This window comes from Bos indicus, chromosome 14 (assembly GCF_029378745.1).
Source record: "Bos indicus isolate NIAB-ARS_2022 breed Sahiwal x Tharparkar chromosome 14, NIAB-ARS_B.indTharparkar_mat_pri_1.0, whole genome shotgun sequence".
In the NCBI taxonomy this organism is placed as follows: domain Eukaryota; kingdom Metazoa; phylum Chordata; class Mammalia; order Artiodactyla; family Bovidae; genus Bos; species Bos indicus.
The window spans coordinates 7,971,131-8,113,587 of NC_091773.1; the positions used below are offsets into that span (position 1 = coordinate 7,971,131).

The 142,457-nt window shown below is 50.6% G+C and overlaps 1 protein-coding gene and 1 long non-coding RNA gene across 7 annotated transcripts; both read left to right on the forward strand.

Moving 5' to 3' along the window:
* The first annotated feature begins 6,262 nt into the window (after positions 1 to 6,262).
* ST3GAL1 (ST3 beta-galactoside alpha-2,3-sialyltransferase 1) lies at positions 6,263 to 97,063 on the forward strand. Of its 6 annotated transcripts, XM_019973878.2 has the most exons (9): positions 6,263 to 6,459; positions 23,361 to 23,512; positions 55,449 to 55,503; positions 77,615 to 78,526; positions 85,175 to 85,371; positions 86,371 to 86,550; positions 87,890 to 87,935; positions 89,873 to 89,992; positions 92,674 to 97,063. In XM_019973878.2, the coding sequence occupies exons 4-9, from the start codon at positions 78,224 to 78,226 to the stop codon at positions 92,845 to 92,847; spliced, it is 1,020 nt and encodes a 339-aa protein (XP_019829437.2). In that variant the 5' UTR covers positions 6,263 to 6,459; positions 23,361 to 23,512; positions 55,449 to 55,503; positions 77,615 to 78,223; the 3' UTR covers positions 92,848 to 97,063. The 6 variants fall into 6 exon arrangements, with proteins under 6 accessions (XP_019829437.2, XP_019829436.2, XP_019829438.2 ...); XM_019973877.2 differs by lacking the exon at positions 55,449 to 55,503; XM_070802417.1 differs by lacking the exon at positions 23,361 to 23,512 and having other exon boundaries at positions 6,322 to 6,459.
* Positions 97,064 to 130,729: 33,666 nt separating this feature from the next.
* On the forward strand, positions 130,730 to 136,286 carry LOC139186795 (uncharacterized). Its single transcript, XR_011570404.1, has 3 exons — positions 130,730 to 130,822; positions 134,788 to 134,944; positions 136,151 to 136,286. It is a non-coding gene; the product is annotated as an uncharacterized lncRNA (long non-coding RNA).
* Positions 136,287 to 142,457: the final 6,171 nt, after the last annotated feature.

A 142,457-nucleotide genomic window follows, 5' to 3' on the forward strand; every position in this document is an offset into this window, starting at 1 on the left:
AGTCCACCAGGCTCCTCTGCTCATGGAATTTTCCCAGGCAAGAATACTGGAGTGGGTTGACATTTCCTTCTCCAGGGAATCTTCCGAACCCAGGGACTGAACCCACATCTCTTGCATCTCCTGCATTGGCAGGTGAGTTCTTCACCACTGAGCCACCTGGGAAGCCCATAGTGGATTAAGGTGGGACCCTTAAATCCTGGCGTCCCTACAAGAGGAGAAGATTTCATACAGACAGAGACACACACAAAACATACATACAGACTCATACAGACACACACAGACACACATAGACTCACACACAGAGAGAGAGAGAGACTCATACAAACTCCCCACACATAGCCATACGAAGACAGAAGCTTCCACAAGCCAAGGAAGGTCAAGGACTGCCAGAAGCCACCAGAAGCCAAGAGGCAGGAAACAGATTCTTTCAGGGTTTCCAAAAGGAATCGGTCCTGCTGACACCTTGATTTCAGACTTCTGGCCTCCTGAACTGTGAGAAAATAAATTTCTGCTGTTTTTGGCCACCTAGTTCATGGTCATTTGTACTGGCAGCCCTGGGAAACCGACACATCCAGGAAGGCTGGACCGCAGGATGGGGGCTGTTTAGGAGCCTTGGTCCCTGAGGGGTCAGGCAGCTTAGAGCAGCAGGAGGCTGGGCCGATGCAGCAAATGCTGCTCAGAAGCCGAGCTCCCTCACACCAGGCCCTGGTTAGAACTCTGGACCTTTAAACACCTCCCGAGTTGAAGAGCCCCATGACAGGTATTGGGGAACTCTTTACCAGCCCAGCAACACAGAGATCTATGTTGATGTCAAGGACCTAAAACATGTCAGGACTTCTGGGCTGACCCTAGTTTGCTACACAGAGGTTCATAAAAAGGAAGGATGGAAGACGAGTGAGAAACACGGGACCATATCAAGGAGGACTTGTTGCTAGGCTCAGATGTTTGGATTTACTTTCCAAGGCAATGGGAGCAATTGAAGTTTTAAGGGTTGTAAGCTTGGGGCTGACTTGGGGGGATGACTATTTTGAAGGGGGGCTTCAGAAAAAGCACTCTGGCTGTAGTTGTATATAGGTTATCAAGTGGTTGGCTGCAAGTAACAGAACCGTGGCCTAAAGTGACTTAAACAAAATAACTCTATTGACTCATACAAAAGAAAAGCTAGATGTAGGCTTCGGGTACAGTGTGATCTGGCCTATGGATCTATCTAGCTTCAATTTCGCTTTCCTCAGGGGCACAAGCCCTGGAAGAGGGCATGACAACCCACTCCAGTATACTTGCCTGGAGAATCCCACGGACAAAGGAGCCTGGCGGGCTATAGTCCAAAGTGTTGCAAAGAGGCAGACACGACTGAAGTGACCTAGCACGCATACATGCATGCAGGGGCATAAGATGTCTTCTAGAGAAACTGAGTTAAAAATACTTTCTTGGGACTTCCCTGGTGGTCCAGTGGCTAGGCCTCTGTGCTCTCAATCCAGAGGGCCTGGGTTTGATCTGTGGTCAGGGATCATGTGGTCCCACATGCCACAACTAAGAGTTCACATGCTGCAATTAACGACCTCGCACACTGCAACTAAGATCTGGCACAGCCAAACACATAAATCATTTAAAAAAAAAAAACTTTCTTGTTCAGTCCAGCTGGAATAAAGAGAAGCTTCCTAGGATATACTTTTAAGAAATTCTTCCCTGTAAGACCCAAGTATGTTTCTATCTTATTGATCCAAATAGGGGTTAAATCTACTTATTCCTGAGCCAAATTCTGCAAAGAGATTAGGGGAATCATGACTGGACAAGACTAATCAGCTGCCTTAGCTGTTGGTTCTAATACATGTGAGTGGTTTCAGTTCAGTTCAGTTCAGTCACTCAGTCGTGTCCAACTCTTTGCAACCCCATGAATCGCAGCACACCAGGCCTCCCTGTCCATCACCAACTCCCGGAGCTTACTCAAACACATGTCCATCGAGTTGGTGATGCGATCCAGCCATCTCATCCTCTGTCATCCCCTTCTCCTCCTGCCCCCAATCCCTCCCAGCATCAGAGTCTTTCCCAATGAGTCAACTCTTTGCATAAGGTGGCCAAAGTATTGGAGTTTCAGCCTCAGCATCAGTCCTTCCAATGAACACCCAGGACTGATCTCCTTTAGGATGGACTGGTTGGATCTCCTTGCAGTCCAAGGGACTCTCAAGAGTCTTCTCCAACACTACAGTTCAAAAGCATCAATTCTTTGGTGCTCAGCTTTCTTCACAGTCCAACTCTCACATCCATACATGACCACAGGAAAAACCATAGCCTTGACTACACGGACCTTTGTTGGCAAAGTAATGTCTCTGCTTTTGAATATGCTATCTAGGTTGGTTATAACTTTTCTTCCAAGTAGTAAGAGTCTTTTAATTTCATGGCTGCAGTCACCATCTGCAGTGATTTTGGAGCCCCCCAAAAAATAAAGTCTGAGACTGTTTCCACTGTTTCCCAGGCTATTTGCTCTCTCTGACTCAAATGCCTTGAGACTTTCAGGGTTCGGAGGGGACTTAAGAGTCATGGGTCCTACCTTCCCTGCAATGCAAAATCTCCTATACAAGTCTCCATCCACACATTGACTCCTGAGCCAATGCTGCATGGGCAGCCTATTCAGTTGACTAGTTGACCTATAACAGAGTGAGACCTGCCAATCAGATTTCTCTCCTGGAAAAACTAAAACCTGGAGTGGTTGAACAGTTGCCACAGTGTGGATGGGCTGGGGTCACAAACATAAAGCTTTCGGGGGTGAACCCAGGACCTAACAGAGAAAGTCTATGGGCAGGAGAGAGAGCAGAGAGAAACAGAAGGAGAGCAGGAGAGAGACAGAGAGAGCCAGAGCAGAAACACAGGCTACCTTCCCCCTTCTGGCACCTCACTTTCAGCATCAGTCTGTACATCCCCTTTTTTTTTTTTATATCTAAGGAAAAGCTGGGCTAGGTCCTCACAGCCCCAAGAACCCAAAGCAAAATGCTGCCCAAAACCAAACACCAAGTGCCCAGCAGCTCTGAACTCACCTCTGACAAGCAAGGCAGTTCTTTCCTTTTCTGCACAATCACCCAGATGGCATCAGAGCCCAATAGGATCTTTCCACTCTGATGTGCCAAGAAAGGGGACCAGGAGAGGATGGAATCAATTTTCTTAACCATTATTACTGAGAGCTTTGCTGTTGCTCTCAAGCCGTTGTGGGGGTGGATGGGGTGATGGCGAGCTTAAATCAATGTCGGGTCTCTCCCGGGAGCTCATTGTGCAGACACTCCAGTCATGACAGGAGTTACCGGCAGGCCGTGTTGGGAGACACACAGGCTGAGAACCTGGAATGCTCACAGACACACATTCCTGACACACAGCCCCAGATCTGGGCTCCTGGAAACTGGCCAGGGCGTCAGAAGTGCTTTTCACCAAATGTCACGACTGTAGGAAAAAAGGGAGAAGAGAGCCCTTCTCAGCTACCTGGTAAAAAGAAAAAGAAAAACCCTTGTAAAAAGAAAGGAAATAGGGTTAGAAAAAGCCTTGGCAGGTTAACCCATCAGAGGCTGGCAAAAGATGCGTCTGATGAGCATCTTTTTATAGCAGTAAGCTGATGATATATGCATGTTTCATCAGAGTCACTTAATAAGAAATTTCCATCTAAGCGAACTGCCAAAAGCCCAGAGCTGTGACTAAGAGCCAAATTTGATTCTTGGCTGCAGAGCAGAACAGCTGGATGATCTAGGGCACTTACTTGCCCAATCTGATCCTCTCTCCTACTAGGAGATAACAGGATAGTCTTAATGACTGAAGCGTTTTCTATTCTGTGAAGTGCTTTTCTGTACATTATACTATTTGATCCTTGCAATAAACATTTCTTTATTAATTCAGCTAGAAACTCTTTATTGAGCATGGAGATGGGCGTTGCAGTCAGCCGGGAGCAGTACACATCGTATTTCCTGCCCCCAGCAAGCTGAATCAAATCAGAAGGCCAAAGTCACCAACTATATAATCAGGAAAACCAACAGGGCACTGCAGGCAGTTGTTCCTGTGAAGACAGCAAGATGATCGTCGCCGCTCTTGTATTTCTGATGACTTGGATATGGGTGAAGCTTCAAGCCATGCTCCCAGTTGCTAAGTCCCAGAGGTCCATGTGAGAAGGTTCCTGTGGCCCAGAGATGCTGCCACTGCCGAGAACAGCAGCTGATGTTGCTGTTCTGGGCAACACCTCTGCTCCCCTCATCCCATACGCTAAAGCATTTTGGGGAATGCCAAGAGCAGTAGATACCCTGACACTCACCTTAGGAAGAGCGAAGTCCACAAGATACTTCCACGCAGGCCAGAAGGTTCACCTCCACCACCCCCCACCACCACCACCCCACCCAGAACTGAAACAAAAGCCAATAGGTTCAAGCAAGAGTCTCAGGTCATAAAATACCCAGAACTTTTCTTGCAAACCCTGGAGGCCAGGAAACATAGCCAGATGGCAGTGCCCTGGTGCAGTTTGGCAGGACTCCTTGAAGAACTCCTGCAGATTCCTAAGTATGCTTTCTGTTTCGGCCCCTCTACCTCCAGTGCCTCACTTGCGCTTTGTACGTCTTTATTCCTCTTTTCCTTCCCTTTCTAGTAGAGAATCTTCTCACTTTCTCCCCTGCCCTGTTTAATCATTATCTTTTCTGCAGCTTAAAATATCTCTCCTTTTCTCCTTCATGTCCCAGAAGGACTTGTCCAGTGCCAACACCGCATTCCCTAGGCCAGGCCTTCCCCCGTTGTGGGCAGGGACCTGGGGCTGGAGAAGTCCACCACGGGCACAACACACTCTTACTGGGCATTTGACAATATGCTGTATAGAGTTTTTAGTATTGGGCATACATGCTTTCACTTAGTCATCACAGTGACCTTGTGGGACTGATCGCATTACGCCTATTTTCACAGATGGAGAAACTGAGGCACAGAGGTAGCAAGCTTAGGGATTCTGAAACTAGCCTAATTTCACACATCCAAGGAGTGGCAATGCAGGTTGCAACCAAGAAGTCTGGTCCTGCGGGCCCTACTCTGGAGCATCCACTACATCTCTTTCTGATGAAGAGCTAAGACTATTCTTTCTGCTTCCGTTGCAGAAGGCTGGCCTCTCCGACTGGGGCCGGGGGCACTGCAAGAATTGACTGACCCCCTAGACCAAGCTGGGCCTTTTTCCTCGTAGCATTCCTCCGAAAAGTTGTGAAAGAGGAACAGCCCCAATAAGGAGTTAAGAGCTGTAAAACTAGATTTTTTTTTTTTTTTTTTTGGTAATGCCTCTTAAATCCTGTGTCCAGCACTTAGCCTGTAGAACTGGCATTCTGCTACAGAGCAAGACGCCAGCACCGCCTCACTTCCCTATAAAGAAGAAAGGGCCCAAATCCGCAAAGCTGACCCCAAAAGGGGGCCTGGTCCTGGCAGTTAGGCTGGCGAGAGAGCTCGCCCTGCTCTGGATCACGTCGCAGCCCCGGCGGGTGGGAGGGAAGAAGCAGCGGCGGGCGGCAGGGCCAGGGCGGGGGGCCGGGCCGCGGTGGCCCCTCCGGGCTCTCATCTGGGCGCCCGCTCCGGGGCCTCACCAGCCGCCCAGCCCCGCTCCCGCCACCCCAGCTCTCAGTCCCGCAGCGACTCGCGCGCCCTTAGAGGAAGTAGGTGGCTTGGCCCCACCGCCGGCAGGGGGATCGGCCCCTTCCCGCTACCGCGCACCCACGCGGGCTCTTCGGTGCGCCGCCGCCTCCTCCGCGGGTGTGAGCCCGCGGGCCACCCCCAGGCCGCGCCTCCCCAGTCTTGCCAGCCCGCCGGCGGCGACCGTCCCCGCAGAGCCCCGCTCGGGGCGGCGATCCTGTCCCCGCGCCGCCTCCAGCGTCTCCCCCGCCGGGCCTCCGCAGAGCCGGCTGCAGTCCACGTGGCTCGGCTCTCTCGGTTCGGCTCGCCGGCAGCCCGGAGCCCGGGGAAAGCTGAGCCGAGGCCGGGTGGGAGGGGGGACGGCCGCCCGGGGAGCGCGGGGCCGCGAGGGGCGGGAGCTGGGCGGAGGAAGCGGAGGGCGGCGCGCGAGAGAGGCACCCGCTCGGCTCCGGCGCGCCCCGGCTCTCGGCTCCTGGCCCCGGCTCCTCCCCGGCCAGCCCGCCCGCCTCCCCCTCCCATTCCACCCGGAGGAAGGTGTTCCCGAGACCGCCCCCCTGCTCACCCCGCCTCTCCGCTCCCCCGGCTCCAGCCTCCGCCGGCGGAGCTCCACTATGCCAGACAGTTTCGACACTTTGCAAAGACAAAGACCAGAGCGAGGAGGAAGAGGAGGACGAGGAGGAAGAGGAGGCGGAGAGAGAGGAGGCAGGGGCAATGTGAGCCGGGAACGGGCCGAGTGTTCGGGACACCCCCGTTTTTATTCTCCTCCGGATCGCCTGGTCCCGTACCCACCCCCAGCCCCAGAGCCCCGGAAACTTCCGCGTGTCTCCGGCCGCGGTGAGTGAGCGCGGGGAGCTAGGGGTGCGCGGGGGGCTACATCCACCCGACTTGGGGCTCGGGCAGTTTCGTGTGTGTTCTCCGAGTGGAGGGGGTGATGGTCCGGACCTGGGGACAGAGGCGGTGGGGAAGGATCTGGGAGTGTGTGACAGGGGCGTGGAAGTGGACTGAAGACCCCGGCGCCGGGAGGGAGGAGGGCACACGCAGGGAGCCCCCCTCCTTAGCAGCGGCGTCGCCGGGGTCTTTGGAAGAGCGAGGAGGTCGGAGCGGAGGGTCGGGCTCAAGGGTATACAGCCATTTCAAAAAGAGCTGCTGGGATCTCTAGGGAGCCTACGCCGGGTCTGGGGCAGCGGTCCCCGGGGTGGCCCCAGTGACACTGCACTCGGCGCTCAGAGCTGGCATCTCGCCGATCGGGGCCGCCGAAAGCGAAATGGCCCGCGGGGTTGCCTGTGGGCTAAGACCCCACGAGGAGACGGGGCCGCGCGACCTTTTAGAGCGGAAACCGGGGTGCGGGGGCGCGCGGAGGCCGCCCAGTGATCGGAGTCGAGCGTCCAAATCCGCTGCGAGCAGGCGCGGATTTGGGAGGTGGCCATCGCCCCCGGGGACACCGCAGGCCCGCGTTGCTCCGGATACGGTGGAGAGGTTGGCACCCGGGGCAGGCCAACTGGACGTGGCGGGTTGGGCAGGGAGGGACTGGGGTGGGCGAAGGGGAGTTTGACTGGGGTGGTGCCCGTTGCAACTCGAAACTCTTGAGTCTGCCCGGGATCCCGTTAGGCGCCGCAGCTGCCGCGAAATAATCCGACAAAAGTTAGCAACTTATCTGCGTCTGGGGTGTGTGACCTGCGCGGGGCAGGGGCGGCTCCTTGGGCGGGCGCGGGAGCGGGCAGCAGTGCCTTTGGGGCAGAGCGCCCAGATGGGGGCACAGCCTGGTTCGAAATCGGGACGGTGGCGCAACTTTGAGCTCCTTCTTTCACTAAGCGAGAGTGTGTTTGAGCTTGACCTTGCGGGAGGCAGCGCGGCTGAACTTGAGATGGGCACTGAGGCTGCTCCCTAGCTGGGCACAGTTATGCCCCAGGGCGCCTACGCTCTATCCCGTGGCCTGGTCTCCAGGGAAAGGTGTTGGGATCTTTTGGGCTCCCCTAGTCCGCCAGAGACCCGAGTCCCACCTCCCTCGTACGTGAGGGTCGCGGATAGAGCCTACAGAGCGTGGGGCTCGGTGAGGGCTCTTGACGAGCAGACGAGAGTCCGCTCGCAACTGCGCGCGTGGCTGGGGGCTGGGCGGGTCACTGCGTCTCGCGGGCTCTGCATGTCCCACAGAGGGAGACAGCCTTGACCCTGAGGGCAGTGACCTCCTGGCTGCGGCCCCGCATCGGGCATACGCCTGGCTTTCACGTGCCCACCTCCGGGAACCCCTCGCCTCTCCCAGCCCATCCCCTTCCCGGGTCCCACGCCACGTGGATTTGCGCCGAGATGATTCCCCGGGGAGACAGTGAGCACCCACTCCCGCTCTGCGGCTGTGTGTGTTGGGCGAGCGGTACTCTCCAGCTCGGAAAATGAGGTCCGCTGGGGACTGGGTGGTCCAGCTGTCGCGTCTGGCACACAGTAGGTGCGAAAGGTGTGAAAAGGTCCCTTCCTGGGAAGGCGCTGGCGGAGGCCACGGTGTCTCTTCCCTCTTTCTCCCCACGTTTACTATTATTGAATTCGCATCCATCTGCCCTGTCCAGAGCTTTTGACTTCTAGACGTATTTTGCGCACCTACTGCGCGCTGGGCTCAAAGATGGGCTATTCTAAGAAGATGCGGGCGCAGCCATCAGGTTTTTTTTTTTTTTTTTTTTTTTGTCCCTGGGGAGCTGAGCGACTGTGTTCCTCAGGTTCAGAAAAGGCAAAGTGCACTGCCCCCTGCCGACCACTATGGAAACTGCCGCTTGGCTACAGGGATGGGAAGGGGCTCTGGAGACTGGGTGCCAGGGGTCGCTCCCTGCACCTTCTAACACCTTCCGTTACTGCCCCCAAACATGGCCTGGCCTTTTTCTGCAATCCTGCGGGTAGCTGAAGAGACCAACCCGAATCCCCCACGTTAACATGTCCCGATGTTGTGCCAAGTGAGGGTAAAATGGGGTCATGGCTATTACCTTCCAAATGTGTTAGACTACGTATTATATGAATTGTGTGAATGTGTGTGTATAAGTATATATACATACGTATGTTTACACACATATATATTCATATGCCTTGACCTCAAGTCGGCACGAAAGGAATTTCATCCTATGAAAAATTTATTTTGTGGAATAAATAACAGAATAAGTAGGGGGGGAGCCGTCCCCTGCTTTGAAGAATTCCACGTGGGTGGAAATATGCTGTCCTGAGTTTTGCAAGGCCTGCATTTGCTCTCCAGGCCTGCCTCCCCAGGTCTGCCTCCCTGGCAAGGCTAGGGCCTGGGTGCCGGCAGAGTCTTGCCTTGACTTCCCTCCTCTGTTGGTGGCGGGACCACCAGCACCCCCCTGGAACACTGGGCTTAGAGTTAAAAAAAAAAAATAAGGAAAAAACAGAAAGTGTTGGGCAGAGGAATTTCTCTAAGGGGTGCACATTCTGCTCCTCCAGGCTCTTATCAGCAGTGGCCTCCTGCTCACCTCAGGACTGTTTCCACTTGGAGGCACAGGCCGGGCTCATCAGACCTAAGGTCCTGAAGTCCTAGTACTGTCTGTCTGGAGCTCTCAGTGTGCCAGTGTTGGTGGGCTGGGTCTATCTGCGGGCCTGGTGGGGAGGGTTTTGTGCAGGTGGGTGTCTGTCTCCTCTCTCCACTGCCAACCCCAGGAGCATCAGCTGGAGGCCAGCTGTCTGCAGCCCTGTGGGAGCCCCACAGAGGCCCCATAGGGGCCTCTTAATCTTCTGGTCAGTTAACCTTGCCTGAGTCTGTTGCTGACTCAGAGGATTTGTATCTGAACAGGCTTTGCCTTATAGGATCTAAACCTTAACCCTCCCCTGAAGTCCCCTCCCACACCATGAAAAACAGCCAAGAAAGCAAAAAATAAAATCCACTTAAAACCTTGCACGGCTTCCCAGTTAGTCCTCCGTGCATGTCTGCACACACCCATCATGGGCGGGTGAAAAGAGCTGGCCTGGTCACCAAGAATTATTCTAGGGTAAGGCTTCCATGCACTTTGTCCAGTTGTGGAACCCTCTGGATCCTGCCGCACCAGCCCCCACCTCACCCCTGCCCTGGCCTAGCAGAGGATCTGGGTGCCCCCGCCCCACACTAATGTGGTTCCGGGAGCCCAGCCTCGGACCCCAGCAAGAGCCTGTGTTCTGGCCTCGGCCAGTGAACAATGGCTTGACCACTTGGCACCTAGACAGTTTCAGGCTCAGGGTCTCAGTTTCACTGTGGGAAATGAGAGACTCGGAGCTCTGCTGACATCACCTTGGGGCCCTTTGAGCCTTTTCCTTGTGAAGGCAGCACCTCCACCCCACTCCCCGCCATTTGCTTTTGCCTCCAACTTCATCCTCAGTACCCTCCAGGCCTCCCTGGCATCACAGACAAGCCTCGCCCACCCCTTGCCAACAGTGCGCCTCCTGCTCTCCCTCCTGGAGCCTTGAGGAGTGCACTCTCATGGCGAAGTCGATCTTTTATGCCCAAGAGCCGCACAGGGTCCTGCTTGGTATTAGAAATGGGGTTTTCTTATTTCTTTAAGTTTTGTTGTTGGACTATTTTGATTTCAGTTGAACCAACATTTATTAGGAACTTATTGTGTCCCTGACACCATGCAAGGTGCTGGACACGTGGTTGATCCTATCCCCTACGTGCGGACGTGAAGGGTTACCCTCCGGTGTGGTTTGCACTAGAGTGGAAATGTGCATGGGCTGAGGCAGGGTTTTGACAGAGAAGAAAGGATTCTTCTGCCTTGGGGGACCCATGGAAAGAGTCATTGAGGAGACAACCCATGAGCACCTTGGGGAATTCTTTTAGGCGTAAGTCAGGCTGCTGGAGAGCAAAGGCATTTTCTTGAATGCACAGTTACTGTTGTTCAGTTGCTAAGTCATGTCCGACTCTGCAGCCCGCCAGGCTCCCTGTCCATAGGATTTCCCAGGCAGGAATACTGGAGTGGGTTGCCATTTCCTCCTCCAGGGGCTCTTTCCAGCCCAGGGACTGAACCTGAGTCTCCCGTGTCTCCTACTTGGCAGGTAGACTCCTTACCTCTGTGCCACCTGGGAAGCCCTGATGCTCTGGATAGTTGATGTGAAAGATAAATGAGAGTCTCTCAACAAATGCTACCTTTTGTTCCTGAAAAGGTCTAGATCCAGACCTGTTGGTATAGAAGTGGGTTGTGTGCCATCATGGTCCTTGTAACTTATTCAATATTCAAGGAATACTATTTGAATAATCTTATATTAAAGATTTTTTTCCCTTCCAAAAATACCTGAGGATGTTTGGACCATTTCATCTGCTTCTGTGTGTATGTATACATATATATTTTTTCTCCTCTAAGATACATAAAAGCTATCTAACTAGGCCTGATTCTGGAACTCATACAAGATTATAAAGTACAAACTAAAAATTATTTATAGTCATTCAGAGTTCAGAGGAAAATGTTAGCTCTAAATTATGTGGCAGAAAAAAAGAAGAAGTTGCAAATGACTTTTGGAAAGTCCCTGTTTGGGTACAAAGAAAATACATTCTCCAAATTTCACTAGATACCTTAAAAAAATCAAACCAATATCGATACTGTAATAGATTGTGCTGCATTAAATATACATCCATTTGAATCCACATGGAACCAACAGACCGGAGTGGCTAAAAATTCCCTTCATGCATATTTACTTAGCAGAGGGCTCTTGAGAAAAACCCAACCGAAAAACACAACCAAAGCAAACCTGGCTACTTCTCTGAGAGGGTGGAATGACTCCAAAAGATCGTTTCATGTTCAAAAAGCCTAAAACAACTCTGCATGAAAGATGAAAATCCTTCTAATTGGGCATTTACCTTTTCAGAAATAAAAGGCTCAGTAGAAAGAAAAGAAAATGGGAAAAAAAAAAAAACCTTCAAAAAACCTTTTTCCTTGGAAGACCAGACTGGAGCCCAAAATAAATCCCCTGAATTTGGCCAAATCATGAAGAGCTGCATTCTCCCTCCCCACCCCTGGTCTAGCTCAGAGAACTCCCAGTGCTCTGAAAGCAAACCTTCTCTGAAATGCCCACCGCTGCACGCCAACATCTGCAGCTCCGACCTTGTGTGGACCTCAGTCGGTCCCCTCTGTGTGCTCCACTCTGACACGTGTCCTCCTCATTTTATGGATGTAGTGACTTACTCAAGGTCACACAGTCTTGCTCTCACCCACATCTTCCGTGTGACTGGAGCTACCCTCGTGGGAAGTAGGTGACTCCTAGGCCAAGAATAAGCCCACACATCCAGCCACCTGGAATCCCCATCACACATTTTCCTCTGCTCACCCTCTGGAACCCCCACCTTCACTCTTTCCACCTTGAACTGTACAGATGAGGAAGCTGAAGGTCAGTCAGGTGACCAGGTTCATGGAAATGACCTCCAGCCTTGGTGGTGCCACCTCCCTGCATCCTGGCCTTTGCTGTCTTCACCTCAATGCCTGCTCCCTCTATCTGCTTGGCTAAGTCTGAGAACAATGGCAGAAAATCCCATAAGTTGGATCTCAGCATTCTTATTAGATCTTACAGTCAACTTAGGGAACAAAACTTCATCTTCACAACAACACAATATGACACAGTACTATGTAACACAACACCACATAACAACCACAACTGCCACTCACAGTTCATGCAGAGAGTGTATGAATGCACCAGAGCGGAAACGGACTAGGCTGAGAACCAGCTTCAGTATTAGCAGGAAGCCAGAGAGCGCCATCCCAAGGGAAGCCTTAAGGGAGGGGTTGTTGAAGTGGGGTCTGCTGGTGAGGCTCAGGGAGGCAGATGACAGTGGAACCTCCAGAAAGGAGCTCTCAACCACTAACTCAGGCATGTCGCTAGATAATTTCCCTACTGTTTGGTTATTTTGCCCATAAATAATTTTCTCCCAGGAGAGAGAGTCAGCTAACAAGTGCATAGAGTCAAAGTCATAGAACAATAACAGGAACAGAGTTTAGAAAAAAGGCGATTGGAGAGAAGATGCCTACAGAGAGTCTGGGAACAGGGAAGCTTGCCTGCACATTTTCGAGGGTGGCCTCCTAAATGGCCTCCTGATGTGAAGAACCAACTCTTTGGAAAAGACCCCGATGCTGGGAAAGATTGAAGGCAGGAGGAGATGGGGACAACAGAGGATGAGATTGTTGGACGGCATCACCAACTCAATGGGCATGAATTTGAGCCAACTCCGGGAGACAGTGAAGGACAGGGAAGCCTGGCATGCTGCAGTCCATGGGGTCGCAAAGAGTCAGACACGACTTGGCGGCTGAACGTGACATGGCATGAGTGGGCTCCCCAGGTGGTACTAGTGGCAAAGAACCGCCTGCCGATGCAGGACACAGAAGAGATGTGGCTTTGATCCCTGGGTCAGGAAGATCCCCTGGAGAATCCCATGGACTTCGGAGCCTGGTGGGAAGAGTCAGACACGACCGAAGTCACTTAGCACACACGCAGTCTGGTTGGAGCCTCTGATCGTCCACGTGGATCCCAGCATTGTTGACTGCAAGCTCTCATCCTTTGGCTGTCCACACAAACTGAATTCAGAGAGCCCACACAGTGCCCAGGGGTTGAAGAAGGACTGGGCGGGAAGGCTTGGTATAAAGTTTGTCACCAGGCATGTAGACCTAACCAGGTTCCTAGACAGGTGTCTCTCGGGCAGTCTGCTGCAAGAAAAATGAATTGTAAAAGTTGCTGTTGTGACACTAAAAGCTTCCCCTTGTTATATATTTATTTTTTTAATTTTTACAATGTTGTGTTGGTTTCTGCCGTACAACAACACAAGTCAACCATAATCATACATATATCCCCTCCCTTGTGAGCCTCCCTCCCCTCCCCACATCTTACCCCTCTAGATCATCGCAGGGTGCCAGGCTGGGCTCTCTGTGCTGTCTGGCAACTTCTCCCCAGCTGTCCACTGTACACGTGACAGTGTGTCTATGTTGAGCTACTTTCTGCACTTGTCCCTCTGTCTCTGTCCCCTTGCTGTGAACACAAGTCCCTTCTCCACGTCTGCGTCTCCATTCCTGCCCTGCAAATTTTCCTAGATTCCATATAGATGCATTCACATACGGTGTTCGTTTTTCTTTTTCTGACTTACTTCACACTAATGACACCTTCACAATGGAGAAAGTGTTGGCTGTTCTTCTTCCTTGAAAACACCGTTAATCCTCCCACCTGGTGGAGAGTCTGATGAATCAAAACTGTTGCTTTGAAACGTTAGCTGCCACCAACAAGAATGTCTTAGTGGGGGGTATTCCTGGTTGTTCAGAAGCATATTCTTGGGGAAGAAAGGAAATTAAAATGAAAAGGAGAGATTAGAAGATAGCAAGGCTGTGCACCACCGCCTAAGGGTAATTTCAAATGAAAAAAAACACCTCTCAGAATGGTTTGAAAAATCGGTTCCAGCATAAGGGCCTCCTCTATTTTCTGTCTGTAATCTATGACAGGGAACAAACTGAGCTACGCAAAAATGCATCATGAACTATAGGATTATAGAAATTAAACTGATGTCTTCGCTGCAGAAAGTGGGTGCGGGGGCTCTTTCAGGGCCCGAGAGTGGGCTCTTGTCTAACGCTTGGAAATGAATTGTCTGAGGAGACACAGGTGCCAAGGAGACACACACAGCAAGAAACTTTATTGGAGAGGGTGCCCGGGTGGAGGGCAGCAGGGCGAGGGAGCCCTGGAGAACTGCTCTGACACGAGGCTCACAGTCTGGGGTTTTATAGTCATGCGGTTAGTTTCTGGGTTGTCTTTGGCCAATCACTGACTCAGAGTCCTTCCTGGCGGTGCACGCATAGCTCAGCCAGCATGGATGCTGGCAAGAAGGCTTCTGGGAGGTGGAAGGACACGTGGGGTCTCCTTTTGACCTTTCCCGAATTCTTCCTGTTGGTGCTGGCTTATTAGTTCCATGTTCCTTACCACAACCTCCAGTGATAAAACAACTCACGCGAACAGTTACTATGACGCCTGGCCAGGTGAGGGGTTTCAGTCAGTGTGTTTCCCCTAACATCTCTACAATGCCAAACATCCAAACAAGGAGAAAAGATGTGATGGACCTGGAGGCAGGCTGGAATATCGAAATACCCCTGTGTCCTTGGAAACCTGCCTCTGGAATGGAATGAAGGGGCTTCTCTTTTTCTCTGAACATAAGTTGTGTTGTGCGTTGAGTTGATTGAATGATAACAAGTTACAAAGGCTGTACCTTTAAAGAGCATGAAATCAGAAAGAATTGTCAAATCTGAGCATTTGCAAAGATCCTCAGCAGTGCCCTTGTTCAACCTTCCGCTACTCCAGACTTCAATTATTCATCGACTGAGTCATTCATTGATTCATTCAGTGGAAGTACTGGCTCTGCCACTGGCTTGCTGTGTGACCTTCAGTGTGTTTCATAACCTCTCTGTGCCTCCAGCACCTCATCTCTAAAACTGTGGATAATAATAGCACCTACCACCTGGTAGGTACTAGATGAGTTAATACTTGGAAGGTGTTTAGAACAGGACCCTGCCGAGTGCCTGCTTTATAAGTGCTCGCAGAGTGCATGCTGCGATCATCATCAGCTTTCGAGTTAAGCAATGCCTTGCTCAGCTTCCCCTGAATTGTTTCCTCACTTTGACTCTACCAAGTGGTTAATGCTCCTCTGCTTGAATGTTGCCAGTGATGGCCCTCTGATTTCTGGACACCTCTGTGGATTAGAAAGCTCCTCCTCACACAGAGCTTCCATCCACAGAGGACTTCCTGAAGGAGGTGGTAAGGTGGGGGTGGGGCATCTCTGGAGCTGTCTGAATTTAAGGCTGGGAAAGTTCTTTGGGCTTAAGAAGCTATGGTGTGGCCCCTGGACACTAGTAGTAGAGAGGGTCCTCTGGAGACTTTGGACATGACATTTTAGACGCTCCCTGCCCTGTATTTCACCACTGAGATAGCTCAGGTAGAGGCCTGACCCATATGATTCCTCATTAGCAGGCGGAGCCAGAGTGAGAAACCACCCTGAGTTCAGGGCTGTCACGGCTGACTTGGGCAGCTCAAGGTGTCCTGGAGACGAGCTTCCAATGTGCAGAGCACAGGACGCGGCAGCAGGCACAGACCGGGGTGCCAAGGGCTCCTAGGTAACCCCACCGGGCAGGCCTCCTCCTCTAGTGATCCCCATTGTGTTTTCTCCTCGGTCTCCTAGAACTCCCTCTTGACCCCCAGTCTCCCTGAGATGGCCCTCTGAGCAAGTCCATGTTGGTTTTTGTGAATTCTGGCATCTCTCTGCCCTTCTCTCCTCCCTAAGTCCCGTTCCCAGGAAATACCACTTCTGGACACTCTGCACTCATTTAACCTTCTAAACAGGGCTTTTCGGTCCTTCTTGTTTTCAGTATTTTGACAGTTGAGAACACCAAGGCTCATGGAAGTGGGCCACTTGACCTCAGGCCCCCCAGGTGGGGACTGGTCCCCTGCCAGCACACCCCCACGTGTCCCGTCCACCCCCATGTGACAGCAGCTTCCTTCCACTTCCCTTCAGTTGTTCTGAGAATCAGATAGTGAGTGAAAGTCACTCAGTCATGTCTGACTCTTTGCAACCCTATGGACTACACAGTCCATGAAATTCTCTAGGCTAGAATACTGGAGTAGGTAGCCCTTCCTTTCTCCAGGGGATCTTCCCAACCCTGGGATCCAACCCAGGTCTCCCGCATTGCAGGCAGATTCTTTACCAGCTGAGCTACCAGGGAAGCCCAAGAATACTGGAGTGGGTAGCCTATCCCTTCTCCAGCAGATCTGCCTGACCCAGGGATCGAACTGGGGTCCCGGCATTGCAGGCAGATTTTTTACCAGCTGAGCTATCAGGGAAATCCGGGAATCAGATAAGAGGCTGAAAAGAATGAAGGCCCTCCTTCACCAAACGATACTTCAAAGGACTATAATTAGGACACTTACTGGTGGCACTCGGTCACATTCGCTATGGACAGGACAGATGCTGCGTGATGCCAGCGTGTCCTCCAGCCCAAGGTTTTCACGGTCAGCACTGGTTTTTTTCCCTGACGCTCTCTCACTCTCCCTTCTTTGTTTTTCTTCCTTCTTTCTTTCCCCTCATCCACTGTCTTGCCCCAAAGTACATAGTTCAGCCTCCTTCATTTGGCCATGATTGCCTAGAAAACAAACACGTGCCTGTGTCACGATTTCTCCCAGTTCTGACAGACACGAAACAGTGCCCACCAGGCCCCGGGGAGGCTGCCCAGCCTCCCATCTCCCTCCTCTGCAGGCAAAATCAGGGTACCCAACAAGAACATCCACGAGGGCACCTCCTGCCCTGGAAACCATGGAGGGCAGAGAGGTCAGTGAAGGCTGAGGTTAGGGGAGAGAACAGGTCCACCGTTTGTTAGCTGTGGAGTGTGGGGCAAGTGCCTACCATGCCTGAGCCTCAGTCTCCCCACCAGGACTCTGGGGATACCACCACCCATCTTTCTGGCTGAGAGTTAAGATAAATCAGGCAGGAAAGGGTAGGGGAAAGGCCCAGAGGAAAGATGGTCTTCAGGCTGGAAGATGGGAGAGCCAGGGCATGGGGGACCCTGGAGTGGGACCCACATTTGGAGCCAAGGGCATCTCCCCAGCCATATGATCAGTAGAAGGAGAAAGAGGAAAACTTCAAGGCACCCTCTTTGTGGGTCCCAACCGCTCTGCCCTCTTCCAGCCGTGATCAAGGTATCTTTTCCTGCGAGTAGAAAGAGATTTAGGCAGACCCACATTTTAGGTGAACCAGCAAACTGAGGTTTGCAGTGGGTGGGAGGCAGAGGCCTGAGCAGCTCCTGGGTAGTCCACGTGGGAGTGTTTGCGTTGCTCCGGTGTGAGAAGTGGTGACTATCTCTTTGGGGTTCAAGAGCTCATTGTACTCAGATGCTGAGAAATTAGAAAGTGAAAGCCACTTGGAGATTTCCAGTCTGGTTGCAGAGGTGACTGGGGGGCCATGGATGACCACAGGGAGCATGGCAACTGGACAGCCCAGGGGACCATGCTGTCCCTCCCATCCCAGACCTGTGGGATTTGAGGTGTAGGAGGACACCCTTCTGGAGCCCAACCAGGCTGGAGGGTGAAGAGGAAGCCTGGGGCTCAAGACGGCCCTGGCTTTGAATCACATCTCTGCTGATTTCTAACTGTGTGGCTGTGGGCAGATACCTTACTCTTTCAGAGCCTCAGTTTCTGCATCCTTGAAATGGGGATAAGACTACCACCCTCAAGAGGCTGGCCTCGCAGGTTGAATGAAATCACACACGTGGAATGTGACTGTGGTGCTGGCCTTGTTGCCCGGATGCATTCCATGGTAGCTGTTGTTATAATAATATCTCCCTTGGCAGAGCAGCCAGAACTAAACAGTCAGGCCCTGGATTCAGAAATCCACTCCTTCTCAGGACTCCAGCATGTGGAACCCTTTCAGAGAGGGAGGGTGCACGCTAGCTTTCCCAGCCTGGTGAACATACCTGCTTCTTGCCCGAGTTCTGACTGGCTTCTTCAGCCCACACACCAAGATGGGGGAGGTGCGGCGAAACCCTGGAGAGGGCCAAGCTGCTGCACTCAGCTTCCTTTCGCTCTCGTTATTAGCTCTGTCATCTGTGGTTTGCATGCTCAGAATTTCTGCCTTCACACCCCACTTTCAGTCCTGCCCGACATTCTAGCACTTACACAGGCTTTTCTAGGGCATCTCACCGTTTACCCTTGCTCTTCTGCGTCATCTGTTCTCAAAGCAAGCTGATCTAGCCAGTTTCAGTTCTTTTTCTCATCCTCCATGATCACTGAATGCCACCCACTTAACCCGTGCCCTCTCTCACTGGGTACAGAGTGAGGTGGTTCTTACTGTCTGCCCGAGTCCCCTTCCCCACAGTTGGAAGAGCCTGCAAGTGTACTGCCGTCCCCATCAGGGCAGAGCAGAGTGCTTGCACAGCACAGAAGAAGCTCAGTAAGCACTGATTGAAGGGAGCCGTGTTAGTCCTGATCTTAAATGGAGTCCACCTAGGAATTAGTTCATCATTCAGGCTCCACTCTTTACTATGACCATGAGCAAGTTACTTCATCTCTGCAAGCCTCCGCTTACTCATCTACACAGTGATTGCAGATAATAATACTGCACACATCACAGGACCATTATGAGGAGCCACTGAACTTTTGAGTACAAAGGGCCTAGTTTGGCAAAATCTTCACAAACATTTAAAAATGGTACCTGCTACTACCACCAGTGCTAGTTTTACCTTATAATTTTTATTAAAGCAACTTCATGTTGTTTCTTATTCTCTTGCTTTGCAGCACAGCCCTGTAAAGCATTGAAGGAGGTAGAGTTTCCATTTTACTAGTAAGTAAACTATGACTCAGAGAAAGGCTGTTTTTCTAAACTCACACAGCTAGACTTTGTGTGGCTGGCCTCCTCTGCTTGGCATACCTTGCTAGCCAGCCACACTGTTTTGGAACATGATATGACCGTGGGCCTCTGAGAAAAGATTCCTGCAATTTAAAAGCACAGCAGTATTTTTTTCACCTAGGCCCAGTGTTAATAATTTTTCAGATGATCTTCTTTTTTTTTTTGACTTGGAGGAGAAAGGCTATGCTTTATTAAGCAAACTGCTATACTCCAGGTGTGATGGAGAGTTTCATATCCTGTTCCCTGCTCTATCCTAAGAAGAAACAGAATTGGAGAACACGCTCTCTTATAAGATTTATTGCATTCTGTTGCACAGAAGAGAGGAATTTCAGGTGGTAGATGTACTAACAGGGGCAAAGAAGGAATGATTTATGAATCCAGATTAGGAGAAGTGAGAACTCGCTGATTCGTTTGACTGGAATTTGTCCTAATCTGTGCACCGGCTGGAATTTGTGGGCATGTTTCTTGCCTCAGGTCTCCTGGTTTAAGCCCAGCAGTTTACCATTAAGGACCCAGTTGGTAGCTGGTTGCTGCCAGTTGGATGGAGAGAAATGAGGGGGCAAGCCCTGAGCCTGGAATCAGAAGCCTCTGGTCCATGTTCCCACAGCCCTGTTCTCAGCTGTGTGATCCATGGGCCCACCTCTCCAGGCCTCAGTTTCTTCATTTGTACCTTGGAGAGTCACATGAGCTTTTCTGCTCCCTTTCCAAAAATGAGGATTACATCTGATCCGTTTTCCTATGTAGTCCCTGTGTAGGAACACATTTCACCATTTTTAAGAATTGAGTTAGAAACAATTGTGGAAGCCTTGGGAAAGTAGGAGGAATATAAGAAGATGCAGGGCAGGAGGGCATAGGGAAGAAAGTTGTGATGTGGGATGTTAGAAGAGATTTTTAGGGCTTCCCTGGCAGCTCAGTGGTAAAGAATCCGCCTGCCAGTGCAGGAGACATGGGTTCAATCCCTAATCTGGGAAGATCCCACATACCACAGAGCAACTAAGCCCGTGAGCCACAACAATTAAAGCCTGTGAGCCCTAGAACCCATGCTCTGCAACAGGAGAAGCCACTGCCCCGAGAAGCTTGTGCACTGCAACTCGAGAGTAGCCCCCGCTCACCATGACTAGAGAAAAACCTGCGCACCAACGAAGACTCAGCAAAGCCAAAAATATACATAAATACAATTATTCAAAACAAGAAGAGATTTTAAAGGATCAATTAAAATCAGAAATCAGGGAGAGTCAAAGTAGCTGATGAGACTCCTTCTCCTGGGCCCAGCAGGTAAGCAAGTGGGGTCCTCTCTTCTGTGTGATCAGTGCCTTGGGTCCTGTTAGAGCAGCTGAGAACCCCAGGCTCTGGAAGGTGGGTGATGCTTGTGGGGCACAGATCCCGTTTCTAAAGGCCCCATGGTTGCAAGCTTGCTAGTTGGGGTTGGAAATCCAATGCAGTTTCCAAGATATTGCGTGTCATTCCCTGTGCTATACAGTAGCTCCTTGTTGGTTATCTATTTTACATGCAGAAGTGTGTATATTTTAATTTCAAACTCCTAATTTATCTGCCCCCCTTTCCCCTTTGGTAAACATAAGTTTGTTTTCTATGTTTGTGAGTCTATTTCTGTTTTGTAAATAAGTTCATTTTTTTTAAGATTCCACATATAACTAATATCATGTGATATTTATCTCTGTCTGGCTTACTTTCACTTGGCATGAGAATCTCTAGGTCCATCTATGTTGATATGGCTTTATTTCATTCTTTTCTTTAGGGCTGAGTAGTATTCTGTTTTATATATATGTATATGTATGTATGTATATATATATATCTCTCTCACATCTTTAGGGCTGAGTAGTATTCTGTTTTATATATATATATATATATATATATATATATATATATATATATAAACATCTTCTTTGTCCATTCATCTGTTGATGGACACTTAGGTTGCTTCCATCTCTTGGCTGTTGTGGGTAGTGATGCTCACTTACTCATTCATTCTATAGTCATTACTGAGTGCCCCCACCCCCAAGTGCCCCCTTTACCCATACAGTGTCCAGTGGGGGTGGGGAAATCTAGTTTTAGGTAAAGTCAGTAAAATACTATCCTTTCCACCACCCCTAAGGCCTTCAGTCTCATGAGAACAATGGCCGATAGAACTGAAGTGATGGCTTGCACTTAAATTCTTGTTAAATTCTTGTAAATTCTTGTTAAACGGAAGAATGAACCAGGGGAGATCAGCACAGGAAACCATGGAGTCCCTGTAAGGTTCCCTAACCCATTTCAGGGTAAGGAGAGCATGGTGTCAAAGCAAACATCTTGGAAGTGTGGTGCATGAACTGCTTTGCTCATTCTCTGACTCAGGAGATAGTAATTGACTTTCCCCCGGGGGGAAGCTGGGTGGTGGCTTGTAGAGTGGCGTCTAGGACAGTTGCCTCACTCTCGCCTCCTGGAATTACGGGGCTCTGAACGATGCTCTGCAGGAGCGCAGGGAATTCTGGGAATGTGTCATGGCAGTGCCTGGCTTTGTCTGTCCATAGAGATGTCCCTGGGAAGTACGCTGACACTGAGACCTCAAGGGTGAGTAGAGTGTGGGTGAGGATGGTGTGAGTCAGTAATGGGAGGGAGGAAGGTGTGAGCTGCAGTGTACAAGGACCCCTCTGGCATTGGAGGAGGTGGTAGACACCATTTGGAGGCTGGGGGCAGTGAGCCTCCTCCCCCTTCATTTTTCCAGATAACTGGGGCTGAAAAAACTTTCATTCCCGGAACTTCCCCTAGCTGCTCTGGCCACTGTGTTTCTTCTGTATAAACATCCCGCCTACATCAGGACCTCCAGATAGAGTCTGTTTATCATCAACACCAGATGCCTGTAGACAAATCTGGAGTCAGTTGATCACTAAATCCTGTTGATTTTATGTGTAAAATAGTTCTTGAATCTTCTCCTCCTGGTCTTGCCCACGGCCCAGCCTTATCCCTGGCCCTCATCGTCTCTTGACAATCAGGCTGATATGGACGGCACAGGCTGACTTTTCTTTCTGACACAAAAAGCATGTGGTCTCACTGCCAGCAGAGTGAGGATAACTTGGTTGTATGAACTAGCTCTCTCTGCGTAACAAACAGTCTCGAACCTTAGCACCTTCAACAATAAACATTTATTATTTTTCCTGATGCGGTGGGTAAGTAGACTAGGTGTTTCTTTTGGACTAGTCCACTTGGCTGGTGCTCAACTGCCTGTAGTAGCCTCCCTTGCAAGCCTGGGGGCTCATCTCGGGGGGCTGAAGCTTCTCCCCATGTTGGTTGGTTTTCATCCTGGAGGGGCTAGCTCAGGTGTGCTCCTGTGACTGCAGAATGATTCCCAGCAGCAAGCCAGAGGAAGTCCTCTGTCTACTCATTCTTAAGCCTTTCTTTGTGTCAAGTTTGTTATCATCAGCTTATTGTTCAAAAGCAAGCCACATGGCCAAGTTCGGACTCCAAGGGTGGAGAAACGGCTTTCACTTTGTGGTGGGAGAGGTGGCAAAGCCCCACCACAGAGGGTAGGCTGCAAGGTGATGTGAGTAATAGGGGACCTTCACCAAAATCCTCTCTCGCAGTGGCTGAGATGAAGGCTTTGGAAGCAGACAGGATGGGTGTGTCCTGTCACAGCCTCCTCTCTGCCACTTACTGCTTTTGTCATGCAGGGCAGCTCCACTCATGTCAGCTCTCCAAGCTTCAGCTGCCCATCCGTGTTGTGGGAATAATCAATCTGGGCACCTTGGATTTCAAGAGAGTGTCAGCTAAGAAAACCCATGGTCTGCACACTGCAGTGCTTGGCACACAGAAAGAACTCACCTGAGGGTCTCTGTTCCCGTTCTCAGACGAGGTCTTCGAAAGGCCTTTCCTGTCCAGCCTCAGCCTGGTTTCTCCTAACTTTGGTCTCACAATTTTCACCTTCACATCTTACCTATTTCTTTATCTTTGTCCTGAAAGACATTTTCCCCTGAGGCTTTTCTTTTGCCAAACAGCATCTTGCTTGTACCCTGATCAAGGAGCAGCTAAAAATACCATCTCCTCTTCAGATTTGTCTTTCAGACTGAGTTGGCTATTTCTTCCCCAGATATCATGCACACCCTCGTATCATACTTCCCCAGTTTGTTTATTTGTTTCCTCAACCAGGCTGAGCTCCTGGAAGGGTATGAACGATACTTTACTCACCTTTCTGTCTCTGGCACTTGACTCTGAGCATGGAACAGAATAGGGGTTTATTTACAAAATATTTGATGTATAAATCATTGGCTGGGTGAATGCGGAAGTGGGTAAATGCTTTTTAATTATGTTGAGTCATCTTCAAAAGGCGGTGAGTGAAACGTCAAAGCTGACAAGCTTCTATCATCTTCACTTCCAGCTTGTACTGTTTTCAAATTCAACCTTTCTGATGTGGAAATGCCAGTAGAAGTGATCAGCATCTCCAGGGGCTGTGGTGAGCAGACACTCTGAGCTTTGTGTCCGGGACAGTCGTCTGAAGAGCAGAGATGGACACTCCCTCAGCCCACTGAGGTAATGACTAACACCAGTGAGAAACTCTTTCCTGTTTCTTCTGTGGATTACATCAGGTTGTGGGGAGAAGATGGAGGTGGGAGAGATTGCCCCTGTTTCTTGATCTCTTTGCAACTTGGGTATTCCATAAAGAGGGCTTTCTCCCTCCAGGAGAAACGTGCGCCTCTTAGAATATCAAGCAACCTCTCTGTTTTTTAGAGGTCTTTGTGCTTTCATGAAAACTGGGAGATCCTTCTATGACAAGTGCCTGTCATCCCAAAGAAGCGCTACAATCACAGTCTGGTGCAATGACAGTCTGGCGTGTCCTGGGGTGAGCGCTCAGCCAGCAAACCCTGTGACCCACAGGACAAGTCCCTCCTGGCCATGTTTTACAAATAAAGTTTTACTGGCACTCAGCCAAGCTCATCCATCGGGGCTATCTGTGGTATGTCACACCACAGCAACCATTGCGACAGAGAAAGTGTGGCCCCAAAGGTTGAAATATGTACAGACCGGTCCTTAAGACAAAAACAAAATGTGTCGGTCCCTGGTCTAGAGCTGAGCTGTCCACAGATATCCACTCCATCTGTGGCTATTTAAATTTTAATAAATGAAAATTAAATAAAGTTAAACCCAGAGCATTCTTTTCAATTAAAAACGAGTTTTTTCAGTTAGTTCATTTTTATATAATTGAAAATTTACAGGTAAGCTTGCAAGAATAGTCATGGGTACCCTTTACCCAGATTTCTCAATGTTAGCATTTTATATATCCCAGCATTATTATAAACACAGTGCAGCTGAGTCAGAAGCTGAGCATTGATTTGCTGCTAACATTGATCTGTAGTTCACAACACTGACCTTTTTTGACACAGTCAAGCCAATTATTTTCCAGAATATCCCTCAGTTTGTGTTTGTCTGATGTGTCCTTGTGATTCGATTGAGGCTGTGGGCTCTTGCCAGGAATCCCACAGAACTGATGCTGGGTCCGCAGCGTCTCCTGTTAGGAGGAGGGTGTCGGTCTGTCTCAGAGCTGGTGATGTTGCTTTGTCATCTGGTTGAGGTGGCATCTGCGAGGTGTCTGCATGTGAAATTACCATTCCATTTTTGTAATTATCAAGTATCTTATTGGGAGCGTCTCTAAGACTCTGTAAACATCCTTTTACTCCTTAATCTGCCACACGAGCTTTAGCATCTATTGATGGTTCTTCCCTGCATCAGTTTATTATCAGCATGGTTACCAAATAACGATTTTTCTCATCTCATTGTTTATTTTTCATTTGTTAGTTGGTTTTCCACCATAGAAAAGAACATTCCTCCTTCCTTTCCTTCTTTATGCGGGTTGTGAACTGGCAGATTTTAACTGTACTTAATAAATTTTAATCCTTTGTTATCATTAGTTCTTTTGATATTTTAAAGTTGTCCCAAATGTATCCAGTGAGGGATGTCTGCGGCATCTTTTTAACATCTCTCTGTTGGTTTTTTGATCACTCTCTTACTTGTTGGTGAGACACAATATTCTAGCCTCATTTTGTGCTTCCTCTGCCCAGCCTCAGAGTTAGCATTTTTCAAGGAATCCTGGTGCTCTTCAGTGCAGGATGTTATTTAGAAGTGCCATCTGGTGACAAGTCGTGTCCTTTATTACTAGGGTAGCATTGCTCCCAGGCCCTCTGGGCAGACGGAGTGGGCAATGTGAAATGGGTGGGGGGTGTGTGCATGGCTATACACACACCCATGTTCTTATGCATACATCTTCACATATACATCCACCCACATCATATATACGTGTTTCTATATGTACATATACACACCATCTAGACTATTTCTAACTCACACGTGTGGGTGTGTGCTCAGTCGCTCGGTCACGTCCGACTCTGTGACCCTATGGACTGCAGCCTGCCACACTCCTCTGTCCATGGGATTTTCCAGGAAAGAATACTGGAGTGGGTTGCCTTGCCCTCCTGCAGGGGATCTTCCCAACCCAGGGACTGAACCTGTGTGTCCTGCTTTGGCAGATGGATTCTTTACTGCGGCACCACCTGAGAAGCCCATTTCTAACTCAACCTATCTTTGTGTTAAAACCACCTTACGTGCACACTGATGGTGCTGGAATGTTCTTGATGCACATCTAAATGCTGGAGTCACCCCGCCCCTGCTGTCAGCACCATCACTCACCACATTTACTAAACTATGGATCAGATCCTGTCCAGACCCCTTCCTGGCCATTACTGCTCACAAAATCCCAGTGGCCCAAGTTCAGAGGAGGAAGCAAGATTCTGAAAAATTCCTTAACTTGTGCAAAGTGATGCAGCCAGCGAATGTAGCATGCTTGCAGAGAGTGCCTGTCTGCAGGCTGACATTTGATCAGATGGCCCTGGGAGACGGAACAGTCTCAGAGGGAAGAAACAGAGAAGGTGGGGGGAGCATTTGTCCCCGTGGATCAGGGCATCTCAGGCCCTCGAAGCAGCAAGAGAGCCAAATGATGCAGGTGGACACTGTCTCCTTTGCGTCACACCCCAGGAGCTATGCTTATGACTATATCACTGATAGAGCCGTGTCACATGTAACAGGACGTGTGGCGATGCACGTGGTGGAGATGTGAGTCCGTGTGTGATTGCGGTGTGCCTGTGTGCTTCCTGGCGGGTGGCGTGTGGCTGCTGTCCTAGGCCTGCAGAGACCTTGATCTGGTTGAAGGTGTGATTACAGAACTGGGCCTCTCTGGGGAGCAGGCATTTCCTCTCGCACTGGGGTTTTCTGAGAGGGAGCTACTTAAGCACAGAGGCCTTAACGTAAATACATTTGTGTTCCCAGCTCTCAGCAGAATATTTGCAGAATGTGCAGTAGATCCGTGCTACTTTTATTTGTGCTTCAACCAAATCAGAACTGAGTCAGAGAGCTCTCAGATCTCTTGATGCACCAGGCCCTGTTCTAGTCAGACAGAGACCCAGAGAGTTCACATGCTGGCAAACGGCGGGGAAGGCAGGAGATTGGCCTTGAGCAGTAAGAACTGGATCTGTGAGTGGCAGGGCTGGGGGCAGGCAGAGGGGGCCCCGGGAGGATCACAGGGTAGACATGGTGGCCCATGAAGGTGACTCTAAGATATTTAAGGAACTGAATCCCACTGCAGATAAAACAGTGAAGGGGGGCAGCAAGCAGGGGCTGCTGATCTAAGGACAGGTGAGGGGACTCAGCTGCTCTCCCCTGGGGTCTGTGGCCCCCCGCCACCCCCAGAGACAGGCCCATTTCCTGCCATGAGTCCTTTCAGGCCTGAAGAGTGTACATTCTCTCCCTCAGACCTCAAGCATTTCCTCTCCCAAAATAAATTTCATCAGCCGGCCCGCAGGCAAACTGTAGGCCAAGGCACTCTGCTAGATAAGAGCATGGCCTGGCAGTCGTTAGGGGCATGGAAATGGACAGCAGGGAAAGGCTGGTGGAATTTCTGTTGCTGATAACCTTTAAGAAAGGAGCGCTCGTTACAGAAGCCAAGGCTGTGTCCCAGGAAGGCAGGAGCCCTCTCTGAGTATCTGAGATGCTATCAGGTGGAAAAGGATTAGCTTGTCCTGGGCGGGTCTGAGGAGGGAACCCAAGTGGAAAAAGTGAAATGAACAAATTTCTGTTCACAGCATGTTTTTCCTTCTCACTCCCTCATTCATTCATTCATTCAACGAGCACAACTGGGTGCCTGGCACTGGGCCGAGCACTGGAGGGATAACAGAATAAGACAAGGGCTATATCTTCAGCATGTTAATAATTTAGTGGGTTCCCACTGTAGGGCACAGGGAACTCTGCTCAATGTTAGGTGGCAGCCTGGATGAGAGGGGAGTTTGGGGCAGAATGGATACCTGTACATGTAAGGCTGAGCCCCTCTGCTGTCCACATGAAATTATCACAGCATTGTTAATCACTATTGTTGTTGTTTAGTCGCTCAGTCGTATCTGAGTCTTTTGCGACACCGTGGATTGTAGCCCGCCAGGCTCCTCTGTCCATGCGATTTCCCAAGCAAGAATAACTGGAGTGGGTTAACATTTCCTTCTTCAGGGCATCTTCCTGACCCAGGGATCGAATCCATGTCTCCTACATTGGCAGGCGGATTCTTTACCTCTGAGCCACCAGGGAAGCCCCGTTAGTCAGCTATAGTCCAATATAAAATAAAACTTTAAAAAAATAATTTAATGGGAGAAACAGATGAACAAATTAGTGATATGTAGATATGCAGTTATGAGTTCTGTGAGGCTGGAAGCTAATAGAATGTAGGCGTTCTCTTTAAGAAAAGAATATAAGGTTAAGAATTTAAAAGACAAGCCCTAGCTTAATGGGGATCCTCTGAGGGTCCCTGGTCCCTAGGCTTCCTTGGCCTGGCCCAGGCCTCCAGTGGGGGAGGTGAAAGGGCACGAGGGTTTGTTTCCTGCAGGAGGCGGGATGAACACTTGGCAGAAAGGCCTGCAGCAGGAATTCTGGGGTCCATGCAGTAAGGCCCCCACATACGAACCTTCAAGTTGGGAACTTTCAAAGATGCAGACGTGCGAATGCAGGTTAGTAAATCATGAAAATTAGTCCGTGTGTCTGACTACACTGTCATTGTCACCTGGGCACATCTTTTACAAGCGGTTGTCTTCTGTGCGCCTTACTGTGCAGCACCGTGTAGAGAACAGTAGTGCAGCGTCTTTTATCTCAAGCTCAGGATGCCCAGAAGCAAGCGTAGAAGCTGCGGCAACGTAGCTCTACTGTAGTTTTCAAGGTATTGTATTGTAAGGTTAAAAAACATTTTTTTATTATTTTTTTATGTCTTATTTGTGTGAAAAGTTTTATAAGCCTGTTACAGTACAGCACTAGATAGCAGGTTGTGTTATTTGGGTGCCTAAGCTAACTTGGGAGAAGGCAACGGCACCCCACTCCAGTACTCTTGCCTGGAAAATCCCATGGATGGAGGAGCCTGGTAGGCTGCAGTCCGTGGGGTCGTGAAGAGTCAGACACGACTGAGCGACTTCACTTTCATGCATTGGAGAAGGAGATGGCAACCCACTCCAGTGTTCTTGCCTGGAGAATCCCAGGGACGGGGGAGCCTGGTTGGCTGCCGTCTATGGAGTCGCACAGAGTCGGACACGACTGAAGCGACTTAGCAGTAGCAGTAGCAGTAAGCTAACTTGGTTGAACTTTCAACTTACAAATGTGCTCTTTTTTTCTTTTTAGTTTAATCTTAAAATGTATTTTTATTTTTTTAATTAAATTAATTAATTTATTTTAATTGGAGGCTAATTACTTTACAATTACTTTACAAATGTGCTCTTAAAATGGAACTTGTTCATATGTAGGGACCTTGCTGTATAGTAGGGCAGCCTCGTCTTCTGGGTCCCTTGAGCCTTTGTCCTTGGGCTAAAGACTTTTTTTCCTTAATGCTGCCGGGATTTTCACAGGTGCTCTCCTTAGAGTTCTGCAGCCTGACCGTGTGATCCCACTTCCAGGAAGGTGTTCTGTGGAATCGCCTGGACTTAGGGGTGTAAGCGCTGGTGGGGTGAGTGTGGGCACTTACAGAGGGCTGGCCAGGCTCTCCTAACAGCCCTGAATATTGACAACTTTACCCCCACAGCCATGCTGAAAGCCAGCTGCCCACATTCTTCCTGTTCTACTGATGATGGAACCGAGGCACAGGGTGGCTAAGTCACTTGCTCACAGACACACGGCTAACAAGTGGAGGAGTTGGGCTTTCAAGGCACCTAGTCTACCTCCAGGGCTCCGGAGGCAGGGCTTGCTCCATTGCCTCTCCTTGATCCTCGCTGCCTAACTCTTTTATAGCAGCATTATGGAAACATCCCGAGTGTCCAACATTGGCGAGTGGCTAAAGGACATCCATAGAATGGGATATTACATACTTGATCCTTACAGAGAGTTCTTTTTTTAACAAAATTTATTTATTGTTAACTGGAAGATAATTGCTTTACAATGCTGTGTTGGTTTCTGTCACACATCAACATGAACCAGCCATAGGTATACGCGTGTCCCCTCCCTCTGGAACCTCCCTCATACCTTCCACCTCATCCCACCTATCTAGGTCATACAGAGAATTCTTACCAGCACGTTGAAACGCTTTGATTAGGTGCAACCGTGGAACATATAAGAAATGGCAGTGGCAACAGTGTTTCAGGGCCTGAACCCCCTCTCAGCCTCTGTACCCTCTCCTGGATGGTCATAACAGCTCATTGGTTCACACATCCATCCAACAGGTTTTAACCCAGCCCGTTATGTGCCTGGTACTGGGAATGTGATGATGACAAACTCAAACATGGACTCTGCTCTCCTGCCGCTAATTTACATCCAGCTTCTTTTTAAATTAATTTGTATTGGAGTATAGTTGCTTAACAGTGTTGTGTTCGTCTCTGCTATACAGCCAAGTGAATCAGCTACACATGTACATATATCCCCTTCTGTTCTGGATTTCCTTCCCACTTAGGTCACCACAAAGCACTGAATAGAGTTCCCTGTGCTGTACAACAGGTTCTCAGTTCACTATTTTATTCATAGATAAACCCATCTCTTACATCTCCTGTATTGGCAGGTGGGTTCTTTACCACCGATGCCACCTGGGAAGCCGGTTTTACGCAGAGTAGTATATATATGGGGCTTCCCTGGTGGCTCAGAGGTAAAGAAAGAATCCATCTGCAATGCAGGAGACCCAGGTTCAATCCCTGGGTCAGGAAGATCCCCTGGAGGAGGAAATGGCAACCCGCTCCAGTATTCTTGTCTAGAGAATCCCCTGGACAGAGGAGCCCAGCGGGCTACAGTCCATGGGGTCGCAGAGTTGGACATGACTGAAGCAACTGGACATGTGTGCACATAGCGTATATGTGTCAATCCAACTCTTTCAGTTCATCCCGACCTACTTCCTCCCCTTGGTGTCCATACGTTTGTTCTCTCTATCGTATATTAACACGTATGTGTGGAATCTGGAAAAATGGTACAGGTGACCCTATTTGCAAAGCAGAAATATCGTCCGGCTTCTGACTGCAAGGTCTGCCTGGGCTTTCTCCCTCCATGTGACCCTGGACCTATTTTCCTGGGACTCCGATTGACCCCCAGCCCTCAGATCCAGCCCCCATCTGCACCTATTGCCTCATTTCTAAAACGGACCAAGGAGCCACAGACCTCCTGGACTTCAGAGCATAGGCTCTTCACAGTCGTCAGCAGCCACACCTCACATCATTACCACCTTCTAGAAAAGGTGGAGAAGAAAATGGCAACCCACTCCAGTGTTTTTGCCTGGAGAATCCCAGGGACAGTGGAGCCTGGTGGGCTGCCATCTCTGGTGTTGCACAGAGGCGGACTCGACTGAAGCGACTTAGCAGCAGCAGCAGCACTAGAAAAGGTCAAGCTCCTGACAGCTGCAGGGAGTGCCCTCCTCCCTGAATGTTCAAACATCCAGCCCCCGTGGACAGCCAAGCTGGAATGGAGGAAGCAGGGGCCCTGGATTCCAAAGAAAAAGCTTCAGGATGGCTCTCCCAATTGCCAGCGGTGCATCCTTAACCTGATGAGCTTTGTTCCCTCCATTGATGGGGCCAGTCCCACCCACCAGGGGAGATGAACCCCCACGGCGACAGGCAGGCTGTGGCAGGTTCAAGGCCTGGAGTGGCACCCGCCTGGCAGCACCCACGTCTGTCCCTCTCCAGCTTTGGGGGATCAGATCAGACTTTTTACAGATCAGATCCCTGATCTGTAAGAAATGGGATGGTCACAGTACCCACCTACAAGGGGTTGTGAGAATTAAATGAGACGATGATGCAGAAAGCTGGGTGCGGTGCCTGGCCCGTAGGCAATGCTGGATAAGTTACAGCCCTGTTATAAGTGTTATTACATTATAGCTGTGCTGGAGGGATGTGGGTGAGCTGTGAGGGTAGCAGGGGAAGGTGTCTGCTTACAGCACAGACCCCTGGGGTAGCTGCTGCTGTCAGGCCCAGAGGCCTTAACAACATTAGTGTCACAGGAGGGCATCCACCCAAAGCGTGGACATTTGTCGTTGTTGTTATTGTTCAGTCGCTCAGTTGTGTCCGACTCTTTGCGACCCCATGGACTGCAACATGCCAGGCTTCCTTGTCCTTCACCATCTCCCGGAGCTTGCTCAAACTCATGTCTGTCGAGTCAGTGATGCCATCCAACCATCTCATCCTCTGCCATCCCCTTCTCCTCCTGCCTTCAGTCTTTCCTAGCATTAGGGTCTTTTCCAATGAGTCTGTTCTTCACATCAGGTGGCCAAAGTATTGGAGTTTCAGCTTCAACAACAGTCCTTCCAATGAATATTCAGGACTGATATCCTTTAGGATGGACTGGTTGGATCTCCTTGCAGTCCAAGGGACTCAAGAGTCTTCTCCAACACCACAGTTCAAAAGCATCAATTCTTCGACATTCAGCCCTCTTTATAGTCCAACTCTCACATCCATACATGACTCCTGGAAAAACCATAGCTTTGTCAGCAAAACAATGTCCTTTTAGAAGCCAAGCCCACAGACTGAGTTATTCTCCAGAAAACAATTTCTATTCTATTCAGACCCAGCTGATAAGCATTTGGGTGTTCACCAATAATGTTTGTTCCTGAAGGGCATTGAGTTGTGCCTTTCCTTCTTTCACTGACCATTTCCCTTATGGTCTAGGGACCGAGTCCAGATTCCACCACAGGACAGACAAGGCCAACATGACCTGGTTATCTGCCAAGATCCTCAGCCTTATCACTACTCTCTGGCCTTGTAGTTCTTATTATGATTACAAGATGAACCTCAGCAATGACCATCAGGGAACTTCATTATCAGTTCAGTCGCTCAGTTGTGTCCGACTCTTTGTGACCCCACAAATTGCAGCACGCCAGGCCTCCCTGTCCATCACCAATTCCCGGAGTTCACTCAAACTCACGTCCATCGAGTCGGTGATGCCATCCAGCCATCTCATCCTCTGTCGTCCCCTTCTCCTCCTGCCCCCAATCCCTCCCAGCATCAGAGTCTTTTCCAATGAGTCAACTCTTAGCATGAGGTGGCCAAAGTACCGGAGTTTCAGCTTTAGCATCATTCCTTCCAAAGAACACCCAGGGCTGATCTCCTTTAGAATGGACTGGTTGGAACTCCTTGCTGTCCAAGGGACTCTCAAGAGTCTTCTCCAACACCACGGTTCAAAAGCATCAGGGAACTTAGGGAAAAACAAAAACAAACAAGGTTTTGGCTCAGGAGTTCTGGAGGTAAATGGCATGCCCAGGGCCACACAGGGAGGTGGGGGGCATGCACAGACCGGGGGTTCTGCCTTTACTGGGGCCAGGGTTGGTGGGGGGAGGGGCTAATGTTTTGCAAGGTTGCTCCGCATTGGCAAATCTGAAACAAAAGAGAGGGAATAAAGCAAGTGTAGGTAGGGAAAAGCAAGAGCACTCAGAAAGGCCAGCTATCTAGATCCCCCAGACTTTCTAGAAAGAGGAACTTCATGGGTGGGGCCACGTGACTCTTCAGTTGTGGATCTGTGGCAGTGTGTTTACGACATAGATGCCTAAACAATTAAAAGCTTAATGCCAGGCACTTACATTGCAATCAAAAGAGCTAATTGTCAGGCATTTACAAGTACACAGATAAAGAATCCACCTGCCAACGCAGAAGATGCAAGAGATGCAGGTTCAGTCCCTAGGTCCGGAAGATCCCCTGGAGAACGGAATGGCAACCCACTCCAGTATTCGTGCCTGGAAAATCCCAAGGACGGAGGAGACTGGAGGGCTACAGGCTATGGGGTCGTAAAGAGTGGGACATGACTGAGCGACTGAGCACGGTACACAGTACCACGGCTATAAATACAGATAGAGATACAGATGCTTCCTATGTTCTCATTACCCTAAATAGCGTTCATACTAAATGAAGTAGCTTTGCTGTCTCCAGGACTTAGAATATGTGACGTTTATCTGCTCTGCCCTCCACCTAGAATGCCCTTCTTTTATCTTCCTGCTTCAATCATCTTTCCTTCAAAACTCAATTCAAGCACCGCTTCTTCTGGGAATCTTTCCTCCCTGCGTCCTGTACATTCCCCCAAACATCCTGTGTGTGTGTGTCCCCGTGTGTGTGTGTGTGCGTCTGACTTTCATCCTGCTGACTCCACTCCTTACGGTGCCTGGCCTGTGTGTGTGTCTGTTTTCGCTGTTGGCCCAGGAGCTCAATGAGGAACAGGAATGTGTGATTCATCCTTCGTGGGGACTTCTTGAGAAGCCAGCTGGGCCAGGTGCAGCTCTGCATCTCCAGGGCCAAGCATGAGCCGCTGAAAGCGGGCCCGGTTTGTCCACTTGTCTCAGCCACACAGAGCCAGCCCTGGCTGTTGGTTTGATCAACACGATGTCCAGCTCACTGACCTCTCTGCTGAGCTGGACATGGGCCTGGTCCCCCTTGGGGATCATTTCTTTCTCCTTGGACACCCCCTGGGGCATCACTCAGCTTGCCACAATTTGGAGATCTGGAGATGGGGGAATCCCACGTCTAGAGGCTCTGGCTGTTTAACGTTGGGACTGTCCGCCATCTCTGTTGTTCACAGCTCAGCCCGCCTGCCTTCAGAACACCTGCTATTTATAGATCTACATGCTCAGCCTAAATTAAGCAAGCACACCTTATCAGGATACCACAGCACACCACAGCCCTTTCAGATTTGGATCATGAGAAAGAGGAAGAAGGACATGGGAGGGACCCAGAGCCAGCCTGTCTGAAATGCACTTGGCCAAAATATCCCGTGCCTGTGCAGGGAAGAGGCACACTGCCTTGTGGCTCAATGGCTTCTCATAAACACTTTGTCACAGGCACTAAAAATATCCCCAGTGCCAGGGGATTGGCCGTCAGAAAAGGAGAAGGACTGAAGGGAAGGTCCCTGGGACAGGGGAGTGGTTAGATGTTTGGAATTGGTTCCCTGTACTTTGAAACCTCAGCAGGTAGACAGGCACTTAACTGAAACCTCCTTGAGGGCAGGCGCTATCTCCTTCCCCATTGAGCCCCCAGTATCCAGGTCAAGGAAGGGTTACTGGGTGAGTGTTTCTGGAGTTGTCCTGAACAGCTGTCGCCCTGTACAGTTGTGTAATGACCCTTCAGGTGGCAGTACCACTGACTCAGTCATCTCCGTGGCAGCATATTTCTGTATAAAGTATGTCAGTGTCTATGGTCATCATCATCAATCATCATTGTAAACAACACTGCCCGGAACATCCAGTGGCTTTAGCATTTTATTTCTTTTGGACTGTGTCCTTGGGCTAAGTTCCCAGGACAGAGATCCTAAGAATGTTTTCGGGGTTCCTGTCACGTATTATCAGTTGTGACTTTGTCATGGTACAAAGGGAGGAAGGGAGACCAGGGGACGGGAGCTGGAAAACAATTCCCGCTGAACTGGGAGCAGGAGGGAGGCGGCAACAGTAAGAGCTTGTGAGGGCGAGTGGGTCTGCTGCTGTCAGCTGGGTCCAATGGCCCTCCCCCCTGCACACACACAAACAGACACATTCCTCCACATAGGAAGAGGCATGTTGGCTGTCACAGCAGCTGGAGGGGAGGGTCTTCTGTTGTTCTATAAGCAGGGGCCCGGGATTCTGTGCGTCCTGCAACATGGCCAGTCCTGAGCTGGGCAGGAAATGCCAAGATGCACTCTTCAAAAACCCCGAGGGGCAGTTGGTAGCATAGCAGCTGTTCTTAAACAGTTGGTTTTGAAGGCCTCTTTACAGGGTCTTAAATGTTACTGATGGTCTCAAATAGCTTTTGTGTCTTCTGTCTTTAAGGAGACATTCTTTACATATTTATCGCTTTATTTAAAATTGGCAATAATAGGTCTATCGCCTGATTATAATGAAAAACAGCTACTTTCCCAAATGAAACAGAAATTTAGTGAGAAAAGTAGCATCGTCTTACTAATCTCCATGTCTGGCTGAAAGGAAAGCAGCTGAGTTCTCAGTCTGCTGTCGCCTCGGTCTGTGCTGGAATCCCACACTGCCTGTCTCTGGGAAACAGAGGCAACAGTCAGTTCCTGAGACAGTGAGAATGAAAAAGCGAGTGGTGTCTTGCCATGAAAATGGTTTTGCCCTCATGGACAACCGGGAAGGGGCTCATTGACACCCTGGCGGCTCTGGAACATGATTGACGGAGCACAAGTGCATGGTTAAGAGCTTGGCTTTTCAAGAAGGCTGCTGAGAGGAGAGGGGCGGTCAGCTCCCAGGGTCACCTGCACCCAGCTGGGTGACCTTAGGCAGGAAAGGTAACTCCTGTGCCTCGCTTCCAGCCTCTATCAAATGGGATAGTAGGACCTACTTCTCAGGATCATTATGAGAATTAAATGATCGAATATGTATAACAGTCAAAGAACAGTGCTTGGTACTTATTAAATGCATGTATCCACATATACATGTGTGCATATATGCTATATGTATATGCATATGTGTATACCTATCATACTTTATATGAACACTATATGTGTCTCAATGTATTTCTATACATGTCATACCAATGTGCATGTATGTATACATATCATACAACATGCATATACTATGTATGTGTATATATATGTATATACTGAATAAAAAATAATTTTAAGTCACCACAGCAAGAGTCACCCATGTCACTTCATTTCTAAGAATTTGAATCTTAAACACAGCCCTATTTTTTTAATTAATTTTTATTCGAGTGTAGTGGCTTTATAAGGTTGTGTTGGTTTCTGCTGTCCAGCAAGGTGAATCAGCTATACGGGTGCAAACATCCTTCCCCTTTTAGTCCCCATAGAACACTGAGTAGAGTCTCCTGAGCTGTACAACAGGCTCTCATTAGTTATCTACTTTGTTCATAGTAGTGTATATCTCTCTGCCCATCTCCCGATTCATCCCCCAGCCCAGCACCGCATCCTAGCGCAGCATTTCTGACCCCTCACCCGGGTGGGGCGCTGCAGGAACCGTCACACTGTGCTCAGGGTCTGTCTCGTGGAGCATGGCCAGACGCTAGCTCAGCTGTGGGGTCACATGTCTGTCCCCCTCATGCTCCCTGGAGCCTCGATCAAGGGCTTGGTGACAACTCCAGACCGTCCTCGTTTTCTCTTCCTCCCTTTGCTGGTGAAGTGACTGTCTTCATTTAGCCGCCTGACTGAGAACATCTGGCCGCTGAGGCAGATATCAAAGTGGGGGTCCCAGGTGCCTGGCCCCAGAGAGTCCCCAGAAACCCCAGGCGCCTCCTGGGGGCTCGCGGGGCTGCTCTGTCAGCAGCACGGCTCACAGGGGGAGTGTTTTCCTGAAATGCTTTCTGTCTAGAAGCTCTCAGTGTGAGCTTTGCCAAGGCATATGCATTCCCTTAGCCTTTGAAAATACACATCGGTTCAAAGAGAGGAAAAAAAAAAAAAAATAGGTCAGCATGAATTATCCAGCCACAGCATTCGAGCACAGGAAGAAGGAATTTGGGCGGAGGGTCTTTTAATAAAGTGCTGGTTGCTGTTCTTCCTCTTGCTTTTTTCATTAATTCTACTAACAAATATTGACTGGATGCCTCCTTGTACCAGGCAGGGTTCAGAAAGCCGGGACTGCTTCAGTCAATCCCTTGGGAAATGTAATAATATATGACTTCTGATAAAAGACAAAGGTAAAGGATTCAAAGATTTGTAGGAAGATGGGAAGTGCTGTGAGAGCGAGAAGCAAGGGGAGGAGAAGGTTTGAGGGGGCTGCTGGTGGAGGTGATGGGGAGGCCACACAGAGAGTAGACAGGTGAGCAGAGACCTGGAGGCGCTAAGGATCTGACCCAGGTGGGCACCAGGGGACCGCCATGGCCAAGCCCTAGGTCAGGAGGAGTGTGACTGGTGAGTCTGACCAGCAGTGGACTCAGGGGGCCCTGCAGAGTGAGTGAGGGGCCAGATGACCAGGGAGGAAGGGGAGGGCAGATTATAGGGGTTTCACCTTGGACTTTGGGTGACACTTGTCTCCAGGGGTGACCCTTGTCTCGATGGACTTCAATGACTTCCTGAGGTTAATTCCCTCCTCCTGTAATTAGTCAGCCTCCCCTCTTCTGGGAAACCAGCCCTGAGCCCTTGACTGGGCTTGGAGCCCCTCCTCTGAACATCCGAGGTCGTCCACGTTGGCCCCTAGCCTCGCATCCTCCAGCTCAGATGGAAATTAATCCACCTACCAGATTAAGGTCCATTAGCTGGGTGTTTCAATTTTCTGTCCACCAAGTGGGTGGCAGCTGGTCTTGGGTTTCATGACCTCCTACCCTTGTTCAGGAGCACCACCCCCAACCTCTAAGCCCCTAGGGACTTTCTCAAATTGCATCTGTCCTCTAGGACTCTTTTCATCCTGTCCCCAAATGGACCTTGACCTCCCCCTTCCTCAAAACCCACTCAGATGCTCTTGTGCCCCTCCCAGGCACTCAGCAGGTTCTGCCTGGCGTTTGCCTGTCACATTCCCCCACAAGATGCTAAATTCCATGAGGCAGGGAATGGCAGCCTGAACTCTGTGTGTGTCATCTTCCCTGTGGCTGGAGACAGCTGGAGGGGGGGACCCACCACTGCAAGGTTTGCCCCCAGAGCCTTCAATGCCTGACTGTGTGGCGCTTCTGTGCCCCCGGCGTGCACCTGTCTCCCAGCTCAGTATTTGCAGCACCCACGCGTCCTTGCCTGGCCAACCCTCTGCCTGGAGTGCCCTTCCCCTATTTCTTTTATTTATTTTTTTTTAATATTTATTTACTTGCTTATTAATATTTGGCTGTGCCTCCTAGTTGAGGCTCTTTAGTGGCAGCGTGCAAACACCTAATTGAGGCATGTGAGATCCAGTTCCCCCACCAGGGATCGAAATCAGGACCCCTGCACTAGGAGCCCGGAGTCTTAGCCACTGGACCACCAGGGAAGTCCTTTCTCCTATTTTCTTCACCCAGCAGGTCCCCTATCAGCCCTTACTAACTCAACAAAAGGGCCACCTCCTGGGGAAACAGTCCTCAGTCCTCAGTGCTCCCTCCCCTTTAGCGCCAGCCCCTCCCCTCTTGGTGGCTGTTTTCACCTCCCACGGAGGAGAGGAGGCTTTGATGTGTCAGAAGGATTCACGGGGCCCTGCCCTCGGAGCCCTTGGAGGTCCGGAGCAGGGGCAGAGAGCTCTTTCTGTAAACGGCCGGAGATAGTAAACATTTTCATTTTTGTGGACTGGATCGTCTGTGTTGTGACTGCTCAGATATGCCACGGCCGCGCAGAAGTGGCCACAGGCAGTACAGAGATGAACAGGCATAGATGTGTTCCAGCAAAACGTCATTTACCAAAACAGGCGGCCGGCCAGATCGGGCCCACGGGTGGCCATTCGCGGAATCCTGGACTTGACTCAGCCTTGGCTTCAGAGGGAAACAGCTTGACCGGCACACGCACACCCTGTTTGCTGTCACTGTGGGGCCCCCGGTCGCTGGGCAGGAGCTCTTCCTGAGCGCAGCGTTTGCACCCAGAGTCGCACCCTCCGTGACTGGCATGTGCCCAACACAGGGCCAGCTGCTAGGACACAGGACGGGTCAGTGAGCGAGGCGATGACATTCCTGCAGGTCCTGAGCCTAGTAAGCCAGGCTGGACCTGCCCCTTCCCTCCCAGCACCAAATGCTGGGGAGGGGCCAGTCATGGGCTGTGGGACCCCTGGGCGAGTCACTAAATCCCCTCCTCCAGTGCATCTTTGCTGCACTGGTTTTAAGGGGGTGCAGATCATGCCATCCCCTCGAGGTGGCGCTGGGAGGATTCGGCTCAGCCCTCCCGACCCCTAACAGCCTAGGAATGCCTCCCCCCTGGCCGCAGCCCACAGACTTCTGAGACACCCGGCCTTAACCGCAGAGCTGTGATGGGGGCTGGGGGCACCTGGAACTTCCTGTCTGCTCTTAGTCCCTGAAAAGGAGGCATTGAGGTGTGAGACCCCCCAGGAGGTAAGCGGATCCCATCCTGCACTAGAATGTTCTGGGGTCTGAGTGGCTTGAGTCCTGACATATACTTAGGCAGGAGCACACACAGCAGCTTGTGTGCTCCAAGTACGATTCACACACTATTCACTGTTCACACACATTATTTAATTGCCGTAACTGCCTGTGCTGTGGATATTATTATCCTGATGTTACACAAGGCCTTCTGCATCATAGAGGTTGAACCGCACAGGAGCAGAGCTCGAATTTGAACCCAGTGTTCTGACACCGAGCTTTGGCTCATAACCCCCAGGGCAAACTGACATGCAAGAGAAAGCATACAGAGCTGGAGGGAAGCGGAGTGGATCAAATTCACCCGCCAACCCAGCCCCCTTTCTCGAGCTGGTACATGGTTACACAGAGAACTGAAGTAACTTGCCCGAGATGACGCAGCATTGGTGACAGAGGCAATATTTGAATCCAAGGGTTGATTTCCAGTCCAGTACTTTATCCACCAAACCCAAACCTCTCCTTTGGCTTGGGACTTGTAGAAAAATACAACCCAGACTACTACAAACTCTCATCTTAGCCTTTATTAAGAAGCAACCCCTTCTCCAGGCAGTGGCAATATGGCTGTGCACCTTAGTTAACATGGATAGGTATCTGGGCCTGGATCCGGCCAGATCTGGGCTCAAGAATCAGTATCTGATTGTTGTTGTTCAGTTACTTAGTCGTATCCGACTCTTTGTGACCCCGCATGGACTGCAGCAAGCCAGGCTCCTGTCCTTCACCATCTCCCGGAGCTTGCTCAAACTCATGTCCATCAAGTCAGTGATGCCATCCAACCATTTCATCCTCTATCATCCCCTTCTCCTCCTGCCTTCAATCGTTTCCAGCATCAGGGTCTTTTCTAATGAGTTGGCCCTTCGAATAAGGTAGCCAAAGTATTGGAGCTTCAGCTTCAGCTTCAGCATCTGTCCTTCCAGTGAATATTTAGGGTTGATTTCCTTTAGGATTGACTGGTTGGATCTCCTTGCAGTCCAGGGGACTCTGAAGAGTCTTCTTCAACACCACAGTTCAAAAGCATCAATTCTTCACCGCTCAGCCTTCTTTATGGTCCAACTTTGACGTCCGTACATGACTACTGGAAAAACTATAGTTTTGACTAGATGGACCTTTGTTGGCAAAGTAATGTCTCTGCTTTATAATATGCTGTCTAGGTTTGTCTTAACTTTCCTTCCTAGGAGCAAGCGTCTTTTAATTTCATGGCTGCAGTCACCATCTGCAGTGATTTTGGAGCCCAAAAAAATAAAGTCTGTCACTGTTTCCACTGTTTCCCCATCTATTTGCCATAAAGCAATGGGACCGGATGCCATGATCTTAGTTTTCTGAATGTTGAGTTTTAAGCCAGCTTTCTCACTCTCCCCTTTCACCTTCATCAAGAGGCTCTTTAGTTCCTCTTCACTTTCTGCCGTAAGGGTGGCGTCATCTGCATATCCGAGGTTATTGATATTTTTCCTGTACTCTGATAGGCTGGAGCAAATCTCTGACTCTCTGGTTTCTCATCTGGCAACTGGTGCTACAAGGCCCCAGGTGGCTGAGTTGTTCTGAGAACTAAGTGCAATGACGTATGTGTCATGCCATCCCGGAGTCCGTGGTCCTCAGCAAGTGTGCCCTCTGGTCCCCCATCCTCATCTGCTCCCTGCTTCTCCCTCCCTCATCACCTCTGCACCAGGGAGCCATGAGCACCCCTCCCACTTCGCTCTGCTGCAGAACCTCTCCCATGATTCCTCCCGTGAGTGGCCGCTCTGACCTCGGCTTGGGCAGTACTGCAAACCCAGGAAACCACGCTGAGCTATTTCCACCCCAGGGGCCGTGACAGCTCCCTTTTTTGTTCCTGCCCTATAATTGCAGGGTTTTACAGTGGTTTCTCTGTTGCCTGCAAGTCCCAGGATTCGCCCTGTTTCTCTCTGACAAGTAATTGTATCTCAGGAACCCGCAGCAATTAGGCCCCCAGCCCCTGGGTGGAAGCCCTCTTTGTGTGGAGACAGATGTCTGGATGGAAAGGAAGACGTTAGCTTGTTGAAGCGAACTCTGTGATTAGACCAAGCCTTTCATAAAGCCTCTGCGTGGATTTGCTGGCTCCTGATGCCTGGTGAGCCTTGAAGTCATCATCCACTCTTTCCAACTTCCTTCCCCTTGATCTTGGACAATCTGTGGGAGCCCAGACCGTGGGTGCTTGCTAGGCAATGAGTGATGAAGAGGGAACAGGAGGGTGCAGGTCTCTGGTGCCCAGGGCTAGCAAGTTGTCGTGTCTGCAAAGGTGGTAGAATCTTCAGCTTAGGGACTTGTCAGAATGCACATTGCTCATGGCTCAGACCTGCCTTCCAAGCAAGGTAAGGCTACCTTTGGAAGAACTAAAGGAAGCTGGGGGGGTCAACTTGCCTGCGAAACAGTAATGTCAGCTGGAGGCGGCAGTGTTGCCTGGTGGTTAAAGCGCTATCCTGGGCACACTGCTGGGTTGTGTTCTGGTTCTACCACTTTCCAGCCGGGTGTCCCATCCTTGCAGGGCCCCCTTTGAGGTAGGTGCTAGTTTTAGCATCACCACCCCTCTTTACACAGAGAGGGAAAAAGGCACAGAGAGGTTGAGAGACTTGCCCAGGGGTGCCCAGCAAAGATTTGGCAGCGCCAGATTCAGACTTGGGGAAGCTGGCCCAGGAGTTCACGTGCTGAACCACTAGGCTTTCCTGCCTCTCAGCGTGGAGGGAGTGACAGCGTGCACCTGCGTGGGTGTCACCTGTGCCGTGTGCAAACGCACGCCCGGGGCAGGGCGGGCCCGTTGGTCCTCCGCCCCTGGGATGTTCGAAGGACAGCGCAACCCCCCGGGAAGGGCTGCACCACACCCTTCCCGGGAAGCTGGGCGGCTCTCCTCGGTTCTGGTCCAAAGGCTGGAGGCCCCTAGACGGGGTGCGACTGAGCAGGGTGGGGGTGGGGCCCCGGCCCATCTGTTTGGAATTAGACGGGAACGGAGCACAGTTGGCCAGAAGGCAGCCACACTGAGCCAAGAAACAGTTTGGAAACACTCCGCTCATGTCTCAGAGTTGACTTCTCCTCTTGTGATTCTGTCCCGGTCTCTCTACTGCGGCGCTCACAGACAAGCATGCTGGAGTGAGTGGCCATTTCCTTCTCCAAGGGATCTTCACCCACCCAGGGATTGAACCTGTGTCTCCTGCACTGCAGGCGGATTCTTTACCCGATGAGCCATCAGGACTGGGGACAGATCCAGGGATGCTCTTTCCTTGGCCTGGGGTGGGGGCCTTAGAAGGGTGAGAGGCAGTGAGCTGGCGAACACCGAACACCGTGAGGCTAGAGAGCGACCTTACTCCGGGGAGGACAAAGGTGATAACGAGCGACAGCATTGATCGTGTGCTGACAACGTACCGCTGGCTTAGCGTTTAAGCCCTGGGGTCAGCATCAGATTTGCCTCCAGCTCACAGATGGAACCTGGCCTCCCCAGGGTTAACCAGCACAACCTCCCCAGCTGCTGAGTGACTCTGCTGGGAGTGGAAGCCAGGCTTCTGGATGCCAGCACTGGGCTCCTGGGCCAGCTGTGGCATGGGGTGAAGTCCTCCAGGGGTCAGAGCAGAAGCCTGAGTCCCAGGTTTTGTCTCTCACCAGCTGTGTGGCCTCGGGCAAGTTGACTGACCTCTCTGGGCCTCGGACCTTCTGCTGTGGCATACGCTGCATGACACTGTAGTATGTCCCCACAGGGACAGTGCAAGGAGCTTCACCCGTGTGGAGCCCTGACGGAGCTTGGAAAGATGAGCAAGGACTTTTCTGTGCTCCTGGGTGAAAGTGACGCTGTCCCGGGCTTTCGGTTGGGATTGGAGAGAGGTTCTGGGGGCTGGGTGGGCCCTAGGGAGCCTCAGAATGCAGGGATGGTGTGCCCAAGCACTTCTTCCTGGAAGCCAGGCCCACCCTGGCTGGGCCTGCATTCTCATAGACCTTTGCTGACATCGTATATTGCATCCTACTTTTCCTTCTCTTCTTTGGGTCTAAGCTTCTGGTAATGAAATCCTAAATCCTGGGAGATTTTCTCAGTAAATACAGCCTCGGAAGATTGCTAGGTCAGGGTCCCAGGGCCAAGCATTGGGTGGCTGGAGAAGGTTTTGAAGGTACCAGCAGTTTTTAAGGTTGGGGAGCGTTGGTAGTTCTAGTTCATGATCATAAAAGTAGCCATGATCAGTGAAGAGAATCCTGAAAAGAGAAGAAAATGTGAAAAAAAAGAAAAATTCCACAGAACTACCCCTCCAGGAAAGTACCTATTTTAGCATGTCAGAGAATTCTCTTTCACTGTATGTGTTTTGGTTCCTCTAGTGTTAAAACTGTCATCTGATTCTAATACTGTTTCCATTGTCTTTTAACAATTTAAGAGTATAGCAAATGTTTCCTCTTGTTTTAAATTCTTCATGAGCATTATTAAAAATGCAGAGTTTTGCACGGTATAACAGATATTTGCGCAGACTATGGTGCACTTAGTAATTTCCTTAAGGTGGAGCATGTTGGAGCTCTGTGGCGTTTTACTATTAAAAATAACATGATGATGGATAAAGAAGATGTGATATATATATACATATTATATGTGGTGTACACACACACACACACACACACACACACACACACACACACACACACACTGGAATATTACTCAGCCGTAAAAAATGAAATATTGCCACCTAAAGTGGGCGGACTTAGAGGGTATTATGCTAAGTGAAATAAGTCATACAGAAAGATAAATACTGTATGACTTCACTTATGTGGAATCTAAAAACATTAAACAAATGAACATATGAAACAGAAGCAGAGATATTAAAACAGAGAACAAACTAGCGGTTGCCAAGGAGAAGGAGGGAAGGGAGAAAAGAAAAAGGTGAAGGAGATTAAGAGGTTCACACTTCCAGTTGCAAAGTAAATGTTACAGGTATGAAATATTCAGTGTGGGGAATATAGGCACTAACTATATAATATCTTTGTATTGTGACGTATCAAAACTAGACTTATCATGATGATCGTTTTGAAATATAAAGAAAAATGTCTCCATGCTATGCATCAGAAACTAACATGGCACTGTAGGTCAATTACACTTCAAAAATAATAAAAAAAAAAAAAGTGCACTTCAAACAAGAGATCAGATTTGTGGTTACCAGAGGTGGGAAGGTAAGGGAGAAAGATTTGAATGAAAGAAAAAGGTAAAAACTTCCAGTTATAAGATAAATTAGTCCTAGGGATGTAACGCGCAACATGATAAATATAACTAACACTCATTGTGTTTCTGCTCAGTCGTGTCCGACTCTTTGCCACCCTATAGGCTGCAGCCTGCCAGGCTCCTCTGTCCATGGGAGTTCAGGGAAGAATACTGGAGCAGGTGGCCAGTTCCTCCTCCAGGGCATCTTCCCGACCCAGGGATCAAACCCTCATCTGCATCTCCTGCATTGCAGGCAGATTCTTCACCACTGAGCCATTGGGGAAGTCATAATTAACACTGCTATGCATTATACGTAAGCACGCTAAGTCGCTTCAGTCGTGTCCGACTCTTTGTGACCCTTCTGGACTGTAGCCCACCAGGCTCCTCTGTCCATGGGATTTTCTCAGACAAGAATATTGGAGTGGGTTGCCATGCCCTCCTCCAGGGAATCTTCCCGACCCAGATACTGAACCCGCCTCTGATTACATCTCCTGCCTTGGCAGGCGGGTTCTTTACCACTAGCGCCACCTGGGAAGCCCATGTATTATATACTGACATGAAAAATGTTAAGAGGCTCAATCCTAAAAGTTCTCATCTCAAAGTTTTATTCTGTTTCTTTTAATTTTGTATCTATATGAGAAGATGGATGTTCATTCAACTTATCATTTCCTGATGTATGTAAGTCAAACTGTGATGTCGTACACCTTAAACTTATACAGTGGTTTTGGTCAGTTACATCTCGATGAGACTGAAAGAAAAAAAATAACATGATGATAAACCTCTCCGGGTACAAAACTGTCCACATGTCGAGTCGTTTCTGAGAGCTGATTCCTAGCTGGTGACCCCAGGGGCAGAAGCTGAGCACTTGTTGAGGCTTTGGATGCTGCACGTGAAGGTCCTCTTGTTGGAGACTGGTGAGCAGAGCTGGCAGGAACCGTGCCTCTGCTGCGCGGGGCTCGCGCTGCTGCTGAAAGAATCTGAAACCACCTGTACCCAACTCAAAGGAAAGGTACCAGCTGGACAAGACTCGGCCTTTCTTTCTGATGAATGAGAAGCAGCTCTAGGCATCCTGATGAGCTCAGTTAAGTTTCACTTGAAGCGAGAATGACTAGGACCCCCCTCCCCGCGGAAGGCAGACAAGGCAGGACACTGAAGCTTTTGTGCTGCTGGCATAGGGGGCTGCCTCCAGCAAGATGGGATTCACTGTCGAATATCGCTTCCTTGGTGACTCAGATGGTAAAGAATCTGCCTGCAGTGTGGGAGACCCGGGTTCCATCCTTGAGTTGGGAAGATCCCCTGGAGAAGGGAATGGCAACCCAATCCCGTATTCTTGCCTAGAGAATTCCATGGAAAGAGGAGCCTGGAGGGCTACTGTCGATGAAGTTGCAAAGAGTCCGATACCCTGAGCAACTAACATTTTCATCCACAAAGCAGTGCAGCTGTATGGGCACACACCCACTCCCTGCCTTCTCCTCCCGTCCTCCGTTCTTTATTCTCTAAGGATGGTCTCTGGACGTCTGACCTGTTGCTCATTTATTTCTCTGATGAGTCTCTCTTTCACCTAGAACTTAAGATCTCTTCATCCATTTTACTCCTTGCTGTAGGGCTTTCCAGGTGACCCAGTGGTAAAGAATCTGCCTGCCAATGCAGGATGTGGGTTCAAAGTGGGTTCAATCCCTGGATTGAGAAGATCCCCTAGAGAAGGAAATGGCTGCCCACTCTGGTACTTTTGCCTGGGAAATCTCATGGACAGAGGAGCTTGGCAGGGTACAGTCAATAGGATAGACACTGAAAATTCTTTGTCCGATTTGCAAAGAATTGAACTTGACTGAGCAACTGAGCACCCACACTGCCCTACCGCCTGATCCATTACCTGCATACAACAGGTGTTCAGTAAATATGTATTGGATGAACAGGGGAAATTGGAAATTTCAGATCAAAGGTCCCTAAAACATGATTATTTGTAGTAACAAGACTTGACCACATTGATTTATTGAATTAAACGTGCCTAGCATGTAATCCTCGGCCTTTCTTGGGTTACCCTATGAGGTGGCTCTGTTTTCATCCCATGTATTTTCTGCCTCCTGCCCCCTTGTAATTACAACAGAAACACTTCCCCATGTTTTAAAAAATTCTTTGTGAACCAGAATTTTTCTTCCATGCATGAGAGCATTCCAGATAGACTCCTGAGCACTTTGGATAGCTGGGAGCGGAACTGCTGGGGCATAGAGGATGCCTGTGTGTAACTTTTGCCACACTATTGCCAGGTCGTGTCTGAGGACCACTGCCGAGTTCGCCTTCCCATCCGCAGGGCGTGACTTCCCATGTCCGCCCACCAACACTTGGCATCACAGTGCCTGCTAATTTTTTGCCAGGCTAATAGGTGTCAAGTGGTGTCTCATTCTGTTTTTACTGGCATTTCTCTGATGGCTACCGAGGCCCCAGACCCCTGGGGCTGTCTTGCCCTCTGCCTGGCTCCTCTCCCACTTGGGCTCACTCTCTCTTCTGTGTCTGTTTCTGGACTCAGGACAGACATCTGTCCCTTCGGCAGGCTCTGGGTCCCAGCCTCTCCTCTCTGCTCCCCAGCCACCCTTCCAGAAGGGATGTGTTTACAGACCCAGTTCTGGAGTCTCATATCGCTGGGTTCAAAGCCTGCTCCAGCACCTATAAGCTGTGCAACCTTGACCAAGGGCCTTAACCTCTCTGAGCTTCAGAGTCCTCACCTGCAAACGAGGAAGAGCTTTCCTGAGAATTCGCTGAGATGATTTATGCAGAGCGTTTGGCGTACAGTATGGGCTGAGTTCGTGGTGGCTGTTGAGAATCAGAGCCCATGCCATCCTGTGTCCTGGAGAGGGAAATGGCAACCCACTCCAGCATTCTCACCTGGAGAATCCCCATGGACATTGGGGCCTGGCGGGCTACAGCGCGTTGGGGTCCCAAAGAGTCAGACACCACTGAGCACATCCTGCCTCCTCACTGTCTGTTTGCCAGACTGGCCTCCCGAGCCTGGGAGGACTTGCGGGCAGGGCCGCCTTTGCTGCCTTTTTTATATTTTCAGCTCCTGATGGGCACATCATCAGGATTTGATGGAAGGTATCATGTCAGCCGCTCTGGAGGAGATTGAAGCATCAGATGGTGGGTTGGTCTAGAAGCTTTTATAAAGTCCCTTCTACCCCTGAAATTCTATGATCAGGAAATTACCCAGGAAACACTTCTCCTTGTGGAGTCCTTTCTAAGGTTTCTCAGCGGGGCTTTATTACACACTGCAGGTAATTATAGGAGGCTGCAGCGGCAGCAGGGAGCTCCCTGTGGCCTGATGGCTGGTTGGTGTGTTCTGGAGGCGATCATCTTTCCGCTGACCAGGGGACTGGAATCCTGGCAGAGGCAGGGCCTCCCTCTTCCGTAGCATGGGGGAGACAGCCCTGGAGGTCACAGCCTCAAGCTGGTGGCCCTCCACTCTCTACCCCAGGGGATGGCAGGGGAGCACCAGTGAGGATGAAAAATATCAGGAAAGTCACCAAAAGCAGGAGCAGAGGGGACCTTCAGGACCTTTCATCCAGGAGCCCTAGTCCCCTATGTTCATAGTGACCATGTGGGTGGTACGAAGACAATAGGGATGATTAAGGCCTGCGGCAAACTGGGAAATGAAGCAAGGTCTGACCAAAGGTCATGGCTGCTGCTCACTGCAGGGAATTGTTGCTTTGGGGAATGGGAGCTCAGACTTCCATAATTTTCTCCTTCTTTATTGAAAGAAGCTAGAGAGCCAGATTTTTATGATAAGCTTTCTGATTTTTTTTAAATTATAGTTAATTCAGAGTTTTGTCAATGGCTGTACGACACAGGGGCCTATCGCTGGCGGCTCAGCGATAAAGAATCTGCCTACGGTGCAACAGACGCTGGAGACTTGGGCTCGATCCCTGGATTGGGAAGATCCTCTGTGGGAAGAACTGGCAACCCACTCCAGTATTCTTGCCTAGAAAATCCCATGGACAGAGCCTGACAGGCTGCAGCCCATGGGGTCACAAAAGAGTTGGACACAACTGAGTGACTGAGCGTGTGCACACACACACGTATGCTGCTGCTAAGTCGCTTCAGTTGTGTCCGACTCTGTGCGATCCCATAGATGGAAGCGAACCAGGCTCCCCCATCCCTGGGATTCTCCAGGCAAGAGTACTGGAGTGGGTTGCCATTTCCTTCTCCAATGCATGAAAGCAAAAAGTGAAAGTGAAGTCGCTCAGTCATGTCTGACTCCAAGCGACCCCATGGACTGCAGCCTACCAGACTCCTTTGCCCATGGGAGTTTCCAGGCAAGAGTACTGGAGTGGGGTGCCATTGCCTTCTCTGACACACGTATGGCACAGACAAAATACCTTTGTGAGGCAGAAGTTTCCACATCCTCTGATTTAGCACATTTGATAGATCAGGAAACTGAGGGTCAGAATCAAAGTTCCTGGGTAAGATAAATCATGGTCTGACATGCCACTGGGCTTTCCCAGTGCCTAAGTGGTAAAGAATACAGGAGACCTGGGTTCAGTCCCTGGGTCAGGAAGATCATCTGGAGAATGGAATGGCAACCCACTCCAGTTTTCTTGCTTGGAGAATCCCATGGACAGAGGAGCCTGGCGGGCTACAATACAAGGGATCACAAAGAGTCAGACATGACTGAGAGACAAGACTGAGCCTATCCCAATGGGCTCCTAACTTCACCTTGTTCCGAGGCAGGAGCTGAAGCCCAGAGAAGGAAAGGCACCACCAGCTCTAAGTCACAGAGCTGGTAATGGCAGAGTCTGGGGGTGAGACCAGGGCTTCTAGGCCTCCTCCCTGGGACTATCCAGTGACTGTGCCATTGTAAATGACCCTGGAATGGTTTCTACAAAAGCTTGAAAAAGAATGCAGCAGACAGCAAATTCTGACCCATCACCAATCAGCAGGAAACAGCTGGTGCGCAGTGGGCAGGGTGGCCAGGGCACTCCTGCCCCCAGGGGAGCTTTTTGTGTACTTGCTGAACTAAAGCTTTCAGCACCAAGGGTGCAGAGACCAGCTCTGGCCTCGCTCTGAAGGGTCCCTCCAGCCGAATGCCTGGGCAGTCTGATTGCCCTTGAACTGGTGTCTTTAGAGTCTGCCTGTGAAATCTCAGGCAGTCTAGGGGGATCTTTCCTCTCCTTTGTGGTCAGCCACATGGCTTCAAGAAGTGAACCTGAGCTTGGAGTTCATCATGAGCAGTTCCAGTTCCCCATGTTGCGGCTATGACCCTGGGCTGCTCATGTTCATCTCTGTTGCTCTGCTGCTGTCGCGGAGTTATTGTCAATATAATCAAGTGGATGGGTGTAAACTGACGAAGAAAAAGCTGGAGAAATGTAAACTCTTTGCCCTTCTATTCCTTCTCACCAAAGGGGAACATCTGAGCTGGGAAAGGAAGGATGAGAAAGAGTCAGCCCAGTCAGCAAGTTCAATGGCCCTGAGGCAGGTTGAACTTGGTGAGTTCAAGTGCAGTTGTGGAGTTAGCCAGAAGAGAGCAGAGAAGGCAGGGGAGCACGTGTGAGGGCGAGTCAGACGGAGGTGGCTGGGGGCTCTAGGAGTGTGGTCCCTGGAGGGGGGACCATCTTCCTGGCCTTTCACGGGAAGTGCTATCCCCCGAGAAAATAGCAAGGATCTCACCCCCGAGACAGGTCCTTCTCACAAGGCCAAGACTGTGGGTGGGGCAACAAGAGGTCCAGGAAATGAAGACAGTGGGGTGGGAGGAGGAGGCTGGATCACCCCAGAAGACATCAAGGAAGGGAGGGTGAGTGATCCAGATGCTGAGGTGTGAGGAGGGTGGGCGGGACAGTGAGAGGGAGATGGATTTTGCTGATAGGATGGGCGGAGGCCAGTGTGGACGCTAGCAGTGTGGCCTCACTTTCTGTGACACTGGCTGAGCCACAGTATGCCAGAGACAGCCCTGAGCCCTGGCCTAGGAAGGCAGGGTCTCAGAGGGCAGACCCAAGTGATGTCTGGACCTGGAATGCAGGCTCTTGCACCCCCCCACAACCTCATTCCTTCCAGCCTTGCGCATGCACTCAGAGGTCAGGGCCCCAGGAAGGCATCTCTCTGCCCAGGGAACGCAGAAGTCTAAGGAGTCTCCAGGGACCCTTTGTGCTCATGTTGTAGGCAGGCGGCTTGGGTATTTACTACCCCACAGAGGGCACTTGGAGGAGGGGAGGGAGCCACCTGAAGGAGCCTGGGCATCTGTTAGAAGGAAGAAAGGGGACAAGCCAGAGCTCACTCCTCCTGGTCTCTCCCACTGACTCCCCTCCCACAAAGAGGAGGGCACGTCCACTCTGAGCACCACGCTCCCGGGAGATGCTGAGCCAGTGCGTAGAAGCTGGTCCACTCTGGGCGAGTCTGCAATTCCCAAATCGCAGTTGGAAGTTTTCCTGGGTGTGTGCCTTGTGGGGCGGGAGGAACTAGAGGTCAGGAGTAGGTCGGATGTTGTCATCCTCGAGATTCTGATAAGTTTGAAATGACGTCTCTTTGCTGTTTGAATCATTCTAATTAGTGAAAAGTGAACGTGTTAGTTTCAAAGATCTCCTTATACCCTGTGCTGTGCCTAAGATACAAATTTCCTGTTAAAGAATTTTAATTGTTCATGTGAAAACCCAAACTGGTTTGGCAAAGGGCAGATCCATTTGGTTCTCTGAATTTGAGCAGGTTGAATGATTTTGTTCTTTCCTCCCAGCTCATGTCCGACCACTTCTGGTTTGATCAGCCTCGGGACACGTGGCAGAAATGAGGCTTGGGGCCTGGACTGTCCCTGAGTTGACTCATAGCTGGCCTGTGACCCAGGAAAAGCCCTTTACCTTCTGCAACTCAATGGGCTTTCCTAAGAATGGAAACAATGATATATCACATCAAGGTCTGTAGAAAGAGGAGGGGAGACCTTAGGATCGTTTGTCACTGTTGGCGTCAGCTGCAGAGCCTGGCAGTCTGGCTTCTGGTATTGAGTCTGCCGTGACTCACTGTGTGACCTTGGACAGGGGACTTCACCTCTCTGTGCTTGCCCAAATATGGGGTGATGGTAAGGTACCTGATACTAGGCTGTTCGGAAGATTGAATAGCTTTATCTACATCAAGTATTTTACACAGTAAAACACCCACTAAGACGCTCTAATGCTGCACACATAGTAGGTCTCGTTGAAGACAGTCACTCTTCTGTGTTACTAGATGCTCCAGAACAATTCCATTCTGTTAATCTTTGCCACTTTCACAAGGACTGCAGATTTCCTGCATATCTCCTTCCCCATACACCATTAATGAAAGTTCTAAGCCCAGATAACCTTGCTTTTCTGTCCCTTAGCAAGCTTTGCCTTGATGAGAATTTTCAAAATGTGTTTGTCGATCTTTTAAAACCAGAGAAGAGTATTTACTGCCCAAATGTGCAAGTATATCAAAAAGATTTAATTCAGGGTGCTGGATATTAAGGCTGCAGATTTAAAGAGGGAAATGACAAGGGTTTCCTTTCTCTGCCCTTTGTGTGCTTGTGGCAACAAACACTTTCTTTTATCACTTGAAATCCTGTTTGAAAAGGTCAGAGGTTATTTGTGTGAAGTACAGCGTGAGGACTCAGAAAGGAAGAATAGGAGGTGGGCGCCCTCAGATTTCTACTCCAGGCTCTGTCCGTAACCCGTGATGGATTTTGCCTGGTGTCCCCGTGCTGCTCCCAGCTGGGGTCGGCGCCCCGGGCAGAGGAGGACCGCCAAGTCCAGGCTCGTGACTGTCAGTAATGAAGACCAGTCACCTGCCCCCAGCTTGCCTGCGGCCTTTAGCCCACTCTCTCATGGCTCTTGCCGTCCCCATTTTCCAGAGGAGGAGACTGAGGCTCCAGATGCTTTCAGCTCTGGCTTCAGGTTGCCAAGCCAGCGAGCGCCGGGACCTGCAGCTTCCTTTGGATGGCCACAAGCACCCCACCCAAAAGCCTGTACTCCGCCCTGACTCCTCTCCCCAGCAGGTGCTCCCCACGCTTCCTGCGCTCCGTCCATCTGATGTGGGATGACATGAAGGGGGGCAGATTTATGGGCCTTGTGGAAATGCTTATCAGCCTCATGTCTGCCAGGCGCCTTCACGTGAAAGCCCAAAAAACTCTTTGGAAAGTGGAGCTGATGTTCCGAGGGCCACTAATTGGTTGACCCACGAGCCTTAATCACTGGCTCTGAAATATTCGATGTGAAAGATGGACTTGGCCTGGGAAACCCCAGTGGGACAGGCATGCAATGGTTTCCCAAGGACAGAGCTCAACTATAGGAGGTGACTAGGTTGGGGTCATGAAGAGTCGCTCGTCTTTGCTAATTTGCTGGGTGACAAGCCTCTGCTCCCCCCGCCCCAGGGGAGGGGAGCCGCATGATCAGGCCCTACTTCTTCGTCCTGTAAAATCATCTCTTGGCTCAAAGCGCTGGGCTTCGGGCAGAGTACGCCCAGCTCGTTCCTGCCCTTACAACCTTGCATGGACTCTCCCCTCCACCTGCTCTCTGCTCTCCTCACCCCTATCTTTGCATGGCCAGCTCGTTCAGGAGCTCAGCTTGGAGTTCACCCCAGGGCCCGCTTCCCTGTCCCCCACTGTCACGCCATCCCCCTGACTTGGCTGCCCAAGTGTTTCCCGTGCTCCGCTCTGTGTGATGACTGAGCTGCCAGAGGAGAAGGCTGTTTCCTCTTTCACCGTGGGGTCATCAGCACCATTCTTTTCCTCTCTATAAAGCCAGGAGTTTGGACCAGACAGTGGCCCTGGGAGCTTCCCCACTCTGCAAAAAAAAGTTCTCGGAACTTCAGAGCACTTCACGTTGAGGCTTTCTCTTCCTGACCTCAAACCTGCCTCACCTGGGGGGCCCAGGTCTCTCCCAGCAGAGCCTGAGACCAGGATTTGGTGCATGTGGGTTACTGAGGAGGCAGTGAGGGGAGACGGACAGGGGTGGGGGAGACAGAGGCTGGGCAGGGAGGTGTCTCGGGATGGAATCAAGCTTCAGCCTGACCCCAGGGGCACAAAGCACCCACCAAGGGCTAGTTCCACATGGAGGCAAAGGGGGGGTCACCATCGAGCAGCTCTGATCCCCTCTGTCATAGACTGGGGGCCAGGGGTGGTCTCCTCCCTGGCTGGGCAGCTCCTGTCTGGCCAGGACAGTCCTTTGGAGGAGGAGGCAGCTGCCAGCAGCCAGTAGACACAGCAGCCGCCCAAGAAAGGCTCTCTGGGCTGCGTGCCAAGAGGAGCCACTCTCCGGGGACCCAGCCCCGTCCACCTCCCTAACCCTCGCTGAGGAAATTCAAACCCAAGACCTGCCCCTCCGGGTGAAGTGACTCCGAGGATCACTGGGAGTCGTTTGCTACCTGCAGAAGGGCTAGCAGCTTCTAGTTACCAACGCTTGCCCCTGCGGCCACTCAGGTTTCCTGCCTGTCCTCCAGGACAGCCCCAGGGAGGAAAGAAGTACTGGTTTCTCCTTTCTTAACGTCCCTACTATGTGCCAAGAATGGTTCTGGAAGCTTTAAGGGTACAGTCTCAAAATCTACCTCTCCCACCAACCCCGAGAGGTGGGGCTTACAGCGAAGGTATCAACCCTGTAAATCAACTATGTGCGTGTGCTAAGTCGCTTCAATCATGTCTAGGTCTTTTCAGCCCCATGGACTGTAACCCACCAGGCTCCTCTAGTCTATAGGATTCTCCAGGCAAGAATACTGGAGTGGGTTGCCATTTCTTTCTCCAGGGAGTCTTCCCAACCCAGGGTTCAAAACCACATCTCTTATGCTTCCTGCATTGGCAGGAGGATTCTTTACCACCAGGTATTCAATGAAAAAAAGTCCTCCTTTCATATGGTTTCCATGGAGAGTCGGAGGTAGGCCGGCCCCACCCTAGGCAGTGACTCCCTCCTGCCAGCCAGGGCGACTGCTGTGCGGGCACTACTGTGCACAGGCCATCCATTATTGATGGGCAGAGGTCAGCGAGCTCAGGTCAGGGGGAGCGAAAGCGGCCCCGGGGGTTTGAGTATTTGTAGGGCTGTTTTCACCCCCACCCCCAGGAGGGACAGCGCTTTGCACACCTCACAGGTGACGGGAGCTGGTGGAGCATGAGGCTGGAGCTGCTGCGAGCATGAAGGCTTATGTGTAATAATAACACCATAGGGTGTCATTGTTGTTGTTTAGGGAGGGCCCTCCCTGCTCCCCCACGTTTAGGAAAAACAGCTAAATAGCAATGACGCCTCCTGATTTCTCAGATTCAAGCTCTCTCTCTCTCTTCCCAAAGCACCCAGCGGTCTGCTGCCGGATAGAATGTTCCGGAATTAGACCCCGTCCCCCGCCTCCACGTGTGATCTGGGACTTGCCACCAGTTCACCCACAAGTGCCACCTGCCGGTTTCTGTCCTCTGGGTAGAGAAGGGCTACAACCCCACAGGCTTCCAGCCCCGCTCCGACACGGCCAGGCTTTGCCTGACGATCCTCGGTCTCGTCTGTTCCACAGGAAGCTGTAGGTTAACCCACGTGTGAAGCATCTTAAACTCAGGGCAGGGCGCACAGGGGTCGACAGGTCTGAGCACGCCCTCCTGTCTTCGCTCTAGAGCAGGAAGCCGGCTTAGCGATCAGGCAGCTCGGAGCTTTCGTATTCGGTGTGGAACAGGAAGCCTGCACCCTCGGGTCCCCCGACTCTCCCCACCCCCGGGACTCTGAAGGTGACAGCTGTCCCCTCTGCCCTCCACGTCTCTGTCACTTCTCATCAGCGCTTAGCATTCACTCCGTGTCTGAGCTGAGCATGAGGCAGGCTCTCTCCTTAGATCTTCACACTCTCTCTGTAAGACTGAGTGTCGTTTTTTTTTTTTTCTCTTTTGGCCATTTTTTAGATGAAGAAACAGAGGCTCAGAGAGGTTAGGGGACTCTCCCGAGATCACACAGCCGGTAAGTGGCAGAGTTGGACTTTGAACCCAGCTCTCTGACACCAGAATCTGTGCTCTTAATTGCCTTGTTATCTGTGCCTTAAGCTGTTCGATTGTCCTCTTCCACCTGAGTGTGGGAGACCTGTGACTTGGTGACTATTTCTTCCTGTGCTTCCTGCAGCATCCAGAATACAGTAGGCTCTCTATGCCTACAGGGCATTTAGAAGGCAAGCCTTTCTGATCTCACTTGGTTGTACAGTGTTCAGGTAATGGAGTGTGTGTCTAATCACTGAACTGTCCTAGTTAACTGCTTCCACTTTTTGCCACATTCAAATACATCAGTATTTCCAGTATCTCCAGTATTCTTGCCTGGAGAATCCCATGGACAGAGGAGCCTAGGGAGCTACAGTTTCCATGGGATCACAAAGGGTCAGACAGGACTGAGTGTCTAAGACACACAAGTTCATCAACGTCTCCAACAGATACAAATAAGAAATGCATTATACCCCCTTATTGTAAAGATCAGATACCCTACTGCAGACTGTAACCAGACTGTTTTGAAGATGAGTGGGTCTTTTCTTTGTGATTCAAAAAATAAGAACGTCTCCCACGGTGGGACGGAGGGCAGGGCGGTGAGTGCAGCCTGGAGCCCCCTGCTCCTCCCCCCGCATCTAAATGGGCTCCCACTGGGTACTGATGCTCTCTCCCCGCCTTCCTCCTGCAGCCTCACCTTGGCTCTGACTACATCCACTTTGCATTGGTCCTCCTGCTTTTCACATCTCTTCTCTTCCATCTCCTCTTTCTCATCCTTGAAACCAGTCTCTTCCTTTTCAGAAGATTTCCTAGAACTCATCTTTGAAATCCCTTTGAATATGAACAAGCCCCATTTAGTAACATGACCACATGCAAACTACCTGATTCAGTCTCCAGACTCCTCAAAGAAAAACCCTGTATTGGGGGTGGAAGTGGGTGTGACGTTCATAGGCCACCAGTGTGGACCTTGGGTGTGGTCTATTAACAATTTTGGTTTTTGAACCCCCTTAGAGGTAATGAGGAGGCCCAGCAGCTGAGCCAGGGGTCCCCCCTCCAGGCCTTGTGACCTGGAAAAGCTGAGTTTCAGTAGCTCGTTTCTGCCTGGGTGAGATTCAGTTTAAAAAAAACATGAAAACCACAATTGATGTGCTTGTCCGGAAGTCTTGTTCTAAGCCTGGTTCTGCCACATCACCCGGTATGGACTTTGCTAAGTCCCTCCTCTTCATGGGGGCCTCAATTTTTCCATCTGTACAGTGGGTTATGGACCAAGTATAGCTAAGACTGACCCCCGACTGTGGTTTCTCAGCTGTGGCATCAGTGAGCCTTTGACAATGCTCTTGCAGATTCCTGGGTTGACAGGGAAGAGCCACTGGGGCAGAGGACTGAGGGAGGCATGGCGTGTGATCAAAACAACGCTGTACCCTGATCAGGACAGGCCCAGAGCCAGATGCACACGTGGGTTCAGGGATGAGCCTCCCGTGACCGACAGAGGCCATCCCCCCACTCCAGGGAGGTCAGTCAGAGGCTCAGACCAGACCCATGGCCCCCGCAGCAGGCCAGGTTCCTCCACACAAGCAGTGTACCTGTGTCGTGTTCCGGCCACAGAAGGACTCAGCAGGCAGCTCTCACACCTGCAGGCCACACCTCTGAGTGCCGTACAGATAAACAGTGAGGTTTTGTCGTATTTTGGGGTTTGCTGCTTTTGCAAAAACCAAAGGAAGTCTGTAGGCTGGGCTCTGACTTCCTCTCCCTGAGGGTGGCCAATCTGCTTGGGCAAGGACCAGCAGAGCCTAGCAAGGACTGGAAACCTCCAGACACAAGGTCCAGGGATCAGAGGGCACCTGCTTCCACCCCTTCATGGGTCAGGCCGACTGAGTTGTCACTGTGTGAGGACACTGAAGCTGGGAAGTGACCAAGACCCCTCGCTCACACTGTGCACACACCAGAATGAACTGTGCTCCCTGAGCTTGGACCACCTCTCACCCTGCCATCAGTCCACATGGATCCGTTGAGGCCCCAGTGTGGTTCTCAATGGGGTCGACGCAGCAGTGAGGGATGCTGGTGAAGTTCCTGCCCCCCTGGTTGGTGGGGAGACACACAGACAAAGAAAGAAGGAAATCAGCATGCAATGGGGTGTCCTTTTGTGATCAAGGCTGTGAGGGAAAATGCAGCTGAACGAAAGGGCTAGTGACAAGAGCAATCCCTAGAGCGATCCTGTCTTAGGCTGGTCGGAGAAGGCCTCTCCAAGGAGAGCAGCTGGGCAGAAGCATGCATGCAGTGAGGAAGCGAGCCCTGTGGGCTCCACCCTAAGACAGTCTAGGTGGAGGGAAGAGGATGTTCCAAGGCCCTGGAGCAGGGCATGTGCTTACTGTACCTTGCACCCTTGGCATCTGATGGTCTGGGTGTTTGCCTCCCCACCTTCCCAGCAACACAGCTCCTGATCATCACCGTTATTCCCTCCATCCGTCACCTCCACATGTCTAGGGCCGTGGCAGGGAGTAGCTGTTGCATGGTAAGAAAAATCAGACAGAACTGAATGGGGCCTAGGGAAGGTGTGACTCTAACAAGAAATTGCTGGTCTCATTCCTTCATCTTCTTTGCACAGTTCACTCTTGGGTGGCTTCTCTAGTGGCTTAGTCGATAAAGAATCCACCTGCCATGCAGGAGACATGGGTTCAATCCCTGGGTGGGGAAGATCCCCTGGAGGAGGGCATGGCAAGCCACTCCAGTGTTCTTGCCTGGAGAATCCCCATGGACAGAGGAGCCTAGTGGGCTGCAGTCCATGAGTCTGACACCACTGAGCTACTAAGCACAGCGCACGGTGCTCTTGGGTGACACTTGACAGTTTCACATTCTTGCTTTGCATTTATCCTCATAATGCATGTTTGAACCAAGACTGAGTTTTCAGCGTGCTGTGGTGCACTAGTTCAAGCTCGTCTTTCCAAGCAGGGCAGGAACCTGGATTCCAAAATCACAGCAACAGAGCAAGAAAGTAGGCTGGGGCTGCACCACTGACCTCAGGCTGAGCGCAGGAGAGGAGGTTCCAGCGCACTGAGCAGGGCCCGGGGTGGGGGCATGGGTGTGGCCATTAGCGGGCTGTGATCTTGAACAGACCCTGTCCCCTCGGGGCTCCGTTTATTTCCTGTGCATCCTTATTGGTACTGATGCTTGTCTAGCTCCTTCCGGAGCAGCTCACAGCCCGGGTGGGCCAGAAGGGACATGCTTTGGGAGTGAGGGATGCCAGCTTCTAATCTTCCTGCTGCTACCACATTTACCACCTTGGACAGGTCACATCCTCTCCTAGAGCCTTCGTGTCTGCACCTGGGGGGAAGAAAAAGTGGAAAGGCCTGATCCTCCCTGTGATCCTCTGCGATCTTGAAATGCCACAAGCCTTTGCCTCCAAGGCAGGCAGCAGCCCAGCCCAGGGACACAGCAGCACCCCTTTGATTCTGTAGACCTGGAGCTCTCAGCGGAGAGGTGCCCAGTGAAGAGGGCACGACCTTGGCCGTCCTGCCTCAGGCATTCAGATTAGAGCTTCAGATAGTCCTCACCTCCCCCTGATCTGAGACCTGGGGCTGCAGAGCCAGAAACTCATTTACTGGAATAGAGGAATATGTCTGTTTCTTCAGGGCCCAAAAGGACTTATTAAGTCTTCCATGAACTGAATTTCATTCAGCTGGAAAAAGAATAATCAGAGAGCAGTTCCGCCTGGTTATTTGAACGTTTCTCATAAGAAAGGGTCAAAAAGCTCCTGTACCTTGAGGCTCAGCCCTCCTTGCTTCCTCCCCAGGGAGCAGGCAGCCTGGTGGTCTACCAGCAAGCCCATCTACGTCACTGGGCTATTCACCTGTCCATCTGCCCATAGCAGGCCCCCATGAGGGGCCAGGGCCAAGGGCACAGAGACACAGCCTGTGCATTCAGAGCAGTTAAGGCTCAATCTGACAGTTTTCTACATCTGGTTGACCTCTAGAGAGTCTGTGACTGAGTTCACTCTCAAGGTCACAAAAACGTGAACATTCAGAAACTTTCACTTTTCGATGTTTTCTGTTTTCCACAATGTTTACTCTAAATTCATTGGCTCAACACATCCTTTGTTTACTAATGAAAGCTAATGTCTGTCTCTCCTTTAATCAGTGCTAATTTTCTTCTGATCCATTCCATTCCATGCAGTGCATCCTAGCCTCATGTGAATTCTGGGGAAAAGGAGAGGCGAGGGCACCAGGGAAGTTCCTGGGAAAGTGGTGCCAGAGACATGGAATTCACCAGCCGGGAGGGGACAGGAAACAGCCACTCCATCAACAGGGAATTTTGGCTGATAACAAAATACTTTAAGATATGGAAAGTAAGCTCTGGGGTTTGATTTATTCTACTTACAAGCTAATGGGTATGGGGTCTGGGGTTTGATTTATTCCACTTATGAGCTAATAACTAAATTGTTAGTGTTTTGGGGATGCTGGCAGAAACAGAGGAGTCCTAGGTCAGAGATGAGAGACTTGTGAAGTAGGGGAGACCCTACTCCTTTCATGCCTGGAGCCTCAGCTCAGGGTGGGTTCTTCTGTACAGTCAAAGCTATGGTTTTTCCAGTAGTCATGTATGGATGTGAGAGTTGGATCATAAAGAAGGTTGAGCACAGAAGAATTGATGCTTTCAAGTTGTGGTGTTGGAGAAGACTGGAGAGTCCCTTGGACTGCAAGGAGATCCAACCAGTCAATTCTATAGGAAATCAGTCCTGAATATTCATTGGAAGGACTGATGCTGAAGGTGAAAACTCCAATACTTTGGCCACCTGATGTGAAGAACTGTCTCCTTGGAAAAGACACTGTTGCTGGGTAAGATCGAAGGCAGGAGGAGAAGGGGATGACAGAGGATGAGATGGTTGGATGGCATCACCAACTCAACGGACATAAATTTGAGCAAACTCTGGGAGATGGTGAAGGACAGAGGAGCCTGGCATGTTGCAGTCCATGGGGTCACAGAGAGTGGGACACAGCTTAGGGACTGAACAATAACAACAACATAACTTAGTCAATACTTTCAGAGGTTGAGTTCAGGAAACAAAAGGGAGTGAAGGTTCTTGGTACCATTTCTTAGATCATGGCTTATCAGTAGGCACTTATTCTCTATACCTGCTTGCTGCTGCTGCTGCTGCTAAGTCGCTTCAGTCATGTCCGACTCTGTGCGACCCCATAGACGGTGGCTCACCAGGCTCCCCCATCCCTGGGATTCTCCAGGCAAGAACACTGGAGTGGGTTGCCATTTCCTTCTCCAGTGCATGAAAGTGAAAAGTGAAAGTGAAGTTGCTCAGTCCTATCCGACTCTTCGTGACCTCATGGACTGCAGCTCACCAGGCTCCTCCATCCATGGGATTTTCCAGGCAAGAGTGCTGGAGTGGGGTGCCATTGCCTTTTCTGCTACACCTGCTTATCTACCTGTAAAATAGGAAGGAAATCAGCACCTAGGTATGTATGTTGAATCAGAAGACCATGTACTTATTATTTGCATTAATGTGAGGAAGCAAACTCACCCTGATAATTCAGCCTTCTAGGTTTTGGATTATTCCTTTCTTAACTGAGATTGAAACTGTTTGAGTTGCAGCTCTAGTTCACAGCACACATGCAGACACCTGTGTAGAATTCACCTGCCAGGATCTTCCCTGATAAAGATGCTGGTCATTCACTGGGAGAGGGGAGGAGGTGAAGGTGAAAAGGGTCAGATTGCCAGAGAGCAAAAGAATAGAGCAAGAGAGAAAACAGCTGAGGCAGCGCCTCTTCAGATCTTGCCCCAGTGGACGAAAAAAAAAAAATCATCAATAGTCTATCTAAGAAAGAAATGGAAAATTTTATTTGAGCCAACCTGAGGATCTCATGTTGGCTTAAAACTCAACATTCAAAAAACTAAGATCATGGCATCTGGTCCCATCACTTCATGGCAAATAGAGGGGAAACAATGGAAATACTGAGAAACTTTATTTTCTTGGGCTCCAAAATCACTGCAGATGGTGACTGCAGCCATGAAATTAAAAGACGCTTGCTCCTTGGAAGAAGAGCTAGGACCAACCTAGACAGCATATTAAAAAGCAGAGATATTACTTTGCCAACAAAGGTCCATCTAGTCAAAACTATGGTTTTTCCAGAGATCATGTATGGATGTGAGAGTTGGACTATAAAGAAAGCTGAGCACTGAAGAATTGATGCTTTTGAACTGTGGTGTTGGAGAAGACTCTTGAGAGTCCCTTGGACTGCAAGGAGATCCAACGAGTCCATCCTGAAGGAAATCAGTCCTGAATATTCATTGGAAGGACTGATGCTGAAGCTGTAGCTCCAATACTTTGGCTACCTGATGCGAAGAACTGACTCTTCTTCAACACAACTGAAGCGACTTAGCATGGCAAGAGGATCATAATCCAGGAGACAGTCTTTCAGAAAGCTCAGAGAAGTCAGAGCACAGTTATATACATTTTGGAGACAAAAAGTTCTACGTCAGATGACATGTTATGGACCGTTTACACAATCCAGATCTACACATCCAAAGCAAGCGATGGGTTATGGGTCTTCGTGAACCCTCACAAGATTAAGAAGAAAGGTTCTCTCCTGAAGAATGTGGTGGCCCTTGAGGAGATGAAGGAGGAATCTTCTAAGGAAGTGAAAGAAGGTGAAAGTGTTGTCGCTCAGTCGTGTGCGACTCTTTTCAACCCCATGGACTGTAGCCTGCCAGACTTCTCTATCCATGGGATTCTCCAGGCAAGAATCCTGGAGTGGGTTGCCGTTTGCTTCTCCAGAGGATCTTCCCGGCCCAGGGATTGAACTCAGGTCTCCTGCACTGCAGGCCGATTCTTTACCCTCTGAGCCATCAGGACCTCCCATCTTCTAAGAAGATCTGGTCAAGACAGATGCACAACACACACACTAAAATCAAAGTGTTAGTCGGGCTTCCCTGGTGGCTCAGATGGTGAAGAGTCTGCCTGCAATGTGGGGGAATCCCCGGGTTAGGAAGACCCCCTGGAGAAGGGCATGGTGGTCTGGTTAACAGGGACGCACAGCACATACTATAATGGAAGGAGCAGGCCCGCATGGACAAAGATAACCCTTGTGTTTAAGTTTTTCTCCAGAGGAAAATTTTCTTGTCTTGCTGTAAAACGGGCTTGATTTCATTATCTATCACTCTTACCCTGTATTGTATATCTGGGGAGGGCTATAGTTACCCCAATGTCCCTCCCGCAAACTCCAGTGGTCCCTGTGTCAGCTCAGGATACTCAAACACAAGGATGCGCATTGCCCCACGGCTGGGTGAGGTCTCCCAGCTGGCAGAATAGAAGTCCTGGGACTCTCGGATGGAGACCCTGCCTGGTGTCAGGTACGCACCACCAGACCCCGAGACACGCCTGGACCCGCCACCCCGGCCAGCCTCTGAGACCCCAGGGCAGCAGCCAGCCTCTTTAAAGCCTGCCTCTCACATGGCGTTTCAGGAAAAGATGAAAGGAAGTCTGTGCTTTAAAGCAAATTAGGCAGAACGAGAGGGTTTCAAAGTGCCACTCTCCCCAAGTGGGAGGCTCTTTGATGGGCAACTGGGGACAGACCCTGCCGTCTCCTGCCCTCAGCCTGGGGAGCTGGGGCAGAACGGCTTTATCGCCAAGCACTTGTGGCCACAAGGGGAGTATTCGCCATCTGGGAGGGGGTGGTCAGCGTAGCTCACTCTTTCCTGCCTTCCCGCTTGACTTGCCTCCCTCATTGCATAGAGGATGGCTTGTAGCTGTGAGCACTTTGTAGGGAGGAGTGGGAGTAGGGCTGAGTGGGTGTGTGACCTTCCAGGCGGCATGGATGCACCCACAGCAGGGGTGTTGGGCTCCAGCTAGGACTCCAGTTGTGAGAGCAGCTCAGGCTTGGGGGTAGATGCCCCCCAGGACCCTCAGGACCCTCGACTGAATCTCAGCCTCATCCCTGGCCAGGTGCCCTTGAACAAGAGCCCTCAGCCTTGACCTTGACAGAGGCAGCACCACCCCCTCACGGCCTGGGAGAAGCGCCCAGCTCGGTGCCTGACGCACAGCTGTGTATGTTAGAGACAGGTCCCCTGCCCCTTCCCCGACACACACACCAGCAGGGGTTTCTCCAGGACTCACCAGCTGTGGGTGCGAATGGGGAATACTCACTCAGGGATCCTGTCTCTCCCGTGGCTCCCAGCCTCCCTGCTGCTCCAGGCTCTGAGGACTCCTGCCACGCCCTCCACGTGCGCAGGTCGTCCCTGGTCCCTCTGCTCTTGCCCGGCTCGCTGGGCCTCTACTGCCCGCAGGCTGCCTGATCTCAGCCGCCCCGGGAGCTCGCTGCAGCCCCCAACACCATCCTTGCGCGTCTTCTCAGACACCTTTGCTGTCAGTCCTCCCGGTGGACAGCTGCGCAGCCCCTCATCAAGGGGGCAAGGTGTCCCTCCTTCCCCAAGTTCAGGGCTCGAGAGGGGGCCCCACGTGGGTGACTTGGGCCCAGAGCACTGCAGGGTTAAATACACAGAGCGGCCCCTCGTCTCTTCCCAAACGGGGCTTGGCCAGGGGTGGGGAGCTGGGCCAGTTATATCCCAGTCACCCCACTAGACACCATGACAGTCCTCCGACCCTTGACTTCCAGGGATGGTTTGTGCCAGACACATGCTTTTCTGGGGCCCCTGCTCACCCCAGAACACAGGTGCGTGCTGGGCTCCTTGCCTCTTTGGCCACTGGGTTTATCCTGCAATCTGAACCCGCATTCTGGGAGTCACCAGAGATCAACCCCCTCAACCCCCTTCAGGAGCTGATTGGATGCCTCTTGTTAATCATTACAGTTCAGATCTCCCCTTGAAGTCAGGGGGCCTGGAAGGAAGTCAGGGAACCCCCGGCTCTTTAGAACCAAGGGCAGACCCCCGAGGTGAGGGTGTGGTGGGAGCTTCCCCCTTCTGAATCGTCTTTCCTTTGTCTTGACTTCTCCGCCACCCAAATCAGAGAAACCCCTCTTTCTTCTGGGACCTGGTGTCTGCCTGGAGGTGCCTACACAGGGTGACTCCTGAGATTCCCGACCACGTTACACACCTTGGATATTGTGTGGCTGTCTTTGGACTCCGATTTGAGCATCCCTCAGTCTACACACATAAGGAGATTTCTGGATTTAAATTCCCTTTTGTGCAGCTCAAAGCATGAAAATTGATCCAGCTCCTTCTCATATGACCCTAATCCTGGTTAATCACGTTTCTCACGGGTGCTTCTCCAAACTGCCTGCTCTGAAGTCCAGCTGGTGTGTCTGGAAACCTCTGCTTTGTCCTCCAGCTCCCCAGCACAGGAGCAGGCAAGAGGTACTAGGGTGAGGAGAATTCACAAGTCCTAGAGAGGGTTCCCCCAACCTGCCGCACTTCTTGGGTGTGCGGGAAATGGGCAAAGTCATTGCAAGAAGGAGTGGAGGAAAGTGAAGTCCCCCAAAACGGGCTTCCCAACGCACCAAGATCGAGGCAGAGCTGCTCTCCAGACTCCAGGGGACGCGGTGTGCACACCGTCCAGTCCAGGCTCCAGGTGCTGATTGTGTGGATGCCTTCTGCTGCTCACAGACCATTGCTGGCTCCCCACTGCCTTCATCCCAAAGTCCGCTTTCCTATAGACTTCCATCACCGGGCCCCCACCTAGCACAGTCACTCCTAAGGGCACCCCGTTTTCCAGAACTGTGCCCCCCATCACCACCACCTCCACCAACTCACTGTTTGGAAGCCACCTGGTTTCCACCACCTCTCCAATCGCCTCCATCAGCCCCAGGCCCCTGCTGTGTTCAAGGTCCAGCTCCATGCCCACCTCGTCCACAGAAGCTGTGTCCCTTCTCCCTTCAGTTGTTACCAACCTGCCACTTCCAAATCCCTGGGGCCCTTGGCATTCCCTCCTTAATGATGCTGGTCCCTCATGGACTGCTGCCCAGGCGGGCTTCCCTATCTAGCAGTGAAGAGAGGTGATGGTGCTCAGTGGTGTGCTCCGTGAGGTGTTACAGGTGTCCTCACGTGCCCAGGTGAGAAGCCAGGAGGGTGGTATTGAAGAGCTGGCTTGGGCATCAGCCCCAGCCCTCCATGGTCATGTGACCCCAGCTCTGCCCTGTACCAAGGAGGTGATGATAATACTACCTTCCGCAGAGGACTTGTGACTGTCTCGTACCCACCCGGGCTGGTCTCTAAGAAGCCACGTGTCCTTGAAGGGTGTCCACCCCAGAGATCTTCTAGGTGCCTTGCCAGGTGTCCAGCAAAGAAAGCATCAGATACTGACACAGCTGGATGGGTGGGTTGCATGAATAGACAGGGAGACAGGACGAAGGTCACTACCCGTGGCCCCCAGATCTGGTTAGAGATATTCTATGACCCTTGTTGCTGTTCAGTCACTCAGTCATGTCTGACTCTTTGTGACCCTGCATGGACTGCCGCACGCCAGGCTTCCCTGTCCTTCACCATCTCCTGGAGCTTGCCCAAATTCACTTGTCCATTGAGTCAGTGATGCCATCCAACCATCTCATCCTCTGCCACCCCCTTCTCCTCCTGTGTTCAATCTTTCCCAGCATCGGGTCTCTTCCGACAAGTCAGCTTTTTGCATCATGTGGCAAAAGTACTGAACCGTCAGCTTCAGCATCAGTCCTTCTAATGAGTATTCAGGGTTGATTTCCTTTAGGATGGACTGGTTTGATCTCCTTCAGTCTAAGGGACTCTCAAGAGGCTTCCCCAACACCACAGCTCAAAAGCCTTAGTCCGCAGGAAAAACAGTGAGGATTCTGTCTGATACCTGGATATTTAAGTCCAGCAGAAGTCAGAGAGTTGACGAGTGGGGGACAGCCGGGGAATCGTTCACAGACAGGGCCTTGGGAGTGGGTGGGGTCAAGTCCCAGGCACCACCCAGAGCAGTCAAGGGCTAAAGGGGCCTGGGTCTGTGACTCACCCGTGATCCAGCAGGAGGCAGCCTCGGGAGGCAGCTGGTGTTACCCGGGGAGCCTGGAGGCAGGGCTTGTTAGTGCGCCCCCTGGTGGAACCTGGAAAGTGGTGAGCCTGGAGCCTGCATGGCACCCACAGAGACGCCCACCCCAGTGCTGTCCCTGCCTCAGGCTGTCTCATCGGCCGGAGGAGGACAGGGAGGCTTCTTGATGGGTGAGTCCCGGGCAGCATTGGGAGCAGCGTTGGAAGGATTCCAGAAAGAGCCTGAGCCAACTCTTCCTGAAAAGCCCTCCGAGCTGCCGCGGCTGTTCTTGGAGCAGCTGTTTCTCTGGGGAGAGAAGGGGTGGGGGCGGGGCTCCCTGCGGACCACACCTCCAGAGGATGATCTTTGCCGGATGTACAGGGTCCATTCAGAGTGGGCCACCCAGGGCAGGTGAATGCCAGGGTGATTCTCAAGGCCGTGGTTTGGCCCCTGGGGGAAAAACCATGGGGTATTGCTCATCCTGGGGCTGAAGAGAACTGAGACCCGCAAACAGAGCCATCGCATGACGAGGGCCATTGACGGGAGCCAGAGGCTGCCAGGTCTTGGCTGCCCCACGGGGGTCGGGAGGGGCCAGAGCCCTAAGTGTCTGGCCTCAGCCCCCATCCTCCTTCCATTCTCCTGTCTGTGCCCACATGGCCCAAAGCCAACCAGTGTGGGAACTCACAGGTGAGGCCCCAGGGCAGCCCTGGGCACAGAGCAGAGTGCCAAGAGTGGAGGGAAGGAAAGCCAAGGTGCCCAGCTCACCACCTGAGCCCCCGGGAGGCTGGGCCACACAGCTTCGACCCTTCCAGGAACCCAGGGCCGGCCGGGCGGGGGCAGTGCTGCGCATGGGAGGTGCCCTGCGGGTGCCCCAACCCAGAGGACTTGGGCAAGTTGGGACCCTCCCGAGCCTGACCTCCCCTCTGCTGCAAAGCCTGCAGAGACTTCCCCTGGCTCCTGATATGTGGCTCCAGCCCCATACCCCTACCCCATCTTACATCTTCCTCTCTGGGTTTCTGCTCGGCTTGACCGTCTCTCTCAGTTCCTGCCAACCCACCTGCTTTCCTGACAGGCCTTTGCACCTGCAGCTTCCTTTGCCCGTAGGCCCCTGTCCTCTCTGCCCAGTTACTGGCCCATCCTGTGGTCCTGTGGCCGTTACCACTTTCTTAGGGGGCCCCCGACTCGTCTCCGGCTCTCTCTTCAATCACACAAAGGAAAGGGTAATAGCTGGTTCTCCAGCGGAAAAAATCCAATACAATAGATGTGTGTGTATATTGAGAGATTAAATTTTAGGAATTGGCTCATGCCATGTGGGTGGGTGGTGACGGGCAGGGCCGGGTTCCCTGGTGGCTCAGTGGTAAAGAACCCGCCTGCCAAAGCAGGAGATGCGGGTTTGATCTCTGGGTTGGTAAGATCCCCTGGAGAGGGAAATAGCAACCCACTCTAGTATTGTTGCTGGGAAATCCCATGGACAGTGGTACCTGGTGGGTTATAATCCGTGGGGTTGCAAGGAGTCAGACATGACTTAGCGACTGAAAAACAGCAGCAACATGTAACTCGGGGCTGGCAGAGTCAAAATCTGGGCGGCAGACCTGCAGCCTGGAGACTTAGGCAGGAGCTGACAATGCAGTTGTGGTTGACGTTGCAGCCGTAAGTGTGAACTTTTACGGCCAGCTGGCGGGCTGGCAAGTCAGGCAGGATTTCTGTGTTACTTATCACAGCCTATTTGCCTCTCCCTGAGGCCATCTCTCAGGCCTCACCTCACCCAAGCTGGGCTGCTCTTGGATAATGTTTTCTGGAGCGATCTGAGTCTGGCTGCAGCCAAGGCTGGTCCTTCTTGAGCTGGGGGAGAGAGAGACACACACAGAGCTAGTCAGGTCCAGGCTGGGCCACACGAGCCTGGCTGCCAACTTTGTGTGTGACTCAGAGGGTGGAGCTGGCCTGGAGATGCTGACCAGGGAGGAAGCAAAAGCTGGGAGAGGAGAGGTCACATCTGCACCCTGCCAGGCCCCAAACTGGCTCCACGCAGATCCTCATGTCGCTGCTGTGGCGTGGTCACTGTCGGTCTTCCTCAGCTCAGACGTCACGGGGGGCTCAGGGCGGGGCCCCTACCTCCTGCGCTCCCCATCTCCCAGTACCCCAGCTCCTTGGGATTCTGTCCCTTGACAGCTGTGGGCCTCTGTTCCTGCCTCTGAAAGATGGAGCTGGTACTCAGTCCCAGAGCTGTGACAGTCCAGTACTGTGGGTAAACAGGGTCTGCAAAGGGGGAGCCTCCATAAGCAGGTGATGTCCCCTGATGACAGATTAATCAGTGCCTGATGCAGCACCCTCAGCTCCTGCTGGCTCCTTTCCTTGTCCATCCCAGCCTGTGTTGCCCTCCACCCTCCTGCCCCCGGCAAGTGTGGAAACAGCCAAGCCAGGCAGCTGCGTGAACAGAGCAGGTTCCTTCTAAGGATCCAGGCGGTCTTGGAATCAGGCTCCTGGCTCCCCTCTCGGTTCTGGACTTTGCCATGTGTTGTTGGATGCACTGCTTCCCCTTCCTGAGCTCAGTCTCCGCGTCTGTTCAGTGATGTGGGCAGAAAGGAGAGGGCCGAGTGGGGCTGTTAGATGGCGCTCCTTGCAGGAAACCAGAAGCCGCTGGAGGATGTCAGAAGTCAAGCCCAACATTCAGGGAGTGCTCCCTGTGTGCTGGGCGCAGACTCCTGAGCTCTGCCTGCACTGATTGGAGCCTTTCTCAGCCCAGCCCCGTGAGGCATGTGTGAAGTGTGAAGCGAAATGAAAGTCGCTCAGTCGAGTCCAACTCTTTGTGACCCCGTGGTCACGGACCCTGTAACCCGCCAGGCTCCTCTGTCCATGGGCTTCTCCAGGCCAGAATACTGGAGTGGGTAGCCTTTCCCTTTTCCAGGGGATCTTCTTAACCCAGGGATCAAACCCAGGTCTCCCACATTGCAGGCGGACTCTTTAGCAGCTGAGCCACAAGGGAAGCCCATGAGGTGGGCACCGCCTTATCCCCAGGTGATGATGAGGCTTCACTGAGGCAGAAGCTTCAGAAGGATTTGGTTCAGAGGATCTGGGGCTTAGACAGTCATTGGAAAGGTGATGGGGGCCGTGCCCTCAGGTATATCGGTCCTGATGCTGAAGGCTGGAGCCCAGAGGCCAGGAAGCCACAAGAAGCCAGCACAAGGATTCCCTGGTGCTCCTGTGGTTAAGAATCCACCTGCCAGTGAAGGGAATACGGGTTCGATCCCTGCTCCAGGAGGATCCCACATACTGAGGAGCAGCTAAGCCCATGCAGCAGAACTCCTGAGCCTGCTCCCTAGAGCCCCTGCTCTGCAACAGAGAAGCCACACAAGGGGAAACGTGTGCACCATGACAAAAAGTAACCCCTGCTCGCCACAACTAGAGAAAGCCTGAGCACAGCAACGAAGACCCAGCATGGCCAAAAATAAGACCAAAAAAGTAACTCTAAAAAAAAAAAAGATGCCAGCTCAGAGTGTGGAGATGCCCTGCAAACTGGAAGGTGGAGGAGGCAGAGGGTTGGTCCACAGAGCAGCCTCTGCCCCCACAGGAAGGAGGACAAGCTCACCTCCATGCTGATTATCCTGTTATTGCAGAGCCGCCCGGTCAGGGGAAGTTGGGAAGTGTCATTTCTAACCTTCCAGCCCCACGATGCAGAGGAGAGAGCAGGGACAGAATCCCCAGTCCAGTAGATGCTAGCCGGCAGGGGCCGTGCAAGCAGGAAGAATCAGGATGCCCTAAGAGCCCTCGCATCGCACACAGGTTGATGCTCCAACAGTTAACCCTTTGAAGAGAGAAGGGCCCCGTGAATGACCACAGATAGCCATTACACTCTAGCCCATGCATTGCTCTGGGACCCTCCTCCCTGCAGGTCCTGGCCAGTAGAGCAGGAGGAAGTGAAGGGCTGGTTGTCCCATCCCTCGACGCATGGAAGCAGCTAATGAAGCGAGTCGAAATCATCATTTTCCTCATTCCCCCAGTTTGTTCTTTCATGCCTGATTTCATTCAGTCTTTTAAATAACCCTGCCAGTAAGGCAAGCCAGGGAATCTGTTGGACTTTTTACAAACGAGGAACCTGAAACTCGGGGAGGGAAGAGAACTGACATTTATAAGGTGCCTGCTCTGTGCCCCCAAACCAAGCTGCTCGCTTTTGTGCAAATCCCTTTATCCCACAGCAGCCCTGCCTTCCGGCGTTACAAGTCTCACTATGTGGGCTTCCCCGGTAGCTCAAGGGTAAAGAATCTGCCTGCAACGCAGGAGATGAGGGTTCAATCCCTGGGTCAGGAAATTGCCCTGGAGGAGGAAATGGCAACCCACTCCAGTATTCTTGCCTAGAGAATTTCATGGACAGAGGAGCCTGGCGGACTACAGCCCATGGGGTCACAAAGAGTCAGACATAACTGAAATCAGTGGGCACGCACACAGTCCCACTTTGTGGACTCAGAAACCGAGTGTCAGAGAGCTGCAGTGCCTTACCCCTGAGAACAGAACTGGGAATAGGAAGAGCTGGGATTTGAACCCAGGTATGTCTGGGCCATTTTTTTTTTTATTCCAACAACCACTGGCCATGATCCACTGGCACAGAACCAGAACAGATGGATTCCAAGTGTCCAGTGACCAGCGGCTCCAGAAGACAAGCAGAGAGAAGCAGCTCAGTGTTGAGCAGTCTCAAGAGGTGAGGAGTGAAAAATAGTAATAATGAAACGAAATAAAAATGGAGGACACGACTCCCAGGTCAGCTAAAATGAAGGGGCCAAGAAGCAAAGCAACAGAAACCTTGGGAAGAGGGCCATTATTCTGCACCTTTTTTATTCCTTTCAAGGCATTTGGCAGAATTTAAGTTGCATGGGACCAGAGCCTAAGGAAACAAGCTGAACACAGCAGCTGAGAGATTGAAAAGCTAGCCTGAGCTTTTGATAGTCTCACAGTATAGGGGAGACAGAAATTGGAAGTGAGAGAGTGCATGGAGGAGGCATGCCTAACAAATTCATAGCCCTCCCAGCTTCCCTTTGGAAGGACTATGCCCTGGGCTTCCTTGCGGATCAGTGCAGGAAACTCTGGCTGGATCCCTGGTCCTGGAAGATCCCACAGGCTGTGGAGCAACTAAGCCCATGTGCTCAGTCACTCAGTCATGTCTGACTCTTCATGATCCCCTAGACTTAGCCCACCAGACTCCTCTGTCCATGAAATTCTTCAGGCAAGAATCCTGGAGTAGGTTTCCATTTCCTACACCAGGGGATCATCCCGACCCACAAGTCAAACCCGGGTCTCCTGCATTGGCAGGCGGACTCTTTACCACCGAGCCACCAATAAAGTGGCTTAATAGTCCACTAAAGGTGGAAGTCCAGTAAAGGTGGAAGCAATTCAAATATCCATGCGTGTAGTCAGTCGCTAAGTTGTGTCTGACTTTGGGACCCTGTGGACTGTAGCCCAGTAGGCTCCTCTGTCCTTAGGGATTCCCCAGGCAAGAATACTGATGTGGGTTGCCCTTTCCTTCTCCGTGGGAGAAGCCCACGTGCCACAACTACTGAGCCTGTGCTCTGGAGCCTGGGAGCTGCAACACTGAAGCCCACAGCAGGAGTGGCCACTGCAGTGAGAAGGCCGTGCAGCACAGCTCGAGTAGCCCCCGCTCGCCACAACTACAGAAAGAAAGAGAAAGTGAAGTCACTCAGTCATATCTGACTCTTTGCCACCCCATGGACTGTAGCCCACCAGGCTCCTCCATCCATGGAATTTTCCAGGCAAGAGTACTGGAGTGGGTTGCCATTTCCTTTTCCAGGGGATCTTCCTGACCCAGGGATCGAACCCGGGTCTCCTAAACTGCAGGCAGACTCTACCGTCTGAGCCACCAGGGGACCCCACAGCTAGAGAAGAGCCTATTGAAGCAAAGCATAGACCTAGCATAGCCATAAATAAATAAATTAAATATTTTAAAAAAGAAAGGCTCTTCCTTATAAGTAAGGGCAAGCCAGGAATAACTAGTCATCATGAAGACTGTGCAGCCTGGTTGTCGGTCACCAGCTGGGACAGGGGGAGTGTGCCTGTGCTCTACCTGCCTCCAGGGCCAAACAGATTCCTTCCTGTCCAAGGACCACCTTGTCCTCAGCTGCTACACTTCCGGCCCGTGCTCTGTCCACTGTTAACCAGGCATGCTGGGAGACAGAGCCAAATGACCAAAGAGAGATAAGGAGAGAAAACAGACAACAGAAATAAACCCTCATCTCCAGATGTCACGAGGGTAAGACATGGTTTTAAAATAACTGTGATGGATCATTGCAGGCAGACAGGTGACAAGGTACAGATTTTCACCCGAAAACTGGAACTTATTTAAAATATTACTCAGGTGGCAATTCTAAAACTGAAAAAATACAGTAACTGAAATAAATGTAGTATATAATTTAAACGGAGTGGACACAGCAGAAGAGAGGATGGACAAGGTAGTATCCATTTCAGGAAGGCAGAAAGATGACAGATTTGAAACCCACAGAAATGACAAGAAAAGAAATGAGGGCAGGTCCTGATGAAGTAGAACAGTTAGCTGTGTTTATGGAGGACAGCCCAGGAGGAGGTAGGAGCCTGGAGCAAAGTGCTGGCTTTGCTGGCATCTCGCTGTGTGACCTTGGACAAGTCACTTGCCTTCTCTGAACTTCGGTTTCTCATTTCAGGGAAACGTGTCTGATGTTGTGTCTAAGTTGTGTCTGACTTTGGGACCCTGTGGCTCCTTTGGCTTATTTCACCCAGTTGACTTGAGGATCCCATGGAGGACAGTCATGGCAGCTCCTTATCAGAAGTGTGAATATTACCAACAACCTACTGTTCACTCGGTCACTTCACCAGCCAACATGAGGCAGAAGGCTATGCAGAGAGCTAGTATGACATCCCAGCCTTGTGAGACCTACCGTGCAGTTTGTACTTAGTCACTCAGTCATGTCTGACTCTTTGTGACGCCAGGGACTGTAGCCTGCCAGGCTCCTTGGTTCATGGGATTCTCCAGGCAAGAATCCTGGAGTGGGTTGCCATGCCCTCCTCCAGGGGGTCTTCCCAAGCGGGAAGTTTAGCAGGCATTAACCAAACATTCACAAACCCCATCTGTCCATTCATTTGGTTTGCCAAGTATTGGAAGCAGTTCTTCTCTTAGTGGCTGGTAATCATCACTATCTCCCTATTTTTAGGGGTGGAGGGGAGGAGGGTAGCTTCATTAGGGACCCTCCTTCAGGGAATCCTTTCTGAGTTCTTGAAGGGGCACTGACTTGTGTCAACTTTGAGGGGTGACCCTCTGGGACCGTGACATGCACCTCCTCTGTGCGTCCTCCAGTGAAGTCCATCAGTCATATCCAACTCTTCGCGACCTTATAGACTGTAGCCCACCAGGTTCCTCTGTCCTTGGGATTCTCTAGCCAAGAATACTGGAGAGGGTTGCATTTCCTTCTCCAGGGGATCTTCCCAACCCGGGGATTGAATATGGGCCTCCCGCACGGCAGGCAGACGTTTTACCCTCTGAGCCACCGTTCCAAATTATCCATCTTTTCTGTGCACCTCCTCCGTGCGTCCCCCAGAACTCCTGTCCATGGCTGAGACATGACTGCCTCTCTGCAGACAGCACTGGGAGCTGGGTCCTCCTCCCCTTCCTTCTCCTCGTCCTCCTTGTCAGGGGAGGCATAGCCAGCCTTCCTTGCTGTGCACTTGGCTCAGGGAGATCTTTGGCCCGTGGCGTCTTGGCCTCAGTCCCATCTCAGAGGCCCGGGCTAGCATTCCCCATGTGTTGCAGGCTGCCTCACTTAATAGAGAACAGAAAGTCACGCATTCTTTATTTCTTCCCTGGGGCAAGGGAGAAGGTTGGGGGGAGCAGGGCCAGGGGTGGGCTGTTCCTACTTTTCCAAGGCAGTTTTGTTCCAGGGCTTTTGAGGGTACTAATTGGTACCAGCCTGGAAGGGTCTGCTGGTAGGTGGGTTTAAAACCAGCACCCTGGCCTCAGAGATGCAGCTACCAGGATGTACCAGATGAATGGATGGGAGGAGGGTGTCACGGTCCCCCCTGCCTCTGCCATCCGGCCTTGCGCTCTGTCCCAACGCTCACCGCCCCCTCCCTCCAGCATCAGGGTAGAATGTTAATACCTCTCGTGGAGCTGGGACATTGTAAGGGACCTAGCTTCTCATTCACAGTTGTATTTGATCAACATGGTTCAGTAATTATCTGTTTCAGTGAACTGATGCCCTTGGCATCAGGATACAGAGTCCATAAGAGCATCATGGGTTCTGCTCATTACAAAGACAAATGTAATGAGACCTTGTGAGTCAGACCCTCCAGTGAGTCTCCATGTTGCTCAGAGACACTCAGTCTTGATCCTGGTTTCTGAATCCCACACACCCTCCGCCCCACCCACCCTCTTGGACCCAAGGACACCAGCATCCTCTCTCCCAAAGTGCTGGGGCCTTGCAGGTGCCTGGGAAGTTCCCACTTTAGAATCTTCCATGATGGATCCCTGCCACCCAGCCCAAAGCCTGGCACAGCACAGGGCCCTGGCAAATACGCATCAAGTGAATCAGTTGAATGGATAGATCGTACCTTAGTTGATAGCCTCAAGAAGCGGGCAGAATCTGTGTCATCAGCTCCATTTTCCAGTTGAAAGGGTGATTCAGAGAGGGTCGGGCACTTGTTCACAGTCACACAGCAAATGGGGGTGAGCATCCTGGTGAGAATCGCAGACTCAGCCTGTGCTTTCTGGCCCAGCTTTCCCCTCTGACTCTTTCATCTTTCCCTTCATCTACGTCTGCGTCCCTTTACGCCCTGTGGGTTCCCGATGTCAGGGCCACGACAATGAGTGGGACTGAGTGTCCATCCTCATGGAGCGCCCAGCTCAGGGAGGAGACAGGCAAGCACATAGCACAGGCAGAGAGGAGCCGGGATGCAGCGGAAGCCAGGAGAGGCCCCCGCTCAGGCCAGGAACAGGCAGACCTCCCTCCCGGAGTCAAAGGAGCCAAGCAGGGTGGGGTGGGTTTTCTGGATGGTGGGGACAGCCAGGCTGGGTGCCCAGAGGCCAGAACAACTGACCTGTGGGTCAGTCAGTCAAGTTACAAACAGTCTGCTTTACACAATAAAGGGGATTTATTCTCTGATGTCACTGAAAAGTCAAGGCCCAGGGAGGGCGGCAGCCATGATCAAATAGGGACTTAACACCAATCAGTGAGGGAGCTAAGTGTCTGGTACAACTCCAGACCTCGCATTCAAACAGCAAACTGGCCAAAGCCAAAGAACGTCTCTTTCCCCCTTCCTCTGCAAAAGTCAGGAGTTTCGCTCCAGATGAATTAGGCTGCGTGCCCATCCCTGGACCAATTACTGCAGTAGGAGGGGTGGGAACCCTCTGCCTGCCAAGTTAAATCAGAGCCCGCCCTTGAGGATAAGCAGGTTAATCTGACTCAGATGACAGAGCTGGTTGCTGGACGGAGGAGCAGGGGTGGCTGGAAGGGACGGCTCTACACACCATTAGGTTCTCCATACAAGTCACACTGTCACGACAAGTACAAAGTGGAGGAGAAGGCAAATGAAGAGACCTTACCCGCCGGGCTGAGGCCTCGAGGAAGCAGTAGAAGCAACATGTCTTGTCCCCTGGCTATCTCCAGGACGGCGCTGTGGATTTAATCTGGTTTTTGAACTGCCCCTCTTTCTACCAGAAAGTAATCAATCTTCCTTTCACTATCACTTCCCTGGGCAGCAGGGGCCGGTGGGGAGGGTGGTCGGAAATCCAGCTGCTTGACAGCCTACACGTTGGGATGGTGAAGGTAACTGATCAGACGGATAGAGACGGGGGCATATGCTCAGCAAGGACCAAGGGGAGTCAGGTTCAAGTGCAGAGGTGTGACCACAGCTGTGCTGTGCAGGAGCCCAAAAGCCAGGGAGGTGTGGGGACTTGTGTTACAAGCCTCTCAGGCGTCCCGGTGTGCTTTCTCGGAATAAATGGCTCCCAGCTTTCTCTGTACCCCTCCAACTATGGTCATCTGGTGCCCAATTAACGGACAGGGTGTCCATCCAGGGCACACTCCTGCCCTGTTCTTGGTACCCCGGCCCCTCCAGGTGCATGGACTCAGAAGGTCTGGGATCCAGACTCAGATCTCACTTCTTCCTCTCCCCACGACCTTGGGCACAGCCACTTAATCTCTTTGAATCTCAGTTTCTTTGGACAACTTGGGAGACCCCTATCTGGGTGACCATATGCTTTGTTAGTTGAGGAAATAGGTATGCATGAATGCACCATCCTCTCTGGCTCTTAGTGGCTCATCCAAGAATATCCATTCATACGTAGAAAACAGCAAAGAAAAGTTTGTGTGTGTGTGTGTGCATAGTCATGTCTGACTCTTTGTGACCCCATGGACTGTAGCCTGCCAGGCTCCTCTTTTCCATGGAATTTTCCAGGCAAGAATACTGGAGTGGGTTGCCATTTCCTTCTCCAGAGGATCTTCCCAACCCAGGGATCGAAGCTGAATCTCTTGTGTCTTCCACATTGACAGGCAAGTTCTTTACTAGCTGAGCCACTGGGGACAGAAAGTTTAGCAATTGCTTAATGAATACCAGAAACTCAGCAGAGAGCATTTTGTCTTATCTTCATGGCCATCCCATAAGTGGAGGTATTATTGTCTTATATTATAGAAGGGAAAACTGAGGGTCAGGAAGGTTGAATAAATTGCCCCAAACCATTCAGCTGGTAAACCAGTACTTGAACCTCGGCCAGGTAGAAGTCTGGGCTACCCTCTTAAGAGTAGCATTTTGGTTGTTGTTGAACTTCAGAATCCAAGAGAGAGTGAAGGAGAGAGAAAGTAGCTTGTGGTCAGCAAGCTCTGTGTGCCCAGCACCGTATGTGCATTATTAACTCATTTCACAAACTTTGGTCGTGTGCTTCAATGTACTAGGTTCTGGTTGCAGGAAAGATGTGGGGGGACACCTTCCGTGTCTCTTGGCAACCTTGCACAATAGGCATTAACATCCCACTGTACACATGCATGCACTGAAGTTCAAAAGGTTAAAAAATTGTCCACCTGCCATATCGGTGGTGTCGCAACAGAGAAGAAATGGAGGAAGTGGAGAGACAGAAAAGTTTTGTTTTTGAAGAAGGGAAGAGACATTCATCCTGTTTTCTTCCTCTTTCTCTGTGTAGATGACAGACAGCCCCCAGTGCCTTCATCAAGCCAGCTGCTTCCCCACCACATCTCTGGTTACAGCGTGGGCAAGACCCAGTTCTAATTAAGAATTGTCACGCACCATCCTGTCCAGAGGGCGGTGGCAGAAACAGCTTCCCTCTGTCCCGCACCGCGGCCCTTCCTGTGACGTCTTCACCTTCGAGGGACCCTGGGCTGTCACAAGGATTAATTACCCCACCACCCCCTTGGATGGGAAAGGAAATCACGGTTATTAAGTTTTGATTAAAGCTTCATCAAGAGACGTTATCGGCTGTTTGAAGATTGCTGATGAAACAGGCCACTCTATTTCCTGAAAAGACAAACTGCACGCCAGCAGAGCCAACCCACCACGAGTGGTCCACTTAGCCTTTGAGTATTGCGGGTGATGTCCAGCACAGCCTGGTGGCTGTCCGCCTGCAGACGTGGCCGTCAGGAAGCTCTAAAGCTCCGTGGCTGTCCCTGTCTTGTCCTGCCGTGCGACTGAGCCTCTATCTCCGGGCTCTTTCTTTGGAGTTCTTCCCCAGTTAGGCCTGGTTTCCTCCAGCCCATCCCTGCCCCGCCCCCTCAGTAAAGCAGAAAAGGCGACCATGAGGAAAAGAACTCTCAAAGTGCTCACGCTCCTCCTCCTGTTCATCTTCCTCACCTCTTTCTTCCTGAACTACTCTCACACCATGCTGGCCACCACCTGGTTCCCCAAGCAGATGGTCCATGAGCTCTCGGAGAACTTCAAGAAGCTCATGAAGTATTCCAACAGGCCCTGTACCTGTACTCGCTGCATCGGGCAGCGCAGGGTCTCCTCCTGGTTCGACGAGCGATTCAACCGGTCCATGCAGCCGCTGCTGACGGCCAAGAACGCACTCCTGGAGGAAGACACGTACAACTGGTGGCTGGTGAGAACCGGGGCTGTGGGCGGGTCTCGTGGGACGCGGGGCGGGGGGCTCCTGACGGCCAAATGCTCAGTCCCTGGCGTGCACTTGGGGCCCTGCCAGGCGCTTGGTGAGATTCGGAATATTAGTCATTCATTCATTCAGCATCTGTGTATTTAGAATCCATTCTATATAAATCAAAGCCAAGGGTTCTGTAGGCGTTTCCAGTGTCTGCCGTAACAGGTAACGTAGAAGGTGGCTTGAAGCTACAGACGTGCGTTCCCTCTTGTTTCTGGAGGCAGAGTCTGAGATCAAGGTTGAGATCAGCAGGGTTGGTTCTTCTAGAGGCTCTGAGACACTCCATCTCACGCCTCTCTCCCTGCTTCTGAGGGTCGCTGGTCGCTGCGAATTCTTTGGCTTGTACACACATCCCTCCGGTCTCTGCCTCCGTCTTCACACAGACCCCTTCTCTGTCTTAAGCGCCTATCTTCCTTCTTCTGTAAGGACACCTGTCACTGAGTTTAGGGCCCACTCTGTATTCAAGAGGACCTCATCTCGAATTCCTTAACTACATCTGCAAAGGTTGTTTTTCCAAATAAAGTCCCATTCACAGGTTCCAGGGGTCAGGACTTGGACATATCTTTTTAGAGGCCACTATTCAACTATTACTGAGGAGCAAAAAAGACAGAGTCCTTCTCTCGTGGAGTTATATTCTGACAGAGAGAGATGGATAACAAACAAGATAGGCTCAGATAGAAGTGCTCGGAGGAGGAACTTCCTCCCAAAGGGGTTTGTGATGGGGGGAGCTTGGGGCAGAAGCCTCTCTAAATGGGGTCAATGGGAAGGTCTCTGAGGAGCCAGGACTTGAGTGGAGACTAAAGGCAGAGAGGACGCAGGCTGTGGAAGGATCAGGGGAAAGTGCAGTAGGTCACAGGGACAGCAGGTGCAAGAGCCCTGGGGCCACATCAGTTTGGTGTCTTGGGGGGTGGGGGGAGGTGAGTAGAGGAGCTCTGTGTGGCTGTGAGCAGGGGTTGCTGCCTCTAGAGGAGGTCTGGGGGCAGGCAAGACCCAAAGCGAAGAATGTGGCATTTGTGTCTAAGTGCAGCAGAAAACTTCAAGAGTTTTAATCAGGAGAGGTCCATGATCTGATCTAGTTGTTTGAAAAGTAACTCTGGTTGTCAAATGCAAAATGGATTGAAGAAGAGTGAAAAATACCCAGTCATTCAAGATTTATTGAGCATCTAGTAGATGCCAAGATATTTAGATGGAAAAAGAGCTTTCCCTTTTTAGGGATGGTAGGAGAGAAGAGAAAATGGACAATCACAAGACTGAGTGATGGATGGTAGGCACCCAGGGTCCCTGGGTTTTGCTTTTAATTTCCTATATCAAGAATGATTCCGAGGAACTTCATCTTGCTGAGTTTCACATTGAAGTCATAATAGTCTCCTCACTACATTTCTCTACAACACTGCAAACATTAGGTTTTAACATTTTTATTTATTTGTGCTGCTTTAATGGGCAAGGGGTAATGAATTCACATTTTTTTCAGTACGTACGAAGGCTGAATATTTTCCCACATGGCTGTTAACATTTTATCAGTTTTTTTAATCCCTACCCCAGTGCTTGTCTGCAGTTCTTCTTTGCTGGAGTTTAGCCTCTGGTTACCACTTGGTAGGGACTTTGCAGGGGAGGAGGGGAGGCGAGAAAGGGCCTCACCAATAGAAATCAACAGAAAGGAGCAGGCCTTTCGAGCTTCTGGGTTCCTTGACAACACACAGACCACATGTTTTGAATAAAGAGTTGGGACACCACATCTGACAAGCACTTCTGTCCCTCCAAGCAGAGACATAGAATACTGAAATCAAAACCATCCTGAGAGCTCCCGGGAGGCACCATAGCACTGCCTAAAGGCCCCCAGGCATCCAGGACAGATCCAGATCTAGGATGCTGAACACAGAGCCCTGCCTTTCAAATGTGATAAGCCTGGCAGGAAATGCCCTGCAGGCTGATGGGCTGGCAGGGGGCCATGGAAGGTGCTGGATGCGTAAGTCAGAGGGGCTGGGCCTAGACCCGCTTACCCTCTGTGGTCTGCTGCCTCTTCTCCTCTGTCTCCAAGTCGAGGTGAAGGACTTGACTGAGGTCACCGGGCTGTCAGTACAAAGCCAGACCTGGGGCTGCGCCGTCTGCCCCCAGGCACCGTTGTTTTCTGCCTTCTTGCCCACTGTGGCCTCTCCAGGCCCACATGGGAGTGAGGGCAGGGAGGCCGGACCAGGGATGGAGGCTTCAGGGGCTGGAAGCTGACAGCCCAGGTGCCTTGGGGAATCACATAATCCCCCATGTCCTTCACATCAGGGTCATGCTGGCTGGCTGAGCTTCTGCCTCCAGGCTCTGCCCTAAGGCACGAGCCCTACCAGCAGCAGCAGGCACTGGTTGAGCCCTGACTGTAGACAGGGAAATACACTACAGTGCTTGGAAACTAGTCAGGAGAGTGAAGGGGAGGAGGCGATTGTGAACCTCTGCCCACTCTCTCCTGTGTGCTTGTCAGCAGCCCTCTGGGACTTTGCATTGTCATTTACAGAAGACAGAGAAATCAGGAGGTCCTTTCCCAGGGAGGACAGGGACGCAGCAGGGTGTGACCGGCCTCAGCTCCCCAAGCCAGTGAGGGGACGCTTTAGGGTGCTCATCCCCAGAAACACAGCTAGATCCCGGCCCGCTGTCCCCGGTTCTGCCCGCTCTGCCCTCCCCCAGTGGCCTGGATCTTTCCATCTCTGGACCTCAGTCTTCTCTCCTGTCAGTGAAGGTCGGGAACAGAGCCAAGATTCCTGGAGTGTGAGCTGGGGGCCCGGGGCGTGATTCCTGGTGATACAGGGGCGAGGCCTTTAAGAGCATCGTGTCAGGCACGGGTTGGAGGAAGTCATCCCTGCTTTAATTCTTTCCATCTTTGAAGTTGCAAGGGTTACATGTGCCTCCTTGTTTCGTGATGAGCCTTTTAACACCTGCCCGTCTCAGTTCTATTAATAGCGAAGACAGGGCGGCTTGCCCGGGCAAGCAACAGGATGGAGCTTGAAGTGAATAAGGTGATTTTGTTTTCATCGTATTGGATAATTACTTTTTTACTTCTGCCAAGTAACTCTTGCTTTCACGTGTGGCAGAGATATGAGATTGCCTTTTAAAATAAACTTACTCTTTAAAAGCAGTCAATCCTAAAGGAAATCAACCCTGATCATTCCTTGGAAGGACTGATGCTAAAACTCCAATAGTTTGGCCACCTGATGAGAAGAGCCAACTCACTGAAAAAGACCCTAATGCTGGGAAAGATTGAGGACAGGAGGAGAAGGGGGCGATAGAGGATGAGATGGTTGGATGGCATCACTGACTTAATAGACATGAGCTTGAACAGGCTCTCGGAGATGGGGAAGGACAGAGAAGCCTGGCGTGCTGCAGTCCATGGGGTCACAAACAGTTGGACACAACTGAGTGACTGAACAACAGCTTTTTAAAATGAATCAAGGAGTGAGTCGGTAATAGGCGAATGGGACAACAAAAGGCTTTCCTCCCCACACGGGTATCCTGCCAGCTCTGAGCCTTCAAACACTGGGTCCCTTGAGACAAAGCAGGCATGTGTCACATAGGAGGCGCTCAGTAACTACTGCTGAGCTCTGGATTAAAGAGTGCCACGTGGCTCCTTAACCCAGCATGCAGCGTCATGCTCCCCGAGGACTCTCTCTGGTCTTGGGTGCATCCTCATGATGTCTGGGCCCTTCCTGGGTGGGTGTCCTCAGAGGAGGTTCCTGATGGGGAGCTTGGCTGTGGTCTTCAATCTCAGGGGTTGTCAGTGTGTGGTCCCCATTTTACCAGCAGCAGCATCGCCTGAGAGCCTGTAAGAAGCGCCGAATCTGGCTCCCAGATCTTGCATGTTAGCGAGATCCCCAGGTGACCGTGTATTCAGGAGCCTGGAGCTGCCCCAGGAGGTGCTGTAGGAGCAAGTGTTTAATCTGGATGTGCTTTTGGTCTTGTGATAGAATAGGCATCACATGGGCTCCCCAGATGGGCAGTGGTAAAGAATCCACCTGCCAATGGAGGAGACTCAAGAGACGTGGGTTTGATCCTTGGGTCGGGAAGATCCCCTGGAGGAGGGCATGGCAACCCACTCCAGTATTCTTGCCTGGAGTATCCCATGGACAGAGAAGCCTGGTGGGCTACAGTCCATGGGATCACAAAGAGTCGGACACGACTGAGTGACTAAACCATCACCATGCACGTATTTATCATCCTAGCTCTTTATAAGTGTGCAATTCAGTGACAGTAAATGCATTCATGATGTTGGGTAACCGTCACCACTACCCATACCTGGCACTTTCAACACCCTCAGAGAAACCCCATACCCATCAAATAATAATGACCCCTACCGTCCCTCTCATCCCCCAGGCAACCACCATTCTACTTTCTGTCTTGATGAATCTGGTGACTTAGTATCTCCTGTAAGTGGAATCATACAAATATGTCCTTCTGTGTCTGGCAAGTAAGTCAGAGAAATAACACTTAGCATATGTGTTTTCAAAATTCACCCTTTGGCACTATACATGGAAATGTCCCTTTTCTCTTTCTAATAACTGAGTGGTGTCCATTGCATGGATGCTCCACATTTGCTTTGTTCATTCACCTGTCAGTGAGCCCTTGGGTTGTTTCACCTTTTGTCTATTGTGAGCAACGCTGCTCTAATACAAGTGAACTTGTTCAGGACCCCGATTTCAGGTTTCTTTCTCCTTTTCTTGGTCGTGGCTTGTCGGACCTTAAATTCCCTGACCAGGGATTGAACCTGGACCCTCAGCAGTGCAAGCGCCGAGTCCTAACCCCTAGGGAGGTCCCTGATCAGTTCTTTTTAATACTTAGCAATGGAACCTCTGAGAGACCGCCAAGCAGTTTGCCACCGCGGCTGCACTATTTTACGTTCCCCCAGCAAGGCACGAGGGCTCCGGATCCTCCAGGTCCTCACCAGCATTTGTTAGTTTCCCTTCTTCTTTCATGATTACCATCCTGTGTGATGTTTACAGTAGGCGAGTGCCTGTGGTCCTGATATCATTGCCCGAGGCTCCCCAGGCACGTGCCATGGCTTAGGCTAGAGGAGATGCTAGGTGGCCTAACCCGTGGGACCATCCGGGTCTCCTGCTCTGCCTCCTGTTGTGGATGCTGGCTCCTCCCGTGCCAGGTGGGGACCAGGCGCCCGGGGACCTCCCCACACATTCCCCCGGTCACTGATCTCCTAGACAGTGGCCAGAGCAACAGCTAACCTCACCTTTCTCTCCCGCAGCCCCTCCCCTGTCTTTGAGGCTGGTGAGACAGGTGGGACTCACCCCACAGCCACGTCCCCCTACCCAGCCCCAGGGACTGGGCTTTCCGTAGGTCGAGGTTCCAGGGCTCTGAGACAGGGGTGGTGTTGGGGGAGAGACGTTAAGGTGGGCTTATAAAAGCCTGGCTTCAAATTCCCCTTTGGATTCGGGACACACGCTCAGCGGACTCAGACCCTCCTTCCTTGTGTTGAATTGACAGCACTGTGGCCTGGTGATGCAGGAGATACAATGCTTCTTAGGAGATCGCTCCAGGTTTCACTCTGAGTGGGCGAGTGGTCTGTGTCAGCGTGTGGTCACCGTGCAGTGTGGCCAAGCTCCCCCAGAGGCAGTGGGCGGATGTGGGTGGGCAGAGGGGGCCTCACTACGGCAACCCCTCGCCCCACTGTCGTCCCTGAGGGTCCCGCTCCCAGTGCTGGTGCTCGGTTGTGTCTGACCCCTTGGACTGCAGCCCTCCAGGCTCCTCTGTCCATGGGATTCTCCCGGCAAGACTGCTGGAGTGGGTTGCCATTTCCTCCTCCAGGGGATCTTCCTGGTCAGGGACCTAACCCGTGTCTCCTGCATTGGTGGGCAGATTGTTCACCACTGAGCTATCTGGGAAGTCAGGGAAACTCCTTAACCCTGGGCCAACCAGGTGGCTGGTTGCCCTCAGGATAAACCCAGTGTTTGCCCACGCCTGGGGGTCAGGGAGTTCCCAGGATAGTTGACCTTGGGTGTGGACGTGAAAATAATTTGTTAAGCAGACAATGGACTCCTTGATGCATCCGGCGAAGTGCTGATTCTTAGGTCTGGACAGACGCCAGTGGTCCTGGGCTGAGGCTGCCGAGCGGTAGGATGGGGAGCTGAGCCAAGGCAGGGGAGGCCGGCGTGGAGGGTCGCCTGGCCTTTCTTCCATGTGCCTCACTCATACCACCCAGTCTCAAGAGGCCAGAGCTGCACCACGTTCATGAAAGTGAAAGTGTCAGTCACTCAGTTGTATCCGACTCTTTGTGACTCTGTGGACTGTAGCCTCTGTCCTTGGGATTCTCCCGGCAAGACTGCTGGTGCGGGTTGCCATGCCCTTCTCCAGGGGATCTTTCCAACCCAGGGATCAAACCTGGGTCTGCTGCATCGCAGGCACATTCTTTACCCACCAAGCATAGCAGGTTCTCAGGAAGCATTTGTAGACTGAATGAATGACCCCTGGCCTTCCTGTCTCCCCGAGTGGCTCCTGTGGGGGAGGTGGAGCTCTGTCTCCAGGTCCCTTGGGAGGAGCCAGGTCACCAGACCCGAGGAGCTCGGGGTCCAGCCCAGCTGACTTGCGTCCCGTGTCCTCTGCCCACAGAGGCTCCAGCAGGAGAAGCAGCCTAATAACCTGAACGACACCATCAAGGAGCTGTTCCAGGTGGTGCCTGGGGACGTGGACCCCCTGCTGGAGAAGGGCTCGGTGGGCTGCCGGCGCTGCGCCGTCGTGGGCAACTCGGGCAACCTGAGGGAGTCCTGGTACGGGCCTCAGATAGACAGTCACGACTTTGTGCTCAGGTGGGTAAGGCCCTCGCCCCCTGCCCATCCTGCCGCCCCGACCTGGGCCCCTGAGCTGCAGAGGGTGTCATGGCTTGGGGTCAGGAGGTCAGGACTCCAGTCTGGGAGCCCAGACTTCCCCAGGGCCTCAGTTTCCCCATGTGCATTGCAGGATGGGGATGAATCAGTAAGGCCTCTCTGAACCCAGAGAGGAAACTGGGCAGAGAAGCACCCAGTGGGTGGGAACTCAGCCTGGAGCAGCCTGGCTGGAGGACAAGACTAACAAGATTCTTGTTTCATCTTTGCAGTCCGTCCCTGCTTGGCCATCTAGGGCATAATATAACTTATACTTCTAATGCAATAATAGGTTTCCCTGTCTTCAAGTAAAATGAATGTTCCAGGAAGATGCCAACCTCTCTCCTGGGTTTCTCGTCACCCCCACACCAGGGACCAGACCCTGGGCACCAGTGCCCAGCATGAGAAACTCAGGCAGCCATCCCCAGACCCCTTCTAGAACTGTCCCCCATGTATGTGGACTCCGACTTTATGTCTTTAGACCACTCACCTGGCCTCGGGGAGCCTCAGTGTACTGGTGTCCAGTGGGAATGTCTCTGGTGAGGGGGAAAGAGTCAGATTTAGGGTTGACAGGCCCTGAGTTCAAGGCCGCCACAGGGTAGCTCTTGTGTTCTGGGATAAATTCTTTATGCTCAGATTAGTTTGGCCGTAAAAATAGGACCATAAAATACATATACGAGTTATCGTTAAAGGTCACCGGGCTACATCACTGCACCGGGACAGAGTCAGCTGTTGGTGGTGGGGATGGTTAGGCTCACCTGAGATCATAAATGAGAAAAAAGTTGCTAAAGCATCTGACCTGTGCCCTCCCTGTGCCCATTTTACAAATGAGGAAGTTGGGGCCCAGCGAAGGGGACACAGCACAGCCCCTCTGAGCTAAAGCTGACCCTCCAAGTCAGCTTTGATGCTGACATGATGCCTGTCGTCTCTCCCTCCCCCTCCCAGGATGAACAAGGCCCCCACTGCAGGGTTTGAGGCCGACGTCGGGAGGAAGACTACCCACCACCTCGTGTACCCCGAGAGCTTCAGGGAGCTGGCAGAGAACGTCAGCATGGTCCTGGTCCCCTTCAAGACTGTCGACCTGGAGTGGGTGATCAGCGCCACCACCAAGGGCACCATCTCCCAGTAAGTCCCCTTGAGGGGTCTGCATGGCGGGGGTCACTGCCGGGGGGGTCACTTCTGCTCCTTGCTGAGTGAGGGCCTCTGAGCCCCCTGCCGTGCTGTTCCACCCACTACAGCCACACTCATGCTGTCCTGCTGGCGCACCTCGCCTCCCCAGGCCTCCTCCTAGACAGCAGAGCCCCGCCCCCAGGCTGCCTCCGGCTCTTCCTGGTACCCATCCTCCCATCACCCGATGACCCCGAGCTCTGGCCTTCCTCCTGCTCATGACTCCCCACGCCACAACACAATAGACCTCCCAGGTTTGCTTCCCCAAAGTGAAAAGTGAAAGTGTTAGTTGCTCAGTCGTGTCTGACTCTTGGCGACCCCATGGACTGTAGCCTGCCAAGCTCCTCTGTCCAGGGGATTCTCCAGGCAAGAAGACTGGAGTGGGTTGCCCTTGCTTCCCCAAATGCCCTGCGAGTCCCCCAGGAGGTGGACCCTGCTGAACTTTCTCATCTCTGTGCTGCTCCCCAATTATGACAGCACCCCCCCACACCTGCCTCTCACACTCAAAGCAGCCCCAGCCGGGCTGAGGGACGGCTAGGGAGACTGGGTGAGGAGCATGTAGGCTCTGGTGTGAGTCCCCAGTCCTGCCTGGAGCATTGGCGAGTTAGTTCACATCTGATTTGTTCCGGCCGCTTGGCACGCATCTCGCTGAGCTCACACTAGTCCTTCATGACCTCTGTCCTCCAGGGAGACCTGGAGGCTTGGCCTCTACACAGAGCCAGGCTCGCACCCGGTCCCATTCCTTCCTGAAAGAAAAGGGGCTTAGTGCCCAGATGGCTGAGCGCCTCCTTGTCTGGGGCCTGGTTAGGAAATCCGAGGGATTCGGGCTGCAGGGCAGTGAGGGAAGCAGGCTTGGGCAGAGGAGGGGTTGTATCAGCTGGGGCTCAGCTTGGCCTCCGCAGAAGGTCCTCAAATTAGCCACGATCGCCCTCTGGTGTCCATAATGGGCTACTGCAGGAGGTGGAGCCCCTTGCTGAAAGAGTGCTTCTCCCCGTGGCCCGCTTTCCTCCCCCCGTGGCCCGCCTGCCTCTCCCTGTGGTCCGCCTTCCTCTCCCCGTGGCCCGCCTTCCTCTCCCCGTGGCCCGCCTGCCTCTCCCCGTGGCCCGCCTGCCTCTCCCCGTGGCCCGCCTTCCTCTCCCCGTGGTCCGCCTGCCTCTCCCGATGGCCTGCCTGTGTCTCCCCGTGGCCCACCTGCCTCTCCCCGTGGTCCAGCTGCGTCTCCAGCCCTCCCCGCCCCAGCCGATGCCCAGGCAGCCGGCCCTCTCCTGTGCTAACCAGCTGTCTTTTCCTCCTGCAGTACCTACGTTCCTGTCCCCGCCAAGATCAAAGTGAAAAAGAATAAGGTGAGTCAAGGCGCAGGTGCCTTGCCCTCTGAGTTCAGCCTCGTTTTCAAGGCTCCGCCTGATGACAGAGAGAGCCATCTCCCCGCCCTGCCCGCATCTGGCTGCAGAGAGCCCGGGGCCCCCAGGGTTGGCGGCAGTGGGTGGGCCCCCACTTAGAGAGTGGAGAGACGAACCCTGGAAAGTTTCCCTAAACCTGGACCCTGGACCAGCCCTTGTCACCAGTGCAGATCCTTGGGCCGCCCCAGATCTGCTGAATCAGAAGCTCTGGGTTTTTACAAGCCCCCCAAGGATGCGGATGCTATTTGAGAGCCACTGCCCCCATGGTGTGAGCATCTCAAAGCCAGTCCTCACCTCCTGTCTCTCTATATCGCCATGTTCCCCAGTAGGACCTGGTGTGGGGTTGGGTAAGACGTGGGCAAAGGGCAGAGGGATGGTGGAAGTGAAGTGTTGCATGGAGATGAAGAGATCAGGTTCAGAGAGGCCAGGTAACTTGCCCAGAGACACACAGCTTGTTCACCGATGCTGTGTGCTGATGTCCTCCCAGGGGTGGATGTGTGACATTGAGCATGTTACTTAGTGTCTCTGAGCCTCGATTTCCCCACCTATGACACGAGGAGAGGGACAGCTGGCATGGGAGGTCATTTTAGGGGCTTAAGGTCATTCAGGCCCATGTCAGGCCGGACGGGTGGCTCGGTGTCTTCCTGCAGGGTGCCAGGCGTGTCCTGTCCCCAGCTCATGCTGCTCCCTTGGGGCCTTCTCCTGCAGCCTCATGTCCTGCTCCTGGCCTCCTTGACTGTAGTTCAGATGCCACCTTCTCACCCCTTCCTTCCTCATCTTTCTCTGCTTTATTTCTCTCTGTGGTCATCCTCTATTCCAGCATGCTCTGTGTATCCGTGATTTAGATTCAGTTCAGTTCAGCTCAGTCACTCAGTCGTGTCTGACTCTTTGCAACCCCCATGGACTGTAGCACACCAGGCTTCCCTGTCCATCACCAACTCCCCAAGCTTGCTCAAACTCATGTCTATTGAGTTGGTGATGCCATCCAACCCTCTCATCCTCTGTCATCACCTTCTCCTCCTGCCTTCAATCTTTCCCAGCATCAGGGTCTTTTCCAGTGAGTCAGTTATTTGCTTCAAGTGGCCAAAGTATTGGAGCTTCAGCTTCAGCATCAGTCATTCCAATGAATATTCAGGACTAATTTCCTCTAGGATGGACTGGTTTGATCTCTTTGCAGTCCAAGGGACTCTCAAGAGTCTTCTCCAACACAGTTCGAGTTCAAAAGCATCAATTCTTTGGCGCTCAGCTTTCTTTATGGTCCAACTCTTACACCCGTACATGACTACTGGAAAAAACATAGCTTTGACTATACAGACCTTTGTTGGCAAAGTAAGTCTCTGCTTTATAAAATGTGGTCTAGGTTTGTCATAGCTTTTCTTCCAAGGAGTAAGTGTCTTTTACTTTCATGCCTGAAGTCACCGTCTGCAGTGACTTTGGAACCCCCCAAAATAAAGTCTGTCATTGTTTCCATTGTTTCCCCATCTTTTGGCCATGAAGTGATGGGACCGGATGCCATGATCTTGGTTTTTTGAATGTTGAGTTTTAAGCCAGCTTTTTCACTCTCCTCTTTCACCCTCATCAAGAGGCTCTTTAGTTCTTCTTTGCTTTCTGCCATAAGGGGGGTGTCTTCTGTGTATCTGAGGTTATCGATATTTTTCCCTGCAATCTTGATTCCAGCTTGTGCTTCATCCAGCCCAGCCTTTCGTGATTTAGGTTAGGGTCCATATTGTCCACTAGATCGTACCCCTCCCAACCCCCCGTGTAGGGATATGAGCTCCGGGCACCGCCGTGTCCCACGTGGACACAAGGGCGTGCGGCACCTGATGCCTGCCTGGCCCTCCCCCCGCCCCTCACCCTGGGCCGCATTCTTCCCTCCGCAGATCCTGATTTACCACCCGGCCTTCATCAAGTACGTCTTCGACAGCTGGCTGCAGGGCCACGGGCGGTACCCGTCCACCGGCATCCTGTCCGTTATCTTCTCACTGCACGTCTGTGATGAGGTAGGACACACCCCATCCCCCACTGCCTCGTGTTCCCCAGGGGCCCGCGAGAGCCCCTGCGGTCAGGACCTCCATCCCCACCCCCAGGCCTCTTCTGGGAGCTCAGGTCCTGTCTCCACTGTGGGGCTTGCAGTGCCTCCTCCATAGGACCTTCCAGGAAGGAGTCTTGTTCTCCTGGTGTGGGAGCTGCCCTGGGCAGGGCCAGGCCCAGCAGGTAGCTCAGACCTGGGGGCCAAATAAGGGAGCAGATTGTAACGGGGAAGCTGTCTGGGGCTTCAGTTTCCATCTCGTTTGCTTGTTAGAATCATCTGTGCAGCTAAATTCTAGCCCCCAGGCCACAGCCCAGCCCACTTCCACCAGAACTGCTGGCAGTGGGGACCAGGGACCCAAGGGTTCCCCCAGGCACCCAGGGCTTCCTCTGCTCACCAAGATTGAGAACCAGTGATTTTGTAAAGCATGCCTTTCCCCATCCGGAGAAGGCAACGGCACCCCTCTCCAGTGTTCTTGCCTGGAGAATCCCAGGGACGGGGGAGCCTGGTGGGCTGCCGTCTATGGGGTCACACAGAGTCGGACACGACTGACACGACTTAGCAACAGCAGCCTTTCCCCATCATGGACTCTCCTCACCTTCTGCCAGGCTGTGCCCATGTTTCCATGGGCGATCTGGGGTGCTCACTGCCTGTGGGCAGTGAAACAGGAGGGGGACCACAGTCCCTCCGCGCTAACTTCCTCCCTGGCCCTGGTTCAGGCAGGACCCTCCGTGTCCCTTCTTCTCACCTACGGTCCGTCCTTGCCCGCTGCAAGGCTCTCTAGCGGAAATCGCAGGTAGGAATTGAGGGAGCAGCAAAGCCCACCTGCCATCTCTAACTCATGCGCTCTGCCACCATCTGCCCCCATCCTTCAGCCAGAAACCTGGGTGTCCCCACCAGAAACCATATCTGCCTCTTGACTCCCCCTGCTGCCCCCACCTCCTGTCTGCTGCTCACAGAGACCGTGGGCTTCTGCCTCAGGAGTGCCCTTCCCTCCTGCCCTGGGGTGGCCGTGTCGTGCTGGCATTTCCTAAAAAGTCTGCAGTCAGCACAGAGCTGTCTCCTGGTCTGGCGGGCGCCCGCCCTGGAATCTGTCTGCCACGTTGCACCCCACATGGCTGCTCCTTTCCCTGAAAGCCTCTTCCCCAGCCCCTTGGGCTTCCCGGGTGAGGCTAGTGTTAAAGAACCCACCTGCCGATGAAGGAGAGGTAAGAGACATGGGTTCAATCCCTGGGTTGGGAAGATTCCCCGGAGGAGGGTGTGGCAACCCACTCCAGGATTCTTGCCTGGACACTCCTATGGACAAAGAAGCCTGGGGGCCTAGGATCCGTAGGATCACAGAGTCAGACGTGACTGACTTAGCATGCCAGACCCTTCCTGGGCATCTTCTACTCATTTTCCAAGACCCAGTTCGAAGGTCACCTTGTCGGCCAAGCTCTCTGCCCCCTCCGGTCACCTCACCCTCCTCAGTGCGGGGAGGCAGAGGTGGGAGACTGTGGGGAAGCCCTGGCATCAGCCCCTCTTGAGGGCTCAGTTGGTGGCTGTCATAAGTTAGCAGCTCAAGGCGACTGTTACTCACACCTTTTTGTCATCACCTCCTCTTGAATATGGGCAGGACTGTGATTTGTTTCTAAAAGATAGGATATGAAAAAGTACTTAATATTTGACCTTCTACAGGATAAGTGTGCTGATCTCCGAACAGAACAAAAGCAAACAAATAACCATCTATTAAACTTTCTACCTTATTTGATCATGAAATATATTATTTTGTGTTAACACTTGTTTCTCCAAGAAGCACATTAATTAAAAATACTTTTATGGGGAGTTTTGAGGAAAGAAAAGTTAGGATTTAAGTTGCATAATGTGCAAGTAAAATTTTCTCATATATTTTGTCTTTTACCCTAGTTTAAATTTATTAAATGGTGATATCATAGAAGCTAGAGAAAGAGAAAATATCCTGGAATCATATAACCAAAAATATGTATTTTTGTCTAAGTAGACAATTTTTTTCCCCTAACACAGTACTCATCCTGGCAAGGGCATGTTGATAAAGATATGATTATATATTGATTAAAAAAAGAAGAAGCTCCGAGGGCTGAGACCTAACTCCCTCATCCCTAATTTCTCTAGCATCCCCCTGAACTCTGATGGGTTTAATGCACACTTGACACAGAATAAAGGCTCAGGAAATGCGTGTCTCATGTAAGAAGCCTGCCCCCCGCCCCCAGACAGTGAGGACCCCTGGACCAGATGAATATTAGCCTAGGGGAAGAAAAGGATCAGTACCTTTTCTTGGTGGATCACACCGCCCTCTCCATGGGCATCACTCTTGGCCCCACTTCCCAGATGAGGAAAGTGAGGCTCCAAGAAGTGGTTTGGCATTCACGGGTTATACCAGCAGGAGGCAGAACTGGGGCCTGGGGCGCACTGCTGGACTTTGAAGTTCTGCTCTTCAGTCCTTGGAGAAGAGGTTGTACCTCCGCGGAGGTGGGCCCAGCAGGCACAGACAAGCAGTAGGCTTCCATGATGCCTGCTGGCCTTGGACTTGACTTTTACTCAGCTTGCCTGTGCTACCCCAGGCTCCCGGGAGTTGCGCTCCTGGAGGCTGTTTCCCCCACTGGCCAGTCCTCACCTTTGCTTTGCCTTTGGCAGGTGGACTTGTATGGCTTCGGGGCAGACAGCAAAGGGAACTGGCACCACTACTGGGAAAACAACCCATCGGCGGGGGCTTTTCGGAAGACTGGGGTACACGATGGGGACTTCGAGTCCAACGTGACGGCCACCTTGGCGTCCATCAACAAAATCCGGATCTTCAAGGGAAGATGACGCTGCGAAGGCCTGAGGACAGGTGCCCCACATGCGACTCCGCATCCAGCCCCAGCTTCTCACCGGAGCTGTTCTTCTCCAGGAACTTCCAGGACCAGCCTCAGGGGTGTGCCCAGGTGCCCCTCGCAGCCTCTTGCACCCCAACATTTGGCAGCATCTACTCAGCAAGGTCACCGACCCCTGCCAGGGCTGCAGAGCAAGTCTTAGAACCAGTCTCGGGAGGGGAGAACCCCCACCTCGCTGCTGTTCTGGGCTGGGGGAGGCGGGGAGACTCTGGAGAGGCCCCATCCTAGGAGTCCCATGTTCTAGACGAGAGGATGGTCTCCCGGGGGGAAGCACAGAGACTACGCTGCCGAGGGGTCCGGGGCCAACACTCTGATTCTTGCTCGGAAGTTTCTGGGTGAAGATGACCTCCAGGAGAGCCACCCCACCTCCCCTTTCTGCCCAAAGATCATTAAACTGTGGCCATGAGGGGTCCCCGCCCTGAAGGTCTTCAGGACCCTAAATGCCCAGGAGATGTCTTCTTCCCAAGCTGACGTTTCCTCGAGTAATTGATCTCTGTGGTTACCATGACAGCTGAGCATGGGTCTAAGTGCTTCCACGTGCCTTGGTACTGGGGGGAGAAACGCATGCATTGACTGAAATGTGGCAAGAGCCCCAGCTTGGGGAAGGGGACCCCAGCAGTGCACTCCCCTTGGTCTGTAGCTGGGGAGAGTGTTCTAGTTTCCGGAGCCAGAGTCTGAGCTGCAAGAAAGCTCAGTTGGAACTAGGCTCCATCCAGAGGCCCGTCAGCCGTGGACCATACATTCTCATTTTCACAGACTATTGGATTTGGTGCCCGTAACCTTCCAGAGCTTTGTGGTGGAGAGGGGGCATCAGCCAGCGGTTGCCACCAGGGTCAGATCCCCCCTGGCCACCTGTGTGAGGACATCCTAGAAACGTGACCGTCAGAGGGGAGAAGTCATACCTCATCCTTCACGTCCCAGCTGCTCTTTCTTCCTCGTCAGCCTTCCTGATTATTTATTGTTTTGTCTTTTAAATTCAACTGACATCGTCTGCACTTTGTGGCTCGGTTACGCTCGCTTCGGCAGGCAGCTGCCGTGTGGGCACTCAGAGCCAGTTTTGTAAAAGTCTTCAGACGTGGGGTACTGGAGTGTTTAGGGCTTGAGGGCTTGCTGGTGGGCAGACCCTGGAATGTCGGGTTGATAGGTTTGCCGGATGCTATGTATCTCCTTCTCTTCCATCCCCACTTTCTTCTTCCTCACTGTGGGCTTAGATTCAGTCTCAGCTAAGAATCTCCAAATCAAGCGGCACTGTATTGGGGCTGGGTGGGAATAGACTCATAGTTCCAGGTGGCACTTGTGGTAAAGAACCCTCCTGCAAATGAAGGAGACGTAAGAGATGCGGATTTGATCCCTGGGTTGGAAAGATTCCCCTGGAGGAGGAAATGGCAACCCACTCCAGTCTTCTTGCCTAGAGAATCCCCATGGACAGAGGAGCCTGGTGGGCTACAGTCCATAGGGTCACAAAGAGTCGGACATGACTGAGCGACTTAGCATGCACGCACTGACATTTAATCAAAAAAAGAGAAATTTCTTGCTGTCGAGGGCATTCCCTGAAGGGCCACGGGTGCCTTGAGAAGGTGTGACCGTGGCCTGGAAGAGGATGAAGGATGCTACTCTCAGAGGCCAGGGGGTCCCGCCCCACCGCGCCCTGCAGCCCTCTGGCAAGCCCTGCCCCCCGCCTCCGTGTCTCCCTCTGCCAATGGGGAGTGTCCACAGTGGGTATAGGTCATTTACAAGTGTCCCTAGAAGTCACACACCCTGCTGGTTCTTCCCCTGAGTGTTTGCCTGGGGAGAGGGTCCAGTTTTTCTTTGATTCTCTAAGGTTCAGAATCCAGAAAGTGGTTTTTTTGTTTTTGTTTTTTTTAAAAAAAAAAAAGCAAGCAAACGAAAAAAACTGTTCGAGCATTAAAATCCTCCAAAACCAAAGACCCTTTTGACTGACAAATGCTTGTCAATTGCTGTGAGGTCATGATTCCCAGCATAAATCCTCAGAGGCTAGAGGTCACGGCAGTCCTTGGCGTGAGGAACTCTGCCGGGTGTGTGGCTGACTCACTGCCACCTGGTCTCCACCCTCTCTCTCCCCGCCACCAGGCTGTTCATCGTGACAGGCCTTTCAGTCCTTGGGTCCCCATTTGCACATGAGCAAAGCAAGGCCAGAGAAGGGAAGTGACTGCACAAGTGAACCAGCTGTGAAATAGATTTCGAGCTAAAAGAGGATGTTATTGGGTCCCTATTAGACCACCTAGAGGTGGGCTGCCCCAGCCCCTCCGAGAACTGTAGTCGGTGTAAGCTTCTGACTACAAGCCTCTCACCACCCGGCTTCGTTCTCAGGCCACCACGGGGGCCCGAGGCAAGCTGTGACCTCTGCCTTCTCACGCTCTTCTTCCAGTGGAGGAGATAGCATCACATTTTTCCCACAGCTGGGGCAGACACGGCTTTGTGTCTGTTCCTGGGCTTACCAATGGCCACCTAAGCAAATCCAGCCAGCCACTGTGGCCAGGATTAACACACCATTGCCTTAAACCAGCGGGGCCCATACCTGGGGTAAGGGTGGCCGAGACCTGGACAAGACTGTTTCCACGGGGGTTTGGCCACCAGCCAGAGGGTGAGAAGCACCCACAAGAGGAGGCTGTCCCTGAGGCCCAGCATACCAGCCCAGGGCTCTGCCCATTCCGCAGACAGAGCTCCTTGGAGACTAGCCCCAGGCAAGCGTTAGAGGCATTCCTGTTGCAGCAGTCAGTGCTGAGCCTGAAGCTAAAGAGGCCAGGCTAATGAGGGAGAAAGATGTCAGCAACACCCTAGCCTTCTGGCTCCCCCAGGGAACCAGGAAGCTGCTCTCTGGTGCTGGAGCAAAATCTACACCTGTAGCCATATCCCCTGGAACCCCTGGCCTCACCCATGGGAAGGAGAAGAAAGGAGGGCGGGAGGGTAGTGATCTGGGGCAGAGAAGAAAGTTCTTAAGCGGATGCGTTTGGAAACCCCAGCTTCATCAGGTATTGTCCAGAAAATCACCTAGGCTGGATTAGTGGGAGAAGCCAGATCTAAGGAAATAGGACATAAAAGGGAGAAGCCAGGCAACGAGGGGTGGTCAGGTGATTCCTATAGTGGGTGGGAGATGGGGGGCAGGTTCAGGGGAGACCACCCCCCCAAGGCTCGGCTGTGGCCAGAAGGGCCAGGGAAAGGGGACAAAGCTACCTCGATGCAAACTGGGCCTCTGGGTCCAGGCAGAATGGAGTCTCAGAGAGCGCTGAGCACTGTGATGTTTGCTTCAGCTGTTCCTTCAAGGCAGCCTGAACCCAAAGAAAAAGTGGAAGACAAAACAGCTCGCCCTCCCTCACGTGCTTGTGGTCGGAAGTGCTCTCTCCAGGGAAGCCAGAGTTGGCTGGACTCCGGCCACGTGCCATCAGGACGGGCAACTGTTCTCACCCCTCCAAAGAGCTGGGGGCTGTCACTGCATCCATCAAGGACATCTGGTTTGTGGCAGGGTTGGCCACAGGCCATCGGCTGGCCATCCTCTTGTGGGGTCTGGGCTAATGTGTTTGGAGCCCCCTGGGGGGCCGTGGCGGGGGTACATGACACCTGTGCATAGAAGAGGGTGAGGAACAGCTACCAGGCAAGGCGGCATCACACAGTCCTCCCCCAAAGCAACACATTTCCTCCAAGCCTGCCTCCAGCCCCCTGTTTCCCTCCCAGTCCATCAGAGATCTGTACTTATGTTGAACTTGACCCTGTTGCTCAGCTTCCAATCTGCCATCGTCGCCCACCCACCCAAGATCCTGGTCCAGACACCAGCTTTAACCTGGGTCTATGTCAGGAGTCCCCACTGGGCCCCAGTAGCATGGACGTGGTGCACCGTCGTGCTAACACTTAACCCAGTTCGTGTCAAAGCCAAAGTTCCCCGAGCACTTTTCCCCTCTTTGCAGTCCTGTTGGTGGGTTGGTTGGTGTTGTTTTAAAGTCTGCTTTCTTTGTCTGCCCCTCCTTGCCTGGCTCTCGTGTTTTGCAGCTGAGTGTTCATCTGGATGCTTTTTTGAATGAAGTTGGCAAGAGTCTGCTTTCCACAGCCTCTGCTCTATTTTTTATTTTTAATTTATTGTTGAATATTTCCAACGATCCAAATCAAAATGAATAAAAGAGAGCTATTTTATCGTTCGGGTGTGTCTTGTTTTTCTGTAAGGGCGGTGTCTTGGTGTGGCTTCTCAAAGTCTCCAATGCAAGAGACGCTTTGAGTCTTAAAAGACACCTCCGGGGTTAGTGCCCACCCCGACCAGGCACCCAGAGGCTCAGGACATGAAGAGCTAGCCTCTGCTCAGATGCAACTGTGCCTTCTCCCTGCTGTGTGACTAATGCCAGTCACCCAAGCCCTCTGAACCTCAGCTGTCTCATCTGTCCAATGGGCACCACTTCAGGAGCTGCCAGATGGGGTCTGAGGTCTAGAATGTATGCATCCTAGGAGGCTGGAGGAGACACGTGCCCGCTCAGTGCACTGAGCGTTTGCTGAATGAAGTAGCCTGATGTGGGCAGAGTTAGTGTCCCTCCTTCCCGAAGAGACGGGCACATCCATGTATGGGTCCATGTGCAATCCAGAGTTGGCACAAATCTCCCAGGTTTTAGAATAATTCCAGCAATCCCATCACGGGACTACAGAATGGAAAGTTGGTGTCAATACTACTACCTCCCGGTTAGTACAGCACTTTACAGTTTGCACACTCCCTCCCTAGGGATGGTCTTGAACTTTCTCAACAGCCCTGCAGGGCTGATGAATGGCAGCAGGCAATTGCAGGCAGAGGTGAGGTTCAAGCTAAGACTTCCTTCCCTCCTCAGACCTGGGGCTCCCTGTTCTCTTCAGTGACACCTCCCCAGTCTCTTGACAAGTTTGTGGTGACCTGAAGGCTGCTCAGGAAACGGGACAGTGCAGAAATTAGCACAGGCGCTCGGGAGTCAGGCTGCCCGGGGTCCTGTGTATTAGCTGTGTGAGCTTGAGCAAGTCGCTTAACCTCTCTGTGCGTATTTCCTTATGAATAAAGTTGGGACGGGTCTTCCCAGGTGGCGCTACTGGTAAAGAATCTGCCTGCCAATTCCAGAGATGCAGGAAACTCGGGTTTGATCCCTGGATCGGGAAGATCCCCCGGTGGAGGAAATGGTCACCCACTCCAGTATTCTTGCCTGGGAAATTCCATGGACAGAGGAACCCGGCAGGCTACAGGCTCCATGTGACCCAGGGGTCACAAAGAGTCGGACAAGACTTAGAGACCGCACAAAGTTGGAGTGTTGAAGTACCATCCATGTAAACATGTGAATGAAAGTGATAGTCACTCGGGGGTCTCTAGCTCTTTACAACTCTATGGACTATGGCCTGCCAGGGTCCTCTGTCCATGGGATTCTCCAGGCAAGAATACTGGAGTGGGTTGCCATACCCTTCTTCAAGGGATCTTCCAGATCCAGGGATGGAACCCAGGTCTCCCGCATGGAAGACAGATTCTTTACCATCTGAGCCACCCAGGAAGCTGTAAACATGCATTGAGAGTTAAATGAATTATACCATATCTGGGCCCTGCTCTTATCATTTGTTGACTGAAAAAATTACTGACCCTCCATCAGAAACCTATCTTCCCCTAGGTTTGTTCCTGGTTGGTGTCACATTAGACCTCTGCAGAGGGAATGTCTATCCACTCCAGTATTCTTTCCTGGAGAATTCCAAGGACAGAGGACCCTGGTGGGCTACAGTTCATGGGGTTGCAAAGAGGTGGACAAGACTGAGCTACTAATACGCCCACAGCCATTCTATCACAATAGAGTTGTAATGTGGACACGCGGCCACAAGGTGGCGACACACGAAGTCAGGCCCTACCGGATGAGCTCAGCCAGGTGGGAACTCACCGCCCCCTTGTCCCAGGCGGGAGCTGCCAGCAGGCAGCAGAATCAGCCAGGATCCTCCATAGGTGTTCTCGAGGATGCAAAGGCATTTCTTTGGGACCCTTCAGGCACGCGTTGGGTACAAGCCAGAACCAGCTTGCTCTGCACCACTGACCCTTCCCACAAACACCGGTCCCCCAGGATTTGGCTGTGGGGCCACTGACGAAATACACCCAGCAGCATCCCACAGGCTGCTCCAAACACACGCTTGACTGTTTCACAAAGGGTTAACGGAATAAGAAAAGAACAAAATTTTCCCATTTTCAGCAATATGGATGGACTTGGAGGGCATGATGCTATGCAAAGTTAAGTCAGACAGAGAAAGACAAATACTGTATGGCCTCACTTAGAGTGGAACCTAAGAAATACAAAAAGCTAGGGAATATAACAAAAGAGAAACAGAACAAACCAGTGGCTATGTGCAGGGGAGTCGGTGGGGGTGTTGCAATATAGAAGTGTGAAAATGCAAGGTGCAGACTATGGGGTGAAGACAGGCTCGGGGGTGTATTGCTCACCATGAGGAATATAGATGCTGCTGCTGCTGCTAAGTCGCTTCAGTAGTGTCCGACTCTGTGCGACCCCATAGATGGCAGCCCACCAGGCTCCCCTGCCCCTGGGATTCTCCAGGCAAGAACACTGGAGTGGGTCGCCATTTCCTTCTCCAATGCATGAAAGTGAAAAGTGAAAGTGAAGTCGCTCAGTCGTGTCCGACTCTTCACGACCCCATGGACTGCAGCCCACCAGGCTCCTCCATCCATGGGATTTTCCAGGCAAGAGTACTGGAGTGATACTATCTTGTAATAACTGTAAATGGAAAGTAACCTCTAAAAATTGCATAAAAGTGTATCTGAACATTTAAAAAACAATGAAAAATTTTGAAAGTAGGAAAAAACAAGCCAACCAAAAAAGAAGGTGGGCTTCTAATTTCTGTTTACTTTCTATCCTAAGGATCTGCACACATACGCAAGGATTGACGGGAGAGAGTGTATAAGCATCAGTGTTTCCTACATACCCCCCCATATTTTCTTTCTCTTCCTTATTCATTGTCACTGTTCATGGCCCCCTGTACTTAGGGATTCGCCTCAGGCATTGCTCTGTCCTTGTGCATGAGCGAGTGGCTTTCTTGGAACGTGCCTGTCACCTTCACACCCATCTGCATGTCACTCACCAAGCGGAGGTGTCCCTGGCCCTCTGGTGCCCCGTCCTCCAATTGCCTTTGGAAGATGTTTTCTTTACACCAGCACTCACTAAAGTCAAGTCACCAAAGTCTATCCCTTCCTAAGTCAGGACATCGCGTGAGGTACAGGAAGCTGTGCTCTAGGGGCTTGAGAAGAAAGCCCCACACTGGTCCGTGGGTCCCTCTGTGTCCACTGGGGAAGGGCCAGCCTCTCCTTCTGCTTTGTTCTGACTCAGCACCCACCGAACACGGCTGGGGCTCAGGCACTGGCAGCCCTCCCTCTCAGCATCCGTCCACGGGACAAGGATGACAGTGCGCTTTCCCCTCTCAGCCTCTCCCTCTAACACACACCACTGGGCCTCTCCAAACTCTGGAGCCCTGGAGGACACAGTGATGTTCCTTCCGCATGTCAGAGTCACGGCCCTTTGGTTATCTTCAATGAAACATCAGGTCCTCGCTGGAATCGGCAAATTCCAGGTAACCTGTTTCTCAGAGACTCTGGGTACCTTGCCACACTTTTGTTTGTGGGCATAGGGAAGGATTCAGAGACTGGCTATGCTCAATTCCAGTCCCACTGCTATGACCTGAATTGTCTTCCCCCAAAATCCACACGTTGAAGCCTTCACCCCAATGTGATGGTATTCAGAAACAAAGCCTTTGGGAGGTGATTTGGTTCATATGAGGTCATGAGGCTGCGGCCACATAGTGGGATTAGTGCCCTTATAAGAAGAGACATGTCTTCAAAGGTGTCTCAGTGGTAAAGAATCTGCCTGCCAATGCAGCACACGTGGGTTCCATCCCTGGGTCTGAAAGATATGCTGGATAAAGAAATGGCATCCCACTCCAGTAGTCTTGCCTGGAGAATTTCATGGACAGAAAAGCCTGGCGGGCTACAGTCCATGGGGTTGCAGAGTCGGACATGACTTAGCGATTGAATAACAGCAACAACAAAGAAGAGACGTAGAGAGAAGGCAGCCCAGCAAAACCTCATCCCCGCTGCACTCCGGGGAGCTTATCCCTCCCCCGGTCTCTCCCCCATCTCCAGACCTCCGCAGGGCTCACTGCACAGGCTGTCATGGCTGCTGCAGGCGGGATGGAAAAGTCAGTTTGACTGGATGAAACAAATAAGGGAATTGCATGTTTTGCTCCAGTTCAAAGCCACACGCTCCAGTTCAGCTTGACTCGAAGTACAGTGAGCAAAGGATTTTTACTGGCTCCTTAAGCAATCTCTCCATGAACCCAGAGGCCAGGACAGAAAGGTGGGCTTGAAGCACTAGGATCTCAGCCACTTGGAATCAGAGACTTGGGCCTTGTCAGGCTCTGGACCGTGGAGGCCATGGATCTGGGCAGAAGCCTGCAAGCCAAGGGAGCAGGTTGGTAAGAAACACACATCATGGATTTGCTGTCTGCCATGAATGGGGGAGCGTCTGCAGCAGGACGGCAGGTACGAGTGACGGGAAAAGCGGAAGGGGCCATCTGGCACCCACAGCCCAAATGGCACCTGCAGCAAAGGAAAGTTTGGGGAGCGGGGGTGCGTGAAGTCCAGAACCATCAACGAAGCCAACAGAGACGTGGCCCTCAACCTGAAAGCTGCTGCTCGGAGCTGGACGAGAGCAGCCACAGGCTGGGGTGATGGCAGCGTCCTCAGGAGCCCCCAGGCACTTCCCACAAGTCAGGGAACAAGCCAGCTTCTTTGCAGGGCTGGGGGTCCACCTGCGTGCCACAAGCCTGGCAAGTGGAAGACCACATCAGGGGGTCCTGATAACCATCAATTCAGAGCATCCTTTCTCCAGTCCTGGAGAAGCGGTGCTTACGTAAAACCTATTACTGCAGAAACTCGAGAGCCCTGAGGATGCCTTCCACCCCGCCACAATGTCCAAGCTCAGCTTCTTGTGGGGACCAAGTAGTTCTGAGAACTCCTTCCCCTCCAAGTTTTAAAACATTTGGACAAGCTTTCCCGAAACTTTGTCCAAAATAGGGAGCTAGAGTTGGTGTAGATCTGTGGACTGCTGGAAGATTCCTTTCCTTTGTAAGTCCCCCAAGAAGGAACCTTGGCTGAATCATAGATATCCACAGGTACTGGGTGTCAAAGACCTGGATTCAGACAGGGACCTTTTCTGCAAAGTGGGAACCATGATTCCTGATGATAGGCTATGTGTGTTAGTCACGCAGTTATGGTGGACTCTGCGGCCCTATGGACCATAGCCCGCCAGGCTCCTCTGTCCATGGGATTCTCCAGGCAAGAATACTGGAGTGGGTTGCCATGTCCTCCTTCAGGGGCTCTTCCCGACTCAGGAGTCGGACCCACATCTCTGATGTCTCCTGCATTGGTGGGCAGATTCTTTATCTACAGCATCACCTGGGAAGCCCAATGTGATATATATATATATATATATATACACATGTCATTTGATGAATATGTACCAAGAGCCACTGGGGGCTGGGGATGGGCAAGACAGTTTCTCTGACATCGGAAGGTCACAGTCTTATGCCAGGACGACAGCAACACCAGGAAACATAGGAGATTCTTAATGATGATCATAATTCCCTTTCATATGCTGTCAACATGGGTTAAGGGCTTTGCCTACGTTAGTCTCATTTAACCCGGCTGCAATCCTGCCAAGAGGCACTGTTTCTGGAAGAAGAGAACCTAACAAGGAAACTGAGATTCTAGGAGATGAAGTCACCTGCCAGTGAAAGATGGGGGAGAGAGCCAGGACTCCAAAAGCAAGGTGCTGAGATCCCCACAAGAGTCTGCTCTGCTCCAAAATGAAGCAATTTGGAGATGCTTTCCCCCCAACAGACTGGTTTTCCCTGACGTGGGAGCTGCCCACATTTCACGGTGACCTTGGTCAAGAGCCGGACCCGAACAATGAGAGCCACTGGCCACCAGAGGGCGCAGTGGAATCGCCTTCGGCCAGAATGTCAACACAGAGAGTGTGTGAAAATTGTATGAGAAAACACACACCCAGGTCAGGATTTAAAATAACTTGGCATTGATTAGTTGGGACAAATGTTGGACAAAAGATACAAAGACACTAAAAAAACCCAATTGCCACTTTTGAAGAGCTAGCGGCAAAAGCAAAGTGCTATGCACGCCCCAATCCCCGCCCCCCACCCACACACAGCACCACCTAAGAGGTAGGCAAACCACCTCTCCAGCCTGACCCCTGGACACACCCCTACCTCCACCCCATGTCAGGAATCAGCTCGCCCCTCCTCAGGGAGCGAGCCAGCAAGCAAGGGAAACTGTTGTTTGTTCTTGCTTCCCTCCCTGCTGCAGTAAGTGCCCCCAATATAGCTTTGCCTGGAAAAAAAAAAAAAGACTTGGCATCGAGAATTATCAAGTCCACACCCTCCAGATAAGGACATTGAGATCTCTGTCACTTGGCCAAGATAATTGGGTCAAGAGGAAAAGGCTGGACGCAGTTGGAAAAGGTCAAAACCCCAGCAAGTGTGGACTGGCTAAAAAGCTCTAAATGATGTCACAGTGTCACACAGCTCAGCTCTCCCCATGGCCCTGCTGGACCTCAGCATTTCACTAGCTTAAGACTCCCGCCCTTTCTGTGACTCACTAGCCTTGTAACTTATGGGATAAACCTGATTTCTTAGAACCTCAGCTTCTCAATCTGTAGGACGGGTACTAAAAGGCAAAGTATACAGAAAGCCAAGAGGGCAGCCCCACATTTTCTGAGTCCTGTCTCTGTTCCAGGCATTTGTTATGCTGTTTTTCATTCAGTTCTCACAAGAGCCCCCATGGATGAGATAGTGCTACCACTTTCTGGGAAGATTGAGGCTCAGAGACTATTAGTTACTTGCCTGTGGTCACAAACTCCATGAGGGATTAGAGGGTTCAAGATTAGACCTGACTGCATCAGTCAGGATGTGACAGGCTGGTGCTACAGTAACAAATAAGCCTACAGACCCCGGTGACTTACAGCAGAGCGGCAGAGGTTTATTTCTTGCTGTGTCAGAGGCTGGTGGGTTTGGCCGTCCATTCAGGCTCCCCCAGTGTCTTCATCTTGTGACTGTACCGACCTCAACTTTAATCCACGGTCTTCAAGGTCACTGGCAAAGGGACGAGGAGGTGGAGATGACTCACCAGTTCTTAACTCCGAGTCCACACCCATCACTTCTACTCACAGTCTAGTGGCCAGCGTGATCTACCCATGCGGTCCAAACAGAACTGCCAGGGAGGCTGGGAATGTGGGAGACCATCTGGGATAGCAGAGGAGCAGTATGTCCACCCATGTCTTCCTTGACGTCACGGACATCAGGGAGCTGACCGGTGAGAGAGCCCCAGAGTCCTGAGCGTGCCTGGGTGGAGTGCTCCCTTCTGTGGGCTCAGCAAAATGCAGACAGGCCACCCCAGAGCCTAGGGAGGGGCCCCACAGACAGGGGGTAGTGGAATCAAGGCTGTTCAGCCTAGTCTTCATCCATGCCTTCTGTTATCGCAAGGGCTGGTGTGCAGACTAGGAGCTTGGTGTGTCCGGGTGGCTGTTACTGCCACCTTTGTCTGGCTCCTTCTCTGCAAGATGGTCCGTCCCAGTGTAGACGCCCCAGTGATGGCATGAGCAGCTGTCTCCTGCGGGAAGGGAGCTCTTCCTGGCAGCTGCCTCAGCAAGTCCAGAGAACTACTCTGGGAGATGCTAAGAGTAATTTGCGCATCAGGGAAAGCACACTGGGAAGAGAGGGTGGATTTTGCCAATGAAGCCAGGCCACTCCCATTCTTGCAGACAGCATGGCAGTAGCGGCTACATACTGGCTCCCTCGTCCCCGTTACCAGATCTGTACACTGTGGGACCTGGGCAAAATCTATGTGTCTCAAGCTTTGACACCGAAAGATGCCTTAATTCCCCACTCGCCCAAAGTCACAAACAAAAGTTCCCTAAAGCCAGGAACACAGTCTGTTTCTTCTCTTTGGAATTCCAAACTACAAGCACAGTACCAGGTACATAGCAGACTCTTAAAACTTGTGTTGGCTCACTACGTGGGCCTTTGGGAATTCATTCTATTTATACAGAATGAAAGGGGTTTCCCTGGTGGTCCAGTGGTTGAGACTCCACCTGCGAATGCGGGGGACACAGGTTCGATCCCTGGTCCGGGAAGAGTCCGCCTACCGCAGGGCAGCTGAGCCCAAGTGCTGCAACTACTGCGCCCACGCTCCCTAGAGCTCGCGCTCTGCAACAAGAGAAGCCACTGAGGTCGGGAATCGGCCCCCCACAGCGAAGATCGCCCCCGCTAGCCGCAGCTAGAAGAAGCCCACGAGCAGCAACAAAGACCCCGTTCCACCAAAAGTAGGTATGAGTTACTTAATTAAAAGAATAGAAGGAAAGCTAACATGTGTTAGGTACTTCCCTGGGTGGCTCAGATGGTGAAGAGTCTGCCTGCAGTGCAGGAGACCTGGGTTCAGTCCCTGGCTGGGAAGATCCACTGGAAAAAGAAATGGCAACCCACTCCAGTATTCTTGCCTGGAAAATCCCATCGACGGAGGAGCCTGGCGGGCTGCGGTCCATGGGGTCACAAAGAATCGGACACAACTGAGCGACTTCACTTTAACAAGTAGTAAGTATCTCTCAAACTCCAGTCTGTTCGCAGTTTGCAAGATGTAACTTACTTGCTATGCAGTTCTAGGAGATAGGTACCCTTCCTGGCATGTACGTTTTAAAGATAAAAATCTCTGAGACATAAACCAGCCTGCCCAGGTACACGCAGCTCCTCAGCAGTGGAGCCTGAATGTAAAGCAGGTGGTCAGGCTCTGAGCCTGTGCTTGGAACCCCTAAGCTCCTCTCAGTGTCTCCCGAAATAGCTGTCCAATACCCTCAAGACTCTCTATACCGTGGGGGTATAGAGAGGACAAACTTGTGGAGATGACTTATGCTGGGAATGAAATGAGTCATTACTGAGACTTATGTGTGCTCCATCTCCCACCAAAGCTGTGGGGACAGGAAATAAACAGCTTTGCTCTAAAGCAGACATGTTAGGCTTCCCTGGTGGCTCAGATGGTAAAGCATTTGCCTGCAATGCAGGAGACCCAGGTTCAATCCCTGGGTCAGAATAAGATCCCCTGGAGAAGGAAATGGCAACCCACTCCAGTACTCTCGCCTGGAAAATTTCATGGACGGAGGAGCCCCTACAGTCCATGGGGTCACAAAGAGTCGGACATGACTGAGCGACTTCACTCACTCACTCAGGCATGTTAGAGGTGACCCTGGTGGGCTGATTCATCACAGAAGGGCCAGCCCCGTGCAGGGAATGCCTGGAGCTGCCAGAAGGTTAATTTTCACCTTGGTCAAGAGTGCTGATCAGACTGAGCTGGAGGGGTGCAGCAGGACTGGGGCAGCTCCAAAAAGAGATGGTCACACCCAGCTGGGTCCTGAGGGCGTAATAGGAGTCTTCAAAGACCCGACGCTCTTCGCATGGCTGCTGTGACCCACCTCATTCCTCTCTGATTCCGTCTTGGCCCTTTGCATGTTCCACATCCCCCACTTCGCCTTCGAATATCTGGGGTTTTTGAGAGGCCTTCTTTGGTCTTCTTCCTACAGATCACAGTCACGCCGCTCCTCGCTGATGGTGCCACCACTCTCTCTCTTCTTTCTCCTCCCTCAGACCCACATACCCATCTGTCTCCTGCATATTTTCTCTGCTATGGTCCTTAAAATTCCACAGACCCAAACCAAATCCTTCGTCTTCCTTCCTTGCTTCTGCTCTTGGGGACTCCATTGGCCTCTCTTGTCTGCAAAACAGATGTGCAAGGCAGCTCCCCTGGGGTTCCCTGTCTCTCACCCACCACAGCCATCCCGTGTCCCCACACCCTGTCCATTCTGCCTCTGTAACGTGGACACTTTAAATTAATTAAACATTTTTTTAATTTAATTTTTTTTTTTTGGTGCTGGGTCTTTGTTGCTGTGTGTGGGCTTTCTCTGGTCGCAGTGAGCAGGGGCTACTCGCTGGTTGCGGTGCATGGGCTTCTCATTAGTGGTAATCGCACACCATGGCAAAAGCAGCATGGTATAATTTAAAATGCTTACTTACGTATAATCTGGATTTCACTGAAGTTAAAAAATTAAATACACAAATCATTTAAAATAGTAATCAATAATTGTTTTCCTATATTTTCTCATTTGATAAGTCCTAGGAAGAGGACAGAATATGAGTTAATAACCCCTTTTTATGGATGTGGAAAACAGGGTGTGGTATAAAAGCTTGCTTGGCATCTAAGAGGGTCTTGGCATCAGGAGGAAGATCAGAGCAGGATTCCCTGATTGTCTGGCTTTCCAGGAGCCTCTAGGGCCTTGGGGGAACTTACCAAGTGGCGCTAATGGTAAAGAAGCCACCTGCCAATGCAGGAGACATGGGTTTGATCCCTGGGTTGGAAAGATCCCCTGGAGGAGGAGATGGCACCATGCTCCAGTATCCTTGCCTGGAGAATTCCACAGGCAGTAGAGCCCGGCGGGATGCAGTCCACGGGGCCACAAAGAGTCAGACATGGCTGAGCAACTGAGCACACACCCAGTAGGGGCTTGTGTCTGCAGAGCTGGGCCCACGGCCGGAGATTAGGGAGGCAGGATCTCCCTCTGGGTGGAGTCTCTGGGAAGCCCTCCAGCCCCGTGTCCTCAGAGCGTAAGGGATTCCTCTCAAAGCCCTGAAGGAAGGCGGCCAGGTCACACACTCCCCACAGCCAGGCCTCTGCGATGGGGGCCGGGAAGGAGCAGGGAGGGCTCGTCAGGACCAGGAACAATGAGAGAGAAAACTGGCCTTGCAGGGTTTCATTTGAATTTCCTAAAGAAATTGGAGCCAGTCAGATTGTTCCAGAAATAGAGCTGTGACTCCAGGCACGTCCTGGAAATGTGACTTCCTGTCCCCACACGTGGCTCCCCCTTACCAGCTGAACTTTCCGAATCAAGGTGGAAAACGCACAGCGCAGCCTCTCCAGGTCATCGCTGCGTCAACAGTGGAATTTTCTCTGTCCTGACGCACGTAGGCACAGCTGAGAGCGGGAAGCTTAGAAAGAGCACCGTTGCTCAGGTGATGCCTCCGGTCAGATTCATACTCCCCAGGGCTCTGAGTCCCTGGGAAACCAGGTTGCCCAGTGACCTAGGTCCGGCCCCAGCCCCGCCCCCGACCTCCAGCTGTGCAGCCTCCTGGCGGGGCTGCCATGCGTCTCCTCTGGACCACTGGAAAGTCATGAGCTGGCCTCTCAGCTTTGTCTGGAGTGTCCATCGCCCCCTGCCTCCTGGCGCCCACATCTCGTGTCTCACCAGGCTTCCAGAGCCCCCAGGATGACCCTCTACTTTCAGAGGAACACACTTATTCCACAGCAAATTGCTTCTTTGCCTTCCTGTCCACCTCGCCCCCTGGGCAGCTCTTGGTTGGGGGTGGGCAGAGGGTTCCTCATGTTCTCACCGTGCCTGGCAGGTACTTGGTCAGTGCTGGCTGAATGGAAGAATGCTGGTGGGACAGGTGGGCAGTGAAATGGAAGAGATGAAGCAGAAGGTGGAGGATGCGTGAGAAGTGAGCATGTAGGAGAGCCCTCCCTGAATCATTCCCAACCCACTGGAGACCCCATAGGATCCCCCTGTCTCTCCCTTGACCCTGGTCCTCTTGGCCATAAAGTAAAGGCCTTGGGGGTCCAGATCCCAGAAGTCCTCCCCTAATCTGACCCTCGATGAGACTCAGAGCCCAGGGCGTACAGAGGGATGCACGGGGCTGTCCCAAGGCCAAATACTCGGCTTGGCAGAGTTCTGGACCAAGACATACCACCTGGAAGGATCCACCTGGGATGGAGAGGGGATGGACAGAACAGGGGGACACTTTGTGCTAAGATCAGGGGCCCCCAGGAATATTGTGCAGTATTCCAGATCCTGGAATAGTGTCTAAATTGTCACCAAATCGTGTCTGACTCTCTGTGATCCTGTGGACTACAACACACCAGGCTTCCCATCCTTCACTATCTCCCAGAGTTTGCTCAAACTCATGTCCATTGAGTCAGTGATGCCATCCAACCACCTCATCCTCTGTCGCTCTCTTCTTTTGCCTTCAGTCTTTCCCAGCATCAGGGTCTTATCCAGTGAGATTCTTTTTGTTTATACATTCGTGTCCACAATCACGCATCACAATCCTTGCATAGAGCCAGGAGAAGGGGCCATCAGCTCCACATTTAGGGACATGCAGTGACTCACTGAGGCCCCACAGCACACAGCATCGCTTTCCTTCTTTAGGCTTGAACGTCTCTGTTCACATCCACAATGGATCCAAGTGAGGGCGTTCAGTGAGGACCAGGACCCAGGGCCCTCTGTGTAAATTACCTGGCCTGACAGCTTCAGTGCAACACAGTGATGGCTGAGTGGGGATGGAAACAGCGACTGACCTGGCACCAAGCCTGCTCCCTCCCGCCCCCCTGCCCTCCCTGCCCAAGCAAGTTGTCAACTGGAAAGTCTTCCTACCATGAAGACAGCCAGAGTTCCTGTGAAACCCATGCTCCTTGTCAACCTCTCCAGCCTCTGCATCTTGCATCAGCCCTTCTGCCCACTTCTCTGCCACCTGCCCTCTTGTGCCCACATCTCACTCCACCACCACCCCCACTCCCTGCCTCACAGCTCCTATCTCTGCTTCTCCTCCAAGCCCACACCCTGGACATTCCCTCCTCTGGGGTCCTTTCCTGTAAGACTAACTCCCTCCTAGTCCTGATGTTTATTTTCCAGCCAGAGCTGGTCTTTTCTGTCCTCTGCCCCCCAGGGATAATAACGGGGCCCTAATTAGCATGCAGGGCAGCTTGCTAACACAGTGTGTTTCCCCGCCACTTCTCACCTCCCTCCCCACACAGTTCACAGGGGCTTTAGCTTTCTAGGGGCTTCCCTGACAGCTCAGTTGGTAAAGAATCCACCTGCAAGGCAGGAGACACCAGTTGGATTCCTGGGTCAGGAAGATCCACTGGAGAAGGGATAGGCTACCCACTCCAGTATTCTTGCCTAGAGAATTCCATGGACTGTGTATTCCATGGGGTCACAAAGGGTCAGACACGACTGAGTGACTTTCACTTTCAGTTTTTAGTGAAAAACTGACTTTCACTTTCAGTTTTTTTCTGTGACTTTCACTTTCAGTTTTTTCTGTACTGTCCCACACTTAGTTGATTCTATAATAAATATAACAATAGCCAACGTTTATTGGGTGCAGACTAAGGACTAGATGCTATATGGGGGTCCCTCGTGGATAAACTCATTAAACATTCATGTCTATAGGCAGGGTTGCTGCTGGAAAGTTACTCATAGAGGCAGTCTTGACTCCTCCTCCTGCAGCAATACCATCTATAACGTGGACAACGTCATTATCATTGGCACCACTGTCTTTGTCATCATCATTAGCCCCATTTTATAAATGAAGAAGGAGAGACACAGAGGGCTTCAGTAACTTGCCCAAAGTCACAGAGCTAATAAATGACAGAGCCAGGATTTGAACTGGCCCTTTGACTCCAAGTTCAATTAATGACTCTTAATTATGACACTCTGCTGTTTTCTACCACGTTGGGCTGCCAACATGTGAATTTGGGGTGTTGGGATGGAAGAACTAATGGTTTCGATGTCTTTAAGAAGAGCAAGAATGATGATTTGAACTGTGGTGTTGGAGAAGACTCTTGAAAATCCCTTGGACTGCAAGGAGATCAAATCAGTCAATCCTAAAGGAAATCAGTCCTAAATATTCATTGGAAGGCCTGGTGCTGAAGCTGAAACTCCAATTCTTTGGCCACCTGATGTGAAGAGCTGACTCATTGGAAAAGACCTTCATGCTGGGAAACATTGAGGGCAGGAGGAGAAGGGGATGACAGAGGATGGGATGGCTGATGGCATCTTTGACTCAATGGACATGAGTTTGAACAAACTCTGGGAGTTGGTGATGGACAGGAAAGCCTGTTGTGCTATAGTCCACGCGACTGCAAAGAGTCAGACTTGACTTAGTGACTAAATGACAGCAAATAACAATAAGATGTTTTAGGAACAGTGTTAACCAAAGCCAATGGATGTAAATAAAGATGGTGCCCCTTCCAGATCCAAAGAGTCTATGATGAATTGATATTGCTGTGGTTCTCTGACTCCCGTCCTTCCCCCAACCTGCCCACAGGACTGAAGTGCCTCCTGCTGATGTAGCAAAGATCTGACCCTGCCGGATACTTTACGTGCGATTTAGGGCAAATTTCTTAATCTCGCCGAGCCTCGATGTCTTCATATGTAAAATGTGGAAAAGAATTGTGTCTTCCTCATAATTTGCTCAGGAATGGAAAGACATGTGGTCTAAGAATTGCCTAATGTGGTACCACGAACATTGTGAGAGCTCAAGAAACAGTGAAAGAAGTCTAACGTACTCTGATAAATATGGTGAACTGTAGAGTGTAGACACTGTCCCTTTGTCAGCTCTACTTGTGGCCCCGACGGCTGACCCCTGCAAACTACACTTCCCAGGCTCACTTGCCAGTAACTTCCAGCTGGGAACAGGAGGCACTGGTAGGGGATGGAGGGAGGGAAGAAGGAGGAAGCGATGCTGTTTGTCCCTCTGCTTCCAGCAGCATCTTTGCAGAGGCAAAATGCCCTCTCTGGTCTCAGCCCCAGCCAGGAAGTCCCTGCCAGGGTGCCAGCTCCAGGGGGCAGCATCAACCCCTGGGCCCTGGTAATAGCCCCTTCTTTTTATGCCTCAGCCCCAGGAAGGAATGCTTCCTCCTATTGCCAACCTCCAGGAGGCTTCAAAGTCCTCTGAGAGTAGAGTTCACCAGAATTAAGAAATAAAAATACAGCAAGCCCAGTTTAAAATGTGCATTTCAGATAAACAATACATCTTTTTTTTTTTTCAGTATAAGTGAGTTTTCCTTAATATCACGTGAAACATACTTATATGGGAAAAAAAGTCCTGTTTACCTAAAATCGAAACGTAACTAGCTGTCGTGTATTTTATCTGGCAGCCTTGTATGGAAGGCCTCTCCAATCTTCCTACAGTGTTGTACCTAGCAGTATGCATTACATGTCCTCTATTAAACTTCCTGCTAAGGGCTCTTTCATTGCTGTTTCCTGCTTGATTTGAATACTGAATCCAGCGTGATCCAGGGGCACATTTCTGGAATTCTGAAGTTGCTGCCTTACCCCAGCCTTCTATTCCTCTTCCAGCTCCCCAGGAGTTCAAAGAAGAAGACAGAATTCAAAACTAACGTTAATTCAGCATCTCTAGATGCCAAGCACTCAGAAACTTGGCAGAGATAAAACACTTTGCCATCTTAATTGCTGGCATCAGAACATATCCCAGATGTGTTGTTCAGGAAAACACTTCAACAAGCCACTCAGGGTAGAATCAGAGACCCCGAGGGCAGAGACTGGGACAATAAAAGACCTGGCTAATGGGATGTTTGGGCTTCCCAGGCAACTCAGTGGTAAAGAGTTGGCCTGCTGTGCAGGAGATGTAAGAGACACGAGTTTGATCCCTGGGTTGGAAAGATTGTCTGGAGTAGGAAATGGCAACCCACTCCAGTATTCTTGCCTGGGAAATCCCATGGACAGAGGATCCTGGTGGGCTACAGTCCATGGGGTCGCAAAGAGTCAGAAATAACTGAGCACGCACACAACAGGATGCTTAAGAAAAGCCCTAAGCATCTGGGAGATCTGGGAAGGGAGATCTGCTCTATTACTGAAACGCAAAGCAGCCCCAAACCTGGTAACGGAAAACCACAGTTTTATTATGCTCATGGATTCTGTGGGTCAGAAAGTGGGGTGGAGCATAGAAAAGTGGCTGAAGACTCGGCTGAATGGGCTGTCTCAACATCAGGTAGCTGAGAACATCAAAAGGCATCTCTGCTCCCCGACTTGGGACCAGTGCAGCCTCAGCTGGGGCTGGTGACCAGAGCCAGCATCACAGTGTCTCCATGTGGGCTGGGCTTCTTTATACTACGGTGGCCCCAGGGGAGCTGGATCTCTTACCTATCAGTGCAGGTTGCTAAAAGCAGGCGTCTAAGGGGACAAGGCAGAAGCTGCATCGCCTATAAGGTCCTGGACTCAGAAGTCATGAACATAACTTCCCTCTTGTATCAGGATGAAGCAGTTACAGACAGACCTGTTCAGAGTCAAGAGGGCACAGACCTCTCGACAAGAGGATGGTGAGTCACAGAGTTGAAGGGATGGGAGATGGTGTTGCAATGCTTTGGGGATAAAAGCACAATCTGCCCCAAGGAGAGTGAAGAGAGGAAGAAGAGGAAAAAGACAACCAGGAAAGGGCCAGGCAGTGAGAATAATGTATAGAGAGATATGGCAGGGAGAGTACCTGGGCGCAGCCGCACGGGGGCCCCAAAAGTAAAAATGGGTTGTTGACTTCATTTGGATACTGCATGCATTGCAGTGGGATGAACGTCATCCTCTGCCCCCCTCTAACTTCAGTTAGATGAACGTCATCCTCTGCCTCCCTCTAACTTTAGTTAGATGAACATCATCCTCTGCCCCCTTCTAACCCTGGGCTGGCGTGTGTGTGTGTGTGCACAGAAAGAGATGGGGTTCCATGCTTGACTTGTCAAACTGAATGCGAGGAAATGAAGACACTCAGACTCGAATAGTCCAGTGGAAAGGGGAGCAAAATGCCAAAACTCTGAACCCTTGAGCCCAAGTCCATGAGAATTTGCAAAAGCTTGAGGTGGGCATTGGATTTCCATAGAGTGTTTAGAAAGCAGAGTCAGGGCAACTTGACAACTCATAATATCCGACAAGTCAACATAAATACAAGTCATGTATTTATTTATCCAAAAAAGCTTAGTTCGTGCACCTACCTTGGGTCAGAGACACTGTGCTCAGAGCTGAGACAACAGGAACCAGGACAGCCAGTGACCCTGCGTTCCTGGAGCTGACATTTTAGTGAGATGGGCAATCAGCAAGGAAGCAGATACAAAAATGTCAGGATTGACCAACAACCCCAAATCTCAGCAGCTTAGAACAATGGCACTTTCTTACTCATAGAGAAATCTGGACTGGGTGTTTATCAGGGCTCCTCCAATTAGCAGGTGAAGTCTTCACTAGCATGTGACCCCTGTATCCCCCTCTGCCAGGACCTCCTAGTCCCCACTGGATGCTCTGTATTTGGCCTTACAGCCAGGGACAGGGAGAGCAGCGAGGACCATGCAGGAGGTTTGTACAACTGAGTGATGTAACCGAGGGCCTCACTCCCACACACGTGCCACCGGCGGCAAGGACAGTCACCCGACCATGGCTCACTGCAAGGAAGGCGGGAGGTGTGGTCCAGCTCGGTGCCCAGGAGGAGGAACGTGACACGTGTGATGAAGGAAAGAAGCATGGTGCTCAGATGGGGAGGAAGTGCGGGAAACGACTCTGATCTGCCCTAAGAGATGGGATCTGGGCTAAGTGCCAAAGGCGAGAGACAGTGGCTCACTTAGCTGGGGAAGACTGTGCTGGAGAGATAGAGAAGACGGACAAATCCCAGAAGTGGGTTTGATGTATTTAAGGAACTGGAAGCGGGCTGGTGGGGATGATTTGGGGCAAGAGGAGAGAGGTGGGTAGGGGTTGGACAATGTGGTTCCTGGAGATTTGGGGAGAGAGCTTGAGCTTAATCTAAGTGCTTCTGGAAGCTTCTGGAGCATGTCAGGTAGGGAATGCCGGAATCCGAGCTGTTCTTCAGAGATCTGATCCTCATTCCAAAGCGCAAGACCTTTACGGGCGTCTGAGTGATCTGAATTGCAGTTTGCCATTTTGTCTTCACAACAGCTTTGGGGAAGGGATGGCATTGATGCTTCATTAACAGAGAGTCAGAGGCAAGAGTAATTTGTCCAGTTATTCTTGACCTTGGCGTGGCCAAGTCTGGTTCTAAAGTCAAGGCCGAGAGAGGAGCCCTGGCTGAAAATAGAAGCCGGAGCTGCGTCAGCATCCAAGGGTAAGGATGTGCCCAGAGGCGGCGATGCCTGGCAGTGCGAGTGTCACCCCCGGAGCGAGCTTCACCTTGTCACCCTGGGGGAGGGCTCCTCCCGGCCCTGGCACACGATCCCTTAAGCAGGGAAATCCTGGGATGCCTCTGTGTGTGGCTCAGCGGGAAGCTTGGTGTCCTCAGGACAATGTGATTAGTGCAGAGAGTGCAAACCCACTGTTGATACTTGCTTCTGTTGTTTGGGTTACTAAGTCAAGTCTGACTCTTTGCAACCCTGAGGACTGTAGGCTCCTCTGTCCATGGGGTTTCCCAGGCAACAATACTGGAGTTTCTATTTCCTTCTCCAGGGAATCTTCCAGACCCAAGGATTGAACCCATGGTTCCTACATTGACAGGCAGGTTCTTTACCACTGAACCACTAGGGAAGCCCACTGTTCACCCCCCAGTAATGGCCTCCGTTCCCAGTGAGGTCCACATGCTGGCAACCGGAATCTGGGAACACGATACCTTACATGAGAGGGACTTTGCAGATGTGATTAAGTTAAGGGCCTTGAGATGGAAAGACCATCCTGCGTCATCCAGCTGGCTTCAGGTGGTCACAAGGGTCCTGAGAAGAAGGAGGCAGGAGGGATGGAGTCCCAGATGGAGATGTGGGCAGCAGGGTGATGCAGGCCCTTATTCGAGGAATGGTGGGCAGTCTCAAGCTGATGATTCTCGCCTCAAGCCTCCAGAAGAAACACAGTCCCATTTTGGACATCTGACCCCCAGAACTGTAATATAACCAAGTCCCGTTGCTTTAAGCCCATGTTAATTCGATTGCCTTGTGCTCAGTCATGTCTGACTGTTTGCAACCCCATGGACTATAGCCTGGCAGGCTTATCTATCCTTGGAATTCTCCAGGCAAGAATACTGGAGTGGGTTGCCATTTCCTCCTCCAGGGGATCTTCCCAACTCAGAGATCGAACCTGCATCTCCTGCATCTCCTGCATTAGCAGGCAGGTTCTTTACCACTGTACCGCCTGGGAAGCTTATGCTCCTGTTTGTGGCAATTTTTCACAGCAGTCACAGTAAATCATACACCCATCAACTAAGACAGAGCCCTGGGGACTTTAGAAGATTCCAGAATTTCATTTCAGTTTTTGTTGTTTGCTTTTCTTGACAGTCATTTCTCTTCCCACTTTTCTGTTTCTCTGCAAGTATTATTCATGAAAACTTTGAAGACCTGTGAGTTTACCAGTGAATGTGGGCTTCCCTGGTGGCTCAGGTGATAAAGAATCTGCCTGCAATGCAGGAGACCTGGGTGTGATCCCTGGGTCAGGAAGATCCCCTGGAGGAGGGCATGGCAACCCACTCTAGTATTCTTGCCTGGAGAATCCCACAGACAGAGGAGTCTGAAGGGCTATAGTCAGTGGGGTCGCAAAAAGTCAGACATGACTGAGCAACTTAAGCACAGCAGGTTGAATGTTTGTGTCTTTAACTTGGAGCCAGTGTGAGGGCCAGGTCAGAGATGGCAGTTGAGGCCCCAGGACCAGCGGGAGGAGAGACAGCCAGGGAGGCTGAGCAGCTGGCAGGCCTGGAAAGCAGGGCTTGGTTAATCAGTAAGGCTCTTGTTTGTCTGCCTCGGCCTTTTGATAACTTAGCACCCTTGGCTGATGTATGAGGGTTGGCGATATCAGCATTTAATAAAATTTAATGAGTAATCCAGGTCCCGAGGCTTCCATATCTGCCTTTTTTAAACACAGTTCACTGGGCCCAGTCTCCCTGGGGACTTTGTTTATTATTCAGTGTCTAAGTTGTGTCCAGGTTGGGGGCAAATCCGACATGGTTGAGAACATGTGGCCTCCTGTGGGGTTGATCTCCTGGAACCTGAGCTGGTCTCAGGTTCTGGGTCCAACTTTTCTTACCTGCCCCTGCAAGGGACGTGCCTTTGTCCATTCAACCAATGCTTGCTGTTGCTGTTCAGTCACTAAGTTGTATCCAACTCTTTGCGACCCCATGGACTGCAGCACCCCAGGCCTCCCTATCCATCACCAACTCCCAGAGTTCACTCAAACTCATGTCCATCGAGTCGGTGATGCCATCCAACCATCTCATCCTCTGCTGTCCCCTTCTCCTCCTGCCTTCAATCTTTTCCAGCATTAGGGGCTTTTCCAATGAGTCTGTTCTTCACATCAGGTGGCCAAAGTATTGGAGTTTCAGCTTCAGCAGCAGTCCTTCCAATCAACATTCACGGTTGACTTCCTTTAGGACTGACCGCTCATTCACCATGAGCTCTACTGCCTGTGCTGAGGAGTATGTGACAGGGTGAAGGCCAACAGACGAGGGCATTTGAGGCACCTAATAAGCGCCTCAGTCCCCGGATATCACCCAAGGTGGCTTGAGTTTGCCGTCAGGGGCCCTCAGAGATCCAGGGCCTCTCAGAGAGGCACGTCCCGCTGGTGAGGGGCGTTGTCCAGGCAGACGTGGCACAGGAAGTGCCCACCCCAGTGGTGCTGGGCTTGGGCTCTGTGCACCAGGCATCAGGTGGCCCGAGGCGAGAGCTAGGTTTGAGTGTGCCGTGAGTCAAGCATGTGACTCAGTGTCCCACAGCCTCAGTCTCCTTGGGTGTAAAATGAGGAGAGTGAGTCATGCCCATATTAGGAGGACGCAGGGAGGTGATGGGCAGAATGCTGTGCCCTGGGTGGCTGGCATATATATATAGTAGGTGCTTAGCAGAGGTGGAGTCTCTTCTCTCCTATCAACTCCACAGACCTCACGCCATACCCTCAGAGCCCCCAAAAATGGAAAACCTCATTCTGTATGGCAGGGAGCTCCTCATGGCTGGAAGCTTTCCAGGAGAGGTTGGACTCCCACACATGAAATATTAAGAAAAGACTGAGGGAATTCCTGGAGGTCCAGTGGTTAGAACTTGGTGCTTTCAATGCCGTGGCCCCAGGTTCAAGCCCTGGTGAGGAAACTAAGATCTTGCAGGCTATGCAGTGTGGCCAAAAAAAAAAAAAAGAATTACTGTTTCATTTAATTCTTAAATATATTTTCCTCTGAGAGGCCACCTGTTGAAAAGACTTTCTCCTTGTTACTCTGCATCTCAACATTTAACCCAATGTTCGATCATTTTGTTTTTTGTTGGAAACATTTGTTCATTCATTCAACATGTGTTATTAGGTAACTTCCTATTTGCCAGGACTGAAGATCACATGGTAAGAAAAAGTTTCCTAAAAATAAAAATTGTCTTTGCCGTCACAAAGCTTACACGTGGGACAGAAAGATATTAAGTCACTGTAGAAATTGTTCTTGGTTTTCCGCCATCAAACCGTGAGCCCATGAAGATCAGGATTCAGTGGGTCCTCCTAGGACAGATAGAGAGCAGAAGCTCACGAGACCCTAAAAGCCGGTTGATAAAGATGCAGGAATCTTGCCAACCAGATAAGCCATCAGTAGCTTGAAACGGTTGATGGTGGGGGTGTTTACAGCACAGCATCTGGAAAAAGCCACATATCAGGGCCTTTCTCTTCTTTTGCAAAGTGTGGTTTATCAGCACGGCCTCTTGCCCTCTGTACCAGGGGGCCCAGACACAATGAGAACTCATGAAGTACTTACTCTAATTGGTGAACACTCAAAATCCATTTCTTTGAAAGAGGCATGGTCTTGTGCCTATTTTTCAGATGAGGAAACTGAGCTTGAAGAGGTTCAGTAATCTGCTCAAGGTCATACAACCTGTGAGTGGTGAAGCTGGACCTCAGACTCAGGTTTCTGGCTCCCATTCTGCGTGGTCAGATCTTCTGGGAAAAGAGGACCGTCTGCACTGCAGGAAGGAGGAGGGGGAGGGCCTGGGGCTCGGACATTGGGGCTGCCTGATGAGATGGGGAGGGAGTCTGAGATGCTGCCCTGGGAGGTCAGAGTTGGGTTTCTGAAAGTGGAGGCAGACACTGCTTGTGCCTGCTGTTGATCAGTTTTGTTTTTAAAAATATAAATGTCTACCTAAGGTGCCTGGAGTCCTTCCCAGGCAGGCACGTGTGAAGCAGACGGAGGTGAGGTCAGCTGACACACCCTGGGGCTGGTTGCTTAAACATGCGTTTGCCAGTGGAGCTCACAGACAGACCTGCCTCTCTTTATAAGAAGAGGTGGCTCCTGAGGGCTCTTTGTCCCTGGGTGGACCCAGATCTCACAGTCTCTGTGAACTTGAGGGCTCCATGGAGGCTCACCCGCTGTGGACTGACCGTCTTGGTAACACCTGTGATTATTAGTTCTGATTAGAGTCAGCACTTGGTAAACATGATGAATGAAGAAGAGAGTGTATCTTTGATGTGGATTAAAGAACTAACACCTGTGTTTATTCTGATTTGAAAGTAACAAACTTTAATATAATGTCAATTTGGAAAAGACAAATAATTATAAGGAAGAAAGTAAAAGCTATACCTGGTAGTTACAGAGATAACCACACTCAGCATTCTAGGGTATCCTCTTAAAAACGTGTGTGTGTGTGTGTGTGTGTGTGTGTGTGTGTGTGTGTGTGTGTGCGCCCACCCTGATTGACTCATAACAATATGTATTAAGTTTGTATTTTCTCATTATCACATAATCCTTCATCAGAAAAAGTTTCTCATGCTATTAAAGTCCTATAAAATTTTCATGTTATTGTCTGCCTAGCTTACTATCATTCAGAATTACCAAAATATAACTGATCCCCTAATTTGACTTTTGCATTGTTCCTTTTTTAATTCTTATACCTAACCTGGCAATGATAATGGTTTTACATAAATTACGATTCATACGGCTGTTTTGTCTTCTTTCCCTTTTGAAAGAGTCTCTAGACGTGGAATTAGAGAGTATGGAGTTTTCAAAATAATTGTTGTTATTGTTTATTCGCTAAGTCGTGTCCAACTCTTTGTGACCCCGTGGACTGTAGCCTTCTAGACTCCTCTCTGTCCACAGGATTCTCCAGGCAAGAATACTGGAGTGGGTAGCCATTCCCTTCTCCAGGGGATCTTCCCGACCCAACGGTCAAACCCAAGTCTCCTGCTTGGCAGGAAGATTCTTTACTACTGAGAAACCTGGGAAAGTCCTTTCAAAATAATATTATAAGCCTAAACAGATTTCTAGCAAATTTGTTTCCGGACCCGTGAAAGCGTGAGTATTGGCCTTTTTAATGTCGTGAGTGTGACAGGTAACCCATGTATGCTTCTTTGATCGCTGGTGAGGGGAGCTGAGCTTCCCGTCTACCCACTGTCCACGTTTCCTCTGGCCCTGCTCTGTGCTCACCGGGTCTGTGGGCGCAGACCTCTAGCGGGCCTCAGGAGAGGGTCCTGATGACCCAGGGCCTGGGTGCAGCACCCTCAGGCCCTGTGCTGCCCGCCCCCACGCAGGCCGGCTGGAGCAGCAGAGCCAGGTTCCGCCCGGCACAGTGGGCAGCGTGGATTCCAGGACGAGACTGGCACAGCGCGACGATTTCTGGGAAAAGCCACAGCCCACCTGGCCAGAGCCCGAGGCTGACTTGGCACCTGAACACCTCAGCTTCTCAGTGGGAGGCCAGGACTGGGGCCCCCAGGGCAGAGGCCGGGGTGCAGCCTGGCTGAGCTCGCCAAACTGCCTCCCGGCTCACTTGGCTCCCAGCAAGGTCCATCTACCGCTCCAGCTGTTTTCCTTCGTGCTGCCGGCTTCCTCCTCGCAGAAGGAGGCAAAGAGAAGGTGAAAAGTAAAGAGGAAAGAGAGATTCCAGCCTCTGGGGTCTGGTTGGGGAAGGAACTGAGGTCCTTTGAGATTTTTCCTTAGAATCCACACTAACACGGTCAGCTGCGGTTTCTGGGGGTCACAGCAGTGAATATGTCCAGCATCTTTTAATTTAGGGGAGCAGCTAAGAGCTGGGGCTCTGGAGCCAGACTGCCTGGTTCCAACCCCCTCCTGCCACTTAGTATCCACGTGACAGTCACGTCACTTCTCAGCCTCCCAGGGCTAAAAGACAACAGATGCAGCGAGCCAAGCACAGGGGAAGGTACAGGGAGCCTTCCCCATGTATTAGCTGTTCCTTTTTTGATGTTTTCTTATTGCTGCTGTAATAAGAAGGCAGTGCCTTAAAATGACACAAGCTTAGGATCTTACACAAGCTTTGGAGAAGGAAATGGCACCCCACTCCAGAACTCTTGCCTGGAAAAATCCCATGGATGGAGGAGCCTGATAGGCTACAGTCCATGGGGTAGCAAAGAGTCAGACATGACTGAGCGACTTCACTTCACTTTAGGGTCTTACAGTTCGTGAACTTGAGGGCTCCATGGAGGCTCACCCATTGTGGACTGAGCATCTTGGTAATGCCTGCGGTTATTAGTACTGACCACAAAGTCACCACTTGGTAAGCATGGTGAAAGAAAAAGACGTGGAGTGGGACTCCATGACCTAAAATCAAGGTGTCCGCAGGGCTATGTTCTTCTGGAGGTTCCTTGGGGGGGAGTTTTGTTTCTGTTTATTTTCCAACTTCTGGAGTCAAGCTGCATTCCTTGGCTTGTGGCCTCTTCCTCCTTTGTAAAGAACTTAATTTTTATTTTATATTGAAGTAACTGATGCTGAAGCTGAAACTCCAATACTTTGGCCACCTGATGCAAAGAACTGACTCATTGGAAAAGACCCTGATGCTAGGAAGGAGAAGGGGATGACAGAGGATGAGATGGTTGGATGGCATCACCAACTCATTGGACATGAGTCTGAGTAAACTCTGGGAGTTGGTGATGGACAGGGAGGCTTGGCATGCTGCAGTCCATGGGGTTGCAAAGAGTCAGACACAACTGAACAATTGAACTGAACTGAACTGAAGAGTTGATTTATAATGTGTTGATTTCAGGTGTATAGCAGAGTGATTCAGTTATCCATATACATATAATCCTTTTTTTTTTTTCAGATTCTTTCCCCATATTTTTTGCTGTTTTTCAGCCTCTAAGTTATGTTTGACTCTTTGTGACTCTGTGGACTACAGCATGCCAGGCTCCCCTTCCTCCATTATCACTCAGAGTCTGCTCAAATTCACATCCATTGAGTTGGTGATGCTATCTAACCATCTCATTTTCTTAGAAGGTTCTCCTCCTGCCCTCAGTCTTTCTCAGCACCAGGGGCTTTTTCAATTAGTTGGCTCTTCATATTAGGTGGCCAAAGTATTGGAAGAGCTTCAGCTTCAGCTTCATCATCAGTCCTTCCAATGAATATTCAGGCTTGATTTCCTTTAGGATTGACTGGTTTGATCTCCTTGCAGTCCAAGGGACTCTCAAGAGTCTTCTTTAGCACCACAATCTGAAAGCATCAATTCTTTAGCCCTCAGTCTTCCTTATGGTCCAATGCTTACATTTGTACATGACTTTTGGAAAAACCTACCGTATAGGTCATTATAGAATATTGAGTAGAGTTCCCTGTGCTTTACAATAGGTCCTTATTGATTATCTGTTTTATCTGATATACACTAGTGTGTATATACTAATCCCAAACTTCTAATTTATCCCTTCCCCCACCTCCTCCCTCCATTTTTCAAAGTCAGCAATCACTTCACTATGACAGCTGCTTCTATCATCACATCTCCTTCTCTGACTCTTGTGGCCTCTTCTTCCATCTCCACAAGATGCCTTGTGGTTACTTGGGTCCCACCTGAATAGCCCAGGGAGAGGGATAAAGATGTTTGGAATTAATGTATACACACTATGGTATATAAAATAAAATAAATAATCTCTCTGTCTAAAAATCCTTCACTTTATCACAATTGCCAAGTTCCCTTTGCCATGTATAGTGAAATATTTACAAGTTCCAGGGATAAGGACCCAAACATCTTTAGGAGCCATTAGTCTGTCTATCACAGAGTTATATTCTCACACATATTTATTGAGTATCTATTTGTTGCCAAATATAGTATCTTATTCTAAACTGAACAAGATTTAGGCCTGTCTTCTCAAGAAATTCACAGCCTAGTACAAATGACAGACAAGTAAACAAATCAGCAAATTAGAGAGTTTCAGATGTAAAGGTGTAATTCTATACAGGGAGTGGTGGGACAAACGAGGCGAAAAAGAATCCTGAGAAATTCCAAGAAGAGGAAGCAGGAAAAGCCAAAGCAGAAAGATGCCAGTTAGAGGCCATGTCAACTGTAGACTGCCATCTTCGCTTAAAGCAGGTGGCTACTTACAAGTAATACGTGCTGGATGAGTCAGGGGCTGACACGACTTTGAGACACGAACCTACAGAGGAAAGAGAAACCAGATCATAGAGGGCATTATACGGCACAGTGAAGAGCCCGGATTTTATTAAGTAGCCAATAGAATGGAAGAGAAAGATTGAGGCACTGTGTGGCATGGATAGGTTTCTAGTTTACATCAATAAGATGTAATATGGGTCACAGAGGGTGCTATGGCATGGTGGTGGTGATGTAGTCACTAAGTCGTGTCCAACTCTTGCGACCCTGTGGACTGTAGCCTGCCAGGCTCCTCTGTCCTTGGGATTTTCCAGGCAAGAATACTGGAGTGGGTTGCCGTTTCCGTCTCCAGGGAATCTTCCCAGCCCAGGAATCGAACCCAAGTCTGCTGCATTGCAGGCAGACTCTTTACCATCTGAGCCACCGGGGAAGCCTGATGTGGCATGAGGGGAAACCAGCTCATCCATTGCCATCCTTCTGTCCATGCATACAGTCAACTGTCTTCCCTTCTTTAATCCATCCACCCCTACTTTAATTCATTCATTCATACAAACATACATACATACATACCTATATACAACTAATTTATCTATCCACTCTTAAATTTTCATCCATACATACAACTATTCATCCCTCCATCTAGCCATTGAATTGTTTATCTATCCATTATTTTAGTCTTCACCCATTCATCAACCTATCCAGCCATTCATCTATCCACCCACCCATCCATCCTCCCATCCATCCATCAGTTTGTCTACTAATCTATTTAATAAATATTTAGTTACTACTTATTTCCCTGCTTGGCACCGCAGTCAGAATGCAGAGACACAGAAAACATAATCTATGTCTCAAGTAGCTCAATTTCTAGAAGAACTGATAGATGAATAAAACCTAATTATAATTTAGTGTGATAAATATCAAGATAACAAAAGCTCTCAGGAGTTGGGGAAGGAGATATGGCCAAAGAAGCCACTTTTGAAGGACACCTAAAACAACCAGAGTGTGAGATGAGGGAAGGCTTCCTGGAAGAGGTTAACACCTAAATTGAGGATTTAAAGTTGAGTAGGAGTCAATGAAGCAAGACAGAAGAAGGGTAGGAAAAGTGTTTCAGGTAAAGAGGACATTAAAAGCATGAACAAGCACGGTAGGTTCTGCAGTTCCTTATGGCATTCATAACACGACCCCAGACTAAGCCAGTAGCAGGAATTATTGTCCCAGGGCCCAGTAGAATGCCAGCTCCATGACAGCAGGGACTTTGCCTCGTTCTGACACATAGTAAGTGCTAGCTAATATTTGTTGAATGAATAAATAACAAAATGAAGTCTGTGCCCTTATGTACGTTTCTAACATTCCTGCTTTTCCACTGCATGGTTATTATATGATTAGTGATATTTTCAATATTAAATTTGATATAACTTGCATTCTATTTCAGAACTATAATTCTTGCATCTGTTTTGAATCACTTGGGCGTTTAAATGGACTTGATGTTCATCATCGGTCTGTTTATGGAGCTTCTCGCTGTCAGTGTCTTGTGTTTATCACTTGGGGAACAGGAATTTATACCAGCTAGTTTTTCTCTTATTTGCTTCTTTTCTCCCCCCAAGAAGAGCTCATGCATGCTCTGGTTTCTAATTTCTTGCTTCACTGCAATTATCTGTCTGTAGTGTGCAAAAATTAATGGGGTCGCAAAGGGTTGGACATGACTGAGCGACTGAACTGAACTGAGCCTTTATACGCAGAAGTCAGTGTGGCTGGATTTTACGTATGTGAACTCCGCTTCCTTCCTTCAAAATTTCATTGCCATTGTTTCTGGGAGTTGAAACTGCTGGAAAAAAAATCAGAAGTCAGCCTGGCTTTATCCCCTCTCATACCTTTTTCTACCTTAATGTCTTTGAGGTCCTTTCCTTAGAATTAAAGTTCAGCAACTATATCTTGACATTGATTATTTTCTGGCATTTTTTTCTGAAACTTTACCGATTGAATCTGCATATTTATTTTAAGCAAGTTTCACTCTAGTATATATGTGAATGATTTCCCCCCATCTTTCTGTTTTCTTTCTCAGAAATCCTAATTATGAATAAGTTAGACATTTTCTGTTTGTCTTCCTTATTTATCTCTCCTCTATTTTTACCTTATTTTTCACATTCCTGGAACAAGGGAAAGATAGGATCAGAAAAGAAAGAAAGGAGAGCTGATTACATATGACTTTGTAAACGTTTTGGCTTCTTCTATGTAGCTCAGATGGTAAAGAAGCCGCCTGCAATGCAGGAGACCCCCGTTGAACCCCTGGGGTGGGAAGATCTCCTGGAGGAGGGCATGGCATCCACTCCAGTATTCTTGCCTGGAGAATCCCATGAACAGAGGAGCCCGGCAGGCTGCAGTCCATGGGGTCGTGAAGAGTTGGACGCGACTGAGAGATGAAGCACAAGCGCATGCATGAGAGATGGAAAGTTGTTAGGCCAAGAAATTACTATTTTATTATTATTGTTGCCTTTGATGTTGTTGTTAGCAAGATGGCTGCTGAGCCATGGATCACTCCAAGCTGATTGTTGACCATCATTGGGTGAAATGTGACCCTTTCTCTGGGCCAAGAGGAACCCACCCAATGGTATGATTTCTGTGCATATGACACATACTGCTCTACCCACAACAACCAGGTTGAGCTGCCCCTTTGGGTCGCCCTCCTGCTCCCAGGCTCCAAACAAGCTGCAGAACTCTATCCAAGGTACATTGGCACACTGCTGAAATGTAGCCAGCCGGGGGGTACCAACTGAGCACCTGGTGGATGCTGGCACTCTGCGTGGTCCCTCCACCCATGATCACACTGCATGATTCCAGCAAACTCCTTGAGGGTTCCCACCGTCATCATCTGGCTTAAAGGAAAGGGCATTGCATGAGGGCAGAGGACAGCAACTGAGAGCCTCTTCTGCAGAGAGATAAATGCCTGAGGAATCAGGGAAATGACTGCAGAAGGGAACAAGGACATACTAGCTGCCAGTTTTGAAAAACCAGAAAAGAAAACACAGGGTCTTTCTGCAAACATCAGGGGAGAGGGTGCGTGCATGTGTGCCAAGGCATTTCAGTCATGTCCAACTCTTTGCTACCCCATGGGCTGTCATCCACAAGGCTCCTCTGTCCATGGGATTCTCCAGGCAAGAATACTGGAGGATTGCCGTGCCCTTCTCCAGGAGATCTTCCCAACCCAGGGATCGAATCCACGTCTCTTATGTCTCCTGCATTGGCAAGCGGGTTCTTCACCACTAGCCCCACCTGGAGGGCAGGGCACACCAGAGATCTGGAATTGGGGTGAGTGCTGGGGACAAGACCTTGACCTTTCATGTGTCCCTAGGGTAAGATCCATGAGAATCAAAGAATGATCAAATTGCCAGGGGAGCCAGCAGGAGATGCTGGGTTTCCCAAGAATCAGACTCTGTCACAGGGATTTGCACGTTGGTGGTTTGTTGGGGAAATGCTCTCAAGAAAAACCGGGGGTGGAAGAGTGAAGCAGGGGAGGGAGAGAGAACACTGCCCCTGCATCCGTGAGGGGGTCATGGCTGTGGACCCCTGGGGCTCACTCCTAGGGGGTTCTCTGGGAGACGGCAGAGAGCCTTACTCCGCACTGAGTCCCCAGGGGGAGAGAGCTGGCTGAGTGCGTCCCAATGGATTACATACGACCTTGCCCTGACCCCAGGCCAACTGGTCCATTTCTGATCACCTTGGGGGCTGCAGGAAGAGACACTCTGGTCTGATGGGCTCAGGGCCCCTCCCTCTCCACCCGTTGAGGGTTTTCTGGAAGGAATGTCCATTTTCAGCTCAACCAAAGGGAACCATAAAACTAGCTGCCACCTCTACCACGCCCCACCCATGCAATTGAAACTGGGCAAAACTGTGTTTCCTGCTTTTTCATGTGGTTATAGAGATTTATCTTCCCCTTTTACAACTCTGGAAATCATACTTTCACATTAAGGTTAAAAAAGTACAAAAATGTGGAAGAAAGAAATTACAGCCGAACTGCCATCGTTCAGAGAAACATTTTTGTTAACGTTTTTGTAATTTATCTTTCAGATTATTTTTATGATACATGTATTTTTCGGTGAGTGAACTTACAGTTTTAGATATTTACAGTTGTCTATCCTCCCTTTCTAAAGGAGATCAGCCCTGGGTGTTCTTTGGAGGGAATGATGCTAAAGCTGAAACTCCAGTACTTTGGCCACCTCATGGGAAGAGCTGACTCATTGGAAAAGACTCTGACGCTGGGAGGGATTGGGGGCAGGAGGAGAAGGGGACGACAGAGGATGAGATGGCTGGATGGCATCACTGACTCGATGGACGTGAGTCTGAGTGAACTCCGGGAGTTGGTGATGGACAGGGAGGCCTGGCGTGCTGCGATTCATGGGGTTGCAAAGAGTCGGACATGACTGAGCGATTGAACTGAACTGATCCTCCCTTTCAACCTAACATATCCTGAGCTTTTATTTTGTGTTGAACAAATATTTGGACACTTGCCTTTTATGGCTGCCTATCATTTCAACCTGTGGTTTATCTGTGTCTGGTCTGCTCAGCACATAAGAGCTGGGCATTAAGACTGCATCTGATGTTTGCATTATAACAAGCACTCTGTGACTAACATGGGACCCAGGGCTAGTTTTTCATCTCAGATTATTTCCTTAGGATTCTACCCCTCATGTGAACTCTAAAGATATGAGAATATTGTGATACAGTGCCAATGAACCTGAAAGAAGGCAGAGAGGGGAGGAAGCCAGAAATACATGGCAAAGTCTACCGGAAAACCACCTAAGAACAAGGGGATATTACATCAACCCATTTTATTCGTTTTTTTAAATTAATTAATATTGTTAGGGACAGGATAAACTGAGAGAAAGGAAAACAATGTTTGTGCTTATTGACAATTTCTTTCACATATTCTCTTATGAATAATGGAAAAGTAGATAAGAGATGACTTCTAACTGCTGAAATCCATCATTTTGGTAATAGAACTCAATTTTTAAATGAAAAGTATTTAATGAAGGAATTGAAAATGACGTTCCATCTGAATGGTAGCCAAAAATAGAGTAGACTTGGTTAGACTAATAGCAAACAAAATAGACTTTAAGTTAAAACTGTCATAAGAGTCCAAGAAGGCTGTTACATAGTGGTACATGGGTCAATTCCCCAGGAAGATACAGCAACTATAAATATTTATGCACCAAACATATGAGCTCCTAAATACATGAAGCAAACACTGACAGAATTTAAGGGAGGACGAGACAGCAATACAAAAATAATAGGAAGGCTGCATGGAAGGATTAACATCTGAGCTGAGACTCGAAACATCTTCTCCAAGCTAAAGCAGTGAAGTAGGAATTATATAATATAATATATATATATAGGTATATATACCAAGCCCTGTTCCAAACTCTACCTGCAAAAAGTCATTAAATCATCCACTGTGCCTCAAAAGGAAGTATTCAATTTCCTCATCAGACCAATGAGGAAGCAGAGGCCCAGGGAAGCTAAGTCACACGCCCAAGGCCACCCTGCAAGGAGGTGGGAGAACTGGGATTATGATTCCATTAGAGCTCAGCCCACAACCACTGCTCTCAACCACTTGCCTGAGCCTGGCACGACTGGCAGAGGGGAGGGATGGAGGCCTAAACACCCCAGTGTGGGTCAGGAGGTAGATGTGTTCCATGTGGCTGGAGGTAGGGGTGCAAAGAGGTTGATGGAGGGAAAAGGCAGGGCCAGAGCAGGAAGGGCCTTGCCAACCATGCTGAAGAGCTGGGCCTTGGACTTCCCTGGTGGTGCAATGGCTAAGACTCTGCACTACCAGTGCAGAGGGCTCGGGTTCGATCCCTGGTCAGGGAACTAGACCCCACATGGTGCAACTAAGACCCAGCACAGCAAATGAATCACTAAGTAAAGTAAAAAAAAAAAAAAAATTTTAAGGGGCTTCCTCAGTGGAAGTCTACCTTGCCATGCAGAGGACTCGGGTTCAATCTGTGGTCTGGAAAGATCCCACATGCCGTGGGGCAGCTAAGCCCCTGTGCCGCATGGCTTAGCCCATGCAGTCTAGAGTGTGTGTTCCACAAGAGAAGCCGCTGCAGGGAGAAGCCTGCACACTGCAACTGGCAAGTAGCCCCGACACAGCCAGGGAAAGCCTGTGCGTGGCCACAAAGACCCAGCACAGCCAGAAAGAAAGAAAGAAAAATTTTTAAAAGAGAACGATTTGGTCCCTTAGGCTGGAGTCCGTGGGGAGCCTTCAAGGTATAAAGAAGGGAGAGATCAGTGCTCAGCCTTACCTTCTGGATGGATCCCTCCTGCTTCAGAGGGAGACACTGGAGGCCAAGGGAGAAGGGTGCAGGTAAGAAATGAAGGTCATGGGGAAAGAGAGGGAACTTGACTTCTAGAGATAGTCCCCCAAATTCAAGAAACGGACACTCACCAAACCCACTCTACAGGCCTAGTGTTGGGTGCTGCAGGGTACAGTCAATATTGCAAGGTCTATCTGCTGAAATCTGCTCCTGTCCACCCTTGAAGTTCTTATTACCCCACTCCATGGCCGAAGGGAGCCAGACTGGGAGAGGTTTTGCAAGGATCAAGCTTCAGGTCACACTGGAACTTGAACTCAGACACGTGTTCTTTCCTCTGGACCCTCCTAAGAGTTTTTGGTGAATGGAAAGGGCTGGAGAGGTAAAGGATTGCCATTGCCCAGCTGAAGGCAGGAGGAGAAGGGGATGACAGAGGATGAGATGGTTGGATGGCATCACCGACTTGATGGACATGAGTTTGAGCAAGCTCCTAGAGTTGGTGATAGACAGGGAGGTCTGGTGTGCTTCTGTGCATGGGGTCACAGAGTCGCACATGACTGAGCAACTGAACTGAACTGGCTGAATTCAGGAGAGGAGGCCAGAGACAGGAAAGCTTGATTCTGTACATGTCTGCTGATTACTCATTGTGCACCAGGTCTGTGGTTTGTGCCAAGTGCTGGGGCCTGGAAGGGGAAGGGAAATCTCCCTCTGGCCTCTGGGAACCAGACACCTAATCAGAGTGATACAACATTCAACAGGTAACCAAAGACAAGAGTTGAGAGGCTCAGCTCCTTAGTACCAGAAATCCTTCCTGGAAAGAGGAGCTCAGAGCCGGAGGGAGGGGTCTTTGCACTGATTTTGTATATCACACACACACATACACACACACACCTGCAAGCACTGCTTTGCTCTCTTCAAATCTCAAAGTCACAACTGGGGTGGCCCCCATCACCCATGAGCTACCAGAACTCAGACAGGTGGAGTCAACCCTCCCAGCCTGCAGGGGGAATTTTTTCCATACCCAAATTGCCCAACTCATCTTTCTCTTGTGGTTTTTTGCCAATGTTTTCTGAAATGGCAGCTCAAGTAACTTGAAAACTCTCCTTTGTTACATCTAGCATCAGATTCTTCCTTTCGGCCCTGGAGACAAGTCCCAACAAACCCTCATCTGCATGTGTCTTATCAGCTGTTTTGAGTCACAGCCATCAACCAGAATGTGAAATAAATAAATGGCCAAAGGAACATAATCCACAGGAGTGTAAACAACACTGCACGTGGTAGAGAACACGTTCAGCTTGTGTGTGGGGTGGAGCCCTGGAGAGCCGGGCTTGGTGCTGGGAGCGTGAGCCGTGTGGAATGTCAGGGAGCTCACCGAACCAGAGAGAAGGAGGCCCAGATTCAGGAAAGGGCAGAAACCGGGAGCACCAGGGTCTTGGCATCCTTGTCTCTTGAAGGTTGGTATTCGTTTTCTATGGCTGCTGTAACCAAGTACCACAATCTCAGTTATCTTTAGGCTACACAGATTTATGGTCTTCCAGTGCTGCAGCTCAGAAGTCTAAGATCAAGGTGCCAGCAGGGTTGTGTTTCTTCTGGAGGCTCCAGAGGACAATCTGATCCTCGCCTTTTCCAGCTCCGAGGAGCTGCCCACATTCCTTGGCTCCTGGCCCCGAATCACATCACCTTTTCTTTCTCAGCCTCCGTGGTCATATCACCTCCTTCTGTCTCTGACTCTGATCCTCCTCCTCTCTCTCACTCTTAAAAAACCTTGGGATTCTATCAGTCCGTTTCAAGACCCTTAGCTTAATCACATACAGTTCAGTCACTCAGTCGTGTCTGACTCTCTGCCACCCCATGGACTGCAGCACACCAGGCCTCCTTGTCCATCACCAACTCCCGGAGTTTACTCAAACTCATGTCCATCAAGTTGGTGATGCCATCCAATCATCTCATCCTCTGTCGTCCCTTTCTCCTCCTGCCTTCAATCTTTCCCAGCATCAGGGTCTTTTCCATTGAGTCAGTTCTTCACATCAGGTGGCCAAAGTATTGAAGTTTCAGCTTCAGCATCAGTCCTTCCAATGAATATTCAGGACCGATTTCCTTTAGGATGGACTGGTTGCATCTCCTTGCAGTCCAAGGGACTCTCGAGAGTCTTCTCCAACAGCACAGTTCAAAAGCATCAATTCTTCAGCACTCAGATCTCTTTATAGCCCAATTGTCACATCCATATATGACTAATGGTAAACCATAGCCTTGAGTAGATGGACCTTTGTTGGCAAAGTAATGTCTCTGTTTTTAATATGCTGTCTAAAGCCCTTTTTCTTTTATTTATTATTTTTTTTGGACTGTGCTGCATGCGGGGACTGCTCTCTCGTTGCGGTGGCTTCTCTTGTTATGGAGCACGGGCTCTAGAGCACAGGCTCAGTAGTTGAGACACATGGGTTTCCTTGCCCTACAGCATCTGGAATCTTTCCAGACCAAGGATCAAACCCGTGTCCCCTGCATTGGCAGGCAGATTCTTAACCACTGGACCCCCAAGGAAGTCCTGCAAAGTCCCCTTGGCCATGTGAAATAATATCTCTGGGCAGAAGGAATATGGACATATTTGGGAGCGGGTGGTGAGGCTGAGTGTGGAGAGGGACTCCGGGAGCAACACCAGATATTTCAGTCACATTGCGATCATGGGCTCCAGGCCAAGGGCTGTGTGGCGTATTCTGTAGGAATGAAGGATCATCCTTAAACACCCTGCAGGCTCTTTGTTATTGTGCCCATTTTGCACCCAGGAAGCAAGGAAAATGAGGCTCAAAGAGCTTGAAATATATGGTCTAAGAATATCCACTTAGTGGATGGTCAAGTATAGAAACTCAGCTTTGAAAGACTTTAAGCTCCATGCAGTAACTGACTCAAATGTTAGACTGCTTTTTTTTTTTTTTCTTCTCTGTTTTGTTTTCCATGAAATTCAAGGCTGGGTGGGTAAAGAAAGGAATCTGATAAAATTTCTCAGGTCTGGAACTTTTCCCAGAGCCCTGGGGGCAGAGAAGCAAACTGTACAAACACACCCTCTCAGCCAGAAAGTTCTTTTCCACAGCCCCCCCGGCCAGCTCAGTTCCTGTTCGTACCACTGGGAAGGGCCCGCCTCCAGGTCAGAGGGGAGAGAGGAGCAGGCTCCCATGGACTTCACTCCCGTGCAGCCTGGAGCCAGGCACGCAGGAGAGGTCAAGCAACTTGCCTGAGGTCACACAGCACAGAAGTAGAGGTCTGGGATACAAAGTCCATTCTGTCAGACACAGACCCTTTATGAACAGCCTCCTGAAGGAACTCCAAGAACAGAAGCAGCCTTGGAATCAAGGATCATATTAGTTTGTTCAGTTGCTCAGTTGTGTCTGACTCTTTGTGATCCCATAGACTGCAGCACACCAGGCTTCCCTGTCCATCACCAACTTCCAGAGCTTGCTCAAACTCATGTCCATCGAGTCAGTGATGCCATCCAACCATCTCATCCTCTGTTGTCCCCTTCTTCTGCTCTCAATCTTTCCCAGCATGAAGGTCTTATCCAGTGAATCGGCTCTTCATATTCAGTGGCCAAAATATCAGAGCTTCACCTTCAGCATCAGTCCTTCCAATGAATATTCAGGACTCATTTCCTTTAGGATTGACTGGTTGGATCTCCCTGCTATCCAAGGGACTCTCAAGAGTCGTTTCCAATACCACAGTTCAAAAGCACCAATTTTTTGGCTCTCAGCTTTCTTTATAGTTCAAGTGTCACATCCATACATGACTACTGGAAAAACCATAGCTTTGACTATACGGACTTTTGTTGGCAAAGTAATGTCTCTGCTTTTTAATATGATGTCTAGATTGGTCATAGCTTTTCTTCCAAGGAGCAAGTGTCTTTTAATTTCACGGTTGCAGTCACCATCATAGTGATTTTAGAGCCCAAGAAAATAAAGTCTATCACTGTTTCTAATGTTTCCCCATCTATTTGCCATGAAGTGATGGGACTGGATGCCACAATCTTAGTTTTTTGAATGTTGAGTTTTAAGCCAGCTTTTTCACTCTCCTCTTTCACTTTCATCAAGTGGCTCTTTAGTTCTTCTTTGCTTTCTGCCATAAGGGTGGTGTTATCTGCATATCTGAGGTTATTGATATTTCTCCCAGCAATCTTGGTTCCAGCTTGTGCTTCATCCAGCCCAGAATTTTACATGACATACTCTGGAAAGGGAAAGGAAAGGAAAGCGAAGTCGCGTCTGACTCTTTGTGACCCCATGGAGCCTGGTAGGCTCCATGGTCCATGGGATTTTCCAGGCAAGAATACTGGAGTGGGCTGCCATTTCCTTCTCCAGGGGATCTTCCCAACCCAGGGATGAACCCAGGTCTCCTGCATTGCAGACAGACGCTTTACCATCTCAGCCACTAGGGAAGCCCTGATGTACTCTGCATATGTTAAATAAGCACAGTGACAATATACAGTCTTGACATACTCCTTTCCAAATTTGGAACCAGTCCTTTGTTCCATGTCCGATTCTAACTGTTGCTTCTTGACCTGCATATAGATTTCTCAGGAGGCAGGTAAGGTGGTCTGGTATTCCCATCTCTTTAAGAATTTTCCACAGCTTGTGATCCACACAGTCAAAGGTTTTAGCGTAATCAATGAAGCAGGAATAGATGTTTTTTCTGGAATTCTCTTGCTTTTTCTATGATCCAATGGATGTTGGTGATTTGAACTCTGGTTCCTCTGCCTTTCCTAAATTCCACTTGAACATCTGGAAGTTGTTGGTTCATGTACTGTTCAAGCCTGGCTTGGATAATTTTGAGCATTACTTCGCTAGCATGTGAGATGAGTGCAATTGTGTGGTTGTTTGTGCATTTTTTGGCATTGCCGTTTTTTTAAGTTGGAAAAAAAACTGACCTTTTCCAGTCCTGTGGCCACTGCTGAGTTTTCCAAATTTGCCAGCATATTGAATGCAACACTTTCACAGCATCATCTTTTAGGATTTGAAATAACTAAGCTGGAATTTCATCACCTCCACTGGCTTTGTCCGTAGTGTTGCTTCCTAAGGCCCACATGACTGTGCACTCCAGAATGTCTGGCTCTAGGTGAGTGAACATGCCATTGTGGTTATCTGAGTCATGAAGATCTTTTTTACATAGTTCTTTTGTGTATTCTTGCCACCTCTGCATAATATCTTCTGCTTCTCTTAGGTCCATACCATTTCTATCCTTTATTGTGCCCATCTTTGCATGAAATATTCCCTTGGTATCTCTAATTTTCTTGAAGAGATCTCTAGTCTTTCCCATTCTATTATTTCTCTCTATTTCTTTACATTGATCACTGAGGAAGGCTTTCTTATCTCTCCTTGCTATTCTTTGGAACTCTGCATTCAGAAGGATATATCTTTCCTTTTCTCCTTTGACTTTCAAGGGTCATGAGGCAAAGACTATTCTTCAGGGGCTGGAGGAAGACACCTTCAGCTGGCCTGAAGTTTCAAAGAGAAGCTTCATGCACAGAATTACCAGCTCTGGGGGACCCAGCAAACTGCCCCAGGAGACCTCAGTTTGTGAGCAAAACAAGAGTCTATGTAACATATTGTTTTATTCTTTTGTTCCCAAACCAACAAAGTAACACTCGGGGGGTAGCCCTGGCTTGCTCATTTTTAAGATGAGAGCTTTAGAACTGGGAGAAGTCCAAGGAGAGCGTGAACGCTGGGCTCACACAGCTCCAACACCTGGAGACACATCCAAGCTGGGGGCTTGGCCTCTGCTACCAAGTTGCTATGTGACTTTGGGCATTTCAAGTTCCCTCGCTGAATCCAGTTGCCTTGTCTGTTGGGGAGAAGGGACTGAAGGGGGCTCCTACAGGAGAGATCCTCTCAGAGTCCTGGTCCAAAGAGGGCTGTGCCTCTGAAAAGGTTAATCTGCAAGTTCCTGTGGCCCTTTGTGTCGTAGCGGGAAGAGGCTCATAGCATCTCCTTCCAAGGAGGGTTCTGATCTGGGAAGGTGGCTGGGGTCTGTCCTCCAAGGGACAGATCGCCGGTGGGCAGCCGTCCTGGAGCAGGCCCTCCTCTGACCATCTTCCTATGGGTACAGTGGCAGCTCCCCATCAGGGCCCTTCCCCTGCCCCTGCCCCTGCCAGCCTCACTCAGTGCCCGGGTCACCTCGGCCACATTGTTCTCCTTTCTGTTTCTCAAACCAGACAAATCTTATCTCACCTCTGAGTCCTTTCCCAGGTGATAGAAAGTTCCAGAGCCCACGCCCTGGCCTGGTCCGCAGCTTGGTCAGCGACTTCCCAGGCCTGGGTCTATCCCTAGGGGTCTCAGTTCTCTCCTCTGTCCCCAGGGGCCCTGAGGGCAGCTGTGGCTAAGACCCCTCTATTCTCAAGTTGGGGACCCCCTGATTCAGGGGGAGGAGGCAAGAGAGAACGCTATGACTCTCACTGAGCTCACGGGGGCGGACAGCACTTTTGCTTGGCACCTGCCCAGGCTGTGTGAGGTGGCACGGTCATGCTCACAGGGCACAGGAGAGTGGGGAGAGCCACAGAGCTCATCCTCAAAGACCACCTGCCCCGCCCCAGGGAGATGCATGAGGCAAGGAACTGAGGCTTCCAATATCCATGCTTCCCTTCTTTGGAGGTATAGACTTTTTACCTGGGCAGGATACCCAGCTAAAGTATTCACTTCCCAGAGTCCTTTGCAACTGAGCCATGCGAGTAAGTTCTGGTTCATAGGATAGGAAAGCAAAGCTTATGTATAACCCTTTCTTTCTTCCTCCTTATTGAATCCAATGAGAATGGGGCTGGCGGAGCGGGAGCTGCCACTTGGAACATGAGATGGAAGCTTGACCTTGACAATGACAGAACAATGAGACAGAAGAAAACTGAGTTCTGATTACTGCTGCCATACGAGCCCTGGACCACCTATTCAAACTTTTATAGGAAAGATAATTAAATTTAAATTTCTGCATTAAGTTGTTATTACTTTGGGGCTATGTGTTACAGCAGCCAAATTGATATATTAACAAATGTAATCACTATGTTCTGCTGTCCCTTCCTCACCGCTAAGTAATTTTTTGAAGTGTTTTGTAGTCCTGGTTGGATGCCATGGGACTTCTTCCTGGGGGCAATAAGGGCTTTGAACCCCCATTCTACACTGCAAGAACTCGATGCTCAGAGACATTACTGACTTGCCCCAGGTCACACAGGTGGAGCAAAACCAGGACAAGCTTCAGGTTTCTTTACACTATACTGATTGCACTATCCTATCATCATTTGGCTTACAGCAAGTAAAATCAGCCAAATGTTAGATAGGAGAACTGAACCTGTAGCCCAAACCCATTGGCTTGATAACTTCATGGGACAGTTATGCATCCCTGGGTTTGAAAAAAGGCTCAAGAGACTCCTGAGGCTGTGCGGTCTTGAGCCTTTTCTGATCCACTTTCTTCACACATTAGCTTCTTAAGACCATTACACATCCTCGACCACCCAGCAAGAACAGGGAGGATGTTGAGCATATGTGCCTATGCCATATCACATGAACTTTCCTTGGAAGGAAAGTTATGACCAACCTAGACAGCATATTAAAAAGCAGAGACATTACTTTGCCAACAAAGTTCCTTCAACTCAAGGCTATGGTTTTTCCAGTAGTCATGTATGGATGTGAGAGTTGGACCATAAAGAAAGCTGAGAGCTGAAGAACTGATGCTTTTGAACTGTGGTGTTGGAGAAGACTCTTGAGAGTCCTTTGGACTGCAAGGAGATTGAACCAGTCCATCCTAAAGGAGATCAGTCCTGGGTATTCATTGGAAGGACTGATGCTGAAGCTGAAACTCCAATACTTTGGCCATCTGATGTGAAGAACTGAATCAGTGGAAAAGACCCTGATGCTGGGAAAGATTGAAGGCAGGAGGAGAAGCGGACAACAAAGGATGAGATGGTTGGATGGCATCACTGACTCGATGGACATGAGTTTGAGTAAACTCCAGGAGTTGGTGATGGATAGGGAGGCCTGGTATGCTGCAGTCCATGGGGTTGCAAAGAGTCAGACACGACTGAGCAACTGAACTGAACTGAACTGAATATCACATGAAAATACGAAGGGAGAAGTCCATAGACATTGACCAGTGAGCCGAGGACCTTACCGAGGTTATTTTGTTGATTTTATTTCATTTACTCTCTTGCAGACTTCCTTTGTGTAGGATCCATTCTATCCTCTGTCTGCAACAAGGAAATGAAATTATCAGAAGTGACATGACAGGACCCCCAGCCATGAGTGAAGGTAGGGTTCCAATATAAGAACTCTTCCTGTCGACTTTAGACGTTATGTTCTTTCTACTCCAAGTATGGCCAGCCCCTTTTATTGCCTAAAATTTATTTCCTAGGGGATTTCCCTGATGGCTGTATGCTGTGCTTAGCTGCATCCGACTCTATGCAACCCCATGGACTGCAGCCTGCCAGACTCCTCTATTCATGGGATTTTCCAGGCAAGAATACTGAACTGGATTGCCATTTCCTTCTCCAGGACATCTTCCCGACCCAGGGATCAAAACTGTGTCTCTTGAGTCTTTTGTATTGGCAGGCAGATTCGTTATCACTGCTCTCAAGGTTCAGTGGTAAAGAACCCACCTGCCAATGCAGGAGACATGTGTTCGATTCCTGATCTGGGAAGATTCCAGTTGCCACAGAGCAACAAGCATGTGCGCCACATCTACTGAGCCTGTGCTCTAGATTCTGGAGCTGCAGCTACTGAAGCCCTGGTGCCCAAGAGCCCATGCTCTGCAACACAGAAGCCACCACGATGAGAAGCCTGCACACCGCAACGAGAGAGCAGCCCATGCACTCTGTAACTACAGAAAAGCCCATGCAGCACCAAAGACCTAGTCAGCCAAAATAAATTAAATTACAAAAGTTTAATTCCTACAGATTTCAATGATTAATTTACCTTTTATTTTGCAACTGAATTATACTGTATCTTAGAGTGAAATTTATTTGCTATGATTCCACTCTGAGATGACCGAGTCAAACAGGCTCCCTTGGAATGTCAGGAGGGGAAAAGCTTCTAAAGAGTGTGTTCTTTCAGCCTGTTTTTCTCAATGTTGTCTTTTCCAGAAAGAGAGAGAAAGAGGAAAGAAATAGGAGGAGAGAGAGCAAGCTGGAGGCTCTCATGGGGATGTTACGGCCTAAGAGAAAGGGACCTGTCCAGGATAAACAAGTCAGCGTTTATAGAGGAAGGGATTTCTTCCATTGGTTGAGGATAGGCTGCCCACTTTCTTGGCCATTTACTTTTCCCAAATGAGTCCTCAACTCCACCTAAACACTTTCCTCTCCAACCCCTAACACTCCTCACTGTGCCCCTGTTGTCAGCACTATGAGTTTTTACACAATCCCCAAGCTGTTTGTCAGAGGATGAGGCTCGCTGCTGAGAAACACCCCACACAGCCCTGGGGAGCAACCATCTTCAGGTCAGGGCTGTGTCCATTCCTCTTTGTACCCTCAGAGCCATGCTCATTTCTTGAGCAATGGTATACGCTCTGTATATGAGCGTATCTGAGTATCAGGAGCCCCAGGTAGATAACCTTGACTTCCTTTCTCAAGGCAACCTTGGTGAGTTTCATCTGTCCTTTAAGAAAGTAGACCAGATTCTCTAGGAGTCAAAACCGAGACCAGAGGACTTCCCTGGTGGCCCAGTGGCTCAGACTCCATGCTCCCAATGCGGGCGGCCTACGTTCAATCCCTGGTTGGGGAGCCAGATCCTGCATGCCGCAGCAAAGATCTGGCAAAGCCAAATAAATAAAATCAACATTTTTTTAAAAAACCCAAATATGAAAACTGACACCAGAAAGTAGAAGTTTCATGAAGTCAGATTATAAAACCATTAAGAAAGAACATAAAATACTCTCCAAAGATGAAAAGAAAGATAGCAAGCTTACTACCACCAGATATGTTCAAGCAAATACTGGTAGAGCACTATTTCTATAAAGATTATTAGATATTCCTTCAATAAATATTCACTGCCACCAAACACTGGCTAAATAGCAGTGTGGACTTTGGATTAAGACGGGGAGGGTTCCGGGGGCATGGTTGTCATTGTCTCCTGCTGTTATGTTTGGCACATCATCTTTCAAGACCTCTCCTGCTTCATCTATAAAAGGAAGAAGGGTGGGGAGGTTTAAAAAGAATAGATACTAGTCATCCCACTGTGGCAGTCTGCTGAAATATGAAAGCGTCATGGTGAGGGTATTTATACCCAGATATCTATTACAGCAAGCGTTATATTATTTGAAAAACAACTAGAGGGGTTCCCTGGTGGCTCAGTGGTAAAGAATCCGCCCGTCAATGCAGGAGACACAGGTTTGATCCCAGATCTGGGAAGATCCCACATGCCTCGGAGCAAGTAAGCCCATGCACGGCAACTACTGAGCCTTTGTTCTAGAGCCGGTGCTCCGAAACGAGAAGCCACCACAATGAGAAGCCCCCACACCACACCTAGAGAGTGGCCCCTAACTAGAGAAAAGCCTGAGCAGCATCCAAGACCCAGCACAGCCAAAAGTCAATCAATCAATAATTTTTTAAAATTTTCTCTTAAAGTTATTTTGAAATTAAGAAAATAAAAAACAGCTAGAAACCTTCTCAGTATATCAACAGGAAAATTGTTCAATAAATTATGATATATCCATACTACAATTTAATAGCCTAGTGTGAAAAAGATTATGCTAGAGTTCTGTGTGCCCTGGCCTGGAAACTTGACCTTAATATAATTGTTAAGCAATTACTATGTACGGCGTGCATAGTATTTTCTAAGCATACATCTTTGCCATGATAGTGAACTTGTAGGAAGATGTGATTGCTAGTACCACTCATGTCAAGAGGTGGAAAGGTAAGACAAATTATTAGTTATAATTAGATCTAGGTACTCTTGCCTGGAAAATCCCATGGACAGAGGAGGCTGGTAGGCTCCAGTCCATGGGGTCGCTAAGAGTCGGGAACAACTGAGTGACTTCACTCTCACTTTTCACTTTCATGCATTGGAGAAGGAAATGGCAACCCACTCCAGTGTTCTTGCCTGGAGAATCCCAGGGACAGAGGAGCCTGGTGGGCTGCCATCTATGGGGTCACACAGAGTCGGACGCGACTGAAGCGACTTAGCAGCAGCAGCAGCAGCCATACAATAGAAAACTGAAAAAAAAAAAGGAAAACAATCAAAAACCCATCTCACACAGAGTCGGACGCGACTGAAGCGACTTAGCAGCAGCAGCAGCAGCAGCAGCCATACAATAGAAAACTGAAAAAAAAAAAAAGGAAAACAATCAAAAACCCATCAGCTTAAGTAAATAGGTTTCAATGCTCTTACAAAAAGTTCAGAAATACATGGTCCAGAACTAACGTGGCAGTAGGTGCGTGGTCATCAATTCAGGCATCACCTTTCGTTTCATCATCCTTGACTCTACCCCCAAGACCAGCTGTGGTCCCAGATGGCAGCTGATGCTCCAGCCATCACATCTGGGCAGGAACACGGGAGAAGCTGTTTATGCCTCTTTTAGGAATCTATCTCAGAAGTGCCGCCAACCATACCTAATTGCAAAGGAGGCTGGGAAATGAAGTTTTTTAGCTGGCAATAATAACTGTATGGTATTTTATTTCATTGAGCCCCAATAATATAAAGCTTTATTACTAAGAAATGGAGAATGGATATTGGACAAGCCAACTCATGGTCCCTGCCAAAAGAGGATTATTCACTTTTTTTCTGAAATAGACTTTTGTATTCTCTGGCTAAATATAATGAGAATTCACTGCTTTACAATTTAAAAGAATCCAAGTGGGAAAGATTTTTAAAGGAGAAAAGAGGAACTGACTTATCTTAGAATATACCATGAGCCCACCAGGCATTTCATGTCATCCCAAAGGGGACAGGAGGACTCCTCCTCCTCTTTTGCAAGAGGAGGAGTCCAGGATGGAGAGAGGTGACACAAATTTCCAAAAGTGTCACTGTCACCGAGTAGCAGAGCCAAGGTGGGAGTACAGGAGTGTGTGGTTCCCAGTTCTGTGCTGCATAATCTAAGACCACTTTCAGGAGGGGGGAAAAAACCCCAACACAACTCATGTATGATTCTAGAACCCTAGATTTGAGAGAGTCTGTATTCCCTAATCAAATCATTAGGTGAAGAACAAGACAGTGAGTTCTGACCTTTCTTTAACTTCCAGACCTCTGATGGGCGTTATCTGATGACCAGGGCTTACTTCACCAGCCTCTAGAACATATTCAATTCCTGGCAACATAAATCTTTCTTTTCTTCTTTTTTGTTCCTTTTATTCATTTTTCACATGAACATCTAGACAAACACACAGAGGTAAAAAATAAAGAGCACCTTTTCATTTTTTTCCTGTTTTCCTAACACATCTAATTTCTTAAGAGTGAGAAGGACAAGACTAGAGCCTTACATAAACACTGGGCTCCTCTCGGATTTTTATTGACATGAATTTATGAGGGAATCATAGAGGTGAATCTACAGAATAATATTATTCCAGCCAAGATGCTGTCTGCTGCCTGCTGGGTGGGAAAACACGAGCACCGGGGGGTATTTTCCTTGAAGCACTTTCAATTTTAGACAGGACAGAAACAAGCACAAAAGAAGACATTGTATTCCTCCATCCTGCCCTAACAGGGGTGCAAATCTTGGACTCTTGATCCCATCAGAGGTAGAGTTTTGTCCCTGAAATAAAAGCTTTTCCCAGAGAAAAATGAACTGTCCGCCACAGAGAATCTTTTTCATGGTGGGTTCTGGTTTTCTCCCTATAAATTCCAGGAAGGGACTAGCCCTGCCCTCTGGAAGCACAGAGAATGAGCTGGAGCTTTCTATTCTGGAAGGTCTGTTGAATACTGGTACATGCCTGGTGTTTCTGCCAAAGTGCGTCTACACTTGCCTGGGGATGTGGTAGAGAGTCAGCCGGACCTGGGGAGGAACCCCAGCTTCACTCCTCACTCGTGCTGGAACTCAGGCTGATCCCTCAGCTCTTCTGACTCAATTTCCTCACCTATAAATTCATGATAATGAAGTTGAAAGTGCATTAGTCGTTCAGTCCTATCCGATTCTTTGCGACCC

Excerpts from the sequence above, each read along its gene's own strand:
- ST3GAL1 (XM_019973878.2), top strand. The coding sequence starts at position 78,224 with ATGAGGAAAAGAACTCTCAAAGTGCTCACGCTCCTCCTCCTGTTCATC. Across the intron at positions 78,527-85,174 it reads ACACGTACAACTGGTGGCTG|AGGCTCCAGCAGGAGAAGCA; the intron begins GTGAGAACCGGG and ends CTCTGCCCACAG. Across the intron at positions 89,993-92,673 it reads CACTGCACGTCTGTGATGAG|GTGGACTTGTATGGCTTCGG; the intron begins GTAGGACACACC and ends TGCCTTTGGCAG.